This window comes from Giraffa tippelskirchi, chromosome 1 (assembly GCF_054371585.1).
Source record: "Giraffa tippelskirchi isolate mGirTip1 chromosome 1, T2T-mGirTip1v1.2.pri, whole genome shotgun sequence".
Taxonomy (NCBI): domain Eukaryota; kingdom Metazoa; phylum Chordata; class Mammalia; order Artiodactyla; family Giraffidae; genus Giraffa; species Giraffa tippelskirchi.
The window spans coordinates 123,008,787-123,152,965 of NC_137275.1; the positions used below are offsets into that span (position 1 = coordinate 123,008,787).

General features: G+C 41.0%; 2 protein-coding genes across 2 annotated transcripts; both read right to left on the reverse strand.

Moving 5' to 3' along the window:
- Positions 1-6,387: 6,387 nt before the first annotated feature.
- LOC145507882 (kynurenine/alpha-aminoadipate aminotransferase, mitochondrial-like) lies at positions 6,388-31,984 on the reverse strand. Its single transcript, XM_081495373.1, has 13 exons — positions 31,729-31,984; positions 30,993-31,161; positions 29,522-29,654; positions 26,363-26,437; positions 20,502-20,711; positions 19,383-19,448; positions 18,210-18,292; positions 17,666-17,762; positions 16,864-16,925; positions 16,535-16,599; positions 14,658-14,764; positions 7,943-8,044; positions 6,388-6,519 (listed from the first exon to the last, which is right to left on the reverse strand). The coding sequence occupies exons 1-13, from the start codon at positions 31,793-31,795 to the stop codon at positions 6,478-6,480; spliced, it is 1,278 nt and encodes a 425-aa protein (XP_081351499.1). The 5' UTR covers positions 31,796-31,984; the 3' UTR covers positions 6,388-6,477.
- Positions 31,985-38,274: 6,290 nt separating this feature from the next.
- Positions 38,275-67,841, reverse strand: LOC145515972 (kynurenine/alpha-aminoadipate aminotransferase, mitochondrial-like). Its single transcript, XM_081517312.1, has 11 exons — positions 67,787-67,841; positions 66,882-67,050; positions 65,766-65,898; positions 58,632-58,697; positions 57,548-57,621; positions 56,997-57,093; positions 52,598-52,659; positions 52,269-52,333; positions 50,381-50,487; positions 39,397-39,498; positions 38,275-38,283 (listed from the first exon to the last, which is right to left on the reverse strand). The coding sequence occupies exons 1-11, from the start codon at positions 67,839-67,841 to the stop codon at positions 38,275-38,277; spliced, it is 939 nt and encodes a 312-aa protein (XP_081373438.1).
- Between the last annotated feature and the right edge of the window lie 76,338 nt (positions 67,842-144,179).

Consider the following 144,179-nt stretch of genomic DNA (forward strand, 5'->3'; position numbering starts at 1 on the left):
CAGTGAGGTGCATGTATCTCTTTGAATTAGAGTTTTCCCCAGATATGTGCCCAGAAGAGGGATAGCAGGATCACATTGTACATCTATTGTTAGTTTGTAAGGAACCTCCAAACTATTCTCTATAGTGGTTGTGCCAGTTTACATCCCGACCAGCAATGCAAGAGGGCTCCTTTTTCTCCACACTGTCTCCAGCATTGATGATTTGTAGACTTTTTAATCATGGCCATTCTGAGCACTGTGATGTGACGTTGTTGTTTAGTTGCTAAGTCGTATCTGACTCTTTTGTGACCTCATGGACTGTAGCCCGCCAGGCTCCTCTGCCCACGGAATTTCTCAGGGAAGAATGCTAGAGTGGGTGGCCAATTCCTCCTCCAGGGGATCTTCCTGACCTAGGGATGGAGCCTATGTCTCCTGCTTTGCAGGTGGATTCTTTACCACTGAGTCACCTGGGAAGCCCTTGTGATGTGATACCTAATTGTAATTTTGATTAGCATTTCACTAATTATTAGTGTTGTTGAGCATCTTTTAATGTGCCTGTTGGTAATCTGTATCTCTTCTTTGGAGAAATGTCTATTTACATCTTCTCTCCATTTTTTGATTGGATTTTTTTTTGTTTGATATTAAGGTATATGAGCTCTTTGAATATTTTGGAAATTAATCTTTTGTCAGGAGCATCTTTTAAAATATTTCTCCAATTCCCTATGTTATCTTCTCATTTTATTTATGGTTTTCTTTGCTGTGCAAAAGCTTGTAAGTTTAAGTAGGTCCTATTTGTTTAGTTTTGGTTTTATTTGCATTTACTCTAGAAGATGGATCCAAAAAGATATTGCTGTGACTTATGTCAAGAATTTTCTACCTGTGTTTTCCTCTTAGAGTTTTATAGTATCCATTCTTACATTTAGGTCTATAAGCAATTTTCAATTTATTTTTGTTTATGGTATTAGAGAATGTTCTAATTTTATTCTCTTACCTGTAGCTGTCCAGTTTTCCCAACACCTGTTGAGGATACCGTCTTTTGCCCATTGTATAATCTTGCCTCCTTTGTCATAGATTAATTGACCACAGTTTTTGGGTTTCTTTCTGCACTTTCTATCCTGTCCCACTGATCTAATGTCTCATTTTCTGCCAGTACTATACTGTTTTGATAACTGTAGCTTTGTAGTATAGGCTGAAGACAAGAAGCGTGGTTCCTCCAACTCTGTTCCTCTTTCTCAAGATTGTTTTGGCTATTTGACATCTTTGGTATTTCCATAAAAATTTTAAAATTATGTGTTCCAGTTCTATGAAAAATGCCTTTGATGGGTATTGCATTGAATCTGTAGATTGTCTTGGATAATATGGTCATTTGAATAATAGTGATACTTCCAGTCCAACAACACAGTATATCTTTCCATCTGTTTGTATCATCTATATTTTCAATATATCTTTTATCAAATCTTATAGTTTTCAGGGTGTAGGTCTTTGCTTTGTAAGGTAAGTTTAGTTACAGGTATTTTATTATTATTATTTTTTGCTAGAGTGAATGGGATTGTTTCCTTAATTTCTGTTGTGTTATTTTCTTTTGTTTGTGAATAGAAATGTCACAGATTTCTATATATTAATTTTGTATCCTGTAAGCTTGTGGAATCCACCAATGAACCCCAGAAGTTTGCTGGTAGCATTTTCTAGATTTTCTATGTACTACATCGATGTACTCTCATCGTGCAAATAGTGAGAGTTTTACTTCTTTTTTCCAGTTTGGATTCCTCATCTCTTTTTTCTGTATGGTTGATGTGGCTAGGATTTCTAAAACTATGCCAAATCAAAGTGGCGAGTGGTAAACTTAGAGGAAATGGTTTCAGCTTTTCACAGTTGAATACAGTATGAGCTGTGGGTAGTTATATATGGCCTTATTATGTTGACATCAAAGTAAGAGAGTGATAGTTGCTCAGTCATGTCTGACTCTTGTGACCCTAAGGACTGTAGGCCACCAGGCTTCTGTGAGATTCTCCAAGCAAGAATACTGCAGTGGGTAGCCATTTCCTTCTCCAGGGGATCTTCCCAACCTAGGGATTGAACCCAGGTCTTCTGCATTGCAGGCAGATTCTTTACCATCTGAACCACCAGGCAAGCCCATATGGTTTCTTTACACCCACTTCCTGAAGAGTTTTTTTTTTTTAAATCATAAATGCATGTTCAATTTTATCAAAAGATTTTTCTGCATCTATTGAGATGATCCAAATAAAGAATAAAAAACCATCTCTAATTTGTTAATGTGGTATATCACATTGATTGTTTTCTTAATATTGAAAAATCCTAACTTCCCTGGGATAAATTGCCTTGATTATGGTGTGTGATCTTTTTAATGTTTTGTTGGAGTTGATTTGATAGTATTTTGTTGAGGATTTCTTGCATCTGTGTTCATCAGTGATATTGACCTGTGATTTTCTATTTTTGTGATATCTTGTCTGATTTGGTATTGGAGTGATTGTTGCCTCAGAAAATGAACTCAGAAGTTTCCTTCCTCTGCAATTTTTTGAATAGCTTCAGAAGGATGGGTGTTAGCTGCTGCTGCTGCTGCCGCTATGTCGCTTCAGTCGTGTCCGACTCTGTGCGACCCCATAGACGGCAGCTCACCAGGCTCCGCCGTCCCTGGGATTCTCCAGGCAAGAATACTGGAGTGGGTTGCCATTTCCTTCTCCAGTGCATGAAAGGGAAAAGTGAAAGTGAAGTTGCTCAGTCGTATCCGACTCTTAGCGACCCCATGGGCTGTAGCCTACCAGGCTCCTCCGTCCATGGGATTTTCCAGGCAAGAGTACTGGAGTGGGGTGCCATTGCCTTCTCCGGGATGGGTGTTAACGCTTCTGTAAATGTTTAATAGAATTCACCTATGAGGCTATCTGGTCCTGGACTTTTGCTTGTTGTGAGCTTTTAAATTTCTGATTTAATTTCAATACATGTAATTGGTCTGTTCATATTTTTTCTTTCCTCCTGGTTCAGTCTTGGTACCTTCCTAAGAATTTGTCCATTTCTTCTAGGCTGTTCATTTTATTGGAGTATATTGTAGTTGCTTGTAGTGGTCTGTCGTGATGCTTAGTATTCCTGTGGTGACTGTTGCAACTTCTCCTTTTCAGTTCCAGTTTTATTGATTTGAGTCCTCTCCTTTTTTTTTCTGATGAGTGTGTCTAGTGGTTTATCAATTTTGGTTATCTTTTCAAAGAACTAGCTTTCAGTTTCAGTGATCTAGAGGGAAGCATTAAAGACTGTTTTACATGGGGCCAGTGGAGGGACTCATAATTGACAAGTCAATATTTAAATTTAAATCAGAAGGAAACCCTGCAGAGTTACAACTGTTCTGTTTGCCTTATATTTAGAGGTATGCCGAGGTTGGGTTTACCTTCTTCTTGGATTGACCTCTTGATCATAATCTTCCTTGTCTCTTGTAACAGTGTCTATTTTAAAGTCTATTTTGTCTTATATGAATATTGCTACTCCAGTTTTCTTTTGGTTTCCATTTGCATAGGATGCAAATCTCCGCACTTTCAGTCTGTGTGTGTCTCTAGATCTGAAGTGGGTCTCTTATGTATAAGGTATTGTTTTTGTATCCATTCAGCCAGTCTATGTCTTTTGGTTGAAGCATTTAATCTATTTAGGCTTAAGGTAATTTTCAGAATATATGTTCTCATTGCCATTTAATTAATTGTTTGGGGTTTGTTTTTGTAGAGCTTTTTTCTTCCCTTCTTCTTTTGTCCTCTTGTGATTTGATGACTAACTTTGGTGTTGTGTTTAGATTCCTTTTTCTTTTTTGTGTGTATCTATTTTAGATTTTTGGTTTGTGGTTATCATGAGGTTTTGACATAGCATCTATATACAAGATGATTTTAAGTTACTGGTCTTAATTTCAAAGGTATTTCCAGTATCCTACGTCTATGCTGTACTCTTCTCACGATTGCTGGTGAGAAGCATTTACTGTATGTTTGCCTTTACTGGTGAGCTTTTCCATTCATCATTTCTTTGGTTTCAGTTGTGGCCTTTTCTTTTCCACCTAGAGCAGTTCCTTTAGCATTTGTTGCAAAGTTGGTCTGAAAGTGCAAAAAAGGTGTTAGTTGCTCAGTCGTGTCTGTCTCTGTGACCAGATGGACTGTAGCCCACCAGGCTCCTCTGTTCATAGAATTCTCCAGACAAGAATACTGAAGTGGGTAACCATTCCTTTCTCTAAGAGATCTTCCTGATCCTGGGTCTCCTGTATTGCAGGCAGATTCTTTACCATCTGAGCCACCAAGAATTCCCTGGTGGCTCAGATGGTAAAGTTGGTCTGGTGGTGATGAATCCTCTTAGCTTTTACTTGTCTGTAAATCTTTTCATTTCTCTGTAGAATCTGCATGAGAGCCTTGCTGGGTATAGTATTCTCAGTTGTAGGTCCTTCCCTTTCATCACTTTAAATATATCATGTCACTCCCTTCTGACCTGCACAATTTCTGCTGAGAAACCAGCTGCTAACTTTATGGGGATTCCCTTGAATATTATTTATTGCCTTTTCCCTTATTGCTTTTAATATCTTTTCTTTAATTTTTGTCAATTTGAGTACTCTGCCTCTCAGTGTGTTCCTCCCTGGGTTTATCCTGCCTGGGGCTCTCTGAACCTCCTGACAACTCTTCCTTTTAGGTCAACTTGAAATGACCATAGTGATTTTCACCAGGGCTCAACGCTCCAGCTCATTCAGATGCTGGGAAAATAATAGCCATGATGGAGATGTTTATATACATAAGGAAGGTTGGAATAACAGTGACATAAGTGTCCTAATTCCTTAAAGAAGCTGATAACTTTACAAGGACTAGATCATGGAACGTAGGTAAAGTTTTCTATAGCAACAGAAAACGGATACAGGGTATTTCTGATACTGTCCTAATGACATCCTATTCTTGTACATATTATGTGTACAAGCACAGAAACATCCAAAAGGATGGATGATGAATGCTGAGGCTGAGACAGCCAGCAGCTTTAACTTGATTGCTTATTTTTCCTGGATTGTTTGAAAACATTCAGATCAGCATATATTTAATAATCAGATGAAGAAAATAAAGATCTTAAAGGTGAGGAAGAAAATCATTTACAAGTATATTCTAAGTACCTGAAAGGAATGTAGTAGCCAGAAATCATGTAACTGATATGAATACATTTTTGAAGCTGTGTAGTGTCATAAACATACAGTTTAGTACATTGTTCTATGTCCCGGATCTCTCCTCCTCACTAAGAATCAGCAAGAAGACCTTTTGGTATGTTTAGTTTTAGAATTTTATTTTGAAGAGATTCCTATGCCATAGCATACTGTCTGTGATCCTCTTACTGAGAATTATGCCTAATGGTCAAATTCGAAGAACTTTCACAATACATTTTTATTAAATTTAATTAAAAATAGAGTGTACATGATATACCATTTTGAATTCGATTATATTCTTACAAATAATTTACTGTAAAATGTTAGTTTCAAAGAAATTTTATGGAAAATGATAAAGTGACTATCAGTTCAGTTCAGTCGCTTAGTTTTGTCCAACATTTTGCGACCCCATGGACTGCAGCATGCAGGGCTTCCCTGCCCATCACTAACTCCCAGAGCCTGCTCAAATTCACGTCCATTGAGTTGGTGATGCCATCCAATCATCTCATCCTCTGTCGTCCCCTTCTACCCCTGCCTTCAATCTTTCCCAACATCAGAGTCTTTTCCAAAGAATAAGTTCTTCACATCAGGTGGCCAAAGTATTGGAGCTTCAGTTTCAACATCAGTCCTTCCAATGAATATTCAGGACTGATTTCCTTGAGGATGGAATGGTTTGATCTCCTTGCAGTCCAAGGGACTCTCAACGTCTTCTCCAACACCACAGTTCAGAAGCATCAATTCTTCGGTGCTCAGCTTTCTTTATAGTCCAACTCTCACATCTATACATGACTAGTGGAAAAAACATAGCTTTGACTAGACAGTCCTTTTTGGCAATGTAATGTCTTTGCTTTTTTGTATGCTGTCTAGGTTTGTCATAACTTTTCTTCCAAGGAGCAAACGTCTTTTACTTTCATGGCTGCAGTCACCATCTGCAGTGATTTTGGAGCACAACAAAATAAAGACTGTCACTGTTTCCACTGTTCCACTGTTGTTGAACTTTCTCCTGGCAATCTTGATTCCAGCTTGTGCTTCATCCAGCCTGGCATTTTACTATGATAAGTATGAAAAGGCAGTAAGCGACTATAGAGTTCTTTACAATAAAACCCATGATAAGGATAACATTTTGTCGGGTTGAAAATTTATCAAAAGGATTATAAATATATTTTGGCATTCTGATGGTTTCAAGGGTACTTGAAAAGTTGTGCAGTTTAATGATTACAAATGTGACATGGTTGTTGAAACCCAATCCATAAGTCTTACACCAATGATTTATTTCTTGTTGCTAAAACATAGAAATAATTTATCTGAAATCCATGAGTGCTACAAAGAGTTTGATTTCTTCATAGATGTTCTTCTATAAGTTGAGCTAATCTCTGAAAGGCCTAAAATAAGACAGAGAGAAGAATTAATGAAATCAATATGCTTTTTGGGTTTCCCTTGTGGCTCAGCTGGTAAAGAATCCACCTGCAATGCGGGAGACCTGGGTTCCACCCCTGGGTTGGGAAGATCCCCTGGGGAAGCGAAAGGCTACCCCTTCCAGTATTATGGCCTGGAGAATTTCATAGATTACATAGTCTATGGGTCACAATGAGTTGGAGAGGCCTGAGCAACTTTCACTTTCAAGAGGCTTTAGGAGAATTCTGCCATAACATTAAAAATTTAAAAAAGGAGTCCCATCTTATGTTGAGATCAGATAATGAAAGCTCAGGGTTAACCTCAGGTTCATCTGGTTGTATGCCATCACATTCACTAATAGATGGAAACATGTCAGAATCCCAAACATCATAAAGTAATTTTTTTACCCTCAAGATCATCATTTTCTCTGAGAACACAAATTATTTTATTTTTTCAAATATTCTCTCAACTGCATATGCCTTATATATAGTTTCAGTAGTCCAACTCTCGGAGAAGGCAATGGCACCCCACTCCAGTACTCTTGCCTGGAAAATCCCATGGATGGAGGAGCCTGGTAGGCTACAGTCCATGGGATCGCTAAGAGTCGGACACGACTGAACGACTTCACTTCCACTTTTCCCTTTCACGCACTGGAAAAGGAAATGGCAACCCACTCCAGTATTCTTGCCTGGAGAATCCCACGGACAGTGGAGCCTGGTGGGCTGCTGTCTATCGGGTCGCACAGAGTCGGACACGACTGAAGCGACATAGCAGCAGTCCAACTCTACTCATATATAACTTATGAAAAACAGATTTAATGATGTGAAATCAAGTAAATCATGTAAATCAAGTAAATCAAGAAATCAAGTAAATCAAGAACACACTCAGAGACACCCCATCTCCCAGGAGAAGTATACACTCTTCTTGCAGTTACTGGATCTCAGTGTATAGCTCTTCTCTGAGTTCCTGACATAGTAGTATTTAGGAACTTGCTTCTTTTCTTCATCTTATCTTGATTAAAGCTGGACTTTTTGATGAATCAGTTAGTTAACTCTAATCATCAATATTAGTCTATTGGACGCTTGTTGATATTTCCCCTTCAGAGAAAGAGTCCGATGGCTTCATGAATTTGTACTCTGACTCATGTTAATTTTATGCAGGAGGGAAAGAGCCTCTCTGTATAACATGTTGATTATTGGTTAACACTGTTGAGTTAGGTCTGAAATCTATTCACAGAATCAATAAAGTTCAACTCCAAGTTGGTCTCATCACATTTCCATAGAAGTCCGTCAACTTCTTTGAGTTGTACTTCACAACTTTCCAATTATTCCCATTTTTCAGAAACCAACGGAGACATCGAATAATGTCGTAACTCACAAAATGAACACAAAAAATAAATTGATAACTCACCATGTTCATCTGTTCTGGAGAAGCTGAAGAGAAGGATGCTCTGAAGTAGGGGCAAGGAGCTGAACTATCAATGTATAAATCATGTCCTGGAAGCATGAATATCTGAGAGAGTTTGGAAAATAGATGATTAAAGGAAAAATAAAAATAGAGGTAAATCTAATCTCAGAGTGTTGGAGGACTTTCTGAGTTAAACTTAAAAGCTTTTGCACAACAAAGGAAACATAAGCAAGGTGAAAAGACAGCCTTCAGAATGGGAGAAAATAATAGCAAATGAAAAGACTGACAAAGCATTAATCTCAAAAATATATAAGCAACTTCTGCAGCTCAATTCCAGAAAAATAAATGACACAATCAAAAAAATGGGCCAAAGAACTAAACAGACATTTCTCCAAAGAAGACATAGAGATGGCTACCAAACACAGGAAAAGATGCTCAACATCACTCATTATCAGAGAAAATGCAAATCAAAACCACAACGAGGTACCATTTCACGCCAGTTGGAATGGCTGCTATCCAAATGTGTACAAGCAATAAATGCTGGAGAGGGTGTGGAGAAAAGGGAACCCTCTTACACTGTTGGTGGGAATGCAAATGAGTACAGCCACTATGGAGAAGAGTGTGGAGATTCCTTAAAAAACTGGAAATAGAACTGCCATATCACACAGCAACCCCACTACTGGGCATACACACTGAGGAAGCCAGAATTGAAAGAGGCACATGTACCCCAATGTTCATCGCAGCACTGTTTATAATAGCCAAGACATGGAAGCAACCTAGATGTCCATCAGGAGATGAATGGATAAGGAAGCTGTGGTACATATACACAATGGAATATTACTCAGCCATTAAAAAGAATACATTTGAATAAGTTCCAATAAGGTGAATGAAACCAGACCCTATTATACAGAGTGAAGTAAGCCAGAAAGAAAAACACCAATACAGTATACTAACGCATATATATGGAATTTATAAAGATGGTAACGATAACCCTATATTTGACACAGCCAAAGAGACACAGATGTATAGAACAGTCTTTTGGACTCTGTGGGAGAGGGCGAGGGTGGGATGGTTTGGAAGAATGCCATTGAAACATGTATATTACCATATGTGAAATGAACTGCCAGTCCAGGTTCGATGCATGAGACAAGGTGCTCGGGGCTGGTGCACTGGGATGATCCAGAGGGATGCGGTGAAAAGGGAGGTGGGAGGGGGCTTCAGATGGGGAACACATGTACACCCGAGGCGGATTTATGTCAATGTATGGCAGAACCACTTCAATATTGTCAAGTAATTAGGCTCCAATTAAAACAATTAAATAAATTTGTATTAAAAAAACAACAAAAAAATAAAAGCAATGAAAGAAATTTCAAGAGAAAAAACAACTTACATAAAAATTCTGCATGTCACACAATAAACAAAACTAAAAGCACAGAAACAGGAAAAGTATTTAGGATAAATATGACAATCCTATCTCTTGTGTGTATACTAAAATAATGCACAGAAACAGAAGAAACAAAACTAAATTTTAGCTTTAATGGACAAAGGATAGATCCTACAGGCAACAGAAATTGTAATAAACATAATAACCATTTAATGTAACTGGAAAAGTAAATCCTAACAATGAAATCTTCTTTATGAGATATCAAGTTTGGAAGTGACCTTTAAATTGGGACTTCAAAGATAAGTAGGTATTGACCAAACAAAATGTAAGGAAAGAGTCCTTTGGGGAGAAGATACAGAGTATAGGTGCCTGAAGATGGGAAGAAAATGGGTCACTCAAAGAGGTGGAAACAATATTTAGACTGTAGGAATAAAATGGCAAGTAATTCTGTCAAAACTCTGGGAACACCTTCTCCTTTCTGTGACTTCTGTGGCTGCCAGCTTGCTGCCCCAATGCGTGTCCTCTGCTTCGTAGGCTGAAAACACACTGTTCTCAGCTTCTTTCTAGATGCTCCAGGCCAAGTAATTGAATCCCAACCAGGGAGGGGAAGTCTTGGTGCTACTGCTTGTCTTGGCCTGTGAACATCTCCCCATGTGACCCGCCATGCCCTCTGCATGCTGTGATCATGTGGTCCATGCATTGAAATGCCGTGCAAGATGGTGGCAGGAGCCCAAGTCTCTGACTCAAGGAGGGAGCAGAAGAGCCTGGAGACCATGCCACTGAAAATTGTGCCAGAGATAGAAATAAACTTGGCTTGTGTTAAGTCTTTGAAATTGTTCTCTAGTAAAATCATGATATTCAAACTTCAAGTAACTGTTGTTGTTACTTGTTATAAATCTGGGCTCTGGTCATTAAAGTTTGATGAACTGGGAATGAAATGATTTGGGGAACTCAGGGAAGATTTCAAGGTGGAAGATGAGTTTTTTGTCCTTATTAACAATGAAAACATAATTTCTCTCAAAAAACTTGGGTGGTAAAAGTATGGGATATTTAAAAAAATTCAGAAGTAACATAGAACACAGTGGAGTAAAAGGACTTGAGTTTACTTCCTCTCGTGAAAACACAAAAATCACAACTAACTGCTGAACAACCATCAACAAAATGGACTGGAACCCACAAAAAAAGATATTTCCAAATTCAAAGTTAAAGGAGAAACCACAACAAGATGCTGGGAGGGGTGCATTTGTGAGGTGATCAAATGTCAAACCTGCCAGGTGGGTGACTCACAAACTGGAAAATAATTATAGCTCACATGTTCTCCCACAGGAGTGAGAGTTCTGAGACCCCCACCAGATTTTCCTTTGCATTAGGGGGAGGAGCTCCACTAGACCATTTGTCTTTGAAGGCCAGCAGGGCTTGATTGCAAGAGTTCCCCAGGTCTGAAGGAAACAGAAACTCCACCCTTGAATGGCACAAAGAAGGTTCCATGTGCACTAGTGCCCAGGGGTAAAAGCAGTGACTTCACAGGAGCCTGGGCTACACCTATCTGTATGTCTTGGTGGGTCTACTGGGGGTGGTGAGTGGGAGGCAGTTGTGGCTTAATGTGGGGGCAAAGACACTGGTGGCAGTGGTACTGGGGAGTACTCATTGGCATGGTCTGTCCCGGAGGTTGTCACCTTGACACCAAGACCTGGCCCCACCCAACAGTGGCTGCAGTGCTGGGACACCTCAAGTCAAAGAACCAATAGGATGGAAACACAGGCCCACCCTTCAGCAGACAGACTGCCTAAAGTCTTCCTGAGCTCACAACTACCTCTAAACACACTCCTTTACATGGCCCTGTCTACTAGTGGGCAGGAAACATCCCCTCCCACCAGGAAGCCTGGATAAGTATCTTATATCTGCCTCATCTGCCAGAGGGCTAACACCAGAAGCAAAGAAGCACTACAGCCCTGCAACCTGCTGAATGAAGACTGCAAACACAGCAAGTTAGACAAAATGAGATGGCGGAGGAATATGTTTCAGATGAAGGAACAAGATGAAATCTCAGAACATCCAAGTGAAGTGGGGAGAGGCAATCTACCCACCTAAAATTCAGAGGAGTGATAGTAAAGATGATTCTAGATCTCAGAAAAAGAATAGAGGCACAGAACAAGAAGATACAAAAATGTTTAACAAAGATCTCTAAGACATAAAGAAGTGATTTGAACAATACAATAACTGAAAAGAAAAATATACTAGAAGGAATCAATAGCAGAATAAATGAGGCAGAAGAATGAATAAGTGAGCTGGAAGAGAGGATACTGATTATCACTGTCACAGAACAGATGAAAGTAAAAAAATGAAAAGACAGGAGGACGGTTTGACACCTCTGGGACAACTTTAAATGCACCAGCATTAGTGTTAAAGGGGGTCCCAGAAGGAGAAGAGACAGAGCAAGGGCCTGAGAAAGTATTTGAAGAGAAAATAACAGAAAATGTCCCTAATGTGGGAAAGAAAACATTCACCCAAGTCCAGAAAGTGCAGAGTCCCATACAGGATAAACCCAAGGAGGAACACACTGAGATACATATTAGTCAAATTGAAGACAAAGAGATAAAAGGAATCCGAATTGGAAAGGAAAAAGTAAAACTAAAATTGTTTGCAGATGACATGATACTTTATATAGAAAATCCTAAAGATGCTACTAGAAACCTACTAGAGCTCATCAATGAATTTGGTAAAGTTGTAGGGTCTAAAATTAATGCATACAAATCTGTTAACTTCTATACACTAACAATGAAAGTTCAGAAAGAGAAATGAAGGAATTATCACATTTACCATCTCACCGAAAGAATAAAAGACACAGGAATATACCTAACTACTGGAAGAGGGCATGGCAAATCAGTCCAGTATTCTTGCCTAGAGAATCCCCATGGACAGTGGAGCCTGGTGGTCGCAAAGAGTCGGATATGACTGGGCGACTAAGCACAGCATAGCACATACCTAACCAAGGCCTCAAAAGACCTGTATTCCAAAAGTATGAGACGCTAATGAAAGAAATCAAAGATGACACAAACAGATGAAAAGATATACCACCATGTTCTTGGACTAGAAGAATCAATATTTTTGAAATGAATATACTACCGAAGACAATCAACAAATTCAATGTAATACCTATCAAATTGCCAATGGCATTTTTTTTTTTTTGCAGACATAGAGTAAATAAATCTTAAGATATATAGGAATGCAAAAGACCCCAATTAGCCAAATCAATCCTGAGAAAGAAAAAGGGAGGTCAAGACTTAGGGTCCCTGACTTCAGAATATAACGCAAAGCTACAGTAATCAAGACTGTGTGGTACTGGTGAAAAAAAAAAAAACCAGAAATATAGAGGAATTGAACAGTATGGAAAGCCCTGAAATAAACCCATGCACCTATGATCCAGCAATCTATGACAAAAGAGGCAAGACTATAAAATGGAGAGGAGACAGTCTCCTCAATAAATGATACTGGAAAAACCAGACAGGTACATATAAAGAAACAAAATTAGGACATTCTGTAACACTATACACAAACATAAACTCAAAATTTATTGAATACCTAAATGTAATAGTAGAAATTATAAAACTCTGAGAGGAAAACAGAGGCAGAACACTCTGACATAAATTTCAATAATATCTTTTTGGATTCACCTCTTATAGTAAGGGAAATAAAAGCAAAATAAACAAATAGGACCTAATTAAACTTAAAAGCTTATTCAGCCAAGGAAACCATTACCAAAATCAAAGATCAGTCAATGGAATGAAAGAAAATATTTTCAAACAATGTGACCGACAGGGGATTAATATCCAAAATATATAAACAACACATGAGCTCAGTATCAGAAAGATCAAACAACCCAATAAAAAAATGGACCAAAGATCTAACTAGACCTTTCTCCAAAGAATACATAGAAATGGCCAAAAAGTACATGTAGAGATGCTTAACATCACTAGTTACTAGAGAAATGAAAAATGAGAACTACAATAAGAAATGACCTCACACAGGTCAGAATGGCCATCATCAAAAATTTTACTAACAATAAATGGTGGAAAGGGTGTGGAAAAAAAGGAACACTCCTGCACTGTTGGTGGGAAACTAAATTGGTAGGAGAACAGTATTGAGATTCCTTAACAAACTGAAAATAGAGCTACTGTATGATTCAGCTTCATACAGTATGTATGATTCCCACTTCAGGGAAAATATCTGGAGAAAACCAAAATTCAAAAAGGTATATGTGCCTCAACATTCACTGAAACACTATAGACAGTAGTCAAGATGTGGAAGCAACCTAAATATCCATCAACAGAGGAATGGATAAAGAAGATGTGGTACTATTACTCAGCCCTAAATATGAATATAATAATGCCATTTGCAGCATGGATACACCTGGATATTATCACACTAAGTGAAAGCACACAGAGAAAAACAAATATGTGATTAAACTGTTCGTGGAATCTAAAAAAAATGATACATATGAACTTATTTACAAAACAGAAACAGACTCAGAGATATAGAAAAGTTTACCAAAGGGGAAAAGTTGGGGGTGTGTGTGGAAAGGATATATCAGGAGTTTGGAATTAACATATACACACTACCATATGTAAAATAATCAATAAGAACCTACTTGTGTAGCACAAGGAATTGATTCAGTATCCTATAATAACCTATGTGGGAAAAGAATCTGAAAAGCAGAAATATATGCATATGTATAACTGAATCAATTTTCTGTACACCTGAAACTAACACAGCACTGTAAATCAACTAAACCTCAATATAAAATAAAAATTAAAAAGTGACATTATGCTTTCATGAAGTAAAATGCCACCCCGAATATGCTTTACTTTCGTAAGGGAAAAACCCTTCAATCTTAAATACTGATGGCTAACACTTATCAAGCATTTACTATATGCCAGGCATTAGTCTAGGAGTTTTCTCCATGTGGACTCCTTTCATCATAGCAATCCTAAGAGGGAGAGATTCCTATTATCTCCTTTTTTCAGATGAGACTCAAGGAGGACACCTCACTCACCACCACATACCAGGGCAGGGCTGGAGCTGGGGTTCACACCCAAGGACTGTGGCTACCAAAACTGTGCTCTTGGCCACTAAGCTAACCAGTAGCTGAGCTGAATGGCTGTATTTCCCCTAGTTAGGAGACTAATTCTGTAACCCAAATCTATCATGATCTTAATCATCAGATAATGTATCTGATAGGCAAATGTTATGCCCTGTGCTAGTTGGCAATGATAAACATCTTACAATTTTTATTAAGAAATTACAGAAAAAGTTTAGCTTCTCCTCCTGTCTTACCTCATTCTTAATGGAGTTTTCTTCAATCAGTGTTCCTACATCATGAATGCCCTTGATTTTCACCCACAGAAACATTCCAGCAGTAGGAACTTGCCATTCTGCCAAACCTACAAAAAAAAGAAGAGAAGAACTATTTTCTGAGTCCAGTTTTCATGATGTCAGTTATATCACTTAAACGACAAATGACAGTAACTGTAAAGTAGCATTTCCAAAAAAGTTCCTTCAATGACAGAATTTAAAAAAAAATATTTTTATGAGTCCCGAAAACAGATGTTCTGAGATTTATTTGAAAAAGTGAGGGGAAGTTTTGAAAGGGAGAAAGGGGACTCATGTGTATATTTAGGACTTTAGTGGGTTTTAGGGCCATGCAGGAACTCCTGTGTCATGCCCATCTCTCTTCCTTAGAGCTGTCCCCAAGACACACATGTCTCTTTCAAATTGTAGGAGAGGATTCCTCAACTCCTAGAATCTTACTAGTGTTTCAGTAAATTGTTCAGAAGTGTAATGAATTGAAATTTTTATCAGAACGTAATTAGTTATAAAAGTAATGCTTAAAATTGAGGAATTCTGGGCGCATTTGTTGGGTTTATGTTTCATTGAATATAAGGATAGAGAAATCAAGCAGGAAGAAAATTATTTTGATTTTAATTATTACCATTTTAAGAAAAGAACTTGCTGTTGATGAAAGCCTTTTTTCAACTTTACAGTGTGGTAAAATAGTACTCTTATAAAAAAATACTAATTGTATTTTTACCAGGACTTCATAGGGAAGAAGGTATGATGGAAATAAGGAATTGATACCTTGTATTAGGGCTTGCAAGATGGCTGAGTCCTAAAGAGTCCACCAGGAATGCAGGAGACCTGGGTTTGATCCCTGGGTCGGAAAGATCCCTGTAGAAGGGAATGTCTACCCACTCCAGTGTCCTTGCCTGGAGAATCCCATGGACAGAGGAGCCTGGTGGGCTACAGTCCATGGGGTCTCACAGAGTCGGACTGAGCCACTTTCACTTCACTGTGTATTTCCTTTTATTTTTGCCAAAGGCATTTTTAGTGGTGTAATTAAAGCCATGGAATTCATTTTACCTACTTCCTTAATAGAAAATTAAATCAATCCCTTCCGGAAATCAAATTAGCAATAGAAAAGATTAGATAGTAGATAAAAGAGGTTAATGATTAAAAGGCAAATCATCTGTAATGAAAAACCTGCCAAAGATGGTAGTATTTCATTTTGATTGAGTCAGGAAAGAATTATGTTGTTGATTTCACAATCCTCATCTCTTTGGAGCAACATTTTGAAAACCTTTTTAGTTGAGAGATTATTTGGCTCTCAGTAGGTTATTGCTGGTTGATTGCTAGATTAATTGGTCTTTTCTTCTGTAAACCACATATTCTGTGCAGCAGTGAGGTATAGTAGAAATGCTGTAATTGTCGGAGAGTTGTTGCCGTTAGTTCTGACATTATTTATAGGGTGCCATTTTCATTTTTAAAAAGTACTTATTTCTGACTGCGTTGCATGTTTGTTGCTGCGTGTGGGCTTTCTCAGGTTGTGGTGAGCAGGGACTATTCTAGTTGCAGTGCACAGGCTTCTCACTGTGGTGGCTTCTCATGCTGCAGAGCATGGGCTCTAGAGTGCCAGTTTGATAGTTGTGGTGCCTGGGCTTAGTTGCCTGGGGCATATGGGATCTTCCTAGAACAGGGATTGAACAGGTGTCCCCTGCATCGCACAGCATATTCTTAACCATTGCACACCAGGGAAGCCCTAGAGTAACATTTCCTTGACCAGAATAAGCCTGGACCCTGTTTCCTTCCCTCTGTGGTATCACTCACTCATATAAGGACTACTGCCCATCCCAGGACAGCATGTATGTTCCACTCACCACTTAACCACTTGTCTGCTGCTGCCAGTAATGCATCCCTCTGCTTCCGGTAGAAATCAGTAACCCTAGAGGAAGAAAACAAGGAAAAAGGTGTGTTTGCTACACTGACTGCAGAAACCAAAAGGCTCTGGAGTCCAGTCTATAAGAATCTATTTTGTATCTTGATGAAAATGTTGAAACTTGATGAGGGAATAGAAAATATTTGTTTGACCTGTCAGCTAGCAAACTTTGTATCATTGTGATTTTTCCATTATTTTGGAATAATTCAAAAGAAAATTAATCAAGTGAAGCCCATTTCTATATAAACTATGGAACCTCAAATACAGTACCTGTCGACATGAGCCAGAAAGCCCTCTTCTCCCCACTGATGTAGAAGTTGTGATACCAGGAGCTAAAAGGCATGAGACAGTAACAAGGTTCATCCTCTAAAACGTACTTTTTGTCAAATGTAACAGCAAATCACTCCTGATTATGTACAAACCACACTAAGAAGGTGCAATAAGCTGCACCAAGCTTTACAGGGCCAGTGACTTATAACAATGTTGTTTAATAACAATGACAAAAATAATATTGAAAATAACAAATATTTATATGGTCCTTGGTATATCCAAGAAACTGCTGTACCATATATTTCAGCTAAGTTGGTCTTTGCAATACTCTTATTAGACAGGCCGTTATTTCTCTCTACTCATATAGAAACTGAGGCATTAGGTGAAGTTAAATTTCCTGTGATCACTGCTGGTCACAAATCCTGGACTCAAGTCAGAATGTCCAGCCCCAGATCCATCCAATAACTGCCACCCTGCATGGCCTCTCGAAATAATGGTGTGTTACTTCACCAAATCTCTTCTGTCCTGATGAGGTTTTATGGGGTTCCTGGGCTAGATGCCAGGACACAAGATGAATAAGTTCTCTGACTCTAGCAGCTTGGTCTACACCTTGAAACAGCCCAGGTATATTTAAATCTCTTCTGCCTTTTGAAGCAAACATCTGTGGTGTCTAATCTTCTAATTCAGCCCATAGGGAAATAGAGAAGCAGTCAGTGACTTTGTTCCCTGACACCTTCACATTGTCTTATTTGCCCACATCCATTTTATGATCTGATTTTCCTGTTTCCTAAATTGTCCTTACCTGAGTAAAAGTGCTGGTGTGCATTGTTGAAACTTCTATGTGTAAAACAATTCTCTCAATCAAGGGCTTTGGACCAGTTAAAAACCCTACTCTCAACCTGCAGAAAGACAGAAAAGGCATATTACCAATCCTGCTACATCAGTTAACATCATGTTACTGATTTTACGGGGAAGGAGTTTGTAACCTGGGAACAAAGGAACCTAGAGAGTAAACATCTTCTAGTAACACTACTTCTTATTTAAAATACACATTTAAATTTAATTGTACAGTTAAAATAGAATGCATATCTGACCATATATTTCTAAATGTGTTTTTTCATACATGCAACCAAAAACCTGACCAGTCACCCTACACCTGTAACTTAATTTGACCACTGAGGATGGATTAGGAGAAAAGTCTGTTATTAATAGTAATAATCAAACAGATGTGTTAAGGTGAGTATAATACAAGCATCTTAAGTGAGAAGAACAGTCTGCACTAAAGATGCTGAGGGGCAGTCCCTGTCTCCTTTATCTGCAGCCTGAAGGCAGAGCCAGGGCCTTACCCTGAGGACAGGATTTTGGAAAAAGAGTCAGCTCTGATGACACGCCCATCCACGTCCATGGAGAGAAATGTCGGTGCACAGGACTTGAAATGGAAGATAAATACAGTATTTATATCTGTTCGAATCTGTATCCCTACTTTGTGCAGAGAGTGGGGAAACTTCACATAGGACCTGCTTGTCCCAAGGCTTGAGATCCAGGATGAACAGTTTTCCAGGCAGGATTCCAGGAAAACTAGTTTGGAAAAGACCACAACCAAGAGGGTCATCAGCATGCAGGACTGTTTAGAAAGGGAATGCTGACTCTTAGAAGAACTAGAAACCCTGAAAAAGTATAAATGAAGATGAGCCATGTAGTCAGCGTGCAATGCTGAACCTTCCACATTTGTTTCAAAGTAAATGCCCACAGGGATGGGGGCCATGGTTGTGTTGTGATGGGTGGCAGGCAGACATGATAGGCAAATAAACAAAAAGCCAAGAGTTGTGTATCTTTTCAGTAGATTTGTTGCTGCTGCTGCTAAGTCGCTTCAGTCGTGTCTGACTCTGTGCGACCCCATAGGCTCCACTGTCACTGGGATTCTCCAGGCAAGAATACTGGAGTGGGGACTGAATCCATGTGTGTTCTCTGTAGCCCTGAGAGCAATTCTGGTGTTAGATTTTGAGGAACCGGGCATTGGAATCTATACCATTACTGTTATTTCCTAGGGAACAATGATCAGGGACAGTGGTGCACGTGGACAGTGGAGAAGGATCTAGAAGTCCTTTATTGTGCAGGTGAGTTCCCGTGCCTACGTGACAGGGATGGCAGGCAGGGAGCATGATGCTAGGAACGCCCTCCTCTGCTCAGTTACATCACTGACTGAGCACAGCCCTCCGCCTTCTCTCTGAACACAGCTCCCAAGTCCTCCAGCCCATCAGCCACTCCTGAGAGACTGAGGCTGATGCCCCAGGAGACACCCACTCCACATCCCTGGTACTATATCTATGGAACTACAATCAGGATGTGGAGTCAAGACGACCATCATCTTGACTCACATGTTCCTCCACGTGCCTAGCACAGAGAGCCAGCCACTATTCTAAAAGTAGGGAATTTCTAGAAAAACAGTAAGGCTCCAGAGATGAAAACAGGAGCCAGGTTAAAATCAGATTGTGTGTGGAGTTCACACCATCACTTACCTTGCTGAACTGCAGAAAATAGTAAGGATCATCTTCTATGATGAGGAAGTCATATTTTCTTGCGAGCTACAAAAAGGTTAAAGGAGCATATTTATTTCTTAAGAGTTATCGAAGACGAAAATCACTTGGACTCAGTGTTCTTTGTACTCCCTCATCCATTCATCCCAGCAACTACTGAGTCCCCACTGTCCTAGGAGGAGGAATCGCCCTAAAGGTTCTGTCCTCACAGAACTTACATTCTGGTGGTAAAGACAGAACCTAAGCTCCTAGATAGTGACCAGAGGAGGATTAGGTGGGAGGTGAGGGCCCGGCAGATGGTTCAAGAGGCTGATGTTTGAGATAGAGAGACAGGGAAGCTCCAGGAGAGCTCAGGCTGACCGGAAGGATCAGTTGTGCAGATGTTGGGGGAGAAGATGGTTAGACTGAGAGAGCAGGGAGCAATGGCCCTGGAGTCAGAAAATAGTTGGTGTGTTTTAAGGACAAAAGTTTCTAGAAGGCATAGATGTTTAAGGGACAGAAGGAAGGCTGTGTGGCTGCAGCAGGAAGGATGTGAGAGACCCTAGGCTTACACAGAGTCCCAGTTTCCATCACTGCATGAGGCAGGCGAAGGACTTTTGATTATGTTTGCAGTGTGGGGTGAAGCGGCTGGAGGAAGCACTGTAGGTCCACGCTAGAGCAGGAAGGATGTCAGGGGCTGGTGTGGGGGTTGGGGTGGGCAACTCCGAGGGGCTCACAAGGTCAGGGAGGGAGCGTGGCCGAGGAGATGGTGGGTTTGGGTAATGTGGGTGGTAGGAGCCACTGTATGGGCTGGAGGCGGGGGATGAGGAGAAGACAGAAGGAAGAGATGGGTGTAAGAGGTGAGTGTAACATCCCACCAAGACTAGCATCTCTTTCAATGAAGATATCAATTAAAGGGAAAGAAACGTATCATAGTCAAGCAGACTGTAGTAAATTCTTGGGTTTAAATTTGTGGCAACACTGGTATAGATGACTTCGTTTTATTAAAAACCATCTTCACTGAGAGCAAGGGGCTAATAAGAGAAGGAACTTGAGAGCCCTCTTCTAAAGAGACAGAAGGAAATAAGAACGCCAAGTATGTAACACCTTTTTGGAAAATACCTCATAGATTTCCCTTTTGCGCTCAGCTGTTAATGAGGTCCCAGCAGGGTTGTTGCCATTTGGGACAGTGTAAAGAAATTTGGGGGTGTTTTTCTTGGGGTCCTTTGAATCTTCTGGTTTCCATTTGGAAAGTATTTCTCTGAGGGAGTCTGGAATAATTCCATGCTCATCACTGGAAACATTAATCATATTGCAGCCCAGGGGTTGCAGCTGTCAAGTACACAGAGAAAACCAAGTCTGAGATTGAGACATGACTATAAAATATCAGTGCCAAGGGTTCTTACACTAAGGAGAATGTTACCATTTACACCCTTAAACACAAACCTGCCCTCAGCTTTACACCCACGCTGCTTTATCTTCACAACTATGATTAGAACTGGTTCATAAAATAGATGTTTATCACGGAATGTTTTTTGACCAAGTAAATCAATCATAGAAAGCATCTGTGGTGGTAATACATGAATAGTTATAAGCAGAGGTGATACTGAAAATATTGGACAAGTGGTGTAGCATGGGAGCAACAGACACAGAGCAGGGTGGAATGGGGTCCTGGAGACCCCCTGCCATGCCAGCATTAGCTCTGCACTGTGGGGGTTCAGGGTAGTCTCAGGAGAGGGGTCAGGGGAGCCAGGGTGGTGCTGGGGCACCAAGGAGCAGCAGGGCCGTGGCTCCCCAAGGGGTGTGCAAGTATTTCAATACTGTACCGACTACAGAGGCTGAAGTTGAAAGTACTGGCCTTACTTATAGACAGAGTTTTGTGAAAGACTTGTGTTTTCATGTTGTATGTTTATGGATGAACAAAAGAAAAAACATGAGACTTAGTAAATCAGAAGTCTCATTTTGAGACTTCTTCCACAAAATGAATAGACAACCTATGGATTGGGAGAAAATATTTAGAACAATGCATCTGACAAGGGATGAATTTCCAAATTATACAAACAACTCACACAATTCAATATCAAAAAATCAAAAACAGAAACAACCCAGTCAAAAAATGGACAGAAGTCCTAAATAGATATTTCTCCAAAGAAGACATACAGATGGCCAAGATGCACATGACAAGATGCTCAACTTTGCTAATTATAGAGAAATGTTAATGAAAACTACAATGAGGCATATCTCAAACCAGTCAGAATGGCTATGATCAAAAAGTCTGTAAACAATAAATGCTGGAGAGGGTTTGGAGAGATTGGAACCTTCCTATCCTATTGATGGAAATGTAAATCCTAGAGATCCTATGGAGAACCCTATGGAGGTTCACTAACAGACTAAAAGTGGAGTTACATATATGATCCAGTGATCGCACTCCTGGACATATGTACAGAGAAAAGTATAATTCAAAAATATATATCCACACCAATGTTCAGCACTATTTACAATAGTCAGGACGTGGAAGCAACCTAATGTCCACTGAGAGATGAATGCATAAAGAAAATGTGGTACATATATACAGTGGAATATTGTGTGTTTAATTGCCAGGTTATGTCCGACTCTTTGTGACCCCATGGACTGCAGCACACCAGGCTTCCCTGTCCCTCACCATTTTCTGGAGTTTGCCTAAGTTCATGTTCATAGCATCAGTCATACCATCCAACCATCTCATCATCTGTCACCTTTTTCTGCTTCTGCCTTCAATCTTTCCCAACATCAGGGTCTTTTCCAGTGAGTTGGCTCTTCACATCAGGTGGCCAAAGTATTGGAGCTTCAGCTTCTGTATCAGCCCTTCCAGTGAGCATTTAGGGTTGATTTACTTTCAGATTGACTGGTTTGATCTCCTTGCTGTCCAAGGGACTCTCCAGCACCACAGTTCGAAAGCATCACTTCTTCAGCACTCAGTGCTCTCAACCGTACATGACTACAGGAAAGACCATAGCCTTGACTATACGGATTTTTGTTGGCAAAGTGATGTCTTTGCTTTTAAACACACTGTCTAGGTTTTTCATTGCTTTCCTGCCGAGAAGCAATCGTCTTTAATTTCATGGCTGCAGTCACCATCTGCTTAGAGCCCAAGAAGAGGAAATCTGTCATTGCTTCCACCTTTTCCCCTTCTATTTGCCATGAAGTGATAGGGCTGGATGCCATGATCTTAGTTTATTTAATATTTAGTTTTAAGCCAGCTTTTTCACTCTTGTCCTTCACCCTCATCAAGAGGTTCTTTAGTTTCTCTTCTCTTTCTGCCAGTGGAGTGGTGTCATCCACATATCTGAGATTGTTGATACTTCTCCTGGCAATCTCGATTCCAGTTTGTAACTCATCCAGGCCGGCATTTCTCATGATGGGCTCTGCGTATAAGTTAAGTAAACACGATGACAATAAACAGCCTTGTCGAACTCCTTTCTTAATCCCGAACCAGTCAATTGTTACATACAAGGTTCTGTTGCTTCTTGACCAGCATACAGATTTCTCAGGAGACAGGTAAGATGCTCTGGTATTCCCATCTCTTTAAGAGTTTTCCACAGTTGGTTATGATCCACACAGTCAAAGTCTTTAGCCTTTGAAACAGAGGTAGATGCTTTTCTGAAATTCCTTTGCTTTCTCTATGATCCAGGCAATATTGGCAGTTTGATCTCTGGTTCCTCTGCCTCTTCTAAACCCAGTTTGAAAATCTTGAAGTTCTTGGTTCACATAATGATGAAGCCTAGCTTGCAGGATTTTGAGCATAACCTTACTAGCATGGGAGATGAGTGCAGTTGTCTGATGGTTTAAACCTTGTTTAATACTGCCCTTCTTGGGAACTGGGATGGAGATCGAGCTTTCCCAGTCCTATGGCCATGGCTAGGTTTTCCAAATTTGCTGACATATTGAGTGCATAACTTTAATAGCATCATCTTTTAGGATTTTAAGTCACTCTGCTGGAATTCCATCACCTCCACTAGCTTTATTGATAGCAGTGCTTTCCTAAGGCCCACTTGACTTCAGATTTCAGAATGTCTGGCTCTGGGTGAGTGACCATACTATCATAGTTATCTGGGTCATTAAGATCTTTTATGCACAGTTCTTCTGTTTGTTCTTTCCATCTCTTCTTGATCTCTTCTGCTTCTACAACGTCTTTAGTCTGTCCTTTATTGTGCCCTTCTTTGGATTAGATATTCCTTTGATATCTCCAATTTTCTTGAAGATATCGCTCACCTTTCCCCTTCTGTTGTTTTCCTGTATTTCTTAGCATTGTTCATTGAAGAAGGCCTACTTCTATATTACTCAGCCATAAAAAAGAATGAACTGATGCCATTTGTAGTAACATGGAGGGATTTAGAGATTATCATACTAAGTAAAGTGAATCAAAGAAAGACAAATATTATATGATATCACTTATATATGTAATCTAAAGAATGATGCAAATGATCTATTTTGAATTATTTTACACAACAAATAGACTTACAGACATATTATAACAACTTATGAATATTAAAGGGAAAATGTGGGGAGGGATATAGTAGGCGTTTGGGTTTAACATATACATACTACAATATATAAAATCAATAGCAATTTCCTACTGTATAGCCTAGGTAACTATATTCAATGTCTTATAATAACCTATAATGGAAAAGAATCTGAAAAGAACAGATATGTATTGTAACATATATATATGCCTATAGATATGTATCTGAATCACTTTCATGTACACATAAAACTAAAATGACTGTTAATAAATTATATTTCAATAAAAATAAAATAATAATAATTGAGATTAACTTCTCAGAAAAATAGTTTTCAAGGGATAAGCAAACATAGTTTAGTAGAGCTCAAATGTATATTTATGCATTGAGAATAGTCTAGATCATATTTGTAGCAAATTTAGAGATCTTAGACTTTCCAAGCACATCTACATGAATAAAAGAAGTTGATGTTGGGCGATGAGATAAATGCACATGGAACTTCAGCCTATGCCCTCAGAGGCTGGTACAGATCTGTGTTTTGGCATGTGACAATGTGTGTGCATACAGCTGTTTACATAGATGCAAGTTTTACATGTATAGCCATTGTCTAATGTCTTATGAGTTTAGGAAAGTAGTTAATAATTAGTCTCCAATCACAAAGAAAAGGCAATTATTTGACTTTAGTTTTTAAAGGGCTTCCCTCGAGGGCTTCCCTGGTAACTCAGATGGTCAAGAATCTGCCTGCAATGCAGGAGACCCTGGTTCGATCCCTGGGTTAGGAAGATCCCCTGGAAGAGTGCATGGCAACCACTCCAGTATTCTTGCCTGGAGAATCTCCATCGACAGAGGAGCCTGGTGGGCTACAGTCCATGGGGTCGCAAAGAGTCGGACGTGACTGAGTGACTAAGCACAGCACGTCTGGTGGCCTGGCCAGTTAAGAATCTGCCTACAATGCAGGAGACACGGGTTCAATCCCTGGGTCAGGAAGATCCCCTGGAGGAGGAAATGGCAACCAACTCCAGTATTCTTGCCTGGAAAATCCCATACCCAGAGGAGCCTGGGGAGCTATAGTCTATAGGGTCACAAAGAGTCGGACATGACTGAGCAACTAACACTTTCACTTTAAAGTTATGGTAAAATATATATTACTAAAAAATGTGCCACTTTAAAGCATGTGATTCAGTGGCAATAATTACGTTCACAGTGTGTGCAACTCTCATCGCTATCAATTCCAGAATCTTTTCATTATTCCAAACAGAAACCCTGTGCCCACTAAGCAAGAAATCCCCATTTCCCCCTCCCCAGTCCTTGGTAAATTCTAATCCACTTTCAGTCTCTATGAATTTGCCTGTTTTAGATATTTTATATAGGAGGAATCGTACAATTTTTGTCTTTTTGTATCTGGCTGCTTTCTTGGAGCTCCTGCAGTGATGGGCCTGACTTATTCCTCAGAGAGTGGGTAAGACTGATTAGAAAATCAGTGGGTTAGAAAGTTGTTACATTGAGTTGAAATTGCTTCCCTGTAGTTTCCACACTTTGGTTCCAGTTCTGTCAACCTAAGGACATACACAGACAAATCTAACTCCTCTGTGAAACGGCTAACTTTAATGTGGTTGAGGACAATCCTCATGTTCCCGTGGATCTCCTCTTTCTGTGGAAAACAGTATAGCTCCTAAAAGCATTCAACGTATGGTCTCATTTCTAATTCTTTGTTACTCTGGTTGCTTCTCTCTGACTGTGCTCCAGGCTGTGTTCACATCAATCCAGAAGTATTGTGCCCCAGACAGTGCTGTGTTCTGACCAGGGCCCAGAAGGGCAGGTGATCCACTTCCTTTTTCTGGGTCTAGAGTCCCATAATAACACTAGATATGAAGGTCCTGGTCATAGCATGATAGGTTTAGTTATATTACATTGACATGGTTTGTCTTAGACATGTGGTAATATAGACGATAATGAAAAATGTCTTTGTAAATTAAGATGCTTTTCAAGTGAAATGCTAAGAAAATGGGACATGATTTTGCCCAACTGAATTTTAGCACATCTACATTTGCTGCTGCTGCTGCTAAGTCGCTTCAGTCGTGTCCGACTCTGTGCAACCCCATAGACGGCAGCCCACTAGGCTCCCCTGTCCCTGGGATTCTCCAGGCAAGAACACTGGAGTGAGTTGCCATTTCCTTCTCCAATGCATGAAAGTGAAAAGTGAAAGTGAGTTCGCTCAGTCGTGTCTGACTCATAGTGACCCCCCGGACTGCAGCCTACCAGGCTCCTCCATCCATGGGATTTTCCAGGCAAGAGTTTTAGCTTTTGTTAAAAGAAATGTATAAATCAGAGGGTATGTTTAACATATTTTCCTTATACTAAAACTTCTCTTCTTTACAAAAGGAAGATGCTATTTTTCAGTGGGCAGATAATTCTAAAGGTGCGGTGGTTTCTCCTTCTTTATTACAAGAAAGAGACTTGCCTTTTGTAAGAATATGTACTCACAGCATGAATCGCTCCTGAATAAACAGGTTCATTTATGAGGATATTATCTCCAGGATTAACGATCATTTCAAACACCTAACAAAAGAAGCACAGGTTAGCTTGAAGAGTATGTTTTCCAGTCATAGCAACCCCCACTTTTTTTTTAATTTTGAGCTCACTAGTATTCTAGAGCAGGCATTGGCAGGTTTTCTGTAAATACTACATGAGACGTGTTCTGTGGCCCCGGTGTCTGTGTTGCCCCTACTCATCTCTGCCTCCATGATGAGAGCGCAGTCATAGACAGTGTGTAAGCTCAGTTCCAGTAAAGCTCTACTTACAGGATCCAACAAGGGATGATTCTCTTTGGCTCTCAAGCCATAGTTTGCCAACCTCTCTTCGACATTGAAAAATAACACAACTGATTTGGATCCTAAACACATTGATGCTTTCTTTGAAAAAAGTTTGTCTCTGTTATAAGCCAGGCCTGTGTAATGTATGGAGAGTAAGTGAAGATTATATGGGATGGTTTTACCCTCATGAAGGTGCTGGTGCACTGAGGTAGACACTACTCAGATAAATATACATGTAGAATCAGTGACAAGCACTACTGTGAAGATGCCAGTGTTCTAAGTGCTCATTGTAGGAGGACTTGGGTATTCAGGGATGGCTTCTTTGAGGAAGTGATGAGTTGGGGAAGAGGTGACGATAGGTACACATTTGAGAAACTGAAAGAATCCTGTGACTTGAGGTGGAGTGTGAAGAGGAGAGTGGAGGGAGGTCAGAAGGAAGTGGGCAGAGCATCCCCTGGCTTTTGGGCAAGTGAACCAGGGAGAGTTTTAAGTAGAGGGCGGGACCCAGGAGTCATGAGATCAGAAAAGTGTAATAGAAGGTCATTCTGGCTGCAAAATCCAAATATCAAGGAGGAATGAGAATACAGGTGGAGTCTGGGAAGATTTTAGGCTCATTTGGGAGGTTTTTGCTGCAGTCCCAGTGAGAGGCAAGGCTTGTCTGGATGGGGTGGTGGAGCTGAAGAGAACTGAGGGGTATTCAGAAAACCAGAAGCAGGGACATGACTGTGGGCTGAGGGGAAGTGGAGAAGGAGGGGTAAGGAGGGACCTCTGGATTTCTGGCTGTACAGTAAGGAGGTGATGGGAGGGGTGTCATTCACTGGAAAACACCCCCTATGCTGTCTGTTTCTGAGGGAGAAGCAGCTGAGTGTGTTTTGGTGTGAGGTGCCACTGAAACAGCCTGGGATGAGGCCAGTGGGTGCAGTGGACACGTGGATGTGGAGGGCGCCTGGCGATGGAGGCATGGGCAGGATCACCTGGTGTGTTGCCCAGGGGAGGTGTGTGTGGAAGGGGAAGAGGTCTGAGGCCCAGTGTTGCAGGGCTCCTGTGAAGCATGGGCACTGCAGGGTGTGCAGGGCAAGGATGGTTTCAGCAAGGGCTCAGGAGACTTGGAGGACAATGGAGTCCAGGCCTGCAAATCAGAGTGGATCTTGAGGACAATGTGATGCCTCAGGACATCAGTAGAGCCAGACAGAGATTTTCCCTGCCTGAATCAGAGGGGTCCATTCCAACTAATCTTACTCAAGGCACAGAACGTCCTTTCCTCTCCTGGGATGTTTCATCATCCCAGGTCAAGCCTCTCCTCTGTATCATTTCAGCAACCCAGAGCTCTTGACAAACAGCACAGCCAGTATCCATTGAGACAGAAGATCTGACTTTGCTTTCCTGATCTGGCCTAGGATATTCCATTTACTATTTCTTATGAGCTTTAGGCATTTTATGACAAACACAGTCCTCCTCTGACAAGTTAGTTGATTTACATTTTACAGGCCCTCCAAGACCAAGCAAATCCATGTATAGTCCTTGGATCAGATGAAAACCTCATGACCAACATTTCCTGTATAGGTAAGGGGACATGACAGAGTCCCATATCCTAAATGAGGAGTGAGTGCTGTTTATTATTTGAGATTTGTGCACCTAAAATTATATTTATGCTGGAGAGTAAAGTGTCAGAAATATTAAACCAGATTCCCAGGAGGTCTTGGCAATAGCATGGCTGTAAGACAGTGAGTTACTAATGTTTTTGCCTAAATATGCTGTCTTCCTTTTTGATAGGACTAATATTGAGACAGACAAGGAAGAGACTTTCCAGAGCATGTTTCTCGGGAAAAAAAAGGCTCATGGTGTAACTTCCTAGGAGAAGTATTTCACTGAAAAGAACATTTTTCCTACTGGTCTGGGGCATCAGAAATATTTCTCCTCAAAAAAAAAAAAAGAGAAAAACTCAAACAGCACCTAATCCTTGTCTTTTTCCTAATTAAGTACAAAAAGAGGGAGGAAAATGATAAAGTGGTATTACTTTAATATATTATCATGTAACAATTATTTAATTGAAATGTATTAAAATGTATTAAAAGTAAGCAGATTGTAGGTTTCGCTTTTACATAAAAAAGAGCAAGAAAACTACTCTGATTTGATAGAAACAAGAGTTATATGTTAATCTTGATGTGAAGACTGAATATAGAACCTCCTTATCCCAGATTAATTATTCAAGAAAAATAAAAATAAATGATAAATGAAACTGAGAACTGTATACGTAGTCTCTTTATCAGGGGAACCCCCAGTGGTGGTTATCTCTGTGGACTTGCTGGAACTCAGGAGAGAGGCAGAGAGAGAGAAAGACAAACAGAGAGAAAGAGTCAGAGAGAGAAGACGCTAACCCAGAGAAGTCAGCCACATACACAGACGTACCCTTAGATCTGGAGAAGCACAGCCAAGAGGCAGACAGGGTACAAGAGGTGGCTGGCACAGACAACGACAGCAGCAGACACGCAAAGGGAGGTCATCTCAGGAGGGGCAGGACACACCCTCGAAGAATTAAAAAGTCATATGGACATAACCACAGCCTAACTCAAATGTGGCCTGAATCTCTGAGCCACATGAAACTATTCCATGCTCACTAAGCTGCAGGGAATCTTGTTCTAATAACTCAGAGCTCTGGGCTTTCTGTTTAAGAGGAATTATGTTGGTGAATGTCTTCAAGTTCCACTTTATGATTCTGTTGAAGAGTTCCTAACCCACAAAACATGCTGCTCTGTGGTTAAGGTAGAGATGGCTATATGGGTGCATATGTTAGATTCTTGCCATGGGTGCCCTTCCCCTCCAGTCTTACCTGACAGAGACCTTGTTGGCTGCCACTCGTGACACATATGTCCATCTGTCCTTGGCTGGGTGCATAATGGATGGTGGGTGGATTATGCAATTTTACTTGTAACTGTTTTAGCCAGGATAACAGCTCTGGGATTCTAAAGCATAAATGCATTTAAAAATTGACAGTAGTGAAAATCATAATAATAGTAGACAGCAACTAAATGGTGACTTCATATGAGGCACTTTGTATATTCAATTTAAAAATCTTTGAATGCCTTTTGCCGATACTACTATCTTTACTTAAAATACAAGGCAACAAGCTTACAGAGTAAGAAATTCGCATAAATTAATCAGCTAGTGGTTAAATGAGTTGAGACTTGAATCTAAAGCTTTCTTATTCCAAAACTTATAGTTTTTCTTTTCCATTAGAGCATTCACTATGTTATTGACTTTTGTTTTCCTTAGGGAGATTTTGTAGGATACCTGAAGTTCAGGTTCATTAAGTTCTTTGCATCATGGAAAGAAAAGCCTGTATGTGTTATTTGCTCAGTCGTGTCCTACTCTTTCCAACACCATGAACTGTAGCTTGCCAGGCTTCTCTGTCCATGGGATTATGCTTGCAAGAATACTGGGGTGGGTTGTCATTTTTTTCTGTAGGCGATCTTCCCAACCCCAGGATCGAACCCGCATCTTTTATGTCTCCTGCATTGGCAGGCATGTTCTAGGCATACATTATATATGATTGTTATGTTCCTAACATGCATTATTCTTCCATCACAAAGCAATGGACTAATAAAATATAATTAATAGACACTCTGTAAGTTACCCTTCATCAGTGGAAGAAGACCAGCTAAGGAAAGCCTTAGAATATTTGTTCCATTTGCCTTTATGAAATTAAATACATCTGAACTGCAGGTAACACATTTCAATAGCTGCCTGGTTAGCATGGAAACATAATCATTAAAACTTTTTCTCAGGACCTAAAATGTCTGCTTCCTGCATCATCCTCTCCTTTCTCCTATCCTGGTTTCCTTACCTATCTATTTTCTCTCTGTTTTTTTCCAGTCTGAGCACAAATGGTACCTACTTCCAAAAACTTCTCCCTCTCCTATTCATATAAGGATGAGAATTAGTCACTAGGGATCTTAAGCAGTCAGAAACATTGCTGCTCTTAATTAGTCTTTGAAAACTCTTCCCCAAACCTTCATAAATGCTGAATGTCCAGTTTAAAAAGACACAGGATGCTTTATCAGCTGGCTGTAGAATATTGCTCATGAAAAGGAACCAACTAAGTTAAATTATCTACTGATCAGATTGAGGGCAGGAGGAGAAGGGGGCGGCAGAACATAAGATGGTTGGATAGCATCACCGACTCAGTGGACATGAGTTTGAGCAAACTCTGGGTAATAGTGAAGGACAGGGAAGCCAGGTGTGCTACGGTCCACGGGGTCATAGAGGCGACACAAGTTAGCAGCTGAACCAGTGATCAGTACCCAGCACTCTGAGAATACTGCAGTGCTCTCTTCATCATCTGTTCATTAAATTGGATGGGGTTTCCGTTTTCTGTGGTGATAACCGCAGTCTTGAAAGGGAATGTGCTGGGGTTTGGCGCCCCAGTTGCCAAGGAGATGACAGATTTTGGTGCCTTGCTCAATGTTTCAGCTACAACAAATATGGAAGAGAAGAAGAAACACTTTCAGTGAAGATTTTCGTGAACAGAGATGGTCAATATTTTTCATAAAGGCAATAAACCTTTACAGTGTAACGATGTCTAGTGAAAGAATGCTAGTCTGAAAGAAACATAGACGATGACTTTGTCTGGACCGACCTCACTAGTGGAGGAACTAAGGAATCAACAGGTGCCACTGAGAAGGCCGACTTATCACCCAGACAAACCAGAGGCCACAGTAACAGAAAACCCTCCCCTACTTGGTCCCTCCCTGCCTGCCAGGCTCCCTGCACCCCTTCTGTCCTGTGGACCTGCCCTCCCCACTCTGCAGGCGTCTGCAGGCTGTGCTGAACCCTGATTCCTGTGCCCAGAAGAGCCCCTGGACTCTAACCACGACAGCGGCCTGGCCTCTGTTGCTGATTTACTGCCCTCATGCCTATTCCAGCCCGATTTCTGTGCCAAGTCTGCGCAGAGCCAGGTTCACCCAGGCTGAAGTCGCTTTGCGGGGACCCCCCAACCCCACTTCCAACCCATGGGAGAGGGGCGCAGCTCGGACTCACTCATGACTCGGAGGCTAGAAGGCTTCCTGGCCGCGCTCGTGGGGGTGATGAACCGAGCGTAATTCATTCTCCGATTTAAGCACCAAGACCCTCCTTCAGTGGTTGAAGACTAGGAAAACCAAGGATCTCCCTCAGTCCGGTCGCCTAACCCCTGCCTGAGAAAGGCACCTCCTCTGTGTATTGGTTTTTTGCATGCAGGGCCAGGAGAGGCCGCCAGAGTCCGGGCTGCAGGCTGCGGTCCTGCCTGGTTGGGATCTGGCCGGCCGATGGCAGGCCTGGGGTAGTGCACTCGCAGGGTCACCACGCGTGCCCCCTCCCTCCCTGCGTGACGCGGTCTAGAGCCGATGGCTCCAGACAGGTTCTCGCCCCAAGAACACGCCTCCTCCCCTGTAGTGGCTGCCGGTCTGGTCTCAGCCTCCACCCTGTGAGGAGCCCCTGGTCTCCCTGTGGGTGTAGGTCAACCCCACCCCTGGCCGGGCCTCTTGCTGGGTCCTTGCCTCCAGCCCCTTACCCGCCCTAGAACACGCCTCCATTCCGGTCCCGCCCTGATGGTCCGCCCCTCCAATCGGAGGCACTGCTGTAAGCCTCTTGCTTGGTTCCCTGTCTTAGGGCAGGCAGTGTGGGGAGCTGGTGCCACACATTGCAGCTTGAACTGGGACCTGGAGTCACTGCAGGACAGCGGCCGGTTGACCAGGAACAGGATAGTCGAGGCGATAAAATGGAGATGTTGATGTTACTAGAGATTAAGCATCTTCCCCTCACATTTAATTAGTGTGATTCCCTTAGATACTTAATACAAAGTTAAACATCTTCCCTTTGTCAGTAGGAACCTGTTTCGTGAAAAGTGTTTGGTTTTCTAGACCAAGGAGAAAATTAGCGTTTGCAGCCATATTCTTGTACAGGTCTGTGCTTCTTGTAGTACTTATTACATACAGAATCTTATATTTTAAAGTATGGAATTAATCCCCACCCACATTTCCAATCAATGGTAACAAAACTAAGGGAGCCAAAACTAAAGAGCTTTCTCTTCATAAGATGCGGGCTCTGAACCTTCATCAGTTTGCTGAATTTTCCGCTGGGCTGCAGGATTGGGACAGTGAGAGACTGAGGGTGCTGATTCACTGTGAGGTGGTGATGATTGAGTTCAGGCAGACAGGCAGAGAAGTGAGGCATCAGAGCAGATACTGGATTGCAGGGGACCTGAGGTTGTGCTTGGAAATTCAAGGCAGAGAATGGCCAGTGTGGTGGGAAAGGGTAGGCAAGGGCTAAGCTAGGGACAGCTCACCTGAAGATCAGAAGCTGAAAACTGAAGAAATGATTGATTGCTAGAAAATCAAAGAGACCAGACTTTGAAATTGTCAGGAGCCACTGCAGGAGGAATTCTCCTGAGGGTGTGGAATGAGTGATCAAGGTTTGCAACTCAGGCTGCCTTTGAAAGGCTTGGCTTAAGACTTTCGGGTACAGAATGAATTATAAGGCCCGGTGTTCTGGACCCAGTCATTCTCTAAACATTTGTGGAGTGCTTCCTCTATGATGGAAGCTGTATGTTATTTAAAGTGATGATAGAGACAAAGGACAGGTCTGGAGGCTGGAAGTACAGGGTGAAGGCATCAGCAGGCATGGTTCTCTCTGAGACCTGTGACCCAGAATCTATTCCAGGCCTTTCTCCTAGATGCTGGTGGTGTGTGGTAATTTTCAACGTTCCTTGTCTGTGGCTACATCACCGTGATGTTGACCTTCATCGTCACATGGCGTCTCCCTGTTGTGTGCACGCCCCTGTTGTCAAACTCCTTATAAGGACACCAGTCTCATTAGACCAGGGTTCACCTTCATCGCCTCGTGTTAACTTTTTACCTCCGTAAGGACTCTGTGTTCAAATAAGATCACATTCCTAGGTACTGGGGTTCAGACTCCAAAGTGTCTCTTTTTAAAAATTGAAGTATAGTTAATTTGTAATGTGTAGTTTCAAGTGTACAGCAAAGAGATTCAATTAAACATCTATATTCTTTTTCAGATTATTTCCATTATGTGTTGTTAAAGGATATTGAGTATAGATCCCTGTGCTATACTGTTGGAACTTATCGATTTTATATATAATATACTTTGTTTATTTTAATCCAAGCTCCTATTTTAACATCTCCCTCCCTTCTCCTCCCATTGACTTTGGTAAGCAAAAGTTTATGTTCTATGTCTATGAGTCTATTCCTATTTTGTATATAAGTGCACTTGTATCTTTTTTTAAAATAAGATTCCTCCTATAAGTAGTATCATATAATATTTGTCTTTCTCTGTCTACTTCACTTAATATAATAATCTCTAAATCACCCATGTTGCTGCAAATGGCTGTATTTCATTCTTCTTTATGGCTGAATAATGTGTACTGTATCTTTTAATCAATTCATCTGTCAGCAGACATTCAGGTTGCTTCAGTGCCTTGTCTGTTGACAGTAGTGCTGGAATGAACAGTGAGGTAGGTGCATGTATCTATTTGAATTAGAGTTTTCCCCAGATATGTGCCCAGAAGAGGGATAGCAGGATCACATTGTAGATCTATTGTTAGTTTGTAAGGAACCTCCAAACTATTCACTATAGTGGTTGTGCCAGTTTATATCCCGACCAGCAATGCAGGAGGGCTCCTTTTTCTCCACACTGTCTCCAGCATTGATGATTTGTAGACTTTTTAATCATGGCCATTCTGAGCACTGTGATGTGACGTTGTTGTTTAGTTGCTAAGTCGTATCTGACTCTTTTGTGACCTCATGGACAGTAGCCCGCCAGGCTCCTCTGCCCACGGAATTTCTCAGGGAAGAATGCTAGAGTGGGTAGCCAATTCCTCCTCCAGGGGATCTTCCCGACCCAGGGATGGAGCCTATGTCTCCTGCTTTGCAGGTGGATTCTTTACCACTGAGTCACCTGGGAAGCCCTTGTGATGTGATACTTAATTGTAATTTTGATTAGCATTTCACTAATAATTAGTGTTGTTGAGCATCTTTTAATGTGCCTGTTGGTAATCTGTATCTCTTCTTTGGAGAAATGTCTATTTACATCTTCTCTCCATTTTTTGATTGTATTTTTTTTTGTTTTGTTTGATATTAAGGTATATGAGCTCTTTGAATATTTTGGAAATTAATCTTTTGTCAGGAGCATCTTTTAAAATATTTCTCCAATTCCCTATGTTATCTTCTCATTTTATTTATGGTTTTCTTTGCTGTGCAAAAGCTTGTAAGGTTAATTAGGTCCTATTTGTTTAGTTTTGGTTTTATTTCCATTTACTCTAGAAGATGGATCCAAAAAAATATTGCTGCCACTTATGTCAAGAATGTTCTACCTGTGTTTTTCTCTTGGAGTTTTATAGTATCCATTCTTACACTTAGGTCTATAAGCCATTTTCAGGTTTTTATTTATGGTATTAGAGAATGTTCTAATTTTATTCTCTTACCTGTAGCTGTCCAGTTTTCCCAACACCACCTGTTGAGGAGACCGTCTTCTGTCCATTGTATATTCTGGCCTCCTTTGTCATAGATTAACTGACCACAGTTTTTGAGTTTCTTTTTGCACTTTGTATCCTGTCTCACTGATCTGTCTCATTTTCTGCCAGTACTATACTGTTTTGATGACTGTAGCTTTGTAGTATAGGCTGAAGACAAGAAGCGTGTTTCCTCCAACTCCATTCCTCTCTCTCAAGATTGTTTTGGCTATTTGAGATCTTTGGTATTTCCATAAAGATTTTAAAATTATGTATTCTAGTTCTATGAAAAATGCCTTTGATGGGTATTGCATTGAATCTGTAGATTGCCTTGGATAATATGGTCATTTGAATAATAATGATACCTCCAGTCCAACAACACAGTGTATCTTTCTATCTGTTTGTGTCATCTATATTTTCAATATATATTTTATATATCTTGTATCAAATCTTATAGTTTTCAGAGTATAGGTCTTTGCCTTGTAAGACAAATTTAGTCACAGGTATTTTATTATTATTATTTTTCTATAGTGAATGGGATTGTTTCCTTAATTTCTGTTCTGATATTTTCTTTCGTATGTGTGTAGAAATGCCGCAGATTTCTATACATTAATTTTGTATCCTGTAAGCTTATGGAATCCACCGATGAACCCCAAAAGTTTCCGAGTAGCATTTTTAAGATTTTGTATGTACTACATCATGTCATCTGCAAACAGTGAGAGTTTTACTTCTTCTTTCCAATTTGGATTCCTCATCTCTTTTTTCTGCACAAGAGCCTTGCTGGGTATAGTATTCTCAGTTTTAGGTCCTTCCCTTTCATCACTTTAAATATATCATGTCACTCCCTTCTGACCTGCACAATTTCTGCTGAGAAACCAGCTGCTAACTTTATGGGGATTCCCTTGCATATTATTTATTGCCTTTTCCCTTATTGCTTTTAATATCTTTTCTTTAATTTTTGTCAATTTGAGTACTCTGCCTCTCAGTGTGTTCCTCCCTGGGTTTATCCTGCCTGGGGCTCTCTGAACCTCCTGACAACTCTTCATTTTAGGTCAACTTGAAATAACCGTAGTGATTCTCACCAGGGCTCAACGCTCCAGCTTATTCAGATGCTGGGAAAATAATAGCCATGATGGAGATGTTTATATACATAAGGAAGGTTGTAATAACAGTGATATAAGTGTCCTAATTCCTCAAAGAACCTGATAACTTTACAAGGACTAGATTATGGAATGTAGGTAAAGTTTTCTACAGCAACAGAAAACAGACACAGGGTATTTCTGATACTGTCCTAATGACATCCTATCCTTGTACATATTATGTGTACAAGCACAGAAACATCCAAAAGGATGGATGATGAATGCTGAGGCTGAGACAGCCAGCAGCTTTAACTTGATTGCTTATTTTTCCTGGATTGTTTGAAAACATTCAGATCAGCATATATTTAATAATCAGATGAAGAAAATAAAGATCTTAAAGGTGAGGAAGAAAATCATTTACAAGTATATTCTAAGTACCTGAAAGGAGTGTAGTAGCCAGAAATCATGTAACTGATATGAATACATTTTTGAAGCTGTGTAGTGTCATAAACATACAGTTTAGTACATTGTTCTATGTCCTGGATCTCTCCTCCTCACTAAGAATCAGCAAGCAGAACTTTTGGTATGTTTAGTTTTAGAATTTTATTTTAAAGAGATTCCTATGCCATAGCATAATGTCTATGATCCTCTTACTGAGAATTATGAATAATGGTCAAATTCTAAGAACTTTTGCAATACATTTTTATTAAACTTAATTAAAAATAGAGTGTACATGATATACTATTTTGAATTCGATTATATTCTTACAAATAATTTACTGTAAAATGTTAGTTTCAAAGAAAATTTATGGGAAATGATAAAGTGACTATCAGTTCAGTTCAGTCGCTTAGTTTTGTCCAACTTTTTGCGACCCCATGGACTGATGCATGCAGGGCTTCCCTGCCCGTCACTAACTCCCAGAGCCTGTTCAAATTCACATTCATTGAGTTGGTGATGCCATCCAATCATCTCATCCTCTGTCGTCCCCTTCTTCCCCTGCCTTCAATCTTTCCCAACATCAGGGTCTTTTCCAAAGAATAAGTTCTTCACATCAGGTGGCCAAAGTATTGGAGCTTCAGTTTCAACATCAGTCCTTCTGATGAATATTCAGGACTGACTTCCTTGAGGATGGAATGGTTTGATCTCCTTGCAGTCCAAGGGACTCTCAACAGTCTTCTCCAACACCACAGTTCAGAAGCATCAATTCTTCGGTGCTCAGCTTTCTTTATAGTCCAACTCTCACATCTATACATGACTAGTGGAAAAAACATAGCTTTGACTAGACAGTCCTTTTTGGCAATGTAATGTCTTTGCTTTTTTGTATGCTGTCTAGGTTTGTCATAACTTTTCTTCCAAGGAGCAAACGTCTTTTACTTTCATGGCTGCAGTCACCATCTGCAGTGATTTTGGAGCACAACAAAATAAAGACTGTCACTGTTTCCACTGTTTCCCCATCTGTTTGCCATGAAGTGATGGGACCGGATGCTATGATCTTAGTTTTTTCAATGTTGAGTTTTAAGCCAGTTTTTTCACTGTCCTCTCTCACTTTCCTCAAGAGGCTCTTTAGTTCTTCTTTGCTTTCTCTCTTACGGGTGGTATCATCTGCATATCTGAGGTTGTTGAACTTTCTCCCAGCAATCTTGATTCCAGCTTGTGCTTCATCCAGCCTGGCATTTTACTATGATAAGTATGAAAAGGCAGTAAGCGACTATAGAGTTCTTTACAATAAAACCCATGATAAGGATAACATTTTGGTGGGTTGAAAATTTATCAAAAGGATTATAAATATATTTTGGCATTCTGATGGTTTTAAGGGCACTTGAAAAGTTGTGTAGTTAAATTATTACAAATGTGACATAGTTGTTGAAACCCAATCCGTAAGTCTTACACCAATGATTTATTTCTTGTTGCTAAAACATAGAAATAATTTATCTGAAATCCATGAGTGCTACAAAGAGTTTGATTTCTTCATAGATGTTCTTCTATAAGTTGAGCTAATCTCTAAAAGGCCTAAAATAAGACAGAGAGAAGAATTAATGAAATCAACATGCTTTTTGGGTTTCCCTTGTGGCTCAGCTGGTAAAGAATCCACCTGCAATGCGGGAGACCTGGGTTCCACCTCTGGGTTGGGATGATCCCCTGGGGAAGGGAAAGGCTACCTCTTCCAGTATTATGGCCTGGAGAATTTCATGGAGTACATAGCCCATGGGGTCACAATGAGTTGGAGACGACCGAGCAACTTTCACTTTCAAGTGGCTTTAGGAGAATTCTGCCATAACATTAAAAATTTAAAAAAGGAGTCCCATCTTATGTTGAGATCAGATAATGAAAGCTCAGGGTTAACCTCAGGTTCATCTGGGTTGTATGCCATCACATTCACTAATAGATGGAAACATGTCAGAATCCCAGACATCAAAAAGGAATTTTTTTACCCTCAAGATCATCATTTTCTCTGAGAACATCAATTATTTTATTTTTTCAAATAGTCTCTCATCTGCATATGCCTTATATATAGTTTCAGTAGTCCAACTCTACTCATATATAACTTATAAAAAGCATATTTAATGATGTGAGAAATCAAGTAAATCAAGAACACACTCAGAGACTCCCCATCTCCCAGGAGAAGTATACACTCTTCTTGCAGTTACTGGATCTCAGTGTATGGCTCTTCTCTGAGTTCCTGACATAGTAGTATTTAGGAACTTGCTTCTTTTCTTCATCTTATCTTGATTAAAGCTGGACTTTTTGATGAATCAGTTAGTTAACTCTAATCATCAATATTAGTCTATTGGACGCTTGTTGATATTTCCCCTTCAGAGAAAGAGTCCGATGGCTTCATGAATTTGTACTCTGACTCATGTTAATTTTATGCAGGAGGGAAAGAGCCTCTCTGTATAACATGTTGATTATTGGTTAACACTGTTGAGTTAGGTCTGAAATCTATTCACAGAATCAATAAAGTTCAACTCCAAGTTGGTCTCATCACATTTCCATAGAAGTCTGGCAACTTCTTTGAGTTGTACTTCACACTTTCCAATTATTCCCATTTTTCAGAAACCAAAGCAGACATCGAATAATGTCGTAACTCACAAAATGAACACAAAAAATAAATTGATAACTCACCATGTCGATCTGTTCTGGAGAAGCTGAAGAGAAGGATGCTCTGAAGTAGGGGCAAGGAGCTGAACTATCAATGTATAAATCATGTCCTGGAAGCATGAATATCTGAGAGAGTTTGGAAAATAGATGATTAAAGGAAAAATAAAAATAGAGGTAAATCTAATCTCAGAGTGTTGGAGGACTTTCTGAGTTAAACTTAAAAGCTTTTGCACAACAAAGGAAACTATAAGCAAGGTGAAAAGACAGCCTTCAGAATGGGAGAAAATAATAGCAAATGAAAAGACTGACAAAGCATTAATCTCAAAAATATATAAGCAACTTCTGCAGCTCAATTCCAGAAAAATAAATGACACAATCAAAAAAATGGGCCAAAGAACTAAACAGACATTTCTCCAAAGAAGACATAGAGATGGCTACCAAACACAGGAAAAGATGCTCAACATCACTCATTATCAGAGAAAATGCAAATCAAAACCACAACGAGGTACCATTTCACGCCAGTTGGAATGGCTGCTATCCAAATGTGTACAAGCAATAAATGCTGGAGAGGGTGTGGAGAAAAGGGAACCCTCTTACACTGTTGGTGGGAATGCAAACGAGTACAGCCACTATGGAGAAGAGTGTGGAGATTCCTTAAAAAACTGGAAATAGAACTGCCATATCACACAGCAACCCCACTACTGGGCATACACACTGAGGAAGCCAGAATTGAAAGAGGCACATGTACCCCAATGTTCATCGCAGCACTGTTTATAATAGCCAAGACATGGAAGCAACCTAGCTGTCCATCAGGAGATGAATGGATAAGGAAGCTGTGGTACATATACACAATGGAATATTACTCAGCCATTAAAAAGAATACATTTGAATAAGTTCCAATAAGGTGAATGAAACCAGACCCTATTATACAGAGTGAAGTAAGCCAGAAAGAAAAACACCAATACAGTATACTAACGCATATATATGGAATTTATAAAGATGGTAACGATAACCCTATATTTGACACAGCCAAAGAGACACAGATGTATAGAACAGTCTTTTGGACTCTGTGGGAGAGGGCGAGGGTGGGATGGTTTGGGAGAATGCCATTGAAACATGTATTTTACCATATGTGAAATGAACTGCCAGTCCAGGTTCGATGCATGAGACAGGGTGCTTGGGGCTGGTGCACTGGGGTGATCCAGAGGGATGCGGTGGGGAGGGAGGTGGGAGGGGGCTTCAGGATGGGGAACACATGTACACCCATGGCGGATTCATGTCAGTGTATGGCAGAACCACTTCAATATTGTCAAGTAATTAGGCTCCAATTAAAACAATTAAATAAATTTGTATTAAAAAAACAACAAAAAAATAAAAGCAATGAAAGAAATTTCAAGAGAAAAAACAACTTACATAAAAATTCTGCATGTCACACAATAAACAAAACTAAAAGCACAGAAACAGGAAAAGTATTTAGGATAAATATGACAATCCTATCTCTTCTGTGTATACTAAAATAATGCACAGAAACAGAAGAAACAAAACTAAATTTTAGCTTTAATGGACAAAGGATAGATCCTACAGGCAACAGAAACAGTAATAAACATAATAACCATTTAATGTAACTGGAAAAGTAAATCCTAACAATGAAATCTTCTTTATGAGATATCAAGTTTGGAAGTGACCTTTAAGTCGGGACTTCAAAGATAAGTAGGTATTGACCAAACAAAATGTAAGGAAAGAGTCCTTTGGGGAGAAGATACAGAGTGTAAAGGCCTGACAATGGGAAGAAAATGGGTCACTCAAAGAGGTGGAAACAATACTTAGACTGGAGGAATAAAATGGCAAGTAATTCTGTCAAAACTCTTGGACACCTTCTCCTTTCTGTGACTTCTGTGGCTGCCAGCTTGCTGCCCCAATGCATGTCCTCTGCTTCCTAGGCATGAAAACACACTGTTCTCAGCCTCTTTCTAGATGCTCCAGGCCAAGTAATTGAATCCCAACCAGGGAGGGGAAGTCTTGGTGCTACTGCTTGTCTTGGCCTGTGAACATCTCCCCATGTGACCCACCATGCCCTCTGCATGCTGTGATCATTGTGGTCCATGCATTGAAATGCTGTGCAAGATGGTGGCAGGAGCCCAAGTCTCTGACTCAAGGAGGGAGCAGAAGAGCCTGGAGACTATGCAACTGAAAATTGTGCCAGAGATAGAAATAAACTTGGCTTGTGTTAAGTCTTTGAAATTGTTGTCTAGTAAAATCATGATATTCAAACTTCAAGTAACTGTTGTTGTTACTTGTTATAAATCTGGGCTCTGGTCACTGAAGTTTGATGAACTGGGAATGAAATGATTTGGGGAACTCAGGGAAGAAGATTTCAAGGTGGAAGATAAGTTTTTTGTCCTCATTAACAATGAAAAGATAATTTCTCCCAATATCGTGGAAGAGTTTTGGGATGTGCCAGAAGCAAGTTTCTGTAGAGATGGAGGCAGTGGTAATAATCTCCTTGAATGATGACCCAAATCTGGTCTAAGGCAGAAGTGATAAAGTTGCAGATTATTTAGAAAAGTTAAATTACATGCCACAGGGCATACAGAGTAAGTGAAGGAGACTGAAAAAAACTACTATAAAAGAGGAAGTCTCTATCCTTAGCTCAGATTTCAGTGATACACAGAAATAGCCACTTATCAAATATTCTGGATGATAATGTTATTGATAAGAAAGCAAACAAAATGTAATAAAACTGACTTATTATAAGTTCAGTTGCTCAGTCATGTCCAACTCTTTGTGACCCTATGGACTGCAGCACACAAGGCTTCCCTGTCCATCACCAGCTCCCAGAGCTTGCTCAAACTCATGTCCATTGAGTTCAGTTCAGTCGCTCAATCGTGTCCGACTCTTTGCGACCCCATGAATTACAGTACGCCAGGCCTTCCTGTCAATCACCAACTCCTGGAGTTTACCCAAACCCATGTCCATCGAGTCGGTGGTGCCATCCAACCATCTCATGCTCTGTCATCCCCTTCTCCTCCTGCCCCCAATCCTTCCCAGCATTAGGGTCTTTTCCAATGAGTCAACTCTTGGGATGAGGTGGCCAAAGTATTGGAGTTTCAGCTTCAACATCAGTCCTTCCAATGAACACCCAGGACTGAACTCCTTTAGGATGGACTGGTTGGATCTCCTTGCAGTCCAAGAGACTCTCAAGAGTCTTCTCCAACTGTCTAGGTTTGTCATAACTTTTCTTCCAAGGAGCGAGCATCTTTTAATTTCATGGCAGCAGTCTCCATCTTCCATGATTTTGGAGTCCCCCAAAATAAATTCTGTCACTGTTGCCACTGGTTCCCGTTCTATTTTCCATGAAATGATGATACCAGATGCCATGATCTTAGTTTTCTGAATGTTGAGTTTTAAGCCAACTTTTTCACTCTCCTCTTTCACTTTCATCAAGAGGCTCTTTAGTTCTTTACTTTCTGCCATAAGCGTTGTGTTATCTGCATATCTCAGCTTATTGATATTTCTCCCAGCAATCTTGATTCCAGCTTGTGCTTCATCCATCCCGGCATTTTGCATGATGTACTCTGCATATAAGTTAAATGAGCAGGGTTACCATATACAGCCTTTACATACTCCTTTCCCAATTTGAAACTAGTCTGTTATTCCATGTCCAATTCTAACTGTTGGTTTTTCACCTGCATATGGATTTCTCAGGAAACAGGTAAGGACTGGTATACCCATTTCTTTAAGAATTTTCCACAGTTTGTTGTGTTTCACACAATCAAAGGCTTTTGTGTAGTCAATAAAGCAGAAGTAGATGCTTTTCTGGAACTGTCTTGCTTTTTCAATGATCCCATAGATGTTGGGAATTTGATTTCTGGTTCCTCTGCCTTATCTAAATCCAGTTTGAACATCTGGAAGTTCACAGATCCCATACTGTTGAACCCTGCTTGGAGAATTTTGAGCATTACTTAGCTATTGTGTGAGATTGAGTGCAATTGTGGAGTAGTTTGAACATTCTTTGGCATTGTGTTTCTTTGGGATTGGAATGAAAACTGACCTTTTCCAGTCCTGTGGCCACGCTGAGTTTTCCCAATTTGCTGGCATATTGAGTGCAGACCTTTCACAGCACCATTTTTTAGGGTTAGAAATAGCTCAGCTGGAATTCCATCACCTCCACTAGCTTTGTTTGTAGTGATGCTTCCTAAGGCCCACTTGACTTCACCTTCCAGGATGGCTGGCTGTAGGTGAGTGATCACACCATCAGGATTATTTGGGTCATGAAGATCTTTTTTGTATAGTTTATCTGTGTATTCTTGCCACCTCTTCTTAATATCTTCTGCTTCAGTTAGGTCCAAACCATTTCTGTCCTTTATTGTGCCCATCTCCACAAGAAATATTCCTTTGGTATATCTAATTTTCTTGCAGCGCTCTCTAGTCTTTCCAATTCTTTTGTTTTCCTCTATTTCTTTGCATTGATCCCTGAGGAAGGCTTTCTTATCTCTCCTTGCTATGCTTTGGAACTCTGCATTCAGATGGATATATCTTTCCTTTTCTCCTTTTCCTTTAGCTTCTCTTCTTTAAACAACTATTTGTAAGGCCTCCACAGACAATCATTTTGGCTTTTTGCATTTGTTTTTCTTGGGATGCTCTTGATCACTGCCTCCTGTACAATGTCATGAACCTCCGTCCATAGTTTTTCAAGCACTCTGTCTATGAGATCTAGTCCCTTGAATATATTTGTCACTTCTACTATATAATTGTAAGGGATTTGATTCAAGTTATACCTGAATGGTGTAGTGATTTTCCCTACTTACTTCAATTTGATACAGTGAGATGGCGGAGTAGAAGGACATGCACTCATCTTCTCCTGTGAGAGCTCCAAAATAACTTATTAAACTAAAATGCAATTGTTTAAGTCATGTAAGTATTTACTAAGCAATTACTATGTGCTGTCATGATTAGCATTATAACAATCCATAAAATGTGAATCCTGCACTCAAGGATGATGGTTAGAGAGGGTGAGTGACTTTCCCAGGAGAGTGTGTTTGCTCTTGCTTCCAGACAGCCATTTTCCTGCTCTGACTGATAACCTGCCTTGTCTGTTATGTTCTAGCTTAGGACTTTGCTAGCATCAACATGGTGTTTCTTTTGTACGTAGTACCTCAAGACAAACATGATACTAGAAACAGATCTTAGTGTTTACATAAGACTGATGAATATGTTAAAGAAATTAATGTTGAAAGGATGATTTATTTGATAACTTGGGAAGCTGCACAAAAAATTATGTAGATTTTTCAGCTTTATCAATGCCCCTAAATGAAATCTCAATAGACTTATGGTTTAAGTACAAAATGTGCAGAAGTCCTTGCAGACTAATTAAGTGAAAAAAGGTGGATGAAAAGGTTTCCATGTAATTTTAATTATGTAAAATAAATATATAGCTATATCAAACAAAAAGCCCTGTTAAAAAACAGCAGAAGACCCAAATAGCCATTTTCCGAAGAAGATATGCAGATTGCCAATAGGCACATGAAAAGATGCTGAACATCATTAGTCATCCGGGAAATGCAAATCAAAGGACAATGAAATATCATATGATACCTCTCTGAATGGCTCTCATCAAAAAGATCACAAACAAAAAATGTTGTTGAGGATGTGGAGAAAAGGGAACTGTCATATTCTATTGGTAGGAATTTCAACTGGAGTAGCCATTATGGAAACCTGTATGAGATTTCTCAAAAAACTAAAATAGAGCTATACTATGATCCCCAAAGGGGGAAGGCAATGGCACCCCACTCCAGTACTCTTGCCTGGAAAATCCCATGGACAGAAGAGCCTGGTAGGCTACAGTCCATGGGGTCGCGAAGAGTCAGACACGACTGAGTGACTTCACTTTCACTTTTCACTTTCACACATTGGAGAAGGAAATGGCAACCCACTCCAGTGTTCTTGCCTGGAGAATCCCAGGGACATCGGAGCCTGGTGGGCTTCCGTCTATGGGGTCGCACAGAGTCGGACACGACTAAAGCGACGCAGCAGCATGATCCCCAAATTCTATTCCAGGGTATATCTAAAAGAATGTAAATATTAATTTTAAAAGATACATGCACCCTATATTTATAGGAGCATTATTTACAATTGCCAAGATATGGAAGCAGCCTAAATATCCACTTGCAGATGAGTGGATAAAGAATTTGTGGTGTATGCCTATGATTGACTACTACTCAGCCATACAAGGGTATTAAACCCTGCCATTTGTGATGATATGGACAGTTTTGCAGAGTATTATGCTTAGTGAAATGAGTCAGAGATAGAAAAATGGCATATGTTATTGCTTCTATGCAGAACCTAAAGCAGAAATGAATAAATATAACAAAAAGAAATAAGCTCATAGATACAGAAAACAAACTTGTGGTTACTGGTGGTGAGAGGGAAGGGAGGAGGGACCAGATAAGAGTAGAGGATTAAGAGGTACAAACTATTATGTATAAAATAAATAACACATAAGGGTATATTATACAGTGTAGGGAATATAGCTAATGTTTTATATTGACTTTAAGAAGAGTATAATTTTAGACGTATTGAATCAAATTTTTGTATACCTGAAACTAATGGAATATTGTCAATGAGGTATACTTTAGTAAAAACATAATTTCATTTCATTACAAAATATTAGATACATACAAGCTCTTCAGGAAAATGTATCATAAATGGTCAAAAAACCTGGGTGGTAAAAGGATGGGCTATTTAAAAAAATTCAGAAGTAACACGGAACACGGTGGAGTAAAAGGACTTGAGTTTACTTCCTCTCGTGAAAACACAAAAATCACAACTAACTGCTGAACAACCATCAACAAAATGGACTGGAACCCACAAAAAAAGATATTTCCATATTCAAAGTCAAAGGAGAAACCACAACAAGATGCTGGGAGGGGTGCATTTGTGAGATGATCAAATGTCAAACCTGCCAGGTGGGTGACTCACAAATAATTACAGCTCACAGGTTCTCCCACAGGAGTGAGAGTTCTGAGACCCCCACCAGATTTTCCTTTGCATTAGAGGGAGGAGCTCCACTAGACCATTTGTCTTTGAAGGCCAGCAGGGCTTGATTGCAGGAGTTCCCCGGGTCTGAAGGAAACAGAAGCTCCACCCTTGAATGGCACAAAGAAGGTTCCATGTGCACTAGCGCCCAGGGGTAAAAGCAGTGACTTCACAGGAGCCTGGGCTACACCTATCTGTATGTCTTGGTGGGTCTACTGGGGGTGGTGAGTGGGAGGCAGTTGTGGCTTAATGTGGGGGCAAAGATACTGGTGGCAGTGGTACTGGGGAGTACTCATTGGCATGGTCTGTCCCGGAGGTTGTCACCTTGACACCAAGACCTGGCCCCACCCAACAGTGGCTGCAGTGCTGGGACACCTCAAGTCAAAGAACCGATAGGGTGGAAACACAGCCCCACCCTTCAGCAGACAGACTGCCTAAAGTCTTCCTGAGCTCACAACTACCTCTAAACACACTCCTTTACATGGCCCTGTCTACTAGTGGGCAGGAAACATCCCCTCCCACCAGGAAGCCTGGATAAGTATCTTATATCTGCCTCATCTGCCAGAGGGCTAACACCAGAAGCAAAGAAGCACTACAGCCCTGCAACCTGCTGAATGAAGACTGCAAACACAGCAAGTTAGACAAAATGAGATGGCGGAGGAATATGTTTCAGATGAAGGAACAAGATGAAATCTCAGAACATCCAAGTGAAGTGGGGAGAGGCAATCTACCCACCTAAAATTCAGAGGAGTGATAGTAAAGATGATTCTGGATCTCAGAAAAAGAATAGAGGCACAGAACAAGAAGATACAAAAATGTTTAACAAAGATCTCTAAGACATAAAGAAGTGATTTGAACAATACAATAACTGAAAAGAAAAATATACTAGAAGGAATCAATAGCAGAATAAATGAGGCAGAAGAATGAATAAGTGAGTTGGAAGAGAGGATACTGATTATCACTGTCACAGAACAGATGAAAGTAAAAAAATGTAAAGACAGGAGGACGGTTTGACACCTCTGGGACAACTTTAAATGCACCAGCATTAGTGTTAAAGGGGGTCCCAGAAGGAGAAGAGACAGAGCAAGGGCCTGAGAAAGTATTTGAAGAGAAAATAACAGAAAATGTCCCTAATGTGGGAAAGAAAACATTCACCCAAGTCCAGAAAGTGCAGAGTCCCATACAGGATAAACCCAAGGAGGAACACACTGAGATACATATTAGTCAAATTGAAGACAAAGAGATAAAAGGAATCCAAATTGGAAAGGAAAAAGTAAAACTAAAATTGTTTGCAGATGACTTGATACTATATATAGAAAATCCTAAAGATGCTACTAGAAACCTACTAGAGCTCATCAATGAATTTGGTAAAGTTGTAGGGTCCAAAATTAATGCGTAGAAATCTGTTAACTTCTATACGCTAACAATGAAAGTTCAGAAAGAGAAATTAAGGAATAATCACATTTACCATCTCATCGAAAAGAATGAAAGACATAGGAATATACCTAACTACTGGAAGAGGGCATGGCAAATCAGTCTAGTATTCTTGCCTAGAGAATCCCCATGGACAGTGGAGCCTGGTGGTCGCAAAGAGTCGAATATGACTGGGCGACTAAGCACAGCATAGCACATACCTAACCAAGGCCTCAAAAGACCTGTATTCCAAAAGTATGAGACGCTAATGAAAGAAATCAAAGATGACACAAACAGATGAAAAGATATACCACCATGTTCTTGGACTAGAAGGATCAATATTGTTGAAATGACTATACTACCGAGGAGAATCTACAAATTCAATGCAATATCTATCAAGTTTCCAGTGGCATTTTTTTGCAGACATAGAGCAAATAAGTCTTAAGATATATATGGGAACACAAAAGACCCCAAATAGCCAAAGCAATCCTGACAAAGAATAAGAGAGGTCAAGGACTTAGGGTCCCTGACTTCAGAATATAATGCAAAGGTACAGTAATCAAGACAGTGTGGTACTGGTGAAAAAAAAAACACCAGAAATATAGATGAATGGAACAGTATGGAAAGCCCTGAATTAAACCCATGCCCTTATGATCCATTAATCTATGACAAAAGGGACAAGAATATAAAATGGAGAGAAGACAGTCTCTTCAATAAATGATCCTGGAAAAACCAGACAGATACATATAAAGAAACAAAATTAGGACATTCTGTAACACTATATACAAACATAAACTCAAAATTTATTAAAGACCTAAATGTAAGAGCATTAATTATAAAACTCTGAGAAGAAAACAGAGGCAGAACACTCTCTGACATAAATTTCAATAATATCTTTTTCGATTCACATCTTAGAGTAAGGGAAATAAAAGCAAAATAAACAAATAGGACCTAATTAAACTTAAAAGCTTATTCAGCCAAGGAAACCATTAGCAAAATAAAAGCTCAGTCAATGGAATGAAAGAAAATATTTTGAAACAGTGTGACTGACAGGGGATTAATCTCCAAAATATATAAACAACACATGAGCTCAGTATTACAAAGATCAAAGAACCCAATAAAAAAATGGACCAAAGATCTAACTAGACATTTCTCCAAAGAATACATAGAAATGGCCAAAAAGTACATGTAGAGATGCTTAACATCACTAATTACTAGAGAAATGAAAAATCGGAACTACAATAAGGAATGACCTCACACAGGTCAGAATGGCCATCATCAAAAATTTTACTAACCAGAAATGGTGGAGAGGGTGTGGAGAAAAAGGTACACTCCTACACTGTTGGTGGGAAACTAAATTGGTATAGTCACTATGGAGAACAGTATTAAGATTCCTTAACAAACTGAAAATAGAGCTACTGTATGATTCAAATTCATATGGTATGTATGAGTCCCACTTCAGGGAAAATGTCTGGAGAAAACCAAAATTCAAAAAGTTATAGGTGTCTCACACTATAGACAATAGTCAAGATGTGGAAGCAACCTAAATATCCATCAACAGAGGAATGGATAAAGAAGATGTGGTACTATTACTCAGCCCTAAAAATGAATATAATAATGCTATTTGCAGCATGGATACATCTGGAAATTATCACACTAAGTGAAATTACACAGAGAAAAACAAATATGTGATTAAACTGTATGTGGAATATAAAAAAATGATACATATGAACTTATTTATAAAATGGAAACAGACTCAGAGATATAGAAAAGTTTACCAAAGGGGAAAAGTTGGGGGTATGTGTGGAAAGTATAAATCAGGAGTTTGGAATTAACATATACACACTACCATATGTAAAATAATCAATAAGAGCCTACTTGTGTAGCACAGGGATTTGACTCAGTATCCTATAATTACCTATCTGGGAGAAGAATCTGAAAAGCATGAATATATGCATATGTATAACTGAATCAATTTTCTGTACACCTGAAACTAACACAGCACTGTAAATCAACTAAACCTCAATATAAAATAAAAATTAAAAAGTGACATTATGCTTTCATGAAGTACAATGCCACCCTGAATATGCTTTACTTTCATAAGGGAAAAACTCTTCAATTTTAAATACTAATGGCTAATACTTAGCAAGCATTTACTATGTGCCAGGCATTAGTCTGGGAGTTTTCTCCATGTGGACTCCTTTCATCATAGCAATCCTAAGAGGGAGGGATTCCTATTATCTCCTTTTTTCAGATGAGACTCAAGGAGGACACCTCACTCACCACCACATACCAGGGCAGGGCTGGAGCTGGGGTTCACATCCAAGGACTGTGGCTCCTGAAACTGTGCTCTTGGCCACTAAGCTAACCAGTAGTGAGCGGAATGACTGTATTTCCCCATTAGGAGACTAATTCTGTAACACAAATCTATCGTGATCTTAATCATGAGATAATGTGTCTGAGAGGAAATGTTATGCCATGTGCTAGTTGGCAACGATAAACATCTTACAATTGTTATTAAGAAATTACAGAAAAAGTTTAGCTTCTCCTCCTGTCTTACCTCATTCTTAATTGCTTTTTCTTCAATCAGTGTTCTTACATCATGAATGCCCTTAATTTTCACCCACAGAAACATTCCAGCAGTAGGAACATGCCATTCTGCCAAACCTACAAAGAAAAGAAGAACTATTTTCTGAGTCCAGTTTTCATGATATCAGTTATATCACTTAAATGACAAATGACAGTAACTGTAAAGTAGCATTTCCAAAAAAGTTCCTTCAATGACAGAATTTAAAAAAAAATATTTTTATGAGTCCCGAAAACGGATGTTCTGAGTTTTATTTGAAAAAGTGAGGGGAAGTTTTGAAAGGGAGAAAGGGGACTCATGTGTATATTTAGGACTTTAGTGGGTTTTAGGGCCATGCAGGAACTCCTGTGTCATGCCCATCTCTCTTCCTTAGAGCTGTCCCCAAGACACACATGTCTCTTTCAAATTGTAGGAGAGGATTCCTCAACTCCTAGAATCTTACTAGTGTTTCAGTAAATTGTTCAGAAGTGTAATGAATTGAAGTTTTTATCAGAACGTAATTAGTTATAAAAATAATGCTTAAAATTAAGGAATTCTGGGTGCATTTGTTGGGTTTATGTTTCATTGAATATAAGGATAGAGAAATCAAGCAGGAAGAAAATTATTTTGATTTTAATTATTACCATTTTAAGAAAAGAACTTGCTGTTGATGAAAACCTTTTTTCAACTTTACAGGGTGGTAAAATAGTACTCTTATAAAAAATACTAATTGTATTTTTACCAGGACTTCATAGGGAAGAAGGTATGATGGAAATAAGGAATTGATACCTTGTATTAGGGCTTCCCAGGTGGCTGAGTCCTAAAGAATCCACCAGCAATGCAGGAGACCTGGGTTTGATCCCTGGGTCGGAAAGGTCCCTGTAGAAGGGAATGTCTACCCACTCCAGTGTCCTTGCCTGGAGAATCCCATGGACAGAGGAGCCTGGTGGGCTACAGTCCATGGGGTCTCACAGAGTTGGACTGAGCCACTTTCACTTCACTGTGTATTTCCTTTTATTTTTGCCAAAGGCATTTTTAGTGGTGTAATTAAAGCCATGAAATTCATTTTACCTACTTCCTTAATAGAAAATCAAATCAAACCCGTCCTGAAATCAAATTAGCAATAGAAAAGATTAGATAGTAGATAAAAGAGGTTAATGATTAAAAGGCAAATCATCTGTAATTAAAACCTGCCAAAGATGGTAGTATTTCGTTTTGATTGAGTCAGGAAAGAATTATGTTGTTGATTTCACAATCCTCATCTCTTTGGAGCAACATTTTGAAAACCTTTTTAGTTGAGAGATTATTTGGCTCTCAGTAGGTTATTGCTGGTTGATTGCAAGGTTAATTGGTCTTTTCTTCTGTAAACCACATATTCTGTGCAGCAGTGAGGTATAGTAGAAATGCTGTAATTGTGGTGGGGTTGTTGCCGTTAGTTCTGACATTATTTATAGGGTGCCATTTTCATTTTTAAAAAGTACTTATTTCTGCCTGCGTTGCATGTTTGTTGCTGCGTGTGGGCTTTCTCAGGTTGTGGTGAGCAGGGACTATTCTAGTTGCAGTGCACAGGCTTCTCACTGTGGTGGCTTCTCATGCTGCAGAGCATGGGCTCTAGAATGCCAGTTTGATAGTTGTGGTGCCTGGGCTTAGTTGCCTGGGGCATATGGGATCTTCCTAGAACAGGGATTGAACAGGTGTCCCCTGCATCGCACGGCATATTCTTAACCATTGCACACCAGGGAAGCCCTAGAGTAACATTTCCTTGACCAGAATAAGCCTGGACTCTGTTTCCTTCCCCAGCATTATGAACAATACTCTGTGGTATCACTCACTCACATAAGGACTACTGCTCATCCCAGGACAGCATATATGTTCCACTCACCACTTAACCACTTGTCTGCTGCTGCCAGTAATGCATCCCTCTGCTTCCGGTAGAAATCAGTAACCCTAGAGGAAGAAAACAAGGAAAAAGGTGTGTTTGCTACACTGACTGCAGAAACCAAAAGGCTCTGGAGTCCAGTCTATAAGAATCTATTTTGTATCTTGATGAAAATGTTGAAACTTGATGAGGGAATAGAAAATATTTGTTTGACCTGTCAGCTAGCAAACTTTGTATCATTGTGATTTTTCCATTATTTTGGAATAATTCAAAAGAAAATTAATCAAGTGAAGCCCATTTCTATATAAACTATGGAACCTAAAATATAGTACCTGTCGACATGAGCCAGAAAGCCCTCTTCTCCCCACTGATGTAGAAGTTGTGATACCAGGAGCTAAAAGGCATGAGACAGTAACAAGGTTCATCCTCTAAAACGTACTTTTTGTCAAATGTAACAGCAAATCACTCCTGATTATGGACAAACCACACTAAGAAGGTGCAATAAGCTGTACCAAGCCTTACAGGGCCAGTGACTTATCACAATGTTGCTTGATAACAATGACAAAAATAATATTGAAAATAACAAATATTTATATGGTCCTTGGTATATTCAAGAAACTGCTTTACCATATATTTCAGCTAAGTTGGTCTTTCAGTTCAGTCACTCAGTCATGTCCGACTCTTTGAGACCCCATGAACTGCAACATGCCAGTCCTCCCTGTCCATCACCAACTCCCAGAGTCCACCCAAACCCATGTCCATCGAGTCGATGATGCCAACCAACCACCTCATCCTCTGTCGTCCCCTTCTCCTCCTGCCCTCGATCTTTCTCAGCCATCAGGGTCTTTTCAAATGAGTCAGCTCTTCACATGAGGTGGCCAAAGTATTGGAGTTTCAGCTTCAACATCAGTCTTTCCAATGAACACCCAGGATTGATCTCCTTTAGGATGGATTGTTTGGATCTCTATGCAGTCCAAGGGACTCTTAAGAGTCTTCTCCAACACCACAGTTCAAAAGCATCAATTCTTCGGTGCTCAGCTTTCTTCACCGTCCAACTCTCACATCCATACATGACCACTGGAAAAACCATAGCCTTGACTAGAGGGACTTTTGTTGGCAAAGTAATGTCTCTGCTTTTAAATATGCTATCTAGGTTGGCCATAACCTTCCTTCCAAGGAGGAAGTGTCTTTTAATTTCATGGCTGCAATCACCATCAGCAGTGATTTTGGAGCCCAAAAACATAAAGTCTGACCCTGTTTCCACTGTTTCCCAATCTATTTCCCATGAAGTGATGGGACCAGATACCATGATCTTAGCTTTCTGAACGTTGAGCTTTAAGCCAACTTTTTCACTCTCCTCTTTCACTTTCATCAAGAGGCTCTTTAGTTCTTCACTTTCTGCCATAAGGGTGGTGACATCTGCATATCGGAGGTTATTGATATTTCTCTCGGCAATCTTGATTCCAGCTTGTGTTTCTTCCAGCCCAGCATTTCTCATGATGTACTCTGCATATAAGTTAAATAAGCAGGGTGACAATATATAGCCTTGACGTACTCCTTTTCCTATTTGGAACCAGTCTGTTGTTCCATGTCTTGTTTTAACTGTTTCTTCCTGACCTGCATACAGGTTTCTCAAGAGACAGGTCAGATGGTCTGGTATTCCCATCTCTTTCAGGATTTTCCACAGTTTATTGTGATTCAAAGGCTTTGGCATAGTCAATAAAGCAGAAATAGATGTTTTTCTGGAACTCTTGCTTTTTCGATGATCCAGCGGATATTGGCAATTTGATCTCTGGTTCCTCTGCCTTTTCTAAAACCAGCTTGAACATCTGGAAGTTCACAGTTCATTTATTGCTGAAGCCTGGCTTGGAGAATTTTGAGCATTACTTTACTAGCGTGTGAGATGAGTGCAATTGTGCGGTAGTTTGAGCATTCTTTGGCATTGCCTTTCTTTGGGATTGGAACGAAAACTGACCTTTTCCAGTCCTGTGGCCACTGCTGAGTTTTCCAAATTTGCTGGCGTATTGAGTGCCGCACTTTCACAGCATCATCTTTCAGGATTTGAAATAGCTCAATTGGAATTCTATCACCTCCACTAGCTTTGTTCATAGTGATGCTTTCTAAGGCCCACTTGACTTCACATTCCAGGATGTCTGGCTCTAGGTGATTGTGATTATCATTACCATTGTGATTATCTGGGTCGTGAAGATCTTTTTTGTACAGTTCTTCTGTGTATTCTTGCCACCTCTTCTTAATATCTTCTGCTTCTGTTAGGTCCATACCATTTCTGTCCTTTATCAAGCCCATCTTTGCATGAAATATTCCTTTGGTATCTCTAATTTTCTTGGAGAAATCTCTAGTCTTTCCCAATCTGTTGTTTTCCTCTATTTCTTTGCATTGATCCCTGAGGAAGGCTTTCTTATCTCTCCTTGCTATTCTTTGGAACTCTCTATTCAGATGGGAATATCTTTCCTTTCCTCCTTTGCTTTTTGCTTCTCTTCTCTTCCCAGCTATCTGTAAGGGCTTCTCAGACAGCCATTTTGCTTTTTTGCATTTCTTTTCCATGGGGATTGTCTTGATCCCTGTCTCCTGTACAATGTCACAAACCTCTGTCTATAGTTCATCAAGCACTCTGTCTATCAGATCTAGTCCCTTAAATCTATTTGTCACTTCTACTGTATACTCACAAGGGATTTGATCTAGGCCATACCTGAATGGACTAGTGGTTTTCCTTACTTTCTTCAATTCAATTCTGAATTTGGCAATAAGCAGTTCATGATCTGAGCCACAGTCTGCTCCCAGTCTTGTTTTTGCTGACTGTATAGAGCTTCTCCATCTTTGGCTGCAAAGAATATAATCAATCTGATTTCAATGTTGACCATCTGGTGATGTCCACGTGTAGAGTCTTCTCTTGTGTTGTTGGAAGAGGGTGTTTGCTATGACCAGTGCGTTCTCTTGGCAAAACGCTATTAGCCTTTGCCCTGCTTCATTCTGTACTCCAAGGCCAAATTTGCCTGTTACGCCAGGTGTTTCTTGACTTCCTACTTTTGCATTCCAGTCCCCTATAATGAAAAGGACATCTTTTTTGAGTGTTAGTTCTAGAAGGTCTTGTAGGTCTTCATAGAACCGTTCAGCTTCTTTGGCATTACTGATCAGAGCATAGACTTGGATTACTGTGATATTAAATGGTTTGCCTTGGAAACGAACAGAGATCATTCTATCACTTTTGAGATTGCATCCAAGTACTGCCTTTCGGACATGATGGCTACTCCGTTTCTTCTAAGGGATTCTTGCCCACAGTAGTAGATATAATGATCATCTGAGTTAAATTCACCCATTCCAGTCCATCTTAGTTCGTTGACTCCTAGAATGTCAACATTCACTCTTGCCATCTCCTGTTTGACCACTTCCAATTTGCCTTGATTCATGGACCTAACATTCCAGGTTCCTATGCAATATTGCTCTTTATAGCATCGGACTTTGCTTCTATCACCAGTCACATCCACAGCTGGGTATCGTTTTTGCTTTGGCTCCATCCCATCATTCTTTCTGGGGTTATTTCTCCACTGATCTCCAGTAGCATATTGGGCACTCACTGACCTGGGGAGTTCATCTTTCAGTGTCCTATCTTTTTGCCTTTTCATTCTGTTCATGGGGTTCTCAAGGCAAGAATACTGAAGTGGTTTGCCATGCCCTTCTCCAGTGGACCACATTCTGTCAGACCTCTCCACCATGACCCATCCGTCTTGGGTGGCCCCACATGTCATGGCTTAGTTTCATTGAGATAGACAAGGCTGTGGTCCGTGTGATCAGATTAGCTAGTTTTCTGTAGTTATAGTTTCAGTGTGTTTGCCCTCTGATGCCCTCTGACAACACCTACCATCTTACTTGGGTTTCTCTTACCTTGGATGTGGGGTATTTCTTCACGGCTGCTCCAGCAAAGTGCAGCCGTTGCTCCTTACCTTGGACAAGCGGTGTCTACTTACGGCGGCCCCTCCTGACCTTGAATGTGGAGTAACTCCTCTCGGCCCTCCTGTGCCCATGCAGCCACTGCTCCTTGGGCCTGGGGTAACTCCTCTCGCCGCCCCCAGCCCCCGGCCGGCCTAGCTCCCCTCGGCCGCTGCCCTCGGCCCCTGGCCCGGCGTAGCTCCCCTTGGCCGCCACCCCCGACCCCAGCCTGGCCTTGCTCCCCTCGGCCGCTGCCCCAGGCCAGCCGGCTCGGCCTAGCTCCTCTCAGCCACGCTTCTGCGGGGAGCCGTTGCAGCCGCCTCCCTTCTGCGCGGAGCCGTCGCAGCCGATTCCGACTCTTAGGTGAAGTTAAATTTCCTGTGATCACTGCTGGTCACAAATCCTGGAATCAAGTCAGAAAGTCTAGCCCCAGATCCATCCAATAATTGCTGCCTTGCATGGCCTCTCGAAAAAATGATGTGTTACTTCACCAAACCTCTTCCGTCCTGACGAGGTTTTATGGGGTTCCTGGGCTAGATGCCAGGACACAAGATGAATAAGATCTCTGACTCTAGCAGCTTGGTCTACATCTTGAAACAGCTCAGGTATATTTAAATCTCTTCTGCCTTTTGAAACAAACATCTGTGGTGTCTGATCTTCTAATTCAGCCCATAGGGAAATAGAGAAGCAGTCAGTGACTTCATTCCCTGACACCTTCACATTGTCTTATTTGCCCACATCCATTTTATGATCTGATTTTCCTATTTCCTAAATTGTCCTTACCTGAGTAAAAGTGCTGGCTTGCAATGTTGAAACTTCTATGTGTAAAACAATTCTCTCAATCAAGGGCTTTGGACCAGTTAAAAACCCTACTCTCAACCTGCAGAAAGACAGAAAAGGCATATTACCAATCCTGCTACATCAGTTAACATCATGTTACTGATTTTACGGGGAAAGAGGTTGTAACCTGGGGACAAAGGAATCTAGAGAGTAAACACCTTCTAGTAACACTACTTCTTATTGAAAATACATATTTAAATTTAATTGTACACTTAAAATAGAATGCATATCTGACCATATGTTTTTAAATGTGTTTTTTCATACATGCAACCAAAAACATGACCAGTCCCCCTAGCCTGTAACTTAATTTGACCACTGAGGATGGATTAGGAGAAAAGTCTGTTACTAGTAGTAATAATAAAACAGATGTGTTAAGGTGAGTGTAATACAAGCATCTTAAGTGAGAAGAACTGTCTGCACTAAAGATGCTGAGGGGCAGTCCCTGTCTCCTTTATCTGCAGCCTGAAGGCAGTAGGACTTTGGAAAAAGGCAACAGGACTTTGGAAAAAGAGTCAGCTCGGATGACACGCCCATCCACGTCCATGGAGAGAAATGTCGGTGCCCAGGGCTTGAAATGGAAGATAAATACAGTATTTATATCTGTTCGAATCTGTATCCCTACTTTGTGCAGAGAGTGGGGAAACTTCACATAGGACCTGCTTGTCCCAAGGCTTGAGATCCAGGATGAACAGTTTTCCAGGCAGGATTCCAGGAAACCTAGTTTGGAAAAGACCACAACCAAGAGGGTCATCAGCATGCAGGGCTGTTTAGAAAGGGAATGCCGACCCTTAGAAGAACTAGAAACCCTGAAAAAGTATAAATGAAGATGCGCCATGTAGTCAGCGTGCAATGCTGAACCTTCCACATTTATTTCAAAGTAAATGCCCACAGGGAAGGGGGCCATGGTTGTGTTTAGGGTAGGTGGCAGGCAGACATGATAGTCAGGCAAATAAACAAAAAAGCCAAGAGTTGTGTTTCTTTTCAGTAGATTTGTAGTGGGGACTGAATCCATGTGTCTGTTCTCTGCAGGGCTGAGAGCAATTCTGGTGTTAGATTTTGAGGAAACGGGCATTGGAGTCTATACCATTACCATTGTTGCCTAGGGAACAGTGCTCAGGGACAGTGGTGCATGTGGACAGTGGGGAAGGATCTAGAAGTCCTTTATTGTGCAGGTGAGTTCCCATCCCTACGTGACAGGGATGGCAGGCAGGGAGCATGATGCTAGGAACACCCTCCTCTGCTCAGTTACATCACTGACTGAGCACAGCCCTCTGCTTTCTCTCTGAACACATCTCCTAAGTCCTCCAGCCCATCAGCCACTCCTGAGAGACTGAGGCTGACAGCCCAGGAGACACCCACTCCACATTCCTGGTACCATGTCTATGGAACTACTATCAGGATGTGGAGTCACGATGACCTTCACCTTGACTCACATGTTCCTTCACGTGCCTGGCACAGAGAGCCAGCCACTATTCTAAAAGTAGGGAATTTCTAGAAAAACAGTAAGGCTCCAGAGATGAAAACAATCAGGAGCCAGGTTAAAATCAGATTGTGTGTGGAGTTCACACCATCACTTACCTTGCTGAACTGCATAAAATAGTAAGGATCATCTTCTATGATGAGGAAGTCATATTTTCTTGCGAGCTACAAAAAGATTAAAGGAGCATATTTATTTCTTAAGAGTTATCGAAGACGAAAATCACTTGGACTCAGTGTTCTTTGTACTCCCTCATCCATTCATCCCAGCAACTACTGAGTCCCCACTGTCCTAGGAGGAGGAATCGCCCTAAAGGTTCTGTCCTCACAGAACTTACATTCTGGTGGTAAAGACAGAACCTAAGCTCCTAGATAGTGACCAGAGGAGGATTAGGTGGGAGGTGAGGGCCCGGCAGATGGTTCAAGAGGCTGATGTTTGAGATAGAGAGACAGGGAAGCTCCAGGAGAGCTCAGGCTGACCAGTCAGTTGTTACATACAAGGTTCTGTTGCTTCTTGACCAGCATACAGATTTCTCAGGAGACAGGTAAGATGCTCTGGTATTCCCATCTCTTTAAGAGTTTTCCACAGTTGGTTATGATCCACACAGTCAAAGGCTTTAGCGTAGTCAATGAAACAGAGGTAGATGTTTTTCTGGAATTCCTTTGCTTTCTCTATGATCCAGGCAATATTGGCAGTTTGATCTCTGGTTCCTCTGCCTCTTCTAAACCCAGTTTGAAAATCTTGAAGTTCTTGGTTCACATAATGATGAAGCCTAGTTTGCAGGATTTTGAGCATAACCTTACTAGCATGGGAGATGAGTGCAGTTGTCTGATGGTTTGAACCTTGTTTAATACTGCCCTTCTTGGGAACTGGGATGGAGATCGAGCTTTCCCAGTCCTATGGCCATGGCTAGGTTTTCCAAATTTGCTGACATATTGAGTGCATAACTTTAATAGCATCATCTTTTAGGATTTTAAGTCACTCTGCTGGAATTCCATCACCTCCACTAGCTTTATTGATAGCAGTGCTTTCCTAAGGCCCACTTGACTTTGGATTCCAGAATGTCTGGCTCTGGGTGAGTGACCATACTATCATAGTTATCTGGGTCATTAAGATCTTTTATGCACAGTTCTTCTGTTTGTTCTTTCCATCTCTTCTTGATCTCTTCTGCTTCTACAACGTCTTTAGTCTGTCCTTTATTGTGCCCTTCTTTGGATTAGATATTCTTTTGATATCTCCAATTTTCTTGAAGATATCGCTCATCTTTCCCCTTCTGTTGTTTTCCTGTATTTCTTAGCAGTGTTCATTGAAGAAGGCCTACTTCTATATTACTCAGCCATAAAAAAGAATGAACTGATGCCATTTGTAGTAACATGGAGGGATTTAGAGATTATCATACTAAGTAAAGTGAATCAAAGAAAGACAAATATTATATGATATCACTTATATATGTAATCTAAAGAATGATGCAAATGAACTATTTTGAATTATTTTACACAACAAATAGACTTACAGACATATTATAACAACTTATGAATATTAAAGGGAAAATGTGGGGAGGGATATAGTAGGCGTTTGGGTTTAACATATACATACTACAATATATAAAATCAATAGCAATTTCCTACTGTATAGCATAGGTAGCTATATTCAATGTCTTATAATAATGTATAATGGAAAAGAATCTGATAAGAACAGATATGTAGTGTAACACATATATATATATATATATATATATATTTGAATCACTTTCCTGTACACTTAAAACTAAAATGACATTGTTAATAAACCAGATTTCAATAAAATTAAAAATAATAATAATTGAGATTAGCTTTTTTGAAAATAGTTTTCAAGGGATAAGCATACATAGTTTACTAGAGCTCAAATGTATACTTATGCCCTGACGATAGTTTAGACCATATTTGCAGCAAATTTAAAAGATTTTAGACTTTCCAATTTCATCTACATGAATAAAAGAAGTTGATGTTGGGTGATGAGATAAATGCACATGGAACTTCAGCCTATTCCCTCAGAGGCTGGTACGGATCTGTGTTTTGGCATGTGACAATGTATGTGCAACCAGCTGTTTACATAGATGCAAGTTTTACATGTATAGCCATTGTCTAATCTAATGCCTTATGAGTTTAAGAAAGTAGTTAATAATTAGTCTCCAATCACAAAGAAAAAAGCAATTATTTTACTTTAGTTTTTAAAGGGCTTCCCTTGAGGGCTTCCCTGGTGACTCTTGTGGTAAAGAATCTGCCTGCAATGCAGAAGACCCTGGTTCAGTCCCTGGGTTAGGAAGATCCCCTAGAAGAGTGCATGGCAACCACTCTAGTATTCTTGCTTGGAGAATCTCCATCGACAGAGGAGCCTGGTAGGCTACAGTCCATGGGGTTGCAGAGAGTTGCACATGACTGAGTGACTAAGCAGAGCACACCTGGTGGCCTGGCCAGTAAAGAATCCACCTGCAATGCAGGAGACACAGGTTCAATCCCTGGATCAGGAAGATCCCCTGGAGGAGGAAATGGCAACCAACTCCAGTATTCTTGCCTGGAGAATCCCATACACAGAGGAGCCTGGGGAGCTACAGTCTGTAGAGTCACAAAGAGTCAGACATGACTGAGCCACTAACACTTTCACTTTAAAGTTATGGTAAAATATATATTACTAAAAAATGTTCCACTTTAAAGCATGTGATTCAGTGGCAATAATTATGTTCACAGTGTGTGCAACTCTCATAGCTATCAATTCCAGATTCTTTTCATTCCCCCTCCCAGTCCTTGGTAAATTCTAATCCACTTTCAGTCTCTATGAATTTGCCTGTTTTAGATATTTTGTATAAGAGGAATCGTACAATTTTTGTCTTTTTGTATCTGACTGCTTTCTTGGAGCTCCTGCAGTGATGGGCCTGCCTTATTCCTCAGAGAGTGGGTAAGACTGATGGTTAGAAAGTTGTTACATTGAGTTGAAATTGCTTCCCTATAGTTTCCACAGTTTGGTTCCAGTTCTGTCAAGGACAGACACAGGACACACACAGACAAATCTAACTCCTCTGTGACACGGCTAACTAATGTGGTTGAGGACAATCCTCATGTTCCCGTGGATCTCCTCTTTCTGTGGAAAAGAGTATAGTTCCTAAAAGCATTCAACGTATGGTCTCATTTCTAATTCTTTGTTACTCTGGTTGCTTCTCTCTGACTGTGCTCCAGGCTGTGTTCACATCAATCCAGAAGTATTGTGCCCCAGACAGTGCTGTGTTCTGACCAGGGCCCAGCAGTGCAGGTGATCCGCTTCCTTATGCTGGGTCTAGAGTCCCATAATTAACACTAGATATGAAAGTCCTGGTCACACTATGATAGGTTTAGTTATATTACATTGACATGATTTCTCTTAGACATGTGGTAATATAGACGATAATGAAAAATGTCTTTGTAAATTAAGATGCTTTTCAAGTGAAATACTAAAAAAATGGGACGTGATTTTTCCAACTGAATTTTAGCATATCTACATTTAGATTTTGTCAAAAGAAATGTATAAATCAGAAGGTATGTTTGACATATTTTCCTTATACTAAAACTTCTCTTCTTTACAAAAGGAAGATGCTATTTTATTTTTCAGTGGGCAGTAATTCTAAAGGTGCGGTGGTTTCTCCTTCTTTATTACAAGAAAGAGACTTGTCTTTTGTAGGAATATGTACTCACAGCATGAATCACTGCTGAATAAACAGGTTCGTTTATGAGGATATTATCTACAGGATTAACAATCATTCAAACACCTCACAAAAGAAGCACAGGTTAGCTTGAAGAGTATGATTTCCAGTCATAGCAACCCCCACAACTTTTTTCTTAAAAATTTTGAGCTCACTAGTATTCTAGAGCAGGCATTGGCAGGTTTTCTGTAAATACTACATGAGACGTGTTCTGTGGCCCCGGTGTCTGTGTTGCCCCTACTCATCTCTGCCTCCGTAGTGAGAGCGCAGTCATAGACAGTGTGTAAGCTGAGTTCCAGTAAAGCTCTACTTACAGGATCCAACAAGGGATGATTCTCTTTGGCTCTCAAGCCATAGTTTGCCAACCTCTCTTCGACATTGAAAAATAACAGAACTGATTTGGATCCTAAACACATTTATGCTTTCTTTGAAAAAAGTTTGTCTCTGTTATAAGCCAGGCCTGTGTAATGTATGGAGAGAAAGTGAAGATTATATGGGATGGTTTTACCCTCATGAAGGTGCTGGTGCACTGAGGTAGACACTACTCAGATAAATATACATGTAGAATCAGTGACAAGCACTACTGTGAAGATGCCAGTGTTCTAAGTGCTCATTGTAGGAGGACTTGGGCACTCTGGAGAGTTGGGGTATTCAGGGATGGCTTCCTTGAAGAAGTAATGAGTTAGGGAAGAGGTGACGATACGTACACATTTGAGAAACTGAAAGAATCCTGTGACTTGAGGTGGAGTGTGAAGAGGAGAGTGGAGGGAGGTCAGAAGGAAGTGGGCAGAGCATCCCATGGCCTTTGGACAAGTGAGCCAGGGAGAGTTTTAAGTAGAGGGCGGGACCCAGGAGTCATGAGATCAGACAAGTGTAAGAGAAGGTCATTCTGGCTGCAAAATCCAAGTATCAGGAGGAATGAGAATACAGGTGAAGTCTGGGAAGATTTTAGGCTCATTTGGGAGGTTTTTGCTGTAGTCCCAGGTAAGGCTGGATGGGGTGGTGGAGCTGAAGAGCACTGAGGGGCATTTAGAAAACCAGAAGCAGGGACATGACTGTGGGCTGAGGGGAAGTGGAGAAGGAGGGGTAAGGAGGGACCTCTGGATTTCTGGCTGTACAGTAAGGAGGTGATGGGAGGGGTGTCATTCACTGGGAAACACCCCCAATGTTGTCTGTTTCTGAGGGAGAAACAGCTGAGTGTGTTTTGGTGTGAGGTGCCACTGAAACAGCCTGGGATGAGGCCAGCGGGGGTGGTGGAATGTGCAGGATCACCTGGTGTGTTGCCCAGGGGAGGTGTGTGCGTAAGGGGAAGAGGTCTGAGGCCCAGTGTTGCAGGGCTCCTGTGAACCATGTACACTGCAGGGCGCGCAGGGCAAGAATGGGGGAGTGTTCCTGAAAGGACAGTTTCAGCCAGGGCTCAGGAGACTCGCAGGTCAAGGGAAACCAGGCCTGCAAATCAGAGTGGATCTTGAGGACAGTGTGATGCCTCAGGACATCAGTAGAGCCAGACAGAGATTTTCCCTGCCTGAATCAGAGGGGTCCATTCCAACTAATCTTACACAAGGCACAGAACTGTCCTTTCCTCTCCTGGGATGTTTCATCATCCCAGGTCAGGCCTCTCCTCTGTGTCATTTTAGCAACCCAGAGCTCCTGGCGATGGAGGCATGGGCAGGATCACCTGGTGTGTTGCCCAGGGGAGGTGTGTGTGGAAGGGGAAGAGGTCTGAGGCCCAGTGTTGCAGGGCTCCTGTGAAGCATGGGCACTGCAGGGTGGGCAGGGCAAGGATGGTTTCAGCAAGGTCTCAGGAGACTTGGAGGACAAGGGAGTCCAGGCCTACAAATCAGAGTGGATCTTGAGGACAATGTGATGCCTCAGGACATCAGTAGAGCCAGACAGAGATTTTCCCTGCCTGAATCAGAGGGGTCCATTCCAACTAATCTTACTCAAGGCACAGAACGTCCTTTCCTCTCCTGGAATGTTTCATCACCCAGGTCAGGCCTCTCCTCTGTGTCATTTTAGCAACCCAGAGCTCTTGACAAACAGCACGGCCAGTATCCATTGAGACAGAAGATCTGACTTTGCTTTCCTGATCTGGCCTAGGATATTCCATTTACTATTTCTTATGAGCTTTAGGCATTTTATGACAAACACAGTCCTCCTCTGACAAGTTAGTTAATTTACATTTTACAGGCCCCCCTAGGACCAAGCAAATCCATGTATTGTCCTTGGATCAGATAAAAACCTCATGACCAACATTTCCTGTATAGGTAAGGGGACATGACAGAGTCCCATATCCTAAATGAGGAGTGAGTGCTGTTTATTATTTGAGATTTGTGCACCTAAAATTATATTTATCCTGGAGAGCAAAGTTCAAGAAATATTAAACCAGATTCCCAGGAGGTCTTGGCAATAGCATGGCTGTAAGGCAGTGGGTTACTGTTTTTGCTCATATATGCTGTCTTCCATTTCGATAGGACTAATGTTGAGATAGACAAAGAAGAAATCTTCCAGAGCATGTTTCTGGGGGGAAAAAGGCTCATGGTGTAACTTCCTAGCAGAATTATTTCACTGAAAAGAACTTTTTTCCTACAGGTCTGGGGCGTCAGAAATATTTCTCCTCAAAAAAAAAGAGAAAAACTCATACAGCACCTAATCCTTGTCTTTTTCCTAATTAAGTACAAAAAGAGGGAGAAAAATGATAAAGTGGTATTACTTTAATATATTACTATGTAATAATAATTTAATTGACATTTTAAAAGTAACCAGATTGTAGTATTCACATTTACATAAAAAAGAAGAGCAAGAAAACTACTCTGATTTGATAGAAACAAGAGTCATATTTTAATCTCAATGTGAAGACTGAATGTAGAACCTCCTTATCCCAGATTAATTATTCAAGAAAAATAAAAATAAATGATAAATGAAACTGAGAACTGTATATGTAGTCTCTTTATCAGGGGAACCCCCAGTGGTGGTTATCTCTGTGGACTTGCTGGAACTCAGGAGAGAGGCAGAGAGACAGAGAGACAGACAGAGAGAGAGAGACAGAGAGAGAAGACGTTAATCCAGAGGAGAAGTCAGCCGCAGACACAGACATACCCTTAGATCTGGAGAAGTGCAGCCAAGAGGGAGATAGGGTACAAGAGGTGGCTGGCACAGATGACGACAGCAGCAGACACGCAAAGGATGAGGCCTCATCTCAGGAGGGGCAGGACACACCCTCGAAGAATTAAAAAGTCGTACGGACATAACCACAGCCTAACTCAAATGTGGCCTGAATCTCTGAGCCTCATGAAACTGAGCTGGGCTCACTAAGCTGCAGGGAATCTTGTTCTAATGACTCAGAGCTCTGGGCTTTCTGTTTAAGAGAAATGAAGTTGGTGAATGCATTCAAGTTCTATTTATGATTCTAGCGAAGACTTGGTATCCCACAAAACATGCTGCTCTGTGGTTAAGGGAGAAATGACTGTATGGGTGCACATGTTAGATTCTTGCCATGGGTGCCCTTCCCCTCCAGTCTTACCTTACAGAGACCTTGTTGGCTGCCACTCGTGACACATATGTCCATCTGTCCTTGGCTAGGTGCATAATGGATGGTGGGCGGATTATGCAATTTTACTTGTAACTGTTTTAACCAGGATAACAGCTCTGGGAGTCTAAAGCATAAAATGCATTTAAAAATTGACAGTAGTGAAAATTATAATAATAGTAGACAGCAACTAAATGGTGGCTTTATACCAGGCACTTTACACATTTGAGTTAAAAATCTTCAAATGCTTTTTGACAATATTAATATCTTTACTTAAAAGACAAGGTAACAGACTTAGAGATTAAAAAATCCACATAAAGTTAATTGGTTGGTGTAAAAGAGCTGAGCTTTCTTATTCCAAAGCCTGTACGTTTTCTTTTATATTAAGCACGCCCTGTATAATTGATTTTTCTTTTCTTTTTGTTTCGTTCTCCTTAGGGAGATTTTCTTAGGATGCTTAGAAGCCCAGGTTAAATTCTTTGCATCATGAAAAGAATAACCTAGGTGTACATTGTACACAATACAATTCTTATTCACCCAACATGCATTGTTCTTTAATCACAGAGGAAAGAGGCTTTAATAAGGTAAAATTGACACTCTGTAGGTTACCCTTCATTGCTGGAAGAAGACCAGCTAAGTAAAGCTTTTGAATATTTGTTCCATTTGCCTTTATGAAACTAAACACAGTGAACTTCAGGCAACATGTTTGCACAGCTGCCTGTTTAGAATGGGAACATAATTAGTGAAAAATTCCACCAGGAAATAAAATGGCTGCTTCCTGGATCATCTTTTTCCTCCTTTCTCCTACCTTTCTTCTCTTCTCTCTTTTTATCCCATTTCCTTCCCCCCTCCCCCCAGCCTCAGCTCCAATGATACTTCCTTCAAAAGCCTTCTCTCCCTCTCCTAGTTATGTATGGTTTAGAAGCAATCAGTAGGGGTGTTAAGCTGTCAGTATCCTTGCTGCTTTTAATTTCTCTTTAACAACTCTTTCTCAAACCTTCCTACCTACTGACTATCCAATTAAAAAGACACAAGTAACATTGTCAGCTGGCTGTAGAACATTGCTCATGAAAATGAATCAAGTAAGTTAAATTATCTACTGATCAGGACCCAGCGCTCTGAGAATACTGCAGTGCTTTCTTCATCAACTCTTCGTCAAATTGGATAGCTTTCCCGTTTTCTATGGTGATAACTGCAGTCTTGAAAGGGAACATGTTGGGGTTTGGTATTCCTGTTGCCAAGAAGATGACAGATTTCGGGGCCTTGTCCAATTTATCATCTTAAACAACATGGAAGAGAAGAAGAAACATTTTCAGTGAAGACTTTCATAAACAGAGATGGTCAGCATGTTGCATTAAAGGCAATACAACTTTACAGTGTAATAATGTCTAGTGATAGAATGCTAGTCTGAAAGAAACATAGAAGATGAATTTTTCTGGGCTAACCTCACTGGTGGAGGAACTAAGGAATCAACAGGTGCAGCTAAGAAGGCCAACTGATCAGGCAGCAAGCCAGGAGCCACAGTAACAGAAAACCCTCCTCCACTGGGCCCCTCCTGGCTCACCAGGCTCCCTGTGCCCCTTTTCTGTCCTGTGTACCCGCCTTCCCCATTCTACACATGTCTGCAGGCTGTGCTGAACCCCAACTCCTGTGCCCAGAAGAGCCTCCTGGACCCTAACCAGGATGTGTCCACCATGGCCTGGTCTCTCTCTGTTGCTGATTTATTGCGCTCATGCCTATTTCAGCCTGACTTCTGTGTCAAGTCTACACAGAGCCAGGTTCACCCAGCCTGGAGCTGCTTTGTGGGACCCCCCTCCACTTCTACCCTGGGGGAGAGGAACACAGCTTAGACTTGCATATGACTCTGATGGGGTAAGGTTTTCTGGCCGCACTCTTGGCTGTGATGAACCGTGTGTAATTCATTCTGGATTATAAGTACCAAGCCCCTCCTTCGGTGGTTGAAGATTAGGAAAACAAACCAAGGATCCATGTCAGTCCTGCCACCTAATTCTCACCCAGGAAAGATCTCTTCTGCTGCTGGTCAGTCCCACTCACAGGGTCAGGCTTCATGTCCCCTTCTGCCCATCAGATCAGCTACTGGAATGCAGGGGACCAGAGGTTGTGGTTGGAAAATCAAGGCAGAGAATGGCCAGTGTGGTAGGCAAGGGCTAAGCTAGGGACAGCTCACCTGAGGATCAGAAGATGAAAACTGAAGAGATGATTGGTTGCTAAAAAATCAAAGAGACCAGACTTTGAAATTGTCAGGGGCAACTGCAGGAGGAATTCTCCTGAGGGTGTGGAATGAGTGATCAAGGTTCACAGCTCATGCTGCCTTTTAAAGGCTTGGCTTAGAACTCCCAGGGACAGAATGAATTAAAGGGCCAGGAGTTCTGGACCCAGTCATTCTCTAAACATTTGTTGAGTGCTTCCTCTGTGCTGGGAGCTGTATCATGTTTATAGTGATGATGGAGAATAACGACAGGTTTGGAGGTTGGAAGTACAGGATGAAGGTGTCAGTAGGGTGGTTCTCTCTGAGACCTGTGGCGCAGAATCTGTTCCAGGCTTCTCTCCTAGATGCTGGTGGTGTGCTGATAATTTTCAACGTTCTTTGGCTTGTGGCTACATCACCCTAATGTTGGCCTTTGTCTTCATGTGGCGTCTCCCTGTTGTGTGTGTGTCCCTGTTGTTAAACTTCTTATAAGGACACCAGTCTCATTAGACCAGGGCTCACCTTCATTGCCTTGTGTTAACTTGGTTACCTCCATAGAGACTCTGTTCAAAGAAGGCCACATTCCTAAGTACTAGGGGATAAGACTTGAAAATATCTTTTCTTTTTAAAATTGAAAATAGGTAATTTACAGTGTTATGTAATTTCAGGTGTATAACAAAGTGATTCAGTTAAACACATATATTCTTTTTCAGATTGTTTTTCATTATACGTTATTCAAAAATATTGATTATAGATCCCTGTGCTATACAGTTGGAACTTTATCTATTTTACATATAATAGTGTGTATATTTTAATTCAAACTCCTAATATATACCCATGCTATCTGCTTTAGTAACCATAAGTTTCTTTACTATGTCTGTGAATCTACTTCTGTTTTGTAAATAAATTTATCTGTATAATCTTGTAAGACTCCACATATAAGTGGCATTATATATATTTGTCTTTTGCTGTCTCACTTATTTCACTTAGTATGATAATTCTCTGTCTACCCATGTTACTGCAAATGGAATTTTTTCATTCTTCTTTATTGCTGAGTAGTATTCCATTGAATGTGTGTGTATACACACATGCACACACATATGTTCTTCATCCATTCATCTGTCAATGTACATTTATGTTGCTTCAGTGTTTTGGTCATTGTAAATTTTGCTGCTGTGAGTATTAGGGTACACATATCTTTTAAAATTAGGTTTTCACTGGATATATACCCAGGATTAGACCAATGATGATTGTAGATCATCTGGTGGGTCTATTTTTAGTTTCTTAAGAAATCCCCATACTGTTCATCATAGTGACTGCACCAATTTACATTCCTAACATCAGTGTAGAAGGGTTCCCTTTTCTCTACATACTCTCAAGCATTTATTATTTGTAGCCTTTTTTTATGGTGGCCACTCTGACAGCTGTGAGGTGATAACTCATTGTAGTTTTGATTTGCCTTTATCTAATAATTAGTGTTGTTGAGCGTATTTTCATGTGCCTTTGAATTTACTTTTGTGTATGGTGTTAGAGAACACCTTATTGTCACTCTTTTACATGTAGCTGTCCAGTTTTCGCTGCATCACTTACGGAAGAAGCTGTCTCTTCTCCGTTGTATACTCTTGCCTCCTTTGCCATAGACCAGGTGACCGCAGGTCACATCTACTTCTGGACATTCTGTCCTGTTCCCTGCATCTATGTCCTTTTTCTGCCAGTTCCATACTTTTTTTTTGATGGCTATAGCTTTGCAGTATAATATCAGGGAGGCTGAGTCCTCCAGCTCAGTTCTTTGCTGTGATTCTTTTGTCTATTCAGAGTCTTTTGTATTTGCACATAAATTTAAAATTTTAAATTCTAGTTCTGTGACTATGCCATTGGTATTTTGATAGCGATTGCCTTGAATCTGTAGATTATCTTGGGTGGTATGATCATTTTAACAACATTAATGCTTCCAATTCAAGAATCTGGTATATCTTTCTGTTTGTCATATCTTCAGTTTCTTTCATCAGTGTCTTATAGTTTTTGGAGCTCTTTTGCTTCTTTAGCAGGTTTATTCCTCGGTATCTTATTCTTTTTGATGATAGTGGTAAATGAGATTGTTTCCTTAATTGCTCTTTCCAGTGTTTTGCTATTTGTGTATAGTAAAGCAACAGATTTTTGTATATTAATTTTGTATACATCAACCCTTCCAAATTCATGGATGAGCTCTAGTAGTTTTCTAGTAACATCTTTAGGATTTTCTATGTATAGTATCATGTGTGTGTGCATACATGCTAAATCACTTCAGTTGTGTCCAACTCTCTGTGACCCTGTGGACTGCAGCCCATCAGGATTCTCTGTCCATGGGATTCTCCAGGCAAGAATACTGGAGTGGGTTGCTGTGCCCTCCTCCAGGGGATCTTCTTGACCCATGTACTGAAGATGTGTCTCTTAAGTCTCCTACATTGGCAGGCGGGTTCTTTACCACTAGCGCCATCTGGGAAGCCCCATAGAGTATCACACAAGTGCTAAATGTTGATAAAGAGGAATCTAATTCATAGTGTAGATTGGTCCCAACCTGTACTTACCAACCTCAAATGGTTCTAAGTTACTCCTTAGGGACGCTGCACTATTGCTTGGTTCTCGATAATAAACATTCAAATCCAGTCATCCGCGAACAACGGCAGTTTTACTTTTTCTTTTCCAATTTGGATTCCTTTTATTTCTTTTTATTCTCTAATTATCATTGCTAGGACTTCCAAAACTGTGTTGAATAATTGTGGCAAGAGTGGGCATCCTTGTTTTTTTCCTGATCTTAGAGGAAATGATTTTAAATTTTCAACGTTCGGTATGATGTTAGTTATTAATGATTTTCTTTCTGGATGATCTGTTCATTGATGTAAGTGAGGTGTTAAAGTTCTGCGCTATTATTGTGTCACTGTTGATTTTTCCTTTTATATTAGCATTTGCTTTATATATTGAGGTGCTCCTAAGTGGGGTGCATATGTATTTACAATTGTTATATCTTTTTCTTGGATTGATCCATTGATCATAATGTACTGTCCTTCTTTTTCTCTTGTAACAGTTTTTATTTTTAAAGTCTATTTTGTCTGATATGAATACTGCTACTCCAACTTCTGTTTGCATGGAACACCATTTTCCTTCCTCTCACTTTCAGACTGTATGTGTCTCTTGATTGGAAGTGGGTCTCTTGTAGATAACACATATATGGTTCTTGTTTTTAGGTTGTTATGAATTTTTTTTTTCCACACAACATGTGGGATCTTTGTTCCCTGACCAGGAATCAAACAGGCACTCCTTGCTTTGGAAGCATGGAGTCTTAACCACTGGACCACCAGTGAAGTTCCTATGGGTCTTGTTTTTGTACCATTTATCCAGTCTATGTCTTTTGGATGGAGCATTTAATACATTTAGAGTAATTATAGATATATTGCATTTTGTTAATTGTTTTGGGTTTGTTTTTGTAGGTCTTTTTTCTTCTCTTCCTCTTTTGTTCTTTTCTCCTGTGATATTTGACAGTTAACTTTGGTGCTGTGTATGGATTCCTTTCTCTTGTGTGTGTGTGTGTATCTATTGTAGGGGGCTTCCCAGGTGGCACTAGTGGTAAAGAACCTGTCTGCCAGTGCAGAAGACATAACAGATGTGGGTTCAATCCCTGGGTCAGGAAGATCCCCTGGAGAAGGGCCTGGCAACCCATTCCAGTATTCTTGCCTGGAGAATCTCATGGACAGAGGAACTTGGCAGGCTACAGTCCATAGAGTCACAAACAGTTGGACATGGCTGAAGCGGCTTGGCATGCATGCACACATCTATCGTAGATGTTAGGTTTGTGGTTACCATGATGTTTTGATATAGCAGTCTATATGTAAGCAAGATTGTTTTATTTTTTATGTATTGATTTTTTGTTTCCCTTTATTTTGTTTAAACTTATTTTTAATTGGAGGATAAGTGCTTTATTTACAATGTTATGTTGGTTTCGGCTTTACAACAGTGTGAATCAACTATAAGTATAAATACATCCCTACATATTTTAACCTCTCTCCCACCCACGCCATTCCACCCCAAGACTGTTTTAAGTTTCTGGTCTTTTAACCTTGGCTGTACCACGTGCCACCCAGTGTGCAGACACATGTGTGGAAATAGGAAAATCTTGTTGCAGGTGTAGGAGGGCTTATCTGTTTATTTTTCTAGAGAATTAGGAGGTCCAATGCTGAAGGAGAAGGGGGATGTGGAGGATTGGCATTTGATGTGAAAGAACAGGATTTGAATGTTTACTATGGCAAACAGAGCAGTGGTATAGCATCCCTGAACAGTGACACAGGCCCATTTGAGGTTGGTAACTATAGTTTGGGACCAGTCTACACTATGAATTAGATTCTTCTTTATCAATATTTAGCACTTGGGGTGCAAACACAGATGAGAAGAGGGTAGCTGTATCTATCCACGATCAGGGTTTTGCATGTAGAGGCCATGAGCAGTCTGTGGCAAGCATTGGGAAGAGAGGAGTTGAGATTGTACCTAAAAGGGTGCAGGTGAAGTGACACAATGAAACCGCTGATGGATAACGTGAAGGCACGGGCATCTGTGGGCTTCCCTGGTGGCTTAGCGGGTAAAGAATCCGCCTGCAATACAGGAGACCCTGGTTTGACTCCTGGATCAGGAAAATTACCCTGTAGAAGGGATAGGCTACCCACTCCAGTATTGTTGGGCTTCACTGCTGGGTCAGATGGTAAAGAATCCACTGCAATGTGGGGGACCTGGGTTCGATCCCTGGGTTGGGAAGATCCCCTGGAGGAGGGCATGGAAACCCATTCCAATATTCTTTCCTGGGAAATCCCATGGACAGAGGAGCCTGGCGGGCTACAGGCCATGGGGTCACAAAGAGTTGGACGTGACTGAGCAACTAAGCACAGCACAACACAGAGGCTTCTGTAGATGGGAGGTACCCTGGAACTGGTATGGGAAAAATATTCTGAGCTGGGTGCCCTGGCAGTGAAGGAGGCTGGCCCATAATAGTGGCAGCAAAGGCAGATGCAGGGTGTGCCCAGAGACAGGATACAGAGTGGGGTCAGATTGCCTGAGTCTCCAGGGATCAGGGGCTGCTGAAGAAATTGTATGAGCGATGGTATGGATGTGGTTTTGGGAGAAATGAAGATGCCAACCTCATTTCTCAAGTGCAAGGTAAGTGGGATGTAGGAGGATGGGCAATTGTTGCCTAAGGAAGCTACAGGAGTAGGCGTCTGCAGTGGTATGCAGGCCACAGCAAAGCCAGAGCTTGGTAAGGCCAGGGAGCTTGGAACAGTGTTTAAAGGTCAAAAGGAATTATGATGATCCAGCCATTCCAGAGGCTTGGGAGATGGAAAACAAAGTGAGTTGCTCAAGGAAGTAGTCACACAGGTTATTTGTGTGTTGAGAGTGTGTACAATAACCAAAAGGCTTTATGTTTGAACAGGAACCAAGGAAAACAAGGATGTGTGTCCTGGTTGTTATGCCAGCTGTTCCCTGAAGCACTGTTTCTCAGATCCTGTTCCATGGATCATTTACATAAGAATCACTTTAAGGGCTTATTAAAAATTCAGATTCCTGGGCTCTGCCTCTTACCAAGTAAATTAGAATCTGCCAGGAGGAGTCGGGTGAGAGAGTTGGGGGCATGGGTGATATGACAGGAAAAAGCTCGGGACCCTTTACAAATGAAGTAAGAAAGCCAAGGCTCAGGAGGAGAGTGGACCATACTTCACTAGAGGATGCCTGCAGTACTGGATGGGAGCCCAGAGCAGGATGGTCAGAGGTGGTGAGCCCAGCAGGAAATCATCCATCCTGGTGTTCAGCGGCTGTGGATTGGCCTGCCATAGTGGATCAATTGGACAAGACTAGGGTTTTAAGTCATACGAGGCTGAACTTCCTATAGATGAGAATGAGGCTGTCCTTAAAGCTAAAAATGACCCCAAAACTTTGAGATCTGCCTCAGGTATTGTCAAGGGGCAGGGAAAGGGGAGCCCACAGAATCTGTGTGTCAACAGTAAAGGGAAAATTAATGGGCTTCTAGGATTTCCCTGGCAGTCCTGTGGTTGGAACTGTACTTCCACTGTGAGGAGTATGGGTTCAGTTCCCGGTCTGGAAACTGGGATCCTGCATGCCGGGTGGCACAGCCTAAAAATGGGGGGAAAAATATGCTTCCTAAATGTAATTCCATCAGATTTGGCCATTTCCATGAACTAGTTACTCTTTCAGGGTTCCCTCCCTACCCCAATTTAGTTTTGACCAGTAGTTCTCTTACCTCTTGGAAGATTTCATCTCATTTGTGACCTTCCCAGAAAATCAAATCCCAACTGTCTCCATTCTATCCAATTTCTCGAAGTTAGACTGATGTCAGTGCTGCTGCTTAGACTGGCTCTTGTCTGGTAGAGGCTGACTTCGTGGGTTCTGGCAGCCTCTCATTACCTGAGTGCCCATCACCAAAGCCAGCAATTGAGGGATGTTCCAGCTGAAGACCTGGAGGGCTTTTGCTTCACCTGCACCATTACCTCAGCTATTGACAGGCCAGTGTGACACCTCTCCGTATTGTGTGTGGGAACTTGTTCCAGGATATTTGTAAGTCCAAAAGTTGCGGGCTTCCCTGGTGGCTCAGACAGTAAAGAATCCACCTGTAATGCAGGAGACCTGAGTTCGATCCCTGAGTCAGGGAGATCCCCTTGAGAAGGGAATGGCTACCCACTCCAGGATTATTGCCTGGAGAATTCCATGGACAGAGGAGCCTGGCAGGCTACTGTCCATGGGGTTGCAAAGACTCAGACACGATTGACCAATTAATACTTTCCTACTTCAAAGGTTGTGGGAGCAGGACTCCTAGTGGGTGGTGGGTAGGAAAAAAATCTAGCTGTATTTGGGATGCCAAAGCAGAGATTATTGTGTGGGAACACACAATCCCATGGATCACTAGCTCGTATGTAGCTTTTATACAGTTTTAGCTGTTATATGTGAGGGTTCATCTAGGACTCGAAGATCTGTCAACCTTCATAGCTTTAACATTGCATTGTGTGTATAGTATATTCTTAGACTAGAGCCAAGAATCTTTCTTTAGCTTCTCTCTGGATGGATGTGGTTGTTAGAAGATGGACACATAGAGGTGGAGAGAATTTCACCTCACATAGTTATGATCTTCTAGCTGGGAGAATGGAAGAGATATTATTAAGGCAAAAATAGAGCCAGGGAGCCATAGAATTCAGGTGATGTGTCTCAGGCAACTTTACAGGAAGTACATCAGGCTGGTGACCCTAATAATGCTCTTAAGAAGTCATCTTGAGAGTGAGTGGGGACAGCTGATTATCAGATATTCTTCTGGTCTCCTGGAGCACATGGATAGCCAGCTTTATCTTTGTTTGCCAGCTTCCTTTGTGACCAGGGGTGGCCATGTGACCCAGTTCTAATCAATGGAAAGTGATGTTCTCTGTTGGCATAACCAGATTTGACCCATTCATTGGACATAACAGCTTGCTCTCATGCTCTTCCACATTTGTTTTGCTCTTTTGTCTGTGGCCTTAGAACCAGGGCACTGGCTTTGCACCCATGTTCTTGTCTTGACTTTGTGAAATCTATTAGCTCAGCTTGTTGTCCCTTGTGGCTTCAGTGGAGTGAGCTGGGGCAGTGGTCCCATGCCAAGGGCATCTGCTGTCCCAGCTGCATGTGTTAATTCAAAACAAATTTGGGTTGATTGCCTCCAAAGGCACACAGCTTTTCTGATCTGATGGGATGAAGGACGGTGCACATATTCAACTAGAGAGGTGCTGTCCAGTGGGTGTGGAGCCTGTTCTCAGGCAGGGACTTTCATTCCGGGCTGGAAGGGATGGACCGGTTAGAAATGTGGCTCAGATGTGCCCTCAAGTTCCTGACTGTGTTTGGTGAAGCGAAGCAAGTGTGCTAGCTGGATTGGAAAATCTTCCCACATGAAGAAGGAGGAAGTGTAACCCGGGAAGCAGACCTGTGCTGGTTATATAAGAAGAGTCTGTAAGGAAACGGGTGCAGATGAAGCCTACTCTGGATGATGGCTCAGCTGAGAGGCAAGGATGCAGTCACGGGGAACAGATCTGTGTCATCACCACTTAGGTCAAGAAGTGGGCTCTTCTCAGGACCCCAGAAGCACTTCCCACTCCTTCCTCAGTGACCACCTCCTCCCTCTTCTCTAAAACTGATTTCTGTCCTGAGTTCTAATACCACAGGTCGCTTATGCCTGTTTTTGAACTTTATATAAAATGGAACCAAGCAGTTTGCCTCATTTTGTTTTCTTTTCCTCAACATCATGTTTGAGAGATTTACTTACGTTGTTAGTAGTAGTACTTTATTCAGTCCTGCTGCTGCATTCCAGTGTGTGTGTGATTGTAGCATCTTGTATGTGACTGTGTATCCCTTGTACTGTTCATGGACAAGTAGAAAGTTGCTACTATTTGGCAACTAAGAGTGTTGCGTTCATGAACATTATTGTACACATCTTTTGGTGAAAATACATATATATTTTGGATATATACCTAGAGACGAAATTTCTGGGGCTTTCCAGGTGGCGCTAGTGGGAAAAAACCTGCCTGCCAATGCAGGAGACATAAGAAATGTGGGCTAGATCCCTGGGTTGGGAAGATCACCTGGAAGAGTGCATGGCAACCCACTCCAGTATTCTTGCCTGGAGAATCCTGTGGACAGGAGCCTGGCGAGGTACAGTCCCTAGGGTCACAAAGAATCAGACACGACTGAAGTGACTTAGCATGCAGGCGGGGTATATACATATTTTGTGTTGATAGAAACAATCAAATAATTTTCCTAAGTGGTTATTTGCTGCTTTACCTGTTCGTTAGCAGTGCATGAGAATTCCAAATGCTTCACCTTATCAGTTTTAGGCACTGTCTCCTTCTAGAATTTTAACTACGCTGGCAACTGTCTAGTGATAGTTCATTGTGTGCTAAAGACTGAATGTCTGTGTCTGCTTCCCCTCCCCTCCTCTCCCCTTTCACGTGCTGAAATGCTAATCTCCAAGGTGATGGTAGGAGATGGGGCCTTTGGAAGGTGCTTAGGTCATGGGGGTAGAGGCCTCATGAATGAGATTAGTGCCCTGATAAAAGAGACTCCAGAGTGTTCCCTAGCCCTTCCACTGTGGAGGACACAATGAGAAATCTGCCCTCTGGCTGAGGATGTCACCCAACCATGCTAGCACCCTGATCTGAGACTTTCTGCCTCTGTGAGGTATACATTTCTATTTATTATCAACAACAACAAAAAACTGCTTGCTTTGAAGTCCCTCTTTTCCCATCACATGAGCTTGGTCCTTGGCATGCGCATGACCCAGTTCAGCCAAGCAGAGGAGGACAACCCGGTCATATAGGGGTCAGCAAACTACAGCCCTTGGCCCTTTATGGAATTATTTTCATATTTTTAAATGGTTGGAACAACTCAGAAGAAGAATAATATTTCAACACATGAAAATTATATGAAATTTAGATGTCAATGTCCATAAATAAAATTTTATTGGAACTAATTATTTTAGCCATACTCATTAGCCATTCTTATTATTTTTTTTTCACTTACTGTGGTTGCCTTTGCAGCAGGGTTGAATAGATGTAACAAAGATGCTATGGCCTGCAAAGTGTGAAATAATTACTATCTAGCCCTTTCCAGGAAAAAGCTTGCCTACATCTGCTTAGAATATTGCTAAACAAAAAATAAAGTATATTTGTGATCTTGAATGTCCATGAGAGCAAAGCTACCACACCACATGAATGGCTAGACCATTATCTTACTTAAGTCACTCCAGTTAAAAAAAAATTATGGCAGCCCTTTTACCCTAATACAGAAATTAATTCTGAAGGCAGAGTGTTGCTGTAACAAAAAGCTAAAGCCATATGACATTGGCTTAATGGTTGGGCAGTGGATGGTGAGGAACATTATTTCTGGAAAACTGGAATCAGGTGACTCAAGTCAGCTGGTGAGTGTGGCTCCCACCCATGATAATTTGGAAGTCAGATCATGAGTTCTTGGTGCCTATTGCTTAGCAGAAGGGGTTGCCAGAAGTCTGTCCTTGTTGCATTTAACAAGGTGTCATAAAAATGGCATGAGCTGGTAAGAACTGGAGACAAAACTTACCCAGTGTCTTTATCAGCTAAACAAAAGGTTCCTGCTCTATAGCAAAATCAGGCTAAAAGATTGTTATCCAGCTCAAGCCTATTATTTCAGATAATATTGTGGGCATTGAAGTAGTCATCAAAAAATGGGAGAGAAATGCTTGACAAGCAATGAAGCTGTTCTTTGGAACTCTGCATTCCAAATGGGTATATCTTTCCTTTTCTCCTTTGCTTTTCGCTCTCTTCATGGAACAACAGACTGGTTCCAAATTGGGAAAGAGGTATGTCAAGGCTGTATATTGTCACCCTGCTTATTTAACTTATATGCAGAGCACATCATGAGACATGCTGGACTGGGTGAAGCACAAGCTGGAATCAAGATGGCTGGAAGAAATATCAATAACCTCAGATATGCAGATGACACCACCCTTATGACAGAAATTGAAGAAAAACTAAAGCGCTACTTGATGAAAGTGAAAGAGGAGAGTAAAAAAGCTGGCTTAAAACTCAACAATCAGAAGACTAAGATCATGGCATCCGGTCCCATCACTTCATGGCAAATAGATGGGGAAACAATGGAAACAGTAAGAGATTTTACTTTTTTGGGGCTCCAAAATCACTGCAGATGGTAACTGCAGCCATGAAATTAAAAGACTCTTGCTCCTTGGAAAATAGTTATGACCAACCTAGAGAGCATATTAAAAAGCAGAGATATCACTTTGCCAACAAAGGTCCGTCTAGTCAAAGCTATGGTTTTTCCAGTAGTCATGGATGGGCGTGAGAGTTGGACTATAAAGAAAGCTGAGCACCGAAGAATTGATGCTTTTGAACTGTGGCGTTGGAGAAGACTCTTAGAGTCCCTTGGACAGCAACAAGATCCAACCAGTCCATCCTAAAGGAAATCAGTCCTGAACATTCATTGGAAGGACTGATGCTGAAGTTGAAACTCCAATACCTTGGCCACCTGATGCAAAGAGTTGACTCATTGGAAACGACCCTAATGCTGGGAAGGATTGGGGGCAGGAGGAGAAGGGGACAACAGAGGATGAGATGGTTGGAGGGCATCAGCAGCTCAATGGACATGAGTTTGAGTAAACTCTGGGAATTGGTGATGGACAGGGAAGCCTGGTGTGCTGCAGTCCTTGGGGTCGCAAAGAGTTGGACATGACTGAATGACTGAACTGAACTGAATTGATAATTTTTTTGCAGAGATTTTTATTTTATAAAGGGACAAAATTCATTTGCTTTGCTGTGAACAAGAATCATTTCCACTGATTTTGATAGCAAACATTTGCTTTTTAAGTCGAAGTATAGTTGATTTATAGTATTAACATTAATTTCATGTATATGATATAGTGATTCAATATTTTATGGATTATACTTAAAGTTGTTGCAGAATAATGGTTACATTTTCCTGTGCTGTGAAATGTATCCTTATAGCTTATTTATTTTATACTCGGTAGTTCATATGTCTTAATTCCCTTCTGTATCTTATCCTATGACCTCTCTCCCCACTGATAATCACTAGTTTGTTCTCTGTGAGTCTGTTTCTGCCTTTCTTGGTATTGATTCATTGTTCTATAGTTTAGATTCCACATGTAAGTGAAAATATACAGTGTTTGCTTTGCTCTATCTTATTTCACTAAGCATGATACCCACCAGGTCCATCCATGTTGTTGCAAATGGCAAAATTTCATTTTTTTTGTGGCTGAGTAATATTTCATTGTGTAGTTATATCACATTATCTTTATCCATTCATCTGTTGATGGATACCTATGCTGCTTCTATATCTTGGCAGTGTTAATAATGCTGCTATGAGCACTTGGGTACTTATATCTTTTTGAATTAGTGTCTTCATTTTCTTCACATATATACCAAGGAGTGGAATTGCCTGATCATATGGTAGTTCTATTTTTAGTCTTTTGAGGAACCTCCATACTGTTTTCTATAGTGGTTGCACTAATTTACACTCCCACCAACAATGTGTATCAAGGTTCCCTTTACTCCATGTCCTCATCAACATTTGTTATTTGTTGTCTTATTGACAGTAGCCTTTCTAACAATGAGTTGATATTTCATTGTGATTTTGATTTGTATTTACCTGAAAGGTAGTGATGTTGACCATTTTTTCATGTGCCTGTGGCCACCTGTATGTATTCTTTGGAAAAATGTCTGTTCAGGTCTTCTGCCAATTTTAAAATTGAGTTGTTTGTTTTGATAATATTGATTTGTGTGAGATGTTTTTACATTTTGGATCTCATCCCCTTATTGGTTATATAATTTGCAAATATTTTCTACCATCCTGTAGCTTGTCTTTTCATTTTGCCAATGTTTCTTTTGCTGTGCAAAATCTTTGTTTAATTTGGTAAAATTTATTTATTTTTGCTTTTGTTTCCCTTTCCTGATGAGATAGGTCTAAAAAACATTGCTATGACTTGTATCAAAGACTGCTATACCTATATTCTGTTCTAGAAGTTTTATGGCTTCTGGCCCTACACTTATGTCTTTAAACATAAAAAATTTATTTTTGTATATGGTATGATGGAATGTTCTAATTTCATTCTTTTACATGTAGCTGTCCAGGTTTCCCAGCACCACTTATTGAAAGAAGAGACTGTCTTTTCTCCATTGTATATTCTTGCCTTCTTTATTGTAGATTAATCAACTGTAGATGTGTGGGTTTATTTCTGGGTTCTATATTCTGTTGCATTGATCCATGTATCTGTTTCTATGCCAGTACTATGATGTTTTGATTGCTGTAGCTTTGTAGTATAGTCTGAAGTCAGGGACCATGATACCTCCAGCTTTGTTCTTTTTTCTCAAGGTTGTTTTGGCAATTTGGGATACTTGTGATTCCATATAAATTTTAGGATTATTTGTCCTAGTTCTGTGAAAACTATCATGGGTATGTTGATAGGGATTGCATTAAATATGTAGATTAGTTTGGGCAGTATGGATATTTTAACATTAATTCTTACAATTTATTAACACCGAATTTTTCTCCAGTTATTTTTATCATCTTCAGTTTCTTTTCTCAGTGTCTAATAGTTTTCAGAGTATAGGTCTTTAATCTCCTTGGTTAAATTTATTCCTAGGTGTTTTGTTCTTTTTGATTTGGTTGTAAATGGAGTTGTTTTTTTGTTTTCTCTTTTTAATAGTTCATTATTAGTGTACAGAGATGCAATAAATTTCTGTATATTAATCTTGTATCCTGCAAATTTACTGAATTCATTTATTAGGTCTAATAGTCTTTTGGTGGAGGTTTTAGGATTTTCTATATATAGTATCATGTCACTTGCAAATAGTGACAGTTTTACTTTTCCCCTTCCGATTTGGATGCCTTTTCTTAATATTTCTTTTTCCTGTTTGACTGCTGTGGCTAGGGCTTACAATACTTTATTAAATAGTATTGTATTTAAGAATGAGCATCCTTGTCTTGGGAGGAAAAGTGCTCAGCTTTTCACCATTGGGTGTAATATTAGCTGGGGTTTGTCATAAATGGCCTTTATTATGTTGATAATAATAGATATATCCCCTCAGTGACAACTTTGATGAGAGTTTTTCTTTATCATAAATGGGTATTGAATTTTGTCAAATTGTTTTTATGCATCTATTGAGATGATTATGTGATTTTTTATCCTTTCTTTTGTTAATGTTATGTATCAAGTTGATTGATTTGTGGATATTGAACCATCTTTGCATCCCTGGAGTAACTCCTACTTCATCACGGTGTATGATCCTCTTTATATATATATTTGGATTGTTTTGTTCATATTTTGTTGAGAATTTTTTTCTCTATGCTCATCACCTCTACTTTTCTTTCTTTGCTGTGTCTTTGTAACATTCGCGGGCTTCTCCAGGTGGCTCAGACGGTAAAGAATCTGCCTGCAATGCAAGAGACCTGGGTCCAATCCCTGCTTAGGAAGATCTCCTGGATAAGGAAATGGCAACCCACTCCAGTGTTCTTGCCTGGAGAATCCCATGGAAAGAGGAACCTGCTGGGCTGTAGTCCATGGAGTCTCAAAGAGTTGGACACGACTGAGCGACTAACACTTTCACTTGTAACATTCGCATTGTTTAACTTACACTTTATCCTTACAGGGTTGTAAAAAGCTTAGTCAAAGACAGTCTAAGATTACAGACTTACACAATCTGGTGATTGCAGGAGGGCCTGCTAGTCTACTCAGATTGGAAGGACGCCCAGCATCTCTTGCTACTTTCCATGTTTACACTACGGAACTGTGACTTCTGTGTACTTGCTAACTTTTCACTTCCTGAATGGCAGTTTTATTGTGGTGTTTCTGGCTCATATATCTGTTGTGAGTATATGGAGAGCAGGTCACTTTCTTTCAGTCTGTTTATCCCTGGATAGTGCATCTCTTGAAGGGTCTGGACTTTATATCCCACTGGATATACAGTGGGATCCTGGGTTGTGTCCGAGGACAGATGTCATTTGTAGAACAAGGGTACTGACAGAATTTAGATGGCCAGAGAAACAGATATGACTTTCATTCCAATTCTGCTCTTTCTTTCACCATGGCTTCCCAGTTAGAAATTTTATCACCCAGCCTTATTTTCAGCTAGGTGTCACTTGGTGACTGAATTTTCACCAGTGAAATCTGAATAAAGTTGTGTAAACCTTACTGTGCTTTCCTTTTTAAAAACTGTTTATTTATTCAGTTTTGGTTGTGCTGTGTCTTTGTTGGTATGGGCTTTCTCTAGCTGCAATGAGAGGGGGCTACTGTCTAGTTGGGGTGCATGGTCTTCTCATTGTGGAGGCTTCTCTTGTTACAGAGCACAGGCTCTAGGGCACACGGGCTTCAGTAGCTGTGACACGTGGGTCTAGCTGCTCCATACATGTGAAATCTTCCTGGGCTCGGGATCAAACCTGTGTTCCCTGCATTGGCAGGTGGATTTCTCACCATTGGACCCCTAGGGAAGTCCATACTGCATTTTCTTAAGAGAAAATGGCTGACTCTGGTGTTGTTTTTTTTTCCCTCTCCTCTGACTTGGCAATGGAAGTGGCTCTGACCCAGCTTCAACCTTGCAGATGAGCACGACTCTTAGAGTGTGTTGGAGTGTAAATATGGAAGAACACAGATCCCATAGGGACCCATGGAGCAGAGCTACTGGTCCAGACTGGCTGGACTATTACATGGGAGAAAGATGAATGCTTTTGTCTTTTTTAAAAAATTCCTTAAAGATATTATTGCTACATATTAGCCTTTGCCCTGAATTACATAAGAGAGCTTAGAAAGGGGTAAGATTATCTGACCCTTTGTGTGCAACAGTCTTAGGAAGAATTATTTTTCTCTTGCAGGAAGAAAGCTATCTCCCATTTAAATGAGCACATTTACTCATTGAATTTATTTACTCTCTCATTGTGAGAAATATCCTCTGGCTTGCTCCAGAAGGGGGCCTCAACAGCAGGATGCTGTCAGATGAATCCTCAGGAGGTGGTTATCTGTAATGTTTTGCAGCTACTTATTATGAGGACATGTTCAAGCACTATAAATGCTTAATTCTGTTGTTCTTCTCTCACATATCTAAGGACCTACGAGATTTATTCCCACAGCCTTCTAACATTCTTTCCCTGGAAGATGAAAGAAGAGGGACATGAAGACTGAGCCCTTTGGGATCTGGGTAGAGCTGATGCCATCTTGTTTGGCAGCAGATTAAGGGTCCAATAGCAGAGTCTGAGGGTGAGATGTTGGAACTGTGGTCCAGAGAACAGCAGCTCTCAGATTCCTTCCCGAAGCTCCTTCTCCATTAACTATCAGAGTATCATTAACAAGTTGAGCATCAGATATAAACTTCCTTAGACTCCTCAGCTGATCTCCAGGAGACATCTGAGTGGTTATAGTATCAACCTGGGGAAGCGACAAGCCTGTGACACACTCTTGAGAAAATTGTGCCCCTTATAAATGAAATGTCAAAAACAAACTAAACTTGTGGTGAAGAACCATCTTCTGCCACTTTTGTTTCAATAGGGGTTAAAATGTATTAGAAAGGAGAATAGTTTTATGTGATTAAAAGGGGAAATCCGAGAGAGTGTTAGTTGGCAAGCCTTCTGAGGTGAGGCTGGTGCAATCAAAATCTTCCTAATTGCAACTGTAAATCTTTGGTACATTTGGTTGTCCTTGGTTGGCTTCCAGGGGACAAATGAGCAGTTACAGGACGCTTCAAAAGAAGAGTTATTCAATGTTAGGGGCAGAGGGTTTTCTGTGGACAGTGATTCATGGAGTGAGTTAGGATTGGTAGCAGTGACATTTTTGCTGTAGAAAGAATCTGACTGCCATAATGGACAGTTCCCAGAAGGGCATGACTGTGGAAAAGTTAAGGCTCTTTTCTGAAATTCTTCTCTAGCAAAGGCTACCTTTGGACACTATCAGCAATGCTGTGCTTAGTTGCTCATTTGTGTCCGACTCTTTGCGATCCCATGGACTGTAGCCTGCCAGGCCCCTCTGTCCATGGGGATACTCCAGGCAAGAATACTGCAGTGGGTTGCCATGCCCTTCTCCAGGGATCTTTCCAACCCAGGGATCAAACACAAGTCTCCCGCATTACAGGCAGATTCTTTTACTGTATGAGCCACCAGGGAAGCCCAGTTAGCAATGGTGAGGTGTTTCTAGAATCACAGGTGTCAGAGTGGGTTATTGGAGTGTCAGGACATCCAGCTTTTGTGGTCACCCCTGTTCTCAGTGTGAACAGTCCTTGAGTAACAGTGACCAGATGCCTACATCAGGGTGAGCACAGTGCTGGGGCAGTGCATCAAGGAGACAGGAGGTGTTGGTGTAGAGGTCTTTGAACCAGGAGACTCTAGATTAAGAAAGCATGCATCAGTGCAGTTCACACCAAGTATGGGCCAGGAAATTCTCCATCTACCCTTGACCCAAGATTTAGTGTTATCCTATAGTTATCAAAGCTGGTCTGGCAAAGGGAAGAGGGGGAAGCTGAGGCCAGCTTTGTGGTCTGGGGATGCACCTCTTGAGCAAAGACTTGATTGTGGAGCCTGCTGAGGCCCTGGTGTCTGGAAGACAACCTCTCCAAAGTCCTGAGAGAGCCTTCTAGGCCTCTGGGATACAGAGTAGGGTGTTCTACTGGTAGCCTGACCCAGGGATCAGTGAGGCAACATTAGAACCTTGCAGAGCAGGGAATGTACTTCCGTGGTCAGAGCACACGCTGGAGACAAGGAAGTGGGTGTAAACCCAGGGCTGTGAGTGTCTGGGGCACGGGAGCAGACCTGTCCTCCTCTCACTATCTCTCGCCTTTTACTCACTCTCACATGTTTGCAGAGTCGAGGCTTCTTTCACTCTTTTCATTCTCCATCTTCTCGCTGGACAATCTCTTTAAAATACAAACCTTCAAATACCTTCTGTGCTAACAAAACCAAAGAAAATGTAAGCCCTGATTTCCCATGGTTACCCCAAACCCCACAAAGAAAAGTTGTCCTTATATCAAACCCTCAAACAACTATATAAGCTCATAACAGAAACTCCTCTTTCTCATGAAACAGTTCTATTTTTAAAGATAGTCATCATGTACATTTTTTTTGGAGAGAGTAGCATAGAAACATATACACTACCATGTGTAAAATTTGGGAATTTTACAAATTCCCAGTGGGAATTTGCTGTTTGACTCAGGAGTTCAAACCAGCAAGCTCTGTGACAACATAGAGGGGTGGGATGGGGTCAAAGGTGGAAGGGAAGTCCAACAGGGAGGGGATATTTGTATATGTATGGCTGATTCATATTGATGTATGGCAATATTGTAAATACTATAAAGCAATTCTTTCAATTAAAAATAAAAAAAATTTAAAATAAAATTAATTTTTATTGTCATATAATTTATTTACAATGTTGTGTTAATGTCTACAGTACAGCAAAGTGAGTCAGCCACATATATACATGTATCCTCTCTTTTTTGAATTTCCTTCCCATTTAGGTCACCACAGAGCACTGAGTAGAGTTCCCTGAGCTATGCAATAGGTTTTCATTACTTATCTATTTTATACATAGTATCAATAGTGTATATATGTCAATCCCAATTTCCCAATTCACCACACCCACCCTTCGCACCTTGGTATCCATATGTTTGTTCTATGTCTGTGTCTCTGTTTCTGTTTTGGAAATAAGATCATCTATACTATTTTTCTAGATTCCACATGTATGTGTTAATACACAATATTTGTTTTTCTATTTCTCACTTACTTCACTCTGTATGACAGTCTTTAGGTCCATCCATGTCTCTATGAAGACCTAATTTCATTCCTTTTTATGGTTGAGTAATATTCCATTATGTATATGTAGCACATCTTCTGTATCTTAATCCTGTTGATGGGCATTTAGGTTGCTTCTGTATCCTGGCTATTGTGAACAGTGCTGCACTAAACATTGGGGGTACATATATCTTTTTGAATTATGGTTTTTCTCTGGATATATGGACTTCCCTGATAGATCAGTTGGTAAAGAATCCACCTGCAATGCAGGAGACCCTGGTTCGATTCCTGGGCTGGGAAGATCCACTGGAGAAGGGATAGGCTACCCACTCCAGTATTCTTGGGCTTCCCTGGTGGCTCAGCTGGTAAAGAATCTGCCTGCAAAGTGGGAGACCTGGGTTCAATCGCTGGGTTGGGAAGATCCCCTGGAAAAGGGAAAGGCTACCCACTCCAGTATTCTGGCTTGGAGAATTCCATGGACTGTATAGTCCATGGGGTTGCAAAGAGTTGGACATTTCTGAACAACTTTCACTTTCACTTCTGGGTATATGCCTGATGTGAAGAATCGACTCATTGGAAAAGACCCTGATGCTGGGAAAGATTAAGGGCAAGAGGAGAAGAGGGTGACAGAGGGTAAGATGATTGGATGGCATCACTGACTCAATGGACATGAGTCTGAGAAAACTCAGGGAGATAGTGAAGGACAGGGAAGCCTGGGGTGCTGCAGTTCATGGGGTTGCAAAGAGTCAGACACAAATTAGCGACTGAACAACAACAACTGGGTATATGCCCAGTAGTGGGATTGCTGGCTCATATGGTAGTTCTATTTTTAGTTTTTTAAGGAACCTCCATACTGTTCTCCGTTATGGCTATTATTATATTACATCAAGTTACAGTCCCACCAATAGTGAGAGAGGGTTCCCTTTTCTCCACACTCTCACTAGCATTTATTGTTAGTAGGTTTTTTAATGATGGCCATTCTATCTGGTGTGAGGTGCTACCTCATTGTCGTTTTGATTTGGATTTCTTTCATAATTTGTAAGGGATTATACATTAAGAAAATGTCATATTTGTTTATGTTTTTATGACTAGACCTTATCATGAGAAGAAATATTCTGTTTTTGAGAATTGCTAGGTGTAGAAATAACAATTACTTGTCTAGTCAGCTCTTGTTTTTTTGTCTAGCTAGCTCTTGTCATCATTTAGTTCATCAGCCAATTAATGTTGGAAATTTTAATTGAATCAAATTGTTTTTGTTACTATTGTTGCTGATGTTAATACGGACAACATTAGTGAGTAAAAGAGATTCAGATACTTAGGACTTTTAAACAAGTAGCTGTACTTTGAATCAAGTATCTAGGAAAGTCACAAAAGTATTTATGCCTATCAGAATGGAAGATGGAGTCAGGTAAAGGAACAAAAGAAAGAAAATGAAGTCGCTCAGTCATGTCTGACTCTTTGTGACCCCATGGACTGTAGCCCACCAGGCTCCTCTGTCCATGGGATTCTCCAGGCAAGAATACCGGAATGGGTTGCCATTTCCTTCTCCAGGGGATCTTCCCGACCCAGGGATCGAACGCGGGTCTCCCGCATTGTAGGCAGACACTTTTACCGTCTGAGCCACCAGGGAAGTTAGAGGAACAAAAAAAATGTTGCTTAAATGGACATGGGGACTTGTTCTGGTTCATGGTTCAGTATGTCAGTTGCTCAGTTGTGTCTGACTCTTTCTGACTCCATGAACTGTAGTCTGGTAGGCTCCTCTGTCCATGAAATTCTCCGGGCAGGAACACTGGAGTGGGTTGCCATTCCCTTCTCCAGGGGAGCTTCCTCACTCAGCAATCAAACCTGGGTCTCCTGCACTGCAGGCAGATTCTCTACCGTCTGAGCCACCAGGGAAGCCTCTTGTTCTGGTTGTCTATTGCTATTTAACAAATACACTCAAAACCTAGCTGCTTAATAGTCATTCATAGAAGAAACTCTTCCTTGGGGTCTCCTGGGATGTGGTCTCAAGGAGGCTGGGGATGAGTCATTGGAATGTTTGACTGGGCGAGGCATCTTCAACAGCTCTCCCTGGTGGTGGTGGCTGAGGCTGACTGTAGGCTGGGAGCACTGAGCTGTGGACTGGAGGGCCTCTCCCCTTGGCCTCCCCATCTGGCCTCCCCATGGGGCTTAGGCTTTGATTAGTTAATCTGAAACAGGAACAGAGTTAGTCCTCCTGGTTTTAGTCAAGGCAGTCATAGGACACGCTTAGACCAAACAGTGTGGAAAACCAAGCACTTCTAGATGGAGGAGAGAGAGTCACACACAGAAGAGTGGGTAGGATGGGAAATATAATTGAGGAGGTCTTTAGAAAATACAATCTTCCATGTCCTATGTTACTTTTTTTTTTTTTTACTGTGCTATCAAACTCTGTCACCATTAATTACATCTGAGGCTAAGGAAAGACTAACAAGCAGATTTAAACCCAAATTTTCCATCCTTTTCCAGATATGTGTAACTTTTTTTTCTGCCTAAGGGTTAAAACAAGATTCTCTGCTGAGGACTATTTCTTTAAGGTCTGACTTTTCCCGTTTCCCGTAATGGATTTATGAAATCCATTATCTGACTTTTCTAATGTAATCAGCACAAATATTCAATTCTCTCAATAAGATGAACTTTACTGCTTTGCCAGGGAATTTGTGGTAGGATCTATATAAAAGTGATTTCATGATCCTCACTTATTTGGGGGCAGGTTTAAGGGAGAAGAGAATCCCTTCCAGACACTTCTTGTTACCCACTGCATTTATAATATGAAAAACCATTACTTTTGGCCTGAGGTTTGAGTCTGCAGCTCTTACTCGGCCTTGTGATATAGTAACAGTAATTGCTGCTATTTCTCCAGTACTCATACTGTGCCAGGCACTGTGCACGGAGCATTAGATACAGTTAATTTTATCACGTAGATAGTCTTGTGGACAGGTGACAGGCAAATACACAAAGCTAGTAAATCATGTGAGAACCTGAGAGCTTCATATGTGGTCTGCTTTAGTTACGAATTTACATTAGGCCTGAATCTGGGCTGGGTTTAAATAACTTAATGCAAGGTTACTCTTACGTTATTTATAATAAAAATAGCAAACATTATGAAGGGCGTATATCAGGTAACGTAAAGTAATGTAATGTAAAGTAATGCCACCATAAGCCAGCGGTCAGAGCAGACCGTGCTGAGGAGCCCAAAGGTACAGTTGTATTGTGAGACCACAGCATCCCTCAAGAAAGGGTTCACCCTGTTGCCATACTGGGCAGTTTCTCAGTGGACCACAGCTGTTAGCCTCTGTGATACAGGAAGTCTGGTCATGGCTTACCATTGATCTTCTTTCATCTCTAAATAAGTTGAATCTTTCCTTTTGGGCTGCAAGTCCACTTACTTTGATTTCTAATTACTTCTGGATGAGAGTAACACATGTGGGAATAAAACCACACATGTACAAATAAATGCCACTGACCAGTGCATCCTCTTTCCAGTGCTTGGCATACACCTACACACATCTACACATGTCCTAAGAACTTGGCAGCTGCCCTGCATGGCTAAGTTGGCATGTCTGAGACAGGATGGGACCCCGGCCCCTTTGCTGCAATGTTTGCGCCTAAACCAACATCTCCTCAAGCAACAAAATACAAAGAAATTATAAGGAACTAAAAATAACTTCATGCATGCACAGTTTGGGCATATTATAGACAAAAAGATACAGAAAGACCAGAAAGCCCAACTGCCACTTCTGAAGAGCTGGGAGCAAAAGCAGGGTGTTGGGAACAAAAGCAGGGAACTACACATGCTCCCTGCAGTCAACACCACTGGGGGAGGGGTGGTGGGCAAAACACCTAAGCCACACCTCTGACTGGAGCCCAGGACACATTGTTACCCTCACCCCATGTAAAGAGCCAGTTCCCCACCCCTGGGGAGTGAGCAAGGAAAACTGTATTTGTTTTCACTCACCCCTGCTGCAGCAGGGACCCCAATAAAGCCTAGCCTGAATCTCTAGTCTGGCCTCTGATCAATTCTGTTGATTGGGGAAGGCCAAGAACCCTGGTTGATATCTTTGTGTTTATAACTGGGGAATGGTTCAGGTGCTTAACCCATGTTAAGGAAATAGGTGAGCATCACAGAAAAAACTAGAATGGACTTTTCCACAAATTTCTTTGTATTTATATTTTAACTTGTATCTGTCATGTCTGTTTGTCATTTGACTCAATGTTGCAAAGGCAGTAGCCAAAGCTAGACCTTCCTTTCTTCCTAAAGTCCAGCCTAGAGACACCTTCACTACCAACAAGAAGAAGAGAATACTATCACAACTTGAGATGAACAGATACAAAGGGACTAGTGCCCATTATAGGCTTCAATTCACAGAGACTGGAGAACTGACTCAAATAAGGGAAGTGTAGCAGTTGCCTGGGTCACCTTTGCATCAGATCACCAGCTTCTGTTTTTTATTTCTTAGATGAAGTCACATGACGTTGACATTGTTGACAATGGCAACAAAAGGATGTTCTAACAAGTGGGAGGGCATGTCAGTCTGTTGAGTTGGAGCCCATCTTTGCTGCATTAGAGAGGATTTATCAGGAGGTAGATGAAACACTAAAATATCAGCACTATTTGAGGTAGCTCAGTACCTTAGGGCTGTACCACTCCTAGGTATAGGACCTGAGGAGAGAGGCTGCCCTGCAGAGGCTGTGACCTGGGCCGGAGGCAGTCAGCCAAGGCCACCTTGCAGGAAGCGAGCCCAGGACAAGCACGCTGACCTCACCCTCTTCTCTCTGTCATCTTGGTAGAGAGGAAACCTCTATTAAGGGTAGATGTTCAACTTTGATGAGTAGCCAAAGAGAGAGATTGTATGGCCAGGAACCCAGAAAATATCAAAGACTCTTCCATCATCACTAGGTTTCTAGGGTGGGACGATGAACGGGAACATATTAAGGCATTTCTACCAAAGTTTGTAATGGACACATTAGTCTTTTCCAGCTAACCAGTAAAAGTCAATCACAATTGCCATTCAGACAATGGCAATTTGAGTTCTAATGCTAGCCCATGTCTCATCTGGGAATAATCATGACACCACATACTTAGTATCTTGAAAAATTCCTATCTTTCAATGACATCTGCCTCAGGAACAAGTCTTGAGTTATTGTGGACAGCCTTGCCCATGGCCAATAGATGCCAGAAGCATATATACTAGAGAGGTCAGAACTTAACTTGGGTATAGTTTGGAGTTTTATAGGAGAGGCACAAAATAACCACTGATCTCTGGTAAAGACAGAAAGGGCCACAGAGTAGCCATCATCACAGGAGAATACTTTACCTGGCAAAGCTGCCCTTCAGAAATGAAAGAGAGAGAGACTTACCTGTGCAAACAAAGGCTGAGGGAGTTCCTTGCCACTAGGCCGGCTTGACAGGAAATGCTAAGGCTGTTCTTCAAGTGGAAATAAAAATTAATTAACATAAAAAATAAATGTGTAAAACTCACTGGTAATAATAAAATATAATCAAAATCAGATATCCTCTAATATTGTAACTGGTTCATAATTAACTTACGACTCCAGCTTAAAAATTAAAAACAAATGTATTAAAAATGTAATGACAATAATTTGTTATTGGATACATAATGTAAAAAAGATGTAAAGTGTAACATTGATAACATAAAATGTGAGGAAGGCAGAGAAGTAAAAGTATAAGGTTTCTGTATGCTGTTAAAGTTAAGTTGTTATCAGCTTAAAATAAAAAAATGCCTTATAATTTTAAGGTATTATATGTAAGTCAGGAAAACCATAACATAGTACTGGAATTTCTAGCCAGAACAATCAGGCAAGAAGAAGAAATAGAAAGTATCCAAATCTAAGAAGAAGAAGGAGAAGGGGAAGGGGAAGAGGAAGGAGAAGAAGAGGAAAAAGAAGAGGAAGAGGAGGAAGAGGAAGAGGAGGAAAAGAAGGAAGAAGAGGAGGAGGAGGAAGAAGAAGTAAAATTGTCTCTCTTTGCAGATGACAAAATCTTATGCAGTAAGTTCCCCCCTACATGCAAATGAGTTCTGTTCTGAGAGCACGTTCTTAAGTCCAATTTGTTGTAAGTTCAACAAAGTTAGCCTAGGTACCCAACTAATACAATTGGCTAAATAGTACTGTACTGTAATAGTTTTATAATACTTTCCACACAGATAATATGTAAACAACAAGCAAAAACATTTTTGATCTTACAATACAGTACCTTGAAAAGTACAGTGTACAGTAAAACAGCTGACATACAGGGGCTGGCATCGAGTGAACAGGCAAGAAGAGTTACTGACTGGAGGAGGGAGAGGAGATGGGAGATGGTGGAGCTCAAAGATTGTCAGCAACAGGAGATGGGGGCAAACTGCAATTTCACTCATATCGTATGTTTATCGAATGCATGTTCACATCTTTGAAAGTTTGCAACCTGAAAGTTCATTTGTAGGGGACTTACTGTATGTAGGAAACCCTAAAGTGAAAGTGAAAGTGAAGTTGCTCAGTCATGTACGACTCTTTGCGACCCAATGGACTGTAGCCCACCAGACTCCTCTTTGTGACCAGTCTCCTCCATCCATGGAATTTTCCAGGCAAGAGTAATGGAGTGGGTTGCCATTTCCTTCTCCAGGGGATCTTCCTGACCCAGGGATTGAACCCGGGTCTCCCGCATTGTAGGCAGATGTTTTACCATCTGAGCCTCCAGGGAAGCCCAGGAAACCCTAAGTTCAGTTCAGTTCAGTTCAGTCGCTCAGTCATGTCCGACTCCTTGTGACCCCGTGAATCGCAGCATGCCAGGCCTCCCTGTCCATCACCAACTCCTGGAGTTTACCCAAACCCATGTCCATTGAGTCAGTGATGCCATCCAACCATCTCATCCTCTGTCATCCCCTTCTCCTGCCCCCAATCCTTCCCAGCATTAGGGTCTTTTCCAATGAGTCAACTCTTCCCATGAGGTGGCCAAACTATTGGAGTTTCAGCTTCAACATCAGTCCTTCCAATGAACACCCAGGACTGATCTCCTTTAGGGTGGACTGGTTGGATCTCCTTGCAGTCCAAGGGACTCTCAAGAGTCTTCTCCAAAACCACAGTTCAAAAGCATTGATTCTTCCGTGCTCAGCTTTCTTTATAGTCCAACTCTCACATCCATACATGACTACTGGAAAAACCATAACCTTGACTAGATGAACCTTTGTTGACAAGTAATGTCTCTGCTTTTTAAGATGATGTCTAGGATGGTCATAACTTTCCTTCCAAGGAGTAAATGTCTTTTAATTTCATGGCTGCATTCACCATCTGCACTGATTTTGGAGCCCCCCAAAATAAAGTCAGCCACTGTTTCCACTATTTCCCCATCTATTGCCATGAAGTGATGGGACCAGATGCCATGATCTTAGTTTTCTGAATGTTGAGCTTTAAGGTAACTTTTTCGCTCTCTTTTGTACTTCACTTTCAAGCTATACTTCATTTTCAAGCTATACTTCAAAGCTATAATAATCGAACAGTATGGTATTGGCATAAAAACACATAGACCAGTGGATCAGAGCAGAGAGCCACAAATAAACCCCGGAATTTACAGTCAACTGATATTTGATGAAGGAGTCAAGAATACTCAATGGGGGGAAAGAATAGTCTCCAGTAAATGGTGATGGGAAAACTGGATAATCACATGCAGAAGAATGAAGTTGGATCCCTGTCTTATACTACCCACAAAACCCCCTAAATCAGAGAGTTAAAAGGTAGTCCTGAAACTGGAGAACTCCCAGAAGGAAACAAGAGAAAATGCTTCTTGATTTGGTCTTGGCAATGATTTTTTTGGATATGGCAAAAAAAGCACAAGCAACAAAATAAAAATCTCAACAAGTGAAACTACATCAACAAAAAAGCTCTGTGCATTTTCATCAACAAAATAAAAAGGAAATCTAAGAATGGGAAAAAATATTTGCAAATCATATAACTGATAAGGAATCAATATCCAAAATATATGAGGAACTCATACAACTCAGGGACAAAGGAACAAACCAATTAAAAATGAGCCAAGGACTTGAATAGTTTCCCAAAAGAAACATGCAGATGGCCAACAGGTACATGAAAATGTGTTCAGCATCAGTAATCATCAGTCAGTTCAGTTGCTTAGTCATGTCCAACTCTTTGTGACCCCGTGGACCACAGCACGCCTGGCTTCCCTGTCCAACACCAATTCCCGGAGCTTGCTCTAACTCATGTCCATCAAGTCAGTGATGCCATCCAACCATCTCATCCTCTGTCATCCCCTTCTCCTCCTGCCTTCAATCTTTCCCAGCATCAGGGTCTTTTCAAATGAGTCAGCTCTTCGCATGAGGTGGCCAAAGTATTGGAGTTTCAGCTTCAACATCAGTCCTTCCAATGAATATTCAGGACTGATTTCCTTTAGGATTGACTGGTTGGATCTCCTTGTGGTTAAAGGGACTCTCAAGAGTCTTCTCCAAAACCACAGTTCAAAAGCATCAATTGTTCAGCGCTCAGCTTTCTTTATAGTCCACCTCTCACATCCATACATGACTACTGGAAAAACCATAGCTTTGACTATATGGACCTTTGTTAGCAAAGTATTGTCTCTGCTTTTTAATATGCTGTCAAGGTTTGTCATAACTTTTCTTCCAAGGAGCAAGTGTCTTTTAATTTCATGGCTGTAGTCACCATCAGCAGTGATTTTGGAGCCCAAGAAAATAAAGTTTGTCATTGTTTCCAGTAATCATCAGGGAAATGCAAACTGAAACCACAATGAGATATCACCTCACACCTGTCAGAATGGCCATTGTCAAAAAGACAAGAGAAAAAGTGTTAGTGAAGATGTGGAGAAACCCTTTCTCCACTGTTGGAGGGAATGTACATTGATGCAACTATTATGGAAAACAGTGTTGATGTCCCCCAAAAAATTAAAAATAGAGCTATCATGTGATCCAGCAATCCCACTTTTGAGTATTTGTCTGTAGGACACAATATTATGTCTGTATCTTTATGTTCATTGCAGTGTTGTTTATAATAGTCTTGATATGGAAACAATGTAACTATCCATTGATGAATGAATGGGAAAATGTGACATATATACACAATGAGATATTATTAATACATAGCCATGAAAGGTAGGTAGTCCTACCATCATTGGTAGGACTGATGTTGCAGCTGAAACTCCAATACTTTGGCCACCTGATGCGAAGAGCTGACTCATTTGAAAAGACCCTGATGCTGGGAAAGATTCAAGGTGGGAGGAGAAGGGGATGACAGAGGATGAGATGGTTGGATGGCATCACTGACTCAATGGACATGGGTTTGGGTGGACTCTGGGAGTTGCTGATGAAGAGGGAGGTCTGGTGTGCTGCGGTTCATGGGATCGCAAAGAGTTGGACATGACTAAGCGACTGAACTGAAACTGAAGCCATGAAAGGAGAAAATCCTGCTGTTTGTGACAACATGGATGAACATTCAGGGCATTGTGCTAGGTGAAATAAATCAGTCTGAGAAAGACAAATACTGTATGACTTATATGCACAATCTAAAAACATAGAAACATAATATTGGTGATTGTGATGTGTGGAACTGGTAGGAATAGGTGGAGATGGTCAAAAAGTACCAACTTCTTGTTTTTAAATGATTAAGATCTGGGATGTAATGTACAGCATAGTGACTACAGTTAACATTACTGTATTGCGTACTTAAAAAGTTGATGAGAGAAGATTTTTAGTTATCACAAAAAACCCCAAAAGATAACTATATGAGATGATGGATAAAACTGACCTTATTGTGGTAATCATTTTGCAATATATATGTACATCAAATAGTCACATAATATACTTAAACTTGAATGATGTTAGGCTACCCACTCCAGTATTCCTGGGCTTCCCTTGTGGCTCAGCTGGTAAAGAATCTGCCTGCAATGCGGGAGACCTAGATTCAATCCCTGGGTTGGGAAGATCCCCTGGAGAAGGGAAAGGCTACCCACTCCGGTACTCTGGCCTGGAGAATTCCATGGACTGTAACATCCATGGGGTTGCAAAGAGTCGGACACAACTGAGCAACTTGTGCTTTTGTTTGAATGATGTTATATGTCAATTTTCTCTAAATAAAGCTGGCAAGAAATAGAATTATGTGTAAAAAAGATATTTATGACGCATGCCCCCTTCCTTTTTTTTTTTTTTAGCAGAAGAAATTGCTATGCGATGATTAGAAGAAGGTTGGCCAAAAGCTGAGTTAACAATTTAAGGTTCTGTTATTTTATAAGTTATCAAACTTGGTCATGTGTGTTCACAGCATTTGGCTGAAGTTTCCGGTTCAACCCTGAAAAACAACTTGCTAAGCTAATGGGGGGGGAATTGCTAAAACCTGAAATAAGGTGTTTAGAAAGGTGATGCTTTACAAACATCTGTGAGAAGCAGGAAATAAATGCAAACTGTGAATTTTATTATCATGAATTTTAAAAAGGCAGGATGACCTGTTTGTATTTTGTGCATCTCCTCAGTGAATTGTGTGTAAGCAACCGTGGAGATTAAAACTGGCTGTGTGAGCATGGTGTTAATCCCTGGAAACAGCTTGCACCTAGACAACAGTGGAATTTGTTGAACAATAGGAAAATATCCTTGCTTGACAGGTTCTGGGTTTTGTTTGGCTGTTTTTGGGTGTGTGTGTGTGCTGGCAGGGACAGTATCATCAACACGTTATGTGACTCCCAAGTTTGACTCAGGAAACATGACTGGTGGGACATTTATTTGGGTATCTTTCCTTTCTAGCTGCTTGGTGCTAGTCACCATGGCAGCCTTCTCCTGTGAAGAGAGAACCTCTAGTGTGTGTGTGCTTTTATTCATGTGGAGCACATGCAGCCTTGTTAAGGGAGGCCTGATCTTACCTGAGAGAGCGCTGAATCCTAACCACTAGACCACCACTGATCTTACCTGAGATGTGCAATGGTCATGGGGGTGCTGTGGTCAAGACCCCCACTCTGCAGGGGGACTCTGCCTGGAGCTTGTTCTGAGATGGATGAGATTCCCAGTGTGGGCTGTATTGGATTCTCTAGTCTGGCTTTTAGAAACTCATGCCATATTACAGCAGTTACTCACAGAAGCTGTTCTCCTTAAAAAGTGTGGGGTTGAGTGTGGAGGTCAGAGGTGCTGGAGATGTCTTAGACTATGTAGCATGATGGAGCACTTCGTGACACAAGGATGGGCGGGATGTGTATGAGCAGGAGGTGGGGAAGGGGGTGGTTGTGTAAGGAGGTTGATGAGCAGTACCTGTGGGGAGGTGACCCAGAAAGATGCACTACTGAAGCAAAGGACACAGGCATGCTGACTTATCTTACAGTCTCCTACCTCTTTGAAGCTTATCGTCGTGTCCTTCCTGGATTCAAGTTACCACCTTTGCAGTTTTATCACAGAGTCGGTCATATTGCAAATAAGTCTGGCTCGCTCCTACAGCTGGTAAGTCCTTGAGGGCAACCACACTTTCTCATTCCTTTCCTCTCGTTTCCAGAACTGACTGTTTTCATAGTGTCTGGAGCCTGAGTAATGCTTAACCATTTCTAGAATAGATGCATAGCTGTTTCACATTGTGAAATAGCACCTGAGTCACATGAGTAGGGCAGACCTCATCATAGAGAACATTAGACAGAAGAGTCACCCAGGAACCACGGTCCATGGGAAGACGTGGGCGGTGGAGTGCAGGGTGAATGGGAACTTCTGTCCTGGCTATGTTACTAATAGGCTTTATGACTTCAGGTGATGTAAATGAATTAATGCCTCTTTGGAAAATTAGGGAGCTTTCATTGAGAAGAAATAATGAATATTTTATTTGAAAGTGAGTATAAAAATACCTGCTCATAAAATTTTAACAATTGTTAAAATGACATTTGACATATACTGAAGAATATACTGGAGAATTAAAAAAAAAATAAGTGAAAGGAATCAGAGAGAAACATGCCTCTCTAGTAGAGATAATGCAGTGTTCATGGTGAAATGTTTCTTTTACACCAGTTTCCCTCTTGTACTGAAATAGGTCAGAGTGGCAGGCTGTGGGACCCACAGTGGGAGGCCCTGGAGTTTCAGGAGACAGACCTGGGTTCGAACCTGCCATCTAGCTGTGTGTCTGTGTGAATAACTCACACACTTGGAGATTTCCTCACACAGAGTTTGTATGTATATAACACTATCTTAACTTCAGGGCTGCCCTAAGGATCTTGGTGGAGAGTGTACCACATGCCAAGGACTCAGTAATAGGCAGGTCTGTCTCCTACACTGTCCAGTGTAGTCTGCAGCTCTAGAGGTTTCCTCTGGGACATCTCACCTTCTCCCACACCCTGGTCAGTGTTGCTGCGGAGGGTGGGTTCACTGGCCCCGGTTCACAGAGGTGTGGGTGAAAGTGCAATGGAAATGTCCCCAGACTCCTTGCGGTGATGGAGCAGCAAGTCTGAGTCCTAAGCACTGGACACTAGGTTTCTCTCTCGTTCTGGCTTTCAGCCTGGACTCACCTGGCTGCTTTGGGCTTGACCTGCACTGGATGTGTGACTCTTCTACATCTCTGGTCTGCACTGGAATGTTCTTCTCTGATGTCCGTGCCAGCCTCCCGCTGACCCTTGCCTCTGCTCAAACCTCTTTGCTGCCTCAGCCCCTGTTCTCTCCATGTCACTGCTTCCCAGAGCCCCACAATTTAGCTCTTTCTTTTTTTTTTCCCAAAGAAGTGTCTTGCAGTGTCCATACCTCAATATCCACACATAGTCCTCTTAACTCACTCCATCCAAAGTATTTCATAGGAAACACATTGACTTACTGATTCATTCACTGATGTTTACAGAGTTTGTGTTCTGTGTGCAGCTTAGGCTCACCTTATGCTTTGGTGTGAAAACACAAGGTTTTGCCCCTGGTGCATTTAGAAGACTCTGGAGAAAATGGAAATTTCCCAAGACAGAAAAAGATCTCTTCAGCCACTAGGATGTGTATTCCAGACAATTAAAAAAAATATCCATTTTCTACCTTTGGAAAGGACAACTGCAGGAGATGCAAGAGACACAGGTTTGATCCCTAGGTCGGGAAGATCCTCTGGAGTAGGAAATGGCAACCCACTTCTTTGTTCTTGCCTGGAAGATTTCATGGGCCCAGGAGCCTGGCAGGCTATAGTCCATGGTACCGCAAAGACTCGGACATGACTGAGCAACTGAGCACATAATGACTGCATTCTGTTGTGGGTGCTTTGGGGAGAGAGAACACAGTGACATCTATTGAGAGGGGAAAAAAAAGCAAGCAGCAGAATGAGGACTTGCGTGTAGGACAATGAGAGTGTGGGTAGAGCAGGACTCGATTGCTAAAGGGGGTCAGAAGTCAGCAAAGGATAGGCTTGGCTAGGCAGTGCTGGGTCCTTCCCCTGATGGGTCTGTTGGATGGTGATCTATCACTGGGAATGGGCATCCCATTCATGTGTGTGAGCCCCGTGGTTCTGGGATGGCCTGGGTGGGCAGCTGTCAGGCAAGGGGTCATTATTGTTACTAAGTGGAGACATTATTGTGCTTTGTTCCAAGCCCTCTGCAACTGATGACAACAACTGAGATGGTGACCATATTTGTAGCTTCATCACCCTGCCTATACCTGGAGGTATTTTTAGCTTATTACCCTGTTACCTGTTAAGTTGGGAGTCAGTGTTAGGCCTCATGCCTTGAGCATGACACATGTTTTGGCTAACCTACACATATGCTTCTCTCTGTGAGCTCGTGTGTCCTCTCCACTTATGGGGTGGGCAGACAGGAGCTTCTGTTTTGCCAGAAGTAGACTCCATGGTATGATGTACGAGTAGTGTGCTCAGCAACGTGGAACAAAAGGAAAGGATTAAGCCTTGGTCCCCCTGATTCCTATTTATAGGGCAGAAGAAATAGGGTAGGTTCACGGTACAGTGTCAGTTCAGGGAGCGAATGCACTTGGTAAAGGGTTCGTCTGCTTGAGATAGTCAGGAACCAAGACTGTGTAGGTCTCTTCACTCTTCAGATAAGGCTCAACTCTGTTTTAATACATTTTTGACCTGTCTGATCTCATGGGATATGTGTGAAACAAAAAGGTCATTTTCTGAATTTCTTGGAAAAGTCAAATGTCCTCTGTAAAGTCTTTTGTTGATAGGTGATGTTACACAGAGGGAAAGTCATGGATTGCTGGCTTGGTGGGTTTCTAGCTGAACACCTGCATGTAGAAGGTGTTAATCCAATGATGGGTTTTTGCTGGTGAGTATTCCGGCCTCATCCTGGATCCTATTCTGTTGGGTACATTCATCAGGGACTTGGATAAAGATCCTGGGGGCACTCTTGTCACATCTGTGAGTGATACAGAGTGAACAGGATTAATAAAGAAACAAAATGACAGAATCAGATGATGAAAGAGGTCTCAACATGCTAGACAGATGAACCAGACTTTTAAAGAAGCTTGATGGGAATAAATACTAAGCACTATGTGATTTGTTGTTGTTGTTGCTTTAATATTGTTGACTCTTAACTTTAGAAGCCTAATAGAACAAAATAAGCAAAGACACACCAGGATGTGATAGTTCAAAACATGTATTTATGAACACATAATTACACTATTTAAAACACATGCAATTGTATAATTAATGTAATACTTAAAACAATATTTTACAGAGGGACATGGCTAAATAGATGAGACACTGGTTTGCCTTTGTGTGGTCTAGGTCACCAGTCATTTAAATAGCAATGGCCTGAATCTTGGAGGACTATTTCATTTTGTCCTTTTTGGGGCTTGTATTTTGGTGATGACAGTCTCAAAGTCAGCCTTATTTGTTCTGAAAATAGCTGGCCAGGAAAGTCTGCATGAGTAAGAATGTCTTACATTTGCCTGGTTAAAGCTCAGGGTAGCTTGTCTGCATGTCATGACAGCTGCAAGTGTCAGTCTTGTCATTCACGAGGTCACGTACTTCTAAACGTCACCAAACAAAACTGCCCTGTCCTTGCCTTTGACTTTCTGTCTGTAAATCAAAGTAACTTCAGCACCGAATGTGTCTGCAATTAGGTACCACTTTTGGAATCACTTTCAAGAGAGGAAGCAATGAAACAGATCCTCCACTTTGCAATATTTTCTTGAATCCACTGCAGATTGTAGGCTCTATCCTCAGGAATATTTTTTAAGCTATCTGTATCTGAGAAGTGTATATCTGCCCTAGTTACTGAAGTCATAGTGGTCACAAGTTTTATAGAAATTGCAGTATGGGTCACATTTTGGTGTTTGTTTCTCTGTTTTTTTAATTGAAGTATAGTTGATTTACCATATTAATTTCAGATGTACAACATAGTGATTCAACATTTTTATAGATTATACTCCTTTGAAAGTTATTACAGAATAATGGCTATATTTCCCTGTGCTGTGCAATGTATTCTAGTTGCTTATTTATTTTATACATAGTATTTTGTGCTTCTTAATCCCCTACCCCTATCTTGTCCCTTCCCCCATTTTCCTCTCCCCACTGGTAGCCTTTAGTTTGTTCATTATATCTGGTATATATATTAGTTTGTTCATTATACATGTGAGTCTATTTCTGCTTTGTTATATTCACTAGTTTGTTGTGTTTTTTTCTTTACAATTGCACATATAAGTGATATCATATAGTATTTATCTTTCTCTGTCTCATTTATTTTACTAAGCATAATAATCTCTAGGTCCATCCATGTTGTTGCAAATGGCAGAATTTCATTGTTTTTATGTCTGAGTAGTATTCCATTGTGTATATGTACCACATCTTCTTTATCCATTGTTGTTCTTTATCCCCATATGTTGATGGGGACTTAGGTGGCTTCCATATCTTGGCTATTGTTAATAGTGCTGCTGTGAACTAGAAGGCACCTGTATCTTAGAGTTTTATTTAATTTCATCTCCACTCAGATGTGAGAGTTATTTTAGTTTTTTTTTTTTTTTTTTTTTTGCAGATACTCCATGCTGTTTTCCATTAGTGGCTGTGTCAATTTATGGTCCCACCAACAATACCTGAGGGTTTCCTTTTTCCACATCCTCTTGAGCATTCGCTATTTATGTTCCTTTTGATGATGGCCATCCTGACAGGTGTGAGGTGATATCTCATTGTGGTTTGACCTGCATTTCCCTGATGATTAATGTGATGCTGAGCATCTTTTCATGTGCAGGTTGGCATCTGTATATCTTCTTTGGAAAAATGTCGATTCCGATATTCTGCACGTTTTTAAATCAAGTTTTTTGTTCTTTTGATATTGATTTTATGGGCTATCTATAAATTTTGGATATGTTGAAAAAGTTGGCTTAAAGCTCAACATTCAGATCATGGCATCCGGTCCCTTCACTTCATGGCAAATGGATGGGAAAACAGTGGAAACAGTGAGAGACTTTATTTTTGGGGCTCCAAAATCACTGCAGATGGTGACTACAGCCATGAAATTAAAAGACACTTACCCCTTGGAAGGAAAGTTATGACCAACCTAGACAGCATATTAAAAAGCAGAGACATTACTTTGCCGACAAAGGTCCGTCTAGTTAAGGCTATGGTTTTTCCAGTAATCATGTATGGATGTGCGAGTTGGACTATAAAGAAAGTTGAGCATGGAAGAATTGATGCTTTTGAACTGTGGTGTTGGAGAAGCCTCTTGAGAGTCCCGTGGACTGCAAGGAGATCCAACCAGTCCATCCTAAAGGAGATCAGTCCTGGGTGTTCATTGGAAGGACTGATGTTGAAGCTGAAACTCCGATACTTTGGCCACCTGATGCGAAGAGCTGACTTATTTGAAAAGACCCTGATGCTGGGTAAGATTGAGGGCAGGAGGAGAAGGGGACGACAGAGGATGAGGTGGTTGGATGGCATCACATGAGTTTGGGTGGGCTCCGGGAGTTGGCGTTGGACAGGGAAGCCTGGTGTGCTGCAGCTCATGGGGTCACAAAGAGTCAGACATGACTGAGTGACTGAACTTAACCGAACCGAACCTCTACTGAGCGAGAGAAAATATTTGCAAATATTTCTTCATTTTTTTCCATTTGGGGGACAGAAACACTCCTTTGGATGATGATGCAGTTTTGCAAGTATTGATTTTGATGAGAGGTTTCGCTGGGGCATCCTTATTTCCTCACAGTCACTCCACGTGACACGCCCAGCTTCATCTCTTAAACCTCCACAGTCTCGACTCCAGCATCCTGGTTGCTGAACTCCGTGGTGGTCACCTTGCTCAGATCCAGACCCGTCTCTTCACCACTTTTCAGGACACATCCTGGCTGAGCTACTGCTGAACTGAGTGGTCCTAGGCTTGGTGGAGGCTATTGGGCTAGTGGGGCACAGAATGAAAGCTACTTACTCTAAGAATAGAAATTTTATGAATTACAGCAAAAGAAAACAAAAAACAAACTGATGTTCAATTACAAAATGAGGGAGACTTAGCAGTAATGTTTGTGAAATGTTTTAGAGGCTATTAGGAAGAATCTTCTCAAAACAAATGCACTGTGTAATGTGGCTGCAAACCCATGGCTGTATCATGCAGTGTTAGCCCGAAGTGCATCAGAGTCAGGAAGTCAGGATCCACACCCTGTGAGTTGATCAGTTCACTCCTTTCAGTGTTTTTGTTTCAGCTTTTAGCAATGCAACTTTATTTTTAAAATAGCATTTATTATTTGCTTTTATTGCAAAGTAGTGTATTTTAACTGTAAAAAATCTGGAAAGTATAGAAAAATCCATCAAGTAAAAAGTCATCTGTGATCCTATCTGTTGGAGAGAACCACTGTTAAAGTCTTATCACATGATCTTCCTGAATGTACATAGATACATACACATGAATGGTCTCATTATAGATTTGGTAAGATCCTTTTTCTCCATCTTTGCAACATAGTAAACATCTGAATGCCATTCAGTTGCTTCTTCAATGTACTTTTAAATTTTATCATGTAAGCATGCTATACATGCTAGGTGTGCTGTACATGCTATTATTTTTGAAAACTGTAACTCTGTGATGACATTATTGTAGACAAATGTTTTTTCATATACCTGATCATTTCCTAAAGAAAACTCTTAGAAGTGTAAATTCCAGATAAAAAGGGTATTATTCTTTAAGAGGTACATGGACAAATGAAGTATGTTCAGAAGAGAGTGACTTTATTTCATGAAGGGACTAGAGGGACTAGAAATGATGTTATTGAGAATAGTTGCAAGAGAATAATTGAAAATCATTGTGAGAGAAAAAATGGGGATTCAAAGCTTCACATATTTCAGGTCTGTCACAAAGAGAAGAGGAATTACATGACTCAAAAATATAATATCATAGTACCAAGAACTTGAATCTAGAGGGAGACACAGATAGTTTGATGCTGGAAGCTCATTACTGCCAGAGCTGCCGAGACCCAGATGAGAGGGACTCAAGGGGAAGTGCCCTCAACTTGGAGGCATCTTCATAGGCTGATGGCCACTTAGGAGAGATGGGTTCACAGGTATTCAGGGCCAACAGTGGGGTGGGCTCTTCTAACCTTCTGAGTCAATGATTTGTCCTAGGCAGAAAGTTTTCTTAATAAATGGATCCCTGATTAGATCATGTCAATAGAAAATTATTTACACAGGATTTTGGAAAAAAAGAAACAGCTGCAATGCTGGCTTATTTCAGAATTCAGGTGTATTTTCTTTCTAAAATAATTTTAGTGGAAATACTTCTTGTAAAGGAGTTGATCATTTCCATCATCACTGTGTTCATTATCATCTGGATTTTAAAAATTTATAATACATGTGTATACATACATATGATATATATACACAGATATATATCTATGATATATCTATATCTATATATAGTATGTAATAGGATGCCCAACTGAGTGTCCCATTTATGGTGGTTTCCCCCCATTTATTTTAGGGAGAGAGCTATCATAAGGTCATGTTGTCACTCTTGGTAGGTGTGAAGGCAGCTTCCTCCACAGAGGGCCTTCCTGGGGGCAGTTGGTGCTGAGGGCAGAGCCTGACGCAGAGTAGGTCATCAGCAAGTGTTTGGAAAGTGAATGAAAGAATGAATGAATGGTGTGAGTGATGCCTTCTGGAGACTGAAGAGAGTCCTTCTGATTTCTAAGCAGAGAGGTGTGCTCAGATTCTGGGTTCCCAAGTGGAAAGGAAGTACCTGTCTGGTGTCTAGGGATGTGAGTTTCTTAGAAGGGCAGAGGGATGGTGGCTCAAGGTCTACTGGAGGCTGAGGCCTCAACACAGCGCTCCTGGGTTTGTCCCCTTGGGGTAAGCTGAAGACTGGCAACAAAGGGAGTCCAGGCAATGGAAATTCTAGCTTGCCCTGGCTCGTTCTAATTTGGAGGAGGCTGGGTTTTAATTTGGAGGAGGCTGGTCCTTACGAACCACCAGGGAGGGTCTGTAGGGGAACTGAATGCATATCCTCTCAGCTGACCAGCATGAAAGTCAGACTCAGCATTAGCACCAGTAGGGGGACAGGACCAGGGTGTTGGCCACCATGTGCTGGCCAGAAGCAATGGGGTAATGGGGTTACCCAGAGAATACAGATTGTCTTTGCTTAGCTGTGGAAATCAGGCTGACATTCTCACCTTTGGACTGAGAAAGCTGTTAAGTTTTGGGTAATTTAGGGAGGGTGTTACTTCCAAACAAAGGTCCCGGAAACTGTCAGCTGACCGAGGGCTGGAGATCCTGCATGTTGTGTTTACTCATGTGTCCTAAGCAGAGAACAAGGACTGGCACATAGTGGTCACTGCAAATATTAGTGGAATAAAGGAATACTGGACTTCTGCTGCTATGGCACGTGGAGCTCAAGCTGTTGGTTACTTAGAAAAATAAAGATATTGCCATATATTTATACTGATTTATGGAACAGTTTATATAATTTCCTAATTATCTACTAACACATGCATAAGGAGATGTGAATATACATGTGTAAAAGATATTTTAATTCCGAAAAAGGAATTCTTTTCAACTGGCTTCAATACTGCAGCCTATGCAGCCACAAGTTTGTCAATGTCATCACTGTTAGCAGCGAGTAGGTTATAATACTGGGTTATAATACCGACTTATCTTTCAAACCAAATTTTTGTCTGTGTTGTGACAGCCAAAATTAGATGGAGCAAGGATCAATAGTGTCCATTGAATACACTATAGAACAAATGGAATTAATAATAAGAAATGAAATGACTTCTTCTGACAAGTGCTGTTGCAAAAAACCTCAGGGTGTCATTTGAAATTGATATTGTAAGGAAACTGTAGTTGCAGAGTGAACTTTAATATATAAATCTTCCATGGTACAGGTTGTTCATGATTTATTTCTGAAGATGTTGGGCATCATGATGTGAAGTGTATTTCAGACTGATTGACTGACTCAGATTTCTGTTTCTTTCTTTTTCCTGGAACTCACACAATATGACTTAGAAGGATATTTATTTTAGAATTCTAGAATTCTAATTTTTACTTAAAGATTAACCATAATTGAATAGATTTCCCCTTCTCTTTTTCCTTCTTGTAGAAGGCCTTCAAGATTAAAAACATTGAGCGTGTTCTAGGGGCCAAGGCACTGCAGTGTCAGGAGGAGCTATTTCCTTTTGGTAGAGAGCGTGTGAAGTTTTAACACCTAGCCAGAGAGGGATTGTAACCTCCATGCTGTTACTGAAGCTACTTTTTTGAGATTAGACTTAACAAAAATTTTTTTTTAGCTGAATTCACGTGTTCAAAAGCCAGAGAATCATTTGGCTCAAGTGCTTTTCCATGCACTTTAAGTTCAAGGGTGCATCCAGTGTTTGGTAAATATTCAGACCATCTGAGAGTTAATGCCCAGGCAAGTTGTGTGTGCTGAACATGGTGTTCTTTCTGGTAGCATGACAATCAGATGTGCCCGTCACCTGGACCCTGGAAGGAGCTTCCATTTGATGTGGTTATGAATATAAACAGAGATGAATGACAAAGAGCTTGGACTGGCAGTTCTAATGAGGGGGGTGAACCTAGAGCCTATTATACCCAATGAAGTAAGTCAGAAAGGGAAATATAAATATCGTATACTGATACAAATATATGGAATCTAGAAAGATGACACTGATGAGTTTATTTTCAGGGCAGCAATGGAGAAGCAGACATAGAGAACAGACCTACAGACATGGGGGGAGGGAAGAAGGGAGAGGATGCGATGTATGGAGAGAGTCAAATGGAAACTTGCATTAGTATATGTAAAATAGATGGCCAATGGGAATTTGCTGTGTGACTCAGGGAACTCAAACAGGGGCTCTGTGACCATCTAGAAGGGTGGGGTGGGGAGGGAGGTGGGAGGGAGTTTTGGGAGGGAGGGGACATGGGTGTACCTATGACTGATTATTGTTGATGTTTAACAGAAAACAACAAAATTCCTTAAAGCAGTTTTCTTCAATTAAAAAATAAATGAAGTGGCAAAAAAAAAAAGATCTTGGACTGGGAATTTTTAAAATGGTAGAAAACTGATGTTGTTCTTGTGTCAATTACAAAATCTTCAACTTGAGCTGTCTCCACCCACCGCCCCCCCCCCCAGCATTAGGGTCCTAGTTATTTACTTATTTCCCAGCTTTATTGAGATATAATTGATATAATAACACTTTATAAGTTTAACGTATACAGTGGGATGATTTGATACACTTACATATTGAAAAATGATTTCTATGGAAGGGTTAGTTATCACCTCCATAACTCACATAGTTACTATTTGTTTGTTTGTGGTGAGAACTTTTAAGATCTACCCTCTTAGCAACTTTCAAGTATATAATACAGTATTATTAACTATAGCTACCATGCTATACCTCAGATCCCCAGAACTCATTCATCTCATAATTGGAATTTCATAACCTTTGACCAGCATTTCCCCATTTCCTCTACCCCCAGCCCTTGGTAGCCATCAGGCTATACTCTCTGTTTCTATGAGTTCTGCTTCTTCAGATTTCACATTGGCATCTGCATGCTCGCTCAGCCATGTCTAACTCTTTGAACCCCATGGGTTGTATCCCACCAGGCTCCTCTGTCCATGAGATTTCCCAAGCAATAATACTGGAATAGGGTGCCATTTACTACTCCCAGGGATCTTCTTGACCCAGGGATCAAACTGGCATCTGTTGTGTCTCCTGCTTGGCAGGTGGATTCTTTACCCACTGTACCACCCGGGAAGCTCACATACAATTGAGATAATTTAGTATTTGTTTTACTCTGCCTGGCTTATTTCACTAAGTGTAATGCCCTCAGGATCCACCTAGGTTGTCACAAATGACAGGATTTCCTTCTTTCTCATAGCTGGATAATATATCATTGTAAATAAATCTTTATTTATTCATCCATTGACACGAAGTTAGGTTGTTTCTATATCTTGATGATTTTGAATAATGCTGCAGTGAACATAGAATGCTGATATATCTTCCAGATCTGAACTTCATTTGCTTTGGATATATATCCAGAACTGGGATTGTCGGATCATATAGTAGCTCTATTTAAAAAATTTTGAGGAACCTCCATAGTGTTTTCCATAGTGGCTGCATCAATTCACATTGTCACCAACAGTACACAAGGGTTCCCTTTTCTCCACATCCTCACCAGCACTTGTTATTTGTTGTCTTTTTGGTAATTGACATTCTTACAAGTGTGAGGTTATTGGGGTTATGATTTGCATTTCCCTGATGATTAGTGATGCTGAGTGTGTTTTCATGTACCTGTTGGCCATCTGTGTCTCCTATTCAAGACTTTTGCCCATTTTTAGTTGGCTTGTTCTTTTGTCCCTGAGTTGTATGAATTCCTCATACCTTTTAGATGTTAATCCCTTATCAGATTTATGGCTTGTAAATATTTTCTCCCTTTCTGTAGGTTTCCTTTTAATTTGTTGATGGTTTCCTTTTCTGTGCAGGAACATTTTATTGATGTAGTTGCACTTGTTGATTTTTGGTTGCTGCTTGTGTTTTTGGTGTCATATCCAAAAAAATGTTGCCAAGACCAAAGTCAAGGAAGACTTTTTTCCCTATGTTTCCTTTTAGGAGTTTTACAGTTTTAGGTCTTATAATCAGGCCTTTACTCCATTTTGAGTTATTTTTTTGTGGGTGTTATAAGACAGGGGCCTAGCTTCATTTTTCTGGGTGTGACTATCCAGTTTTCCCAACACCATTTATTGAAGAGACGATTCTTTCCTCACTGAATATTTTTGTCTCCCTTGTCAAATATTAGTTGACTGTAAATACAGTAGTTTATCTGTAGTATAGTTTGAAATTAAGAAGTGTGATGCCTCCAGCTTTGTTCTTCTTTCTCAAGAGTGCTTTCTCTATTCAGGGTCTTTTGTGGTTCCATGTGAATTTTAGCATTGCTTTTTTTCTATTTCTGTGAAAAATGCCATTGAATTTTGATAGAGATTACATTGACTCTGTGGATAGCCTTAGATAGTATGGACATTTTGACAACATTAATTTCCTGATCCATGAATGCAGGATATCTTTCCACTTAGTTGAAACTTCTTCAATTTCATTTTGTTTCAAAAATTTTTACACTAATGGAAAATTCACAATGACTTTTTGACAATCACTGTCTTCTTTCTACCTAGGCTGTCTTTTTTTGTGTGCATTTCAAATTGTGTTTCTACACTTCCTGGGGACACCTGGAAACAGCACCTCTTACTTTTGCACGCGTGTGTAACATCCGTCTGTGTTTCATGACTTTGCTCAGTCATTCATTTCTCTTTATAGCTCCTCTATTTATAATGACACCACTGCAGATGTCTTTCCCACATACAGGAGAGATGTGGGTGAGGTTCTTATTTGGAACCCTGAGCCCCTGCTTCCAGGATGCTGTGAGTGAGCAGCTGCCAGCCCCATCAGCCACAAGGGCTCCAGTGGTTGACCAGTGATGTGAGAGGTGATGTCCTGAGAGTCTTATACTCTCTGCACAGACCTGAGTTTCTTTTTGCTTTTTAAGTTCCTGAAAACATTGACTCTTTGCAGAATATAAAAATAATTCATTGTCATAGTAGAAATACTGAAAAGGCTAAAAACTTTTAAAACAGAAAATAAAAACTACCCAAGACTACATAGGGATAACCATAGTTAATATTTTCACAAACTAATAAAATTTTCTCTCCAACTTTTTTCTGGAAAAAGGTCTTCCACCCAAATTTTGAGGATTTCTCTCTAAAACCCATTTTGTATATGGTTTTTAGTATTCATACAATTTTTCCCACTTAATGTTATATCATGAGCATTTTAATAATGTTATGAATTTTCCCTTGGAAACAAGAATTTCTTAATGGCTTCATAATACTTGAACATCTAGATGCGCTGTAATTCATCAGAGATTCACTGATGGTGCAGATATGAGCATTGGTAGGCTATGTGAAATAATCACCATTGCCAATAACTAAAATACCCCACGCCATTAGTTATTGGCAATGGTGATTATTTCACATAGCCCACCAATGCTCATCTCTGCACCATCAGTGCATCTCTGATGAGTTTTTTTTTTAACATGTTATTATGCAAAATGTCAAATAGATACAATAAAGGGGAGAATATTTTATTACAGAAATTTTCTTTTTTCCATCACCAGCTTTAGCAATTCGGAGAAGGCAATGGCACCCCACTCCAGTACTCTTGCCTGGAAAATCCCATGGACGGAGGAGCCTAGTAGGCTACAGTCCATGGGGTCGCTAAGAGTCGGACACGACTGAGCGACTTCACTTTCACTTTACCCTTTCATGCACTGGAGAAGGAAATGGCAACCCACTCCAGTATTCTTGCCTGGAGAATCCCAGGGATGGCGGAGCCTGGTGGGCTGCCGTCTATGGGGTCGCACAGAGTCGGACACGACTGAAGCGACTTAGCAGCAGCTTTAGCAATTAAAAACTCATGGCCCATCTGGTTTTATCTCTATACACTCTCTTACCCAGGTTATGTTGAAGCAAACCCCGGACATCATTAAATGTCAGTAGTTATCACTAAAACATAAGGTCAAAATTACTGCAATGCTACCATATCACACCTAAAAATCTATCCATATTTCCTCAATATGTGGTACTTCTTTTAGAGAGTAGATCTTTAGAGGCGAGTGATCACTGCTTGAACAGTATGTCTCGGCAAATATTACTTTCTAGGAAAGTTTTAAAACTTGTACTTCCACCTCAGTGTATGGAGATTTCTGTCTGGCTTCTAGAATCACATTGAGCTCGAACCCAGGTCTCCGCATTACAGGCGAATTCTTTACCATCCGAGCCGCCAGAGAAGCCCGTATTATGTTTTCAAATAGGGAACAGTTTGAAGGACAAATAATGGGTGGGCAGTAGAAGAATGTGGTTGAACACCCATTGTCCTGGAGTTGGACTGGAGTGAACTATCTAGGGGCATATCTCTGGGTTTTACATTCACTTTTACTTTATCTTTGATTGTGCAATGTCATCTTCAACAACAGCAGTTATACCTGGGTTCACACACATTTTGCCATTAACTGCATGTCTGCTTTATTTAATTTCATTTTGTCTTGATCATTTTTACTTTTTGTATGTAGGTGTTTAGTTAGAGATGTATTAGTTGCTAAGAAAGGGAAGACACAGGGTGAAGTTTTATCATAAAGTAGGTAATTCAACTAATCATTAAAATTGCTCCCAATTTTTGCCTATTTTAAATGATGGTGTAATGAACATAGTCTGATGACATTCCTATCCCCCTGTTTTGATTTTAAGGAAAATTTCCTACAGGTGAGATTACAAGGTCAATGGGCATGACGCTTAATTTTGGCGGTGGTGGGGGGATTTGAATAGCTTATTCTGACCTGTTTTCCAAAATTTTTATATAATTTGCACTACCTTCAACATCTATGAGCTGAGAAGCTTCTCTTCACCTTTGGAAGTATTGTTACCATTTGGGAAAGAATTGTGTTTTGCTGAAAAACTAAATAATGATACCTCAAATTATTGGATTACTTGTCCAGGGGATCTTCCCAACCCAGGGATCGAACCCAGGCCTCCCGCATTGCAGGCAGACGCTTTACCCTCTGAGCCACCAGGGAAGCCCTACTGGATTACTAACAGAGTGGAATAGTTTTCTTGTATATTTATTTATAAATTAATTTTATCTTGACTTCTGGGAAAAAATGAATGAAAAGCAAAGAGAAATCTAGGCTGAAAATGTAGAGAGAAGAGATCAAATGGAAACTCTCAGACTTCTGAGTTGTGTTTTGAATGGAGACAGACTCTGGGGATGAGAAATTGATGTGAAAGCTGTGAGAAACTTTGTGGGGTCGATTGATGCAAAAGAAAAAGTGGCAGGAAGCCTGCCACTCCCACTGTGGTAGAATTTACTGCATTTGCAGAATCTGGAGACTGGAGGGCTTCATGCAGGAGGGGACTGAGCACAGAGAAGCTGATCCTGGGAAAGCCATGGGGTGAGGGTGCACATGGGGTGAGGACCTCTGGGTCCTTCCCTGTGATGCTTAGATTAGGTCTGCAGTTTCCTCTTTGGGCCCTGGTCATAGTCTCTAATTTGCCCCTTGTTCCATTCATCACATGCAACTCATTTCTTCTCAGCTGCTTCCAGGGTGGCATTTCTAAAGCACAAATGTGTACATTGTGGAGTGGATCTGCCGGCTTAAGGGTTTAGAATCTTCTGGACTCCACTAACAAGGAAGTCTGTGAGCCAACACAAGCCTTTAGAAATTTATGTGGAAACATGTCTGCAGATTGATGGGCGGCTATAAACCATCTTCTCCCTAGAATTTACAGCTCACCTGAGACCTTCGGCTCAGGACCACCTAGTTATTTCTGGAATGACAGTTTATTGCTTTGACAGAGAACTTTAACAACTATTTTGTACTGTAAATCTTTGCTAAGAATACTTCCACCTGTTTTACTACCTAAACATGATTCAGAAAATGCAGAGGGTAAAAAGGCATTATTTGTTAACAATTTTAGTGTTCCGTTTTTAACCATCTAAGTATTTATTGGTGATACATTCTGTGTTTAGCACAGTGTTAGGAGTTTGAGAAATTTGGGGCAAACTAGATATAATATTGCCTTTATTGTTGTTAGAAAGACCACTGATACTTATGGTGAAATTAAAACATCATAGTTTAATAATATAATGATAAAAAACAAATAATCATAATAATATAGCTAACACTGGACAATTACTCTATGCCACAAACTATGTTATACAGGTTTACATGAATTATTTTAACTGTCACATTTAATTTTTACAAGCAGCTTATGAGGTATATAATTAAAGGTCAGATGTCATCTGTTGAGACAGATGTGGTCAATGCCTAATTTGATTAAGTCCACAGGAGAGAGAGTCACTTCAGGAATGGTCATAAACACCTTCAAGATGAGAGAGAATTTGAAACTCTCTCTGAAGGCTGGGTGGAATCAGACAGATGAATATAAGCAGGAAGCATAGATGAGGGTGCCCTGAGCAGATTCCCTGAGTTATTGTGAGTATTACAGGATGTAGAGGATTTGCAGAAGGCAATAAAAGAAAACACACGAAGGCAAGCAGGCTGAGAGTAAATAATGTATGTGAGCAACTATGACTTGCAGGCAGGCTGGGCGCCTCACTTCTAAGAACCAGGCTCCTGAGCTTTTCCACGTGACCCCTTAGCCTTTGTCTAGAGTGCTGTGCTTTGGGATGGCTCTGGGCTGAGGCTCTGACTGAGAATTTCCTTGCCGTGTGGTCTCTGTGACATCAGAGGAGCTCTGTAGCAGACCTTGCTGAGGACTTTACCTTGTTACCTGAAAGCTATCCAGATTCTGGGTCGGGATTTATGGTTTCAAACTTTCTTCTCAAGCCATGGCCATCATCATGGGTTCAGCTAGTTTACATTTCATCTGTGATGGGCCAGGCATGGGGGTGTGGGCTTAGTATAGGCAAGCCTTGGAGACACTGCTGGTTTGGTTCCAGGCACCCCAATAATATGGGCTTCCCTGATAGCTCAGTTGGTAAAGAATCAGCCTGCAGTGCAAGAGACCCCAGTTCGATTTCTGGGTTGGGAAAATCCTGTGGAGAAGGGAAAGGCTACCCACTCCAGTATTCTGGCCTGGAGAATTCCAGGGACTGTTTAGTCCACGGGGTCGCAAAGAGTTGGACACAACTGAGCAACTTTCACTTTCACCACAATGAAGTGAATATTGATGAAGTGAGTTACATGAACTTTTTGGTTTCCCAGTGCATATAAACGGAGAAGGTAATGGCACCCCACTCCAGTACTCTTGCCTGGAAAATCCCATGGATAGAGGAGCCTGGTAGGCTGCAACCCATGGGGTCGCTAAGAGTCAGACACGACTGAGCGACTTCACTTTCACTTTTCACTTTCATGCATTGGAGAAGGAAATGGCAACCCACTCCAGTGTTCTTGCCTGGAGAATCCCAGGGATGGGGGAGCCTGGTGGGCTGCCGTCTATGGGGTCGCACACAGTCAGACACGACTGAAGTGACTTAGCAGCAGTGCATATAAAAGTCACATTTACACTGTACTGTAGTTGGTTAAGTGTACCATAGCATTATGTCTAAATAACAATGTACAGGCCTTAATTATATGTTCTTGCTAAAGCATCCTAACTATCTTCTGAGCCTTCAGTGAGTCATAGTATAACATCAACGGTCACTTATCACACATACCATAACACATATAATAAGAATTAAAATTTTGGTATATTGCAAGAATTACCAAAATAAGACACAGAGACAGGAAGTTAGCAAATGCTGTTGGAAAAATGGCACTGATGGGGCTTCCAGGTGGTGCAATTGTAAAGAATCTGCCTGTCAATGCAGGAGAACAGGACATGTGGGTTAGATTCCTGGGTCAAGAAGATCCCCTGCAGTAGGAAATGGTAACTCACTCTGGTATTCTTTCATGGGAAATCCCATGGATAGAGGAACTTGGTAGGCTATAGTCCATGGGGTTGCAAAGAGCAGGCCTGACTGAAGTGACTTAGCATGCATAGCATGCATGTATTTCTGTACAGCTTAATGCCGAGGTTCCAAGTGCAGACCCTGGAGCTGAATTCTCTGAGTACTAATCCCAGCTCTTCTGTGGCCCAGTCTTTATTCCTCTTTCTTCACATGAAAATCTACTTTGAGTTCCTTAATTAGATTATGGAGTCTGTGGACAAATACCTCTCTCAATTTATATAAGATGTGTCTCATAATGCATTTATCAGAAATGTATTACTGTTTTGGCAGACCCAAGTTCAGGAAGCCACACTCTTTTCTGTCAATATCGTGTATGTGTGAGGTGGACCACAGTGACCATGCTTCCCTTCCTGCCCTGGGCCCTCTTTGCTACTGTCATGTCACCAAGTGACAGAACTGATAAGACCACTAGGCGTGTTCATGCATCCTCCTGTCCTGTTCTGAGCTTCAATGTGCCTAGAGACACTTGCTGGTTTTCCAGACTGCCTTTACCTCCACATCAGTAGGTGTGGGGAGGCAGGGACCGTGAGCAATATGCTGTGTCCAGGGCTTGAGCAGGTTGTCCTTATGACTCTGAGCTGTCTTCTTGGGGAGAAGCATGGGGCCTGGGCTGTGTGAGTCTGCTTCTCGCATCCTCCCCCTGGGGAGGTGACATGCCTTCTGAATTTCTCCACTACTCTACCTAGGGCAGTGCTATGTTTATTGGAAGGGAGTAACCAACCAGTGTGATGTCCATCTCTCCTCGAATTTTTGGAGGTCCATGGAGCATTACATGGTTTCTTGTAGAAAGTCTGAAGCTCTTGCCTATAACAAACACAGAGTTTCTCCTTTATTCACAATATCCTGGTCTTTTACATGTCTACCTGGTAATGATTTCTGTTCACCCTTTAGAATATTCTTTTCCAGCTCCTTCCTATGTTTTTGCATCTCATTTTTAAAGAACACTCACTGTCTCAGCCAGCTCAGGCTGCCATAACAAAATAACACAGACTGAGGGGCTTAAACAATAGAAATGTGCTATCTCACAGTTCTGGAGGCTACAATCCAGAGACCAAGGTGTCAGCATGTTGGTTTCTGGTGAAGGCTCTTTCTCTGGCTTCCTTTCTTGCCTTCTTGTGTCCTCACACAGTGGGGAGAGTGAGTGAGTAAGTCTCTGAAGTCTCTTCTTGTAAGGGCACTAATCTCATTAGGAGGACCCCACTCTCATAAGCTCATTTAAACTGTCACTTCCCAAAGGCCCTACCTCTAAACACTGTTGCATTGGAGGTCAAGGCTTCAGCATGTGAGTTTTCGGGGATATGTTCAGTGCATGCACACATGATCTCTAAACTAGAGGTGGACACATTCCTCACCAACAGGGAAGACACATAGATTCGCTTCTGCATCCATGTCTGGAGGCACCTCTCTGTTGCTCTGTAGCCTCTGTTCCCTGTATTTGCCTCCTCCTAGGCCATGGGCTCCTGGAGGGTGAGCAGTTCCCTTAGACTTGAATTTCTAGCACAGTCACAGGTAATCTGTAGGTGTGGGTTAATGGATAAGTCAGTGCTCTCAGTCTGAAACATCCCTTGATGTTATTGCCATGGTTTCATCAGAGCCCACTGGCTGAACTCCCTCTTCCCCTTGGCTTTCTCACCCTATCTCTGTGGTGCTGGCTCTCTCCCTGTTCTTCATGTGATAAGTCGCTTGGCACAGCTCTTTCCCTGGCTGCTTTGCTGGGTTAGCAGTTACAGGTTATCAGCACTTTCATTCTTCTGCATTGTTGTCTTGTTACCTATTACTGTGTGCATGTATGTCACACACATGGCGGGAGGGAGGACCGCACTCACTCTCATCATGTATGCTAACCAAATTCCATTTGGTCCCTTCTCCCCAAGTATAAGGATAGCAAATTGCTTCCATTTTAGAAACGACAGGATCTGTGTTTGTGAATCTGTGGTGTTTTAAGATATTTTTTCTTAAGCATGATTACACAGAAATCACTTCACTGGGAAACCTCAAATTCCAAAACTGTCAAACAACATCCACCAAACTTCAAAATTGAACTGAAAACATAATACACATAAACAGCACACACTCCCCACACTACCCCCATTAGATGAAGTTGACATTAATTTTTCACTTTGATATACTTGGAATTTTTTTTCAAATTGTCATAGTGGGTGAAATTTTAAAGTTAAAGAGGGAGAAATTCTGGTCTATCAATTAAGACGAGAGGAAATCAAATAGAAAGCAAAGGCATGGATTTTGTTCAAAATGGAAGGGCTGTGAATATAGACATCAAATATGACTGAGTGTGGGCTGTTTTATTTCCCTGAGCACTGCAGATACACGAAGCAGCTCTGATTTCTCAAGATTCAATAGACTGAAAAGTCAGTCAAGTGGCTGGAGTTCTATTTCTTTGATGGGGAATTAGGCAAGGAGGCCCTCAGAGCAGGTTTTGAGAATTTTTGAGGGAATGGTTGGAACAGCACTTCTCTCAGGGTTCATCATGTGTAGCTCAGCTGCTGGACGAGGGCAGAAAAGGTGGAGTGTGTGGGCAGAGTCAACACCCTGAACACAGCACAGGGACTGGGAGACACAGAGGGATGCTCTGGGGGTGCAGCCCTGCCCTTTCTGCACCTGGGCAGCCCAGTTTCTTTGGTTTGGGTTTTTTTTTCTTTTAAAGTAGTACAACTGCTGCAGTGGTCTCCACCAAACATCAAACAGTAGCATTTTTGATGCATCAATTCCACTGATTTTTCTTGTGTTCAACTTGGCTTTCATTGAGAGAAGTATCCCTTTCCTTTTACATTTTCATTTTATTGGTTTCAGCTCAGGTCAGTCGCTCAGTCATGTCTGACTCTTTGCAACCCCATGGACTGCAGCAAGCCGGGCCTCCCTGTCCATCACAAACTTCTGGAGTCTACTTAAACTCATATTCATTGAGTTGATGTACCATCTCATCCTCTGTCGTCCCCTTCTCCTCCCACCTTCAATCTTCCCCAGCATCAGCGTCTTTTCAAATGAGTCAGTTCTTTGTATAGGGTGGCCAAAGTATTGGAGTTTCAGCTTCAGCATCAGTCCTTCCAGTGAATATTCAGGACTGATTTCCTTTAGGATGGACTGGTTGGATCTCCTTGCAGTCCAAGGGACTCTCAAGAGTCTTCTCCAACGCCACAGTTCAAAAGCATCAATTCTTCGGCACTCAGCTTTCTTTATAGTCCAACTCTCACATCCATACAAAAACCATAGTTTTGGCTAGGTGGGACTTTGCTGGCAAAGCAATGTCTCTGCTTTTTAATATGCTGTCTAGGTTGTTCATAATTTTCCTTCCAAGGAGTAAGCATCTTTTAATTTCATGGCTGCAGTCACCATCTGCAGTGATTTTGGAGCCCCCAAAAATAAAGTCTGCCAGTGTTTCCCCATCTATTTGCCATGAAGTGATAGGACCAGATGCCATGATCTTATTTTTCTGAATGTTGAGTTTTAACCCAATTTTTTCACTCCCCTCTTTCACTTTCATCAAGAGGCTCTTTAGTTCTTCTTCGCTTTCTGCCATAAGGGTAGTGTCATCTGCATGTCTGAGGTTATTGATATTTCTCCTGGCAATCTTGATTCCAGCTTGTGCTTCCTCCAGCCCAGCGTTTCTCATGATATACTCTTCATATAAGTTAAATAAGCAGAGTGACAATATACGGGCTTGACATACTCCTTTCCCAATTTGGAAACAGTCTGCTATTCCCTGTCCAGTTCTCACTGTTGCTTCTTGACCTGCATTCATATTTCTGAGGAAGCAGGTCAGGCGGTCTGGTATTCCCATCTCTTTAAGAATTTTTCACAGTTTGTTGTGATCCACACAGTCAAAGGCTTTTGCATAGTCAATAAAGCAAAAGTAGATGTTTTTCTGGAACTCTCCTGCTTTTTTGATGATCCAACAGATGTTGGCAATTTGATCTCTGGTTCCTCTGCCTTTCCTAAAACCAGCTTGAACATCTGGAAGTTCATGGTTCACATACTGTTGAAGCCTGGCTTGGAGAATTTTGAGCATTGCTTTGCTAGTGTGTGAGATGAGTGCAATTGTGTGGTAGTTTGAACATTCTTTGGCATTGCCTTTCTTTGGGATTGGAATGAAAACTGATCTTTTCCAGTCTTGCGGCCACTGCTGAGTTTTCTCAATTTGCTGGCATATTGAGTGCAACACTTTCACATCATCTTTTAGGATTTGAAATAGCTCAACTGGAATTCCATCACCTCCACTAGCTTTGTTCCTAGTGATGCTTCCTAAGGCCCACTTGACTTCGCATTCCAGGCTGTCTGGCTCTAGGTGAGTGATCATACCATCATGATTATCTGAGTCATGAAGATCTTTTTCATATAGTTCTTCTGTGTATTCTTGCCACCTCTTCTAAATATCTTCTGCTTCTGTTAGATCCATACCAATTCTGTCCTTTATTGTGCCCATCTTTGCATGTAAAGTTCCCTTGGTATCTCTAATTTTGTTGAAGAGATTGCTCGTCTTTCCCATTCTATTGTTTTCTTTTATTTCTTTGCATTGATCACTGAGGAAGGCTTTCTTATCTCTCCTTGCTTTTCTTTGGAACTCTGCATTCAAATGGGTATATCTTTCCTTTTCTCCTTTGCCTTTTTCTTCTCTTCTTTTCATAGCTATTTGTAAGGCCTCCTCAGACAACCATTTTGCCTTTTTGCATTTCTTTTTCTTGGGGATGCTCTTGATCACTGCCTCGTGTACAGTGTCATGAATCTCTATCTATAGTTCTTCAGGCACTCTATCAGATCTAATCCCTTGAATCTATTTGTCACTTCCACTGTATAATCATAAGGAATTTGATTTAGGTCATATGTGAATGGTCTAGTGGTTTCCCTACTTTCTTCAATTTATTGGTTTACATAATGTTTAATAAAATGTTAGTTATAAGAAGGTCTAGTGACACATGCAATTTTGTGACCAGATGACATTGGTAAGCAGTGGTGGATGAAAGGAAAGTCTAGGAATACAGCTGGGCTCATTTATGTGTCATGGGCAGTCAGTTCTAAAAAGAAAATAAAGCTCAGTTATTTGAGTAGATAAAGTTGCAGGCAGTTAAGAGAGCTCTTTTTGTAAATGGCATGAAAATATGTGTTTATTCATTTATCTTTCATGTATACAATATTCAAACATGGATTAATTTATACAGACGCTATCATACAGAGATTTTTTTTGGAAGGTTTAGTTTTATTTTGTGTTAGAGTTTCTTCTGCCCCTAATGGTGTCAAGTCTTCTTGCCCTTAATGCCCTGCTGTATTTAGCATTTCTGCAGTGACGTCTCAGCTAACTTCCCAATCTTTTTTTTTCCCCTTTGATTTGTCTAGGACATGATTAAAATCTTCCATTAAAGCCAGCTCTAGCGAAGTTCGTTTTTATGATCCAGTTTAGTGAAGCACACTTGATTTTTTCCCCATACTTTAACAGATTTAAAACATGATAAGGGGTTTTGAGGGCAGTGATAATCTATGAACTATGCAGGTCTGCCAGGGTATTGAGAGGAAGCAATTGCTTCTTTTGTGACAGATGACGTCTGTACCCTCCAGTCTACAAACAGCATTCTAATGGCAATTCGATGTTTAGCAAAAGGTTTTGGCTTTGCCCCTGTCTTTGTTTGTGCTCAGCCGTCTTCCACATTAGGCACTGACAACAGAATTCAGTGGCGGAGCTTCTAACAAATGGTGACATTAACTATCCAGCTGGCAAACTCATGGCTGCCGCCCGGATGGCACCACAAACAATACTTTAAACTTCACTGTTGTTTAGTCACTCAGTCATGTCTGACTCTTTTGTGACTCCATGGACTGTAGCCCGCCAGGCTTCTCTGTCTTTGGGATTTCCCAGGCAAGAATACTGGAGTGGGTTGCCATTTCCTTCTCCAGGGAATTTTCCTGTCCCAAGGATTGAACTCATCTCCTGCACTGGCAGGTGGATTCTTTACAGCTGAGTCACCTGTGAAGCCTAGCTTAAACAATAGCTCAGCAATAAAACAGAGTCCTAGTTCCTTCTCAAGGGATACATATAACAACAATCTGACACATATCTTTGAGCTGTTTGGTAGAAACCAAGACCCCTGCCCAGGTGGAAGATGGTGACTACATGCTGACCACAAGCACACAGAACCCAGGCTGGTTGTAACTAGCAAGGTGATGAATAAGATAACCAGAACATCACACAATTACCTCAATGCTAAGCAATCAGAAGAAAGTCCACAAGCTGCAACACTCAAACCAAATGTTTCCTTTAAAAACCCTTCCCTGAAAACCACTGGAGAGTTCAGGTCTTTTGAGCATTAGCTGTACATTCTTTAAATTTTGTGGAGGACAAATAGCAGTTAGTCTTAGGTATGAACCAGACAGCACTTGGCTTCTTGCAGCAGTAGACATGTGAAGCCCAGAGGTTGTAATTTTAGAGTGACTGACTGGCTCTGTACCATGTCTAAATGCCCAGATGAAAAGGGAAAAGCAGTGTCTATCGGAGCGCAGGTGCTGCTTCACGGTGCCTGGTTTTTTTCCCTCCTGGTTTTAGGAAAGAATTTCCAGAGAAAAGCCAATAATTTATGCTTTCCTACTGACTTCAACAGTTTTCTGCATGCCTATAAAATGTAAGTGTATATTTTAGGGCAAGGCTGGGGCTTTCAGGCCATGGCAAGATGTATGGGAGCGCAAGATGAATGAGATAAGAACACAGCCTGGGAGGAGCTCACATTTTAGTGAGGCAGACAAACACCACCAAACCCACGTGGAGATATGTATGGGAGTGGAGGAATAAGTTTTTGACTGGGGGGAACGGAAGGAGGAGGTGACCTCTGAACCTTGAAGATAAGCAAGCACTTGTCAGGCAGATAGATGTTCTGAGATGGCAGAATATGCAGCCCAGATGCCCAGCATCTTGGGAATATATAATAATAGCCATCTTCTGGAAAGTAGAAATACACACAGAAATCTTTAAACAAGTAACCTCTTAGGATTAGTATGGTAATACTTGCTGTGAAGGCAAAGTGGTTACAGATGAGAGCTGTAAAGGAATTCTAGGCAATGGAGAGTCATTACAGATTTCTGTGCAGTTCTCGGAAGTGTGTGTGTGTGTGTGTGTGTGTGTGTGTGTGTGTGTGTGTGTGAGAGAGAGAGGTTTGAAGAGAGATCTATGTGGAAATGTGAAAGAAACACTTGGGCAAGAACTGGAAGGGTCTGAAAGCAGAGATACCCATGAGCAACCCAAAACAGTGTAGACAAAGGAGGTTAGTGTGTGAACTTCAGAACTGACAAAGGAAAGAGAGAATAAAAATATAAATTTAGTTATTTCCCAGAGGGATCTGACCAGAGATTTATTCATTCATTGACCAAACAGTCAATCATCCATTTAATATTTATTAAACACACTCTATTTTCAAAGCATTGTTCTTCGAGGAATAGAAAGAGGAGGATTGCTTTTGAGGGTTCAGTAGGGAAATCAGGCGTTATACTCTACTAGTTAGGGTTCTCCAGAGAAACAGAATCAGTAAGATATACATTTATATAGTGAGTGTGTGGTGGTAGTGGCTTAGTTGCTAAGTTGTGACTGACTCTTGCGGTCACATGGACTGTAGCTGGCGCCATGGACTGTAGCTGGCACCATGGCTATAGCCTGCCAGGCTCCCCTGTCCATGGAATTTCCTAGGCAAGAATACTGGAGTGGGTTGCCATTTCCTTCTCCAGGATGTGTGTTTATAGTCTATTTCTTATGATGTGTATGTATACCCATCTATCCACCTAGGTATAAAGATTTAAGGAATTGGCTCACGTGATTGTGGGTTCTGGCAATTCTGAAGTCTGTAAGACAAGCCAATAGCTTGCAGACCCAGAAAAACCTAATGTTGCATCTTGAGTCAGGAGACTTTAGTCTTTTCTCTTAAGATCTTCAACTGATTAGATGAGACCCACCTATGTTATGGAGGGTGATCTGCCTTATTTGAAGTCTACTGATCTAAAGGCTCATCTTGTCTAAAAATGCTTTTGCAGCAATATCTTGACTGGTTTTGCCCTAAAACTAGGTACCATGGCCTAGGTGAGTTTACATATAAGATTAATCATCACACACAAAAATAGCTGAGAGAAACCTGTGCGTGTATAAGAAATTGTATTTGAGGTTAGCTTTGAAGAAAGAGAGAAGGATGATGTTTGAAATGGAAGACACAGAATGAAAATAAAGATGGAAATGAGGAAAAAGCAGAGTGTGTATGGAGAATTATAGTTTCCTTTGATTAATGTGTTGTGTGAGGAAGGGAGTGATGGGACTTAAACTTGAATTTTTAATTTGAACTTCATGTCCCATGAAGACTGAGGTGGAAGTGCTCCAGTCAAGCTTTTTGCTCAAAGGATTGTGTTCTTGGGGTCAGTACTGAGTTCAATCTGACAGCAAGCCCTGGTCAAGCCACCTCAGAGTCATGTGGCTTCCATGGGGGAAACTGTTGCGCCTTTTTGTTGTGTGACCACCTAGAATCTGATTCACTTGGAAGATGGGTGTGAACAAGTCCAAAACTATCATTTAGGGTTTCAAGGTCATCAAAGATTGTTATTGCTGGAACATTGCTTGCAATTGTTTCATAAAAAGATATCACCCATTTTAAACAGAGGGCATAAATGAAAAAAAGAACCTGTGGGTGAGATGTAGCTGTTCAAAAGTGATTAAGATGGGAAATCAATTCTATTGTACTGCCTGAGTTCTTTCTTTACATTCTTGATGAACTGGTTGAAAAAAATTCCATAACACTGGTTTCACGCCTGAGAAGGATGATTTACTCTTTTGTACTAATAATTCTTTACTTAAAAATTTTGTGGTTGCTTGATTAACCTATTTGAGTTAAAGCCTTTGGTTAATTGTAACCCTCTCAGTTCAGATGTTTCTTATATGGCTTAAGCCAAGTGCAGAATTTCCCTCTTTTTGTGTTTTTCATTAACTTTTTATGTTTTTAAGGACATTGAATTGTGGTCCATTTTCTATTATGTTGAGTCATAGATTAGCCTAAAGGAACACAGACATTTTATTTTGCTTCTTTGGAACAAAATATTCCTAGGCTTTGGGGAAAGTATGAGTGTGTATTATTAGGGTCTTCATGGTAAGGGCTTTGCCCCTCTCATCCACCCATGAGTGTTTCTCTGTAGGACCTTGTAAGAGAGACATTCCATCTAGCAAATCTGCTATTTTTCTTTCTTAGGATAATGAGTAGGTTATATTAAACTGGTTTCTAGGAATCTAAATCTTAGGTCCCTCAGCAACCTGCCTGGGACCATAGTGCTGAGGGTTCAGACTTTGGAGCCAGGCTTTCCGGGTTAGAACCTGGCTTTGTTACCTGTCCAGCATGCTTCTGTGAGCTACTTAACCATTTTTCCCCTGTTTCACACCTGCAGAGTGAGGATGGGAATATAGCATCATTGTTGTGAGGACTGGAGGATTTACTGATACTCAAAGAGTTTAAACAGTGCCTCTCATGTGACACACACTCTAAGTATTAGCTCTTGTCATCTCAGGTGAGAACTGGGTGGATGTGTCAAGTTGTTCAGAAGAATCTTGTACCATTAACAAGTCTTGAATGACTGTTAATGGCTGCATAAATGGAATTTTACTTCTCTGGGACAATTACTAACCCTAAGCACAGCTGTCCCAGGATAAAGCTGTATTTTCTCTTTCCTAGGTCCTTTCTCTCTTTAGATATCTAGTTATTGTCCCATCTGGAAAGACTAATTAGAGAAGCAACATGTAGTTCATTTTTAAATGATGGAAGAGGATGGGATTGCCCCGACTGGGTCAGCTGTCACCTGCACAATGACTATGAAATGGGTAGGAAGGTGCAGGAAAAATTAGGATTTCTCTCTGGCTAGAGTGGAGACTTTTTTTCTGTGTACATAAATATCCTTACAGACATATTGGTCTTCAAAACTGATGCAGTGACATTTACGTGTTGATAAGTAAAATCACTTTTACGTATTATCTCCTGACTTTTGTGGCCAGACTGATAACTTATCAGGGATATTGTTCAGGATGCATTATACAAGGTCTGTAACTCTGGTGATGCAATCAGAACACATATGACAATTTGTCTTCTTGTCATGCTGGTAATCTGGAAATCGTATGTACCATGATAGGCAAAATGGACAGTAGTTATGTTTTGTAAGAAAAATTCAGGTTTTAAAAGTGACTAGTAATAGTGTAAATCTCAGTGTAACTGCTTCTCCTATGTCTTATACAACTAGAAAAGCAAAGAGGAGGAAATGCATTTGCAGTTCCTATCCCTAAGAGCCAGAACAATCAGAAAAACAAAGAGACATTCCTATTTAATTGGTTTCTTTTTATGTACCCTCTTGGTATTTCAGGAATCCCATTTTCTTTTTATTGGCATCTTAGCTGCTCTGTTTATATGCCCCAAAGCTAGTGATTTTTTTTTAAAAACTTTCTATTTCTTTTCCTCAAAGCCTTTATATAGCTGCTAGATCTTCTTTCCACTGTTATCCCCGACAGATGATTTGTTAAGATGATTTGTTAGTTTCATTTCCTCTTCCGATCAAAACTCCTTTGTTTGGGTGACTCCAAATTACTCACACCTAATCTTGCTGATTCCCTGAATGACGTTTCCGTGAAGTTATCAGCAAGCGGTGCGCTGTATGGTGAAAAACATCAAAATGTGAAGCCTGTTTTGACAGGAAGACTCTTCCCTGGGCAATGCTAAGCAGTGTCTACCTCTGACCGGTGAATCATGATGAGAATCACAGGACTTAACAGCGTAGTAAAACCTCGTGGTAAAGCACCTTGTTTCTCCACCATTTGGATAACACAGTGGGTCCAATCCTCTCCCTCGAGACCAGAGTGTAATATCATGACTGCATCTCTTTAATACGGTCCACACTCATTTCGCTCTCAGTTTCCAGCAGACAAATGAGTGGCTACTTGATGTGCAGCATTCTAATGTCATGAGTGGGTCCTCCTTCTTTTCTTAATTTTATTTTTTATTGCCATATTATAGTTGACTTCTGATGTGTTAGTTTCAGGTGTACAGCAAAGTGATTCAGCCACACACACACCCACACACACACCCACACAGATACACACACACATATATATACACACATGTATGTGTATATAGGCTTCCCTGGTGGCTCAGTGGCAAAGAATCTGCTGGCCAATGCAGGAAATGAGGGTTCAATCCCTGGGTCAGGAAGATCCCCTGGAAGAGGAAATGACAACCTGCTCCAGTATTGTTGTTGTTCTGTCGCCCAGTCATGTCCGACTCTGTAACCCCCATGGACTGCAGCACACCAGGCCTCCCCGTCCCTCACCATCTCCTGGAGTTTGCCCAGGTTCATGTCCATTGCATCGGTGATGCCATCCAGCCATCTCATCCTCTGACACTCTCTTTTCCTTTTGCCCTCAATCTTTCCCAGCGTCAGGGACTTTACCAATGAGTCAGCTGTTCGCATCAGATGACCGAGACACTAGTATACTCCAGTATTTTTGCCTGAAAAATCCCATAGAGAGGGGCCTGGTGGGCTACAGTTCATGGAGTCGCAAGAGTCGGACATGGCTGAATGCGCACGAGCATGAGCATGTGTGTGCGCGTGCATGCACGTGTGCGTATATTCTTTTTCAGATTCTTTTTCCTTACAGGTTATTACAAAATATTGTCTATAGTTCTCTGTGCTGTGCAGTTGGTCCTTGTTATTTACCTATTTTATATATAGTCATGTGTATGTATATGTTAATGGGAGTGGGTTCTTCTGTTTTTGAATTTATGAAACATTTTCTTTTCATGACTCAGAGAATACTTTTGGCTCACCCTCAAAGCAGTTTAAGAGGTTAAGAGCTCTAGTATCAAAGGAAAACCTGAGAACCCACTGCTTATTCCAGAACCATGTAGGCAGCCCCTGTTCTGTGTCTAATCCAGCGGCCACACTGCTGGTAGGTGCATGTGGATAAATAAGTTCCAGACTTCACAGTCCATGTCTTTGTGAAAGGATGGCAGGGAGAAGAGAGATGAACCAATGTGTACTGAGTGACATGCAAGACCTCTCACAGACATACTTCTTAAATCGTGTCAACAGTGTTGGAATAGACCTGGTGCTCCCTCTGTTTTACAGGGAAGAGACTGGTTCTCAGAGCAGTTGAGTAGCTTCCTCAGGGCCCCAGGGCCATTGTGACCTGGAGCAGTGGTTTCCACCAGGGCTGTCCTCCTTCCCATCTGTGCTCTGTCTGACTCTGCACGAGCCACTCACAGGCAGAAGGAAAAATCAGCAGGGCAGTGAGTGATTATAGGAGTTCATGGTCGTGTGTCTTCATGGTCAAGGAAGTCATCATGCAAAGAGTTCTCAAAAAACTAAAGGTGAAACTGATGATCTATCAAAATGAAGAGCAAACATCCTCCTTGAGATGGTGAAGTAGACTGAAAAACTAGAAAAGCACTTGTGCTTGATTAAAGCATACTGTCTCAGATTGCTCTTTCTCCACAGCCTGCTTCTTCCAACGTGCTCTGTCTATTATCCAGCAGCTCTTCAGGTGCCAGGACACAGAGTTATATGGAAATTCCCTGTCAGTGCAGCTACTTCAGTGTTTAGATTTTTAGGCAAAGATTCTTTCCTGTGGTCATTTTTACAGGCATAACTTATGGGAGAATACCAATCGTGAAATAGAAGCTATGTTTTAAAATGAAAATGCATCTGATAGATGCTGTAGAATCTAGTCCTAGGACGGTGTAGCAATCTGAAACAGGCTTAAAGACAGAGAACATAAATATTCATCTAGATCCAGTTCATTTGTCTTGTGCCTTCTGCTTCCATTACTCATCTGAGAAGACTGTGTGCATGTGTGTCTGTGTGTATATATGTCTATCTGAGAGAAAGTCATTTTTCTTGAGAGTATTTTAAGTTCAATATTGCAGAAGGTATACCAGCTGTATGAAAAAAAGGCCCCGGTTCCAGTAGACTGGAGCTGGTGTCAGTGGGCTTAAGGCTCCTATGTGAGCTCTGCCCCCTTGGACACTGAGTAGCTGATGGTTCTGGCCTCTGCCACTGGAGAGTTGTCCCCATTGGGCAAACCCAAGATCCTGCTCTGACACCGTGGCTGGCCTGTTTTTATAAACAGAGTTTTCCTGAGACATGGCCACACTCACTGGTTGACATGCTGTTCATGGCCACTCTCATGCTACAGTGACAACTGATTAGTTGAGACCCCGTGGTCTGGAAAGTAGAAGATGTTTACTGCCTGAGCTTCAAGGAAAAGTTTTCTGGCTCTAGTTGAGAGCACCCAGCCTTCATCTATGTTTACCTGGACTCAGTCCTAAAATACATTGCATTGCACTAGAGCTTTATAAAACCAACATTACATTAATGAAACTTGAACCATATTTTGAAATACATCAAAGTCCTTTGGATATATAAGACTAGGAATGGAATAGTCACAGTTTCTGGATTTTCTCTTGCCCCAAATTTGCATCCATAGGCTTCCAAATTATATTCTCTTTCACAGACACTCTGCTGGTCTCAGTTTTATAATCTGAAATCTTTAACAGGATGCAGTGCACAAAAAATGTGATACCTGGCAACATAGAATGGGATTAAAATTTTAGCCTGTGGTTTTAAAATTAATACTCTGTGAATTTTCTTATTTCTTTCCTTCCTGTTTCACTGTGTAGCCTTCAAATGTGCATCATTCACTGTAACTCATCCTTTACATTTCAGTTTGCCAATTTCCTGAATTTAACACTCTCATCACCATTATCTGCAAGCTGTGAAAAATAAAAATCCTGTTGTGAAAACGGTCAAGAATCTCAATAATCTCAAGTGTTGACTTCTTGGCACTGGAATAACAGATATTTCCTTTGGCAATGTAAAAGAAAAGGAAAACCACCAACTCTTTTAGATTTCTAGGTAATAGATCTTTACAGAAAATCTACAGATTTGTTGTACAGGAACAGAGGAAACTTCAGGGAGATCATTTTTAAATTTTTCGTATCTTTAGGCTTTGTTAAAGCTTTGCATGATACAATTGTTCAAAAGACATTTTATGAAGCTGGATAAGTTTTTATCTAGTGATGTTGTTTTAGTGGCTCAGTTGTGTCCAACCCCATGGACTGTAGCCCACCAGGCTCCTTGTCCATGGAATCCTCCAGGCAAGAATACTAGTGGTGGTGGTGGTTTAGTCACTAAGTTGTGTCTGACTCTTGTGATCCCATGGACTATAGCCTGCCAGGCTCCTCTGTCTCCTTCTCCAGGGGGTCTTCCCCACCTAGGGACCAAACCTGGGTCTCCTGCATTACAGGCAGATTTTTTACCATCTGAGCCACCAGTATTAATATGACAGGAATAGCATAGAGAGGTTCTGAAATCCATTTTAAGATGAAAACTCATATGCCAGCAGGAAAGAAGTCAGTAACAATCTGGAGAATTTAATGAGAACAACCTCCTAGTTTTACTTACAGCACCACAAATGTGCAGATATAATAATTACATTGCCTTGATGTATATTTTCCAAAGGAATCCATAAAATAAATTCAAATGCAAGCAGATGGCTATCATGAGTATTATTTCTCCATAGGAACAATACAGTTACATACATTTTTATAAAAAAAAATGAATAACAACATCCCAAGCTACAATATAGCATTTAAGTATTTTCTGCATGTTTTGTTTAAAAGCCTTTTCCTTATTATTATTATTATTTTTGCCCAAAGGGTTAGAGAGATGTAAACCTATCAAGATACTAGATTAGCTTGTTTAATTCCAGTATCTCTAGCCTTCTCTAGATGGCAGTCAAGTCACAGGGTTTTTTCAGTCTACTTCTGTTGAGAGCCTACAGGAAGAACACAGCAGATTTTTTTTTTGTTTTTTTGTCATAGTCCTCAAATAATGGTAATGAGCCTGTTAAAGTCGGGCAACTGAGATAATTGACATGAGAGGATGACGACAGCAAAGGATGCCTGTTTTAAGGCTGCACATTGAAACCAGAAAGCGAGGAACATGAGACAGAAGGCAAGAGACTCAAGGCAAATGGACCTGGACTAACTTGTGTCCAGTTATTACGTGTGTGCACATGCGTGTGTGTATAGCATCCTCTTTGAAGATCTCATATTTAAAAACTGAGGCCAGTTGAGCTTCCGTGGAAGAGAATGCACATTTGGAAGCCTATGGATGCAAATTTGGGGCAAGAGAAAAATCAGAAAGCATGACTATTCCACTCCTAGTCTGCAACATCCGAAGGACTGACTTACTGTAAAATTTGATTAAAGCAAAATGTCATTGATGCACTGGTTTGGGAAAGCTCTAGTGAAAGATAACGTATTTTCAGATTGAGTCTGGGTGACGTTGGATGATGTCCATACTTGGCGCTCCTTAATGGTGAAAATAGTCAGTGTTTTAGGAAAAGAATACTTGCTCACTAATTTTAAATGGCTGATTGTGAGTCCTGAGGAAAAGTGTTTGTGTAACCTGTATTCAACATGCAACAGATATTTTTGACTGCTTATTATGCACCAAGCCCTCTGTTCAGAGACTGGAATTTAGATGGGTGTTGGTCCCTACCCCAGTGGCTCCATGAATGCATACTCTGCTAGGACAGATAAAGCTGGATGACATGGGACCCCTGTCTCATGCTTCCAGTATAGGATGGAGAAGAGTTGAGAAGACATGGTTAGATTTTCCATGAAGGTCTTTGTCCAGCACTGGGATTTAATAAAATAGCAATGAAAATATAAACAAAACCACATTCATTTATTGTATATCTAAATAGGCTGTGTTTTAAATAACTTCGTCTATATGTATTACACGGAGAAGGCAATGGCACCCCACTCCAGTATTCTTGCCTGGAAAATTCCATGGATGAAGGAGCCGGGTAGGCTGCAGTCCACGGGGTCGCTAAGAGTCGGACACGGCTGAGCGATTTCACTTCCACTTTTCACTTTCATGCATTGGAGAAGGAAATGGCAACCCACTCCAGTGTTCTTGCCTGGAGAATCCCAGGGACGGGGGAGCCTGGTGGGCTGCCGTCTATGGGGTCGCACAGAGTCGGACACGACTAAAGTGACTTAGCATTATATGTATTACATGAATCTGGCAAGGTGGGTATTAGTACCTTTATTCAGGGATCGAACTCAGATCTCCTGCATTGCAGGCAGATTCTTTACCAACTGAGCCACCAGGGAAGCCCTTACAGATGATGAAACTCAGAGAAGGAAGACGTCTTTCCTAGGGGCACACAGCAGAGCACACCAATCCCAGCCAGGGTCCTTGCATCTCCAGTCTGTGCACTCTTCTATCGCACCCTGCTGCCTGCACCTGGAGCTGCCCTGTGTGTGTGGTGTGCACTTCTTCAACCTGAGATGGACTCACCCACACAGAGGTGTTGGGGACAGCACGCAGGGCCTTTCCTGGATCAGTCTGTGTTGGGAAGACTCGAGGGAACTCAGTGCCAATGCTCCAGGGCTTACTGTCTGCTGACATGCTGTCAGGATCAATAAGGGAGGTGTTTTGGCATCAAGAATATTTTTCATATCCCTTAACAGGTGCTGTGGTGACTCCTACTCTTCTGGTCCTCATGCAACTTGAAATGTGGCTCAAAGGAAAGAAGAAACACCACCCTTGGCACTTGGTGTCTGAAAGTGAGTGTCCAAATACAGGGACAGTGGCTGGGGAGGTGGACAGGTTCTTGTGGTTTCTGTGACCATAAAGACAGGATAAGTCTGCTTTGCAGCAGCCCTGTTGTAAGATGCAATGTGAGCAAAGCTGTTGTTCAGTTGCTCAGTCGTGTCCGACTTTGTAACCCCATGGACTGCAGCATTCTAGGCTTCCCTGTTTTTCACCATCTCCTGGAGCTTGCTCAAATTCATGTCCATTGAGTCAGTGATGCCACCCAACCATCTCATCCTATGATCTCCCCTTTTCCTCCTGCCTTCAATCTTTCCTAGCATCAGGGTCTTTTCCAAAGAGTCAGTTTTTTTGCATCATATGGCCAAAGTACTGGAGCTTCAGCTTCAGCATCAGTCATTCCAGTGAACATTCAGGGTTGATTTCCTTTAGGACTGACTGGTGAGTAAAGTGGTAGGTGTGTTAGTATCCCAGGACTACTGTAACAAAGTACCACAAACTGGGTAGTTTAAACAGCAGAAATGTATTGTCTCCAAGTTCTGGAAGCTGGAAGTCCAAAATCAAAGTGCTGGAGGGACCACACTCCACTGAAAGGGGCAGAAGGTCCTTCTCTGCCCCTTTCCAGCTCTGGAGAAACTGGGCCAGTGTCCTGCCAGTAGCCCTGTGCTCCTGTCTTGCAGCTGCCTCACTGCAGCCCCGGCCTCAGCCTCCAGATAGCTCCCTCCCTGTGTCTCTGTCTTCTTGTGAGGACACCTGTTATACTGGGTTAGGGGGCACCCTAGTCCAGTATGACCACAACTTACAATCCCGTGTAATCCACTCCATTAGAATCACACTTGTGATCTCCCAGTTTCCAAACAAGGTCATATTCTGAGGTACTGGGAGCTTAAAGATTCTAGCATGACCTTTTCTGGTGAAAGATGCTTTTCTCCCATAATTATGTGTAAAGCAAAGAGCAGATTCTAGCACTAACTCTGTCACTAACTAGCCATGTAACTAGCATTTCCATCTCCCTGGACATTGGTTTGCTCATCTATAAAGTGTGGGAGCTGGAAAAGTTGACCTCTAGGGTCTTATTCTATTAGCCTGAGAATCAAGGGGCTGGGGCTTGGCCTCTGGTCATGCATCTCTGGCACCGAGACATTGCTGTCAGGACAGGGTATGTGGCTCAACCAGGCTGGACACCATGCAGCTCCCTTCCTGCACCCACCCTGGTCTCCTTCAGTCAGTTGTTAGGCTTTAGGGATCCTCAGGATCTGAGATTTCATTTATTTTACCTTTGTGCTGTCTGCAGTGATACAACAAAGAAAACGGTATGAGGGAGGAGGGAGAGATTTATAAACCAGAAACCGTAGAACTAAAGGAAAAAACAAAGACAATGATTACAGCTCCAATAGGTTAACCATGATAGGCTCCAAGTCTACTGCTGGTGGAAGAGGACAAGCAAAATTATTGCCTCAGTTCTAAATGCAGATTGTCATGGGACCAGTCTTTTCCAGCAGATTATTTTGTTATATTACTTCATAGAGAAAGTTGCTGGTGGCCTGAGTTGCAGATCATTTCCTTTAGAATTGCTTCATTCAGTGCATCCAGCTGCCCAAGTGACCATCCCTCCACTCCCCTCCCTGTGAAGGTCACTCAGATGGGATGTGGGGACCTCTCTTCCCTCTATAAATAACTGCAGTGCTGTGCGTGTGAGCTCAAGAGTGATCAACAATGTCACTCAGCATACAGATGGCCAATAGGCACATAACAAGATGCTCAACATCACTGACTATTAGAGAAATGCAAATCAAAACCACAATAAGGTATCACCTCATACTCATCAGAATTCAGTTTCAGTTTCAGTTCAGTCGTGTCTGACTCTTTGTGACCCCATGGACTGCAGCACGTCAGGCCTCCCTATCCATCACCAACTCCTTGAGCTTACTGAAATTCACGTCCATCAAGTCAGTGATGCCATCAAACCATCTCATCCTCTGTCATCTCCTTCTCTTCCAGCCTTCAATCTTCCCCAGCATCAGAGTCTTTTCAAATGAGTCAGTTCTTCGCATCAGGTGGCCAAAGTATGGGAGTTTTAGCTTCAACATCAGTCCTTCCAATGAATATTCAGGACTGATTTCCTTTAGGATGGACTGGTTGGATCTCCTTGTAGTCCAAGGGGCTCTCAAAAGTCTTCTCTAACACCACACAGTTCAAAAGCATCAATTCTTCAGTGCTCAGCTTTCTTTATAGTCCAACTCTCACATCTATACGTGACAACCAGAAAAACCATAGCTTTGACTAGATGTACCTTTGTTAGCAAAGTGATGTCTCTGCTTTTTAATATGCTGTCTAGGTTGATCATAACTTTTCTTCCAAGGAGCAAGCGTCTTTTAATTTTTTGGCTGAGGTCACCATCTGCAGTGATTTTGGAGCCCTCCCCCACCAATAAAGTCTCTCACTGTTTCCATTGTTTTCCCATCTCCATCATTAAAAGTTTACACATAGCAAGTGCTGGAGATGGTGTGGAAAAATAGAACCGTACACTGTTCGTAGGAATGTAAATTGGTGCAGCCACTATGGAGAATAGTATGGAGATTATTAAAAAGCTAAAAATAAAGTAGCCGTATGATCCAGCAATCCCACTCCTGGGCATGTATCTGGAGAAAACTCTAATTCAAAATGATACATGCATAACACTGTTCATGACATCACTATTCACAATAGCCCAGACATTCAAGCAACCTAAATGTCCATCGACAGATGAATGGATAAAGAAGCTGTGATATTGATACGTATATACAACAGAATACTCAGTTCAGTTCATCAGCTGGTCAGTTGTGTCCGACTCTTTGCGACCCCATGAATCACAGCACGCCAGGCTTCCCTGTCCATCACCAACTCCTACCCAAACCTGTGTCCATCAAGTCGGTGATGCCATCCAGCCATCTCATCCTCTGTAGTCTACTTCTCCTGCCCCCAATCCTTCCCAGCATCAGGGTCTTTTCCATTGAGTCAACTTTTTGCATGAGGTGGCCAAAGTATTGGAGTTTCATCTTCAACATCAGTCCTTCCAATGAACACCCAGGACTCATAACCTTTAGGATGGACTGGTTGGATCTTCTTGCAGTCCAGGGGACTCTCAAGAGTCTTCTCCAACATCACAGCTCAAAAGCATGAATTCTTCGGCACTCAGCTTTCTTCACAGTCAAACTCTCACACCCATACATGACTACTGGAAAAACCATAGCCTTGACTAGACGGACCTTTGTTGGCAAAGCAATGTCTCTGCTTTTTAATATGCTATCTAGGAGTAAGCATCTTTTAATTTCATGGCTGCAATCACTATCTTCAGTGATTTTGGAGCCCCCCAAAATAAAGTCTGACACTGTTTCCACTGTTTCCCCACCGATTTCACATGAAGTGATGGGACCAGATGCCATGATCTTAGTTTTCTGAATGTTGAGCTTTAAGCCAACTTTTTCACTCTCTTCTCTCACTTTCGTCAGGAGGCTGTTTAGTTCCTCTTCACTTTCTGCCATAAGGGTGGTGTCATCTGCATATCTGAGGTTATTGATATTTCTCCCGGCAATCTTGACTCCAGCTTGTGCTTCTTCCAGCCCAGCTTTTCTCATGATGTACTCTGCATATAAGTTAAATAAGCAGGGTGACAATATATAGCCTTGATGTACTCCTTTTCCTATTTGAAACCAGTCTGTTCTATGTCCAGTTCTAACTGTTGCTTCCTGACCTGCATACAGGTTTCTCAAGAGGCAGGTCAGGTGGTCTGGTATTCCCAGCTCTTTCAGAATTTTTCACAGTTTATTGTGATCCACACAGTCAAAGGCAATGGCATAGTCAATAAAGCAGAAATAGACATTTTTCTGGAACTCTCTTGGTTCTTTGATGATCCAGCAGATGTTGGCAATTTGATCTCTGGTTCCTCTGCCTTTTCTAAAACCAGCTTGAACATCTGGAATTTCATAGTTCACGTATTGCTGAAGCCTGGCTTGCAGAATTTTGAGCATTACTTTACAGCATGTGAGATGAGTGCAATTGTGCGGTAGTTTGAGCATTTTTGGCATTGCCTTTCTTTGGGATTGGAATGAAAACTGACCTTTTCCAGTCCTGCGGCCACTGCTGAGTTTTCCAAATTTGCTGCCATATTGAGTGCAGCACTTTCACAGCATCATCTTTCAGGATTTGAAATAGCTCAACTGGAATTCCGTCACCTCCACTAGCTTTGTTTGTAGTGATGCTTTCTAAGGCCTTCTTGACTTCATATTCCAGGACATCTGGCTCTAAACAAGACAAGAGAAGAGAAACCCAAGTAATATGGTAGGTGTTGCAAGAGGGCATCAGAGGTCAGACACACTGAAACCATAATCACAGAAAATTAGCCAATCTGATCACATGGACCACAGCCTTGTCTAACTTAATAAAACTAAACCATGCCATGTGGGTCACCCAAGAGGGATGGGTCATTGTGGAGAGGTCTGACAGAATGTGGTCCACTGGAGAAGGGAATGGCAAACCACTTCAGTATTCTTGCCTTGAGAACCCCATGAACAGTATGAAAAGGCAAAATGATAGGATATTGAAAGAGGAACTCCTCAGGTCGGTAGGTGCCCAATATGCTATTGGAGATCAGTGGAGAGATAACTCCAGAAAGAATGAAGGGATGGAGCCAAAGCAAAAACAATACCCAGTTGTGGATGTGACTGGTGAAAGAAGCAAGGTTTGATGCTGTAAAGGGCAAAATTGCATAGGAGCCTGGAATGTTAGGTCCATGAATCAAGGCAAATTGGAAGTGGTCAAATAGGAGATGGTAAGAGTGAATGTTGACATTCTAGGAATCAGAGAACTAAGAGGGACTGGAATGGGTGAATTTAACTCACATGACCATTATATCTACTACTCTGGGCAGGAATCCCTTAAAAGAAATGGAGTCACCATCATGGTCATCAAAAGAGTCCAAAATGCAGTACATGGGTGCAATCTCAAAAACGACAGAATGATCTCTCTTCATTTCCAAGGCCAACCATTCAGTATCACGGTAATCCAAGCCTATGCCCCAACCAGTAATGCTGAAGGAGCGGAAGTTGAAAGGTTCTATGAAGACCTACAAGACCTTCTAGAACTAGCACCCGAAATAGATGTCCTTTTCATTATAGGGTACTGGAATGCAAAAGTAGGAAATCAAGAAACACCTGGCGTAACAGGCAAATTTGGCCTTGGAGTACAGAATGAAGCAGGGCAAAGGCTAATAGAGTTTTGCCAAGAGACGCACTGGTCATAACAAACAGAATACTAGTCAGCCATAAAAAAGAATGGAATAATGCCATTTGCAACAACATGAATAGACCTAGAGATTATGATACTATTTTAAGTGAAGCAAGTCAGACAGAGAAAGACAACTATCACACAATATCACTCATATGTAGAATCTAAAAAAATGATACAAAGGCACTTATTTATAAAACAGAAATAGACTCACAGACACAGAAAATAAACTTATGGTTACCAAAGGAGGGGGATAAATTAGTATGGGTTTAACAGATACAAACTATATAAAATACGTAAGCAACAAGGATTTACTGTAGAGCAAAGAGAACTATACTTAGTATCCTGTAGTAGCCTATAATGGAAAATAATGTGAAAAAAGTATATAATTGAATCACTTTGCTGTACACCTAAAGCTAATGCAATATTGTAATTGACTATACCTGAATAAAAATATGATTTCACAAACAAATTTTAAAGAACGTTGTATAAAAACAACTACCCATCATCTTTTTCAAAAGTAGCATTATTGGGTTATATTTTGTGTACCATAACACTCACCCATTTAAAATACGTAGTCCTGTGGTTTTTAGTGCTTTCACAGTATGACATATTAATATTCACAGTATATGTGACCCGCATGCACACTGGATAACTATCATACTGGATAGCTATAACAGTCTGATTTTAGAGCATTTTATTAACTTTCAAACTAGCAGTCACTCCCAGTTTCTGCCAACACCTCCACTCCCTGCCTTTGCCAATCACTAATCAACTTTCTGGCTTTACAGATTTCATATGCTGGATATTGCATGAAAATGAACTCATACAACATGTGATATTTATGACTGGCTTTTTTCATTCAACAGAATAATTTGAAGGTTTATCATGTTATAGCAGGTACCAGTGATTTAGAACAGGCAGAGGAACCAGAGATCAAATTGCCAACATCCATTGTATCATCAAAAACACAAGAGAGTTCCAGAAAAACATCTATTTCTGCTTATTGACTATGCCAAAGCCTTTGAGTGTGTGGATCACAATAAACTGTGAAAGTTTCTGAAAGAGATGGGAATACCAGACCACCTGACCTGCTTCTTCATCTGTATGCAGATCAGGAAGCAACAGTTAGAACTGGACATGGATCAACAGACTGGTTCCAAATCTGGAAAGGAGTACGTCAAGGCTGTATATTGTCACCCTGCTTATTTAACTTACATGCAGAGTACATCATGAGAAATGCTGGGCTGGATGAAACACAAGCTGGAATCAAGGTTGTCAGGAGAAATATAAATACCCTCAGTTATGGCAGAAAGCGAAGAAGAACTAAAAAGCCTCTTGAAGAAAGTGAAAGAGGAGAGTGAAAAAGTTGGCTTAAAACTCAACATTCAGAAAACTAAATCTCGGCATCTGGTCCCATCACTTCATGGGAAATCGATGGGGAAACAGTGGAAACAGTGACAGATTTTATTTTTGGGGGTTCCAAAATCACTGTAGATGGTGAGTGCAGCCATGAAATTAAGACACTTGGTCCTTGGAAGAAAAGTTATGACCAACCTAGAAAGCATATTAAAAAGCAGAGACATTGCTTTGCCAACAAAGTTCTGTCTAGTCAAAGCTATGGTTTTTCCAGTCGTCATGTATGGATGTGAGTGCTGGACTATCAAGAAAGCTGAGCACCGAACAACTAATGCTTTTGAACTGTGGTGTTGGAGAAGACTGTTGAGAGTCTCTTGGACTGCAAGGAGATCCAACCAGTCCATCCTAAAGGAAATCAGTCCTGAATATTCATTGGAAGGACTGATGCTGAAGCTGAAACTCCAATACTTTTGCCACCTGATGTGAAGAACTTTCTCATTTGAAAAGACCCTGATGCTGGGAAAGATTGCAGGTGGGAGGAGAAGGGGACGACAGAGGATGAGATAGTTGGATGGCATCACTGACTCAATGGACATGAGTTTGAGTAAACTCTGGGAGTTAGTGATGGACAGGGAGGCCTGGTGTGCTGCTGTCCATGGGGGTCACACAGAGTTCAGACACGACTGAACCACTGAACTGAACTGAGAGATTTAATTTCTTTTTGTTGCTGAATAATATTGCATGGCATGGATCCATTACACTTTCTTCTTTCACCAGTGGAGGAACCCATGGGTTGTTTCCACTTTTTAGATACTGGAACAGTGCTGTTGTGAATATTAGAAGTGATTTTTTATGTGGATTCGTGTTTTCATTTCTCTTGGGTTTACATGCAGGAGTGGAATTCTGAGTCTTGTGGAAGCTATATGTTTAACAGGTGGAGAAACTGTCAAATTTTCTAAAGTGGTTGCACCATTTTAAAAATCTGACAGCAATATGTGAGGGCTCCAATTTCTCCCAATCTTTGCACATACTTGTTATATTTTTTTCGTCCTTTTGATGATAGCCATTCTAGTGGATGTGAGGTGGCACCTCATTGTGCTTTTCTTTGGTATTTCCCTAATCATTACTAAGGTTGGGCATGTTTTTCTTCTGCTTATTGATCATCTGGAAGAAGGTCTATTTAGACTCTTTACATTTTTAAATTGGATTGTCTTTTTGTTATTGACTTGTAAGTATTCTTTGTTATTCCAAACACAAATTCCTTATCAGACCTGTTTAGCAAATGTTTTCTCCCATTTTGTGGGTTGTTTTTTCACTTTCTTGATGGTATTGTTTGGAGCACCAAAGTTTTTAATTTTCATGAAGTCTGATTGTGATCCACACAATCAAAGGCTTTGGCATAGTCAATAAAGCAGAAATAGATGTTTTTCTGGAACTCTCTTGCTTTTTCCATGATCCAGCGGATATTGGCAATTTGATCTCTGGTTCCTTTGCCTTTTCTAAAACCAGATGGAACATCTGGAAGTTCACGGTTCACATATTGCTGAAGCCTGGCTTGGAGAATTTTGAGCATTACTTTAATAGCATGTGAGATGAGTGCAATTGTGTGGTAGTTTGAGCATTCTTTGGCATTGCCTTTCTTTGGGATTGGAATGAAAACTGACCTTTTCCAGTCCTGTGGCCACTGCTGAGTTTTCCAAATTTGCTGGCATATCGAGTGCAGCACTTTCACAGCATCATCTTTCAGGATTTGAAATAGCTCAACTGGAATTCCATCACCTCCACTAGCTTTGTTTGGAAAATTCTGAAAGAGATGGGAATACCAGACCATCTGACCTGTCTCTTGAGAAACCTGTATGCAGGTCAGGAAGCAACAGTTAGAACTGGACATGGAACAACAGACTGGTTCCAAACAGGAAAAGGAGGACGTCAAGACTGTATGTTGTCACCCTGCTTATTTAACTTATATGCAGAGTACATCATGAGAAATGCTGGGCTGGAAGAAACACAAGCTGGAATCAAGATTGCCGGGAGAAATATCAATAACCTCAGATATGTGGATGACACCACCCTTATGGCAGAAAGTGAAGAAGAACTAAAGAGCCTCTTGATGAAGGTGAAAGAGGAGAGTGAAAAAGTTGGCTTAAAGCTCAACATTCAGAAAACTAAGATCATGGCATCTGGTCCCATCATTTCATGAGAAATAGATGGGGAAACAGTGGAAACAGTGTCAGACTTTATTTTTTTGGGCTCCAGAATCACTACTGATGGTGATTGCAGCCATGAAATTAAAAGACGCTTCCTCCTTGGAAGGAAGGTTATGGCCAACCTAGATAGCATACTTAAAAGCAGAGACATTACTTTGCCAACAAAAGTCCGTCTAGTCAAGGCTATGGTTTTTCCAGTGGTCATGTATGGATGTGAGAGTTGGACGGTGAAGAAAGCTGAGCGCTGCAGAATTGATGCTTTTGAGCTATGGTGTTGGTGAAGACTCTTGAGAGTCCCTTGGACTGCAAGGAGATCCAATCAATCCATCCTAAAAGAGATCAATCCTGAGTGTTCGTTGGAAGGTCTGATGTTGAAGCTGAAACTCCAATACTTTGGGCACCTCATGCGAAGGGTTGACTCATTGGAAAAGACCCTGATGCTGGGTGGGATTGGGGGCGGGAGGAGAAGGGGACGACAGAGGATGAGATGGTTGGATGGCATCACCGACTCGATGGACATGGGTTTGGGTAGACTCCGGGGGTTGGTGATGGACAGAGAGGCCTGGCGTGCTGCAATTCATGGGGTCACAAAGAGTCGGACACAACTGAGTGACTGAACTGAACTGAACTGAAGTCTGATTTATCTATTTTTCTCTTGTCCCTTGTGCTTTGCCCAAGAAACCATTGTCTATGTCAGGGTCACAAAGATTTGCTCTTATGTTCTCTTCTAAGAGTTTTACAGATTTAGCTCTAACATTTCTACTTGTGGTCCATGTTGAGTTAATTTTTGTGTCCGGTGAGAGGTAGGACTCCATTTTCATCATTTGCATGTGGATGTCCAGTTGTCCCACTACAGATTGCTGCAAAGACGGCTCTTTTCCCATTGAACTGTTTCAGCATCCTTGTCAAAATTCAAGACACAATGGCTTTTCATATTTTTTATTACCTTGAAATTTTTTCATATTTAAACTGTTTCAGTAATTATGCATACATATTTGCATTATGGTTTTTAATTTAATACAACATAAACATTTTCCAGATTTCTACAGAGAATTTCAATGTTTATACCCATCATTTTGAGGTATGGTATTTTACCAAACTGTTTCACTGTATTTTGACACATTCATTGCTACATTAACTTGGGGGAAAAAATGAATGAAATTTTGATTGAGTTGAAATAAAAATTTTGAATATCAGCATCTTTCGACTTAAACATACAGGGAATAATAATATTTTCTTTCATCAAAGGAACTGCAGAAATTTCTAAAAAACCTCACCAGAGAAAGAATGAGACGTAGAAACCTGCCAAATCCAGAGAGCATGAAGCAAACGTTCAACAATACCCATGAGGACTCTTCTCACTCTCTCCTCCATGTCTTCTTCTCAAAATACTCGGAAGATGCTGATTCCAGAGTTAGCAGGCTAAGGTAAAAATTGGTGAGAAACCCATTTTGATTGTTACATAGAATTAGAAAATCCAGTTTAAAATAGAATCACGATTGGAGTTTTTGTTGTGAGGATGGTATTTAAGGTAGATCCAAGAGTCATGAGAATTCCTAAGTTTTTATTCCAGATAAGTGAGAGGAGAAGAAATTATGCAAGTTCATTTTAACCAGATCGTGTCTTACACAATTAACATTTCCTTTTGTTTCAAGGCATAGGAAAGGAAATTATAGAGAAGTAATATGACCTAAACTTAAACAACTAAAATTATTAGGAGTTTCTTTTCTTTCTTTTTTTTTTATTTTTAGGAGTTTCTCTTTGTGTCGGGTAAATTACCTAGACAAATCTTTAGCAAAAATAAAATGATAACTAATTGATTACGCAATGAAGGATCTATAGGTTATTCAGGAAAGAACTTCTTCTGTAAGTTCTTTGGGAACAAAACCATTTTACAGTGTCTATGAACTAATAGGGTGAGGAGGCATCAAGGGTAAGATGAACCAAGAACAAGTGTGCGCAGAACATACACGAAGGGGCATGGAGGACTGGCAGGAAAGTAGGCAGGATGAAAAGTCAAGAAAATGAAATAAACCTGAACATCATTTGCATTGTTTGCATTGAAAATGCTGAGTTCTGATTTTTTTTTAATGTTTCTCTTTTGGCAAGTTAAAAAATTTTTTTTAAACTAAGAAGTTGTTGAAAGAGAGCTTCACTGGTAAGCAACACAGAGGGCAGCAATTGTACAGGAACCCACACGTTTTGTTTTAGAATTATGTTTCTGTTTATAATTTTACAGACTGTCCATAAGTTTTGAGTGGTATGTTACGTTCTTAAATCTCTTTAAAGGTGTGTTAACTTTATCTCTTGCTCTAAAGCAAGTTATCCCTGACTTCTGTGATTTTAGAACCACTATATCATGTCATTCATGATGTTGTGGGTCAGGAATTCTGGAAGGGCTAGGCTGGATGATTCGTCTCTGGTCAGTTTGGCAGCAGCTGGGCCTGCAGGATCCACTCAAATCTGATTTCTCTATTTCATCTGGGGCCTTGGTGCTACCTGGCCTCTCTCTCTCTCTCCAGCATCTCATCCTCTGGGTCTTCTGTGTGCGGTGGGAGCCTCTCATGGACCATGTTGTCAGGGCTCCAGAACCCCAGTGCTTGCACTGCTTGTCCAGGCCAAGCCCGGAGCTCATCCCTGGCGTCCTGGTGGTAAATGCAGCCCTGGTTCAGTTGACATTCATGGGGAGAGGAGAAAAAACCCACCCCCCCATAGAAGGAGGGTCAAAGGCTTTACAGCTTTCTTCAGTCCTCCATGCCCTGCTTTTGTTTTGTTTTGTTTTGTTTTTTTAAAGCAGTTTTAGCTTCTAGGGTCTTCTGAGAATCCAGTGAAGCTTATAGAAAACATACTCTCTCCACATTTCATATGCACTTTTGGTATAATCACTTACCCTGAAGATTTGAGAATCTCAAGTAAGGCTACTTGATGAAGGGAATTGGAGACGGTGTGGTAATCATTCCCTTGACATCAGACCCACTGGGATGCTTACTAAACCCAGTCTCCTTGGCCCTTTTCCTTCGTCCTTAAGCACGCTTGATGCCTCCTCCCCCACCCTTAATCTTTTCCACTTGATGGAGGTCTGCCTTTGGAAGGATCTTGGTTATAGTTTGGCGGTTATCATTTCACAAGGTTCATTTCTCTCAGGGCAGCAATAAACCTATGAAGTATGACTGGGTCAACATTTTTCCAAATGAGTTCTTCTGTCCATAATATATACCCAGCAGACATTCTGTGACTAGAAATACAGGAAGGAAATCATCTCCTGGGATGGTATTTTAATAGCCAGATGTCTTTGCCGTTAGCGAACTTTTAGGCTGGACACATGGATAACCTTGACAACAGACTTCCTACTCTGGCCCAAGCTGTCCACCTGGATTATGTTTTTTACCTGCCAAAGTCAATACAAAGATTGTTTCTCAGTTTCATTCTGTAAACTTACAGTGACTGCATCCTGTAGGAACTGAAATGAGACATCCCTCGCTTGGGAATTTTTTTCAGAAACAATTAAAAG

What these genes read in the sequence shown, in the direction of transcription:
- LOC145507882 (XM_081495373.1), bottom strand. Translation starts at nt 31,795, where the DNA reads ATGAATTACGCTCGGTTCATCACCCCCACGAGCGCGGCCAGGAAGCCT. An exon ending in GCCAACAAGGTCTCTGTCAG is followed by an intron (nt 26,438 to 29,521) that starts GTAAGACTGGAG and finishes TTCTTTTGTTAG; the next exon opens with GTGTTTGAAATGATCGTTAA. An exon ending in ACACCAGCACTTTTACTCAG is followed by an intron (nt 16,926 to 17,665) that starts GTAAGGACAATT and finishes CATGCCTTTTAG; the next exon opens with CTCCTGGTATCACAACTTCT.
- LOC145515972 (XM_081517312.1), bottom strand. Translation starts at nt 67,841, where the DNA reads ATGAAGCCTGACCCTGTGAGTGGGACTGACCAGCAGCAGAAGAGATCT. An exon ending in CAGTATTCTCAGAGCGCTGG is followed by an intron (nt 65,899 to 66,881) that starts GTCCTGATCAGT and finishes TTTATGCTTTAG; the next exon opens with ACTCCCAGAGCTGTTATCCT. An exon ending in TTTCTGGCTCATGTCGACAG is followed by an intron (nt 52,334 to 52,597) that starts GTACTATATTTT and finishes TTCTTCCTCTAG; the next exon opens with GGTTACTGATTTCTACCGGA.